This window comes from Micrasema longulum, unplaced genomic scaffold, assembly GCF_059751315.1.
Source record: "Micrasema longulum isolate JH-2025_06_02 unplaced genomic scaffold, ASM5975131v1 h1tg000390l, whole genome shotgun sequence".
Taxonomy (NCBI): domain Eukaryota; kingdom Metazoa; phylum Arthropoda; class Insecta; order Trichoptera; family Brachycentridae; genus Micrasema; species Micrasema longulum.
Window position 1 is genome coordinate 25,832 of NW_028277591.1, and position 144,179 is coordinate 170,010.

Here is a 144,179-nt window from a genome sequence, read left to right on the forward strand (position 1 = left end):
TTAGTGCCTTTTACATATTAGTTACAAATACAATTAAATATTCATACATGTAAGCTTAATTTAAGTAATACAGAGCATTTAAAACAATATTATTAATTTAGAAAGGCTAAGAAATATAAACTATATAAAAGATTAAAATATTACCTGTAATAGAATTATCGATAAAAAAAGATAATTTTGTATTAGAAATACTTTGAACCAGTTAAAAAAATAACAAAGAAGATAATTTTGAATAACATTAAAAATATATATATATATATGTATTATTATTGAAAACTAATATTTAGGTTAATAGTATATGTTTATCTCGAAAAATATACAATGATGTAAAAAAAATGATAAAGAGAAATATTTTTTACTTATAAATTAATTAAGAAAAGAAACGAATAAAACATTTTAAAAATTATTTTTTTTTTTACAGGACTCACTAAGCCAATGAATATGGCTTGTCGGTAAAGATCCTTTACAATTAATCGTATTATAGTCCTACATGGTTTTAATTTAATAATTACTACTAACTTAGATATAGGGAGTTACTTATGACTGCGACAACTTAAGCATGTTCATTATGATCGCTCAAATGGTAATAAAAACGCTAAGATGGTTATAAATAAGATTGCAAAAAAAATATCAATTTTGGGAAGGATCAGAAGATTTATTGATAAGGACTCCTGCAAAACTATTTACAAAGCAATTATTGAACCACACGTTAACTACTGTAGTAGCATTTTATTTTTATCAAACAAAGAAAACATAGATATACTAACTGTATTACAAAATAAAGCCTTTAGAATCATTTTGAAAAAAAACAGATATACGAGGGTAAAGTCGATGGTAAATGAAATGAAATTATTAACATATAAACAAAGAATATTTTACAATACAATGATATTTGTTCATAAAATTATAAACTCTAATAAAAAAACAGAATTTTGGAAAAAAATTGATCGGAACCAGCATGAACACGATCACAATACTAGAGAAAAGAACAAAATTAGACTTCCATTTAGGAAAAAGGCAAAGTCACAAAATTCAATTTTATTTAAAGCAATTAAAAAGTATTACGAAATGGAAAAAAATGTTTATGAAGAAAAAAACATATCAAAATTTAAAACAATGGTCAAGACATATGTGATAAACAATTTATAAATTAAATATATTTGCAATGTTATTATTAGAACACACATAACAATATGTATGATATGTGTGCCCTACTTTAAGATTTAAATCAAAAAAAATAAAAAAAATGCTTAGCATGTTTTTAAGCACGTCGATAATTATTTGTTACTGAGCTACTGGACGTCCGCTGCTGACTGTTCTTCGGCAGTTTATGTCAGAACTGCGGGACGAAGACCTGACGAAAAGGAGTTGGCAGCCGACAGAGATGCATGAAGGCTCTTTGTGGATACCGTATTCTCCAACTAGGGAGCGGACGTGGAATGATGATGAAATCTGTGTTCGTACCTAATGGCGTACAGGGCACTGCACTATGCATTGATGCAGCGTATCTCAAATATCTTGTATAATTATTTTCTGTGCGTTATTTTGCCCAAGTGAAGGTCTTTTCCGATAAGTCGCTCAACCGTATGTTGAATAAAATTTTCAGATTGTAAAGTCAAATGTAACTCAGCGACGGAGTATTTATTAAACCGTTACATAGCCGAGATGTTTTGTGTTAATTATATTTGAAATTGAACGAATACTCATTAGATCAAGGACATTATGCCGGATTTGTTTGAATAAATTTAGATTTAGATTTTATTTTTATTTATTTATAAATTTATTGCAAAAAAAATAATATACATACTTAATAACAGGGAATCTATATAAAACCAATTAATGTAAAATGATAACGAAGTGTTCTCTGTTTATGATAGTCTCCATCTAACATGGCACAGCCTGTTCTAAGATGGAGATTTTTTATCTTTAGAGCGTAAGTAGTCCTATACTTTATTATAAATGCCTAGCTAATCAAATGTAAGAAATTAAAAATCATTATTATACTAACATAAAGTATATATATGTGCCAAGAATACATGTTACTTTTTTTTTTAAACCTTTATTAGCATAAATAAACAATACATTCAGTAGAAAAATGGAACACTTAAGGTTATACTTGCCAAAAAAGAGTCTAGCTCTTGTGTTTGGCAAGTTTACAAAATAACATAAAAATAAAACATAAAATGCAAAACCAAATAATAAAATAAATAAAAAATTAAACAATTTTAAAAATTGAGAAAATATAACACTAAAAAAAAAATAAACAATTTTAAAAATTGAGAAAATATAACACTTAAAAAAAAAATATTAAATAAAAACACAAAATTTGTAAACACGGGCACAAATTAAACAAACAATATAATATAGTATAATATATAATAAAACAAATATAAAGCAATGAAATACATAATAATATAAATGATATGTGTACCAATTACATAAAGTACCACGTTTATTGATTTCCATATATTTTTAAAAAAATCTCTCGCCACACTATTTATATGTGCAGTTATTTTTATTTTAAAATTTGTTTTACATTTCGAGTCTTTTATATTTGGCAATAAATCATTAAATATTTTTGAAGCAATTTCATTGTACTGCTTATAGTGTTTATAGAATATTTTCATAGTCCCTGGGCTGGCATCTGAAGCGTGATGTGAAGAAGACTGATCACCTTTCCTTCATGTAACAAAATTGATCGAGACATGCTGCGATTGGTGTTACAATCCAGTGCCATGTGTACCATTGGGTGCGGAAAGGGAGTGATGACGCTGATGATTTTTCGTACAATCCGTTTTTATGAAAATCCAAAAATTATTAAACTCACCTTTTTGTAAATTGCCATGTAAGCAATATTAAATATTTTAATATACTGAACAATGTTTTGACTACTTAATTATTTGAGAAATACCTGCTCTGACTGAAATAATATTTTTCAGCTGTTTGTTTAGTGGGTCAATGACTTTATGTCTGTATTTTTTATTAATCCGAAGAGCTATAAGCTAACAATATAAGAATTGCAATGAAATAAAATTATATGCAATGTCAATGGTCACAACTCTAAATGGATAGCCTTCAATTTAGTTGCCAAAAGCAAATTAAATAACAAAATATCAGCAATATTTTGAGTATGCTTTTAGTTTTTTAAAATTAATATACTCGTAAAATTATAATTTACCAGAAGGCGCTTAGAAACAAGTTTCAATGCATCGCATTGAGTCCAAAAGTCTGCCACTTCAAAATTTACAAAAAGGTTTAGAAAGTTCGCATTAAATATTTTTTTATTTTTTAATAATCAAACTGTTTATCAAGCTCTTTCCTGTACCCTTTTCAATATAATAACAACTTTTTTTTTTTATTTTTACCCACACACACGCACCCTCTCCCTCGTTCATTCACAGACACACATGCACACTCTTCCTTACCCTTTCACACATACACACAAATAAATACAAACGTCACACACATACAATTACGTAAACTCTTTTCTTATATATCATGCATTATTAGATTTACACTGCATTTTTTTAATTGGCTCTAGCATTGTTAATATATTTTTACTTATTTTTTTATGTAATAGCCGTAAAAATCCTAATTAAAATGAAATAAGACAAATGCCCCCACTGCCCGACACCCCACCTGCGCACATGCGTGAAGTGGCCGCGTAATATTGCCAGACCGCGAACTATATATCATCACACAAATATTAGATAATTTTGTGTTATATTATGTTTTACCACAAAAAATATTTTGCCTTCCGGAATATAAAAAAAAAATCATCTTTATTAGGCAAACGTAAAAAATACATTCAGTAACTAAGCAAATTAATACCGTTTAATATTATACTAAGGCTTTTTAATAGATATCCGCGTAAAAAATTCGACTACCCTGGCAATACTTACAAAATGTTTGTAGAACATTTTAGGGGTTTTAACCAGAAATTTGCTTGTTCCTTCTTAATCATCGTCTTGCTCAATGCTGATTATCGTAGTCTCTAGTGTTGTCACCTTTCTGTTTTATACAAATAAAAAAATAGTATGTAATTTTATTTTGATTCCGCATACTTAGAAAATATTTCCGTATCGCAATAATATTTCTCATTGTTGTTCAGTTCCTAATATATTTTTAAGTGTCCGCAATGAATTTTTAATGAGCAGAAACCTATTTATTTGCAATCATAGATTCTATCTTGTTATAATTGCCGTTCCCATGTCCGGGAGGAATGTAGAAAACAGTTAGTTACGTGCGTGAAATAGAATCATAACCCCCTGGTCGAGTGTTTTCGATATAAACTTAAACACAAATTAAGTACAGATCATAATATTTTTCTTCAATTTGTATAGCGTCATTTTCTTGAATGACTGCTCAAGGCCAAGGGCGCAATCTACAGGATCGCGTCTTGATATAGTTCAAATGTTATGTTAATTTAGAATGTGTTTTTATACTGACATATATCGTCGGTTCACTGAAAAAATACAATCGGACTCTCCAAACCCGCGAAATTTAAACATTCCCATCATTTTCTGAACACACCTCGTATGTCATGTTTCTAGTTTATCAACTTGTAAAATCCTCGAATCCTCGGAGGTAAAGTTTAAAAGTTAGCATGTATATAAACCCACTAAAGTAGATTCTTTTAAAAAAAGTTTTCTGGTACAAACCATTGATTGCATTTACTAGATATTAAAAAAAACTCATACATCAAACCAATTTAAAGTAACTAAAATGAGTTCATGAGTATGTATCATATCCAAATTATGAATAAATGAAGACCGGAAAAGACTTTTGTTGCGTCAAAAATTCAAATGGATTTTCTCAGTACCGGCAATAGTGCATTGAGAGGGTTTTAGCAGTATGCCGACGCTATCATAATCTCTGGATCTGGCACATGAAGCGTCAGAATGAACATTTTACACGTAACAAAAAAAAGGTTGGCGCTTTCACTGTAAGTATACTGCATACGCACACGCTGATTCCAAATCTAAAAAAATAACGAATTTTTTTTTTTAGAAAATGGGTGGAATATCAGATTCATTCTTTTTTACCCCTTAAGCCTAGAGTGTTGATTCAAATATATATTCACGAAATTTCAAATTGATTTACTTCTGTACCTACCTACCGACATCAAAAAGCGGCGAGTTGATTTTACAATGAATGGTATTTCTAATTACTTGTCTATTTTTTCTGCTTATGTTAGTAGTCGGCATTACACAGAAGAGTTCATTTGTTATTTTGATAGATGCCTTTTGGCTAGTTTGTTTGGTTACGAGCGAATTCTGTCGTCCTTATGAATGATATTTAAGTCAATTTTTAATTTTTAAACTTATTTGATTGTAATAACTCTGACTGCCAGACTGCCGACTTTGTAGAGCGTCGTCTCTGTCGCAAGAGTCCAATATGTGTCTGAATGACAAAGACGACGCTATACAAAGCCAATTTGGCCCGCAGTCTCTTTCTTAAGCTGGATGTCCTTTATTCAATGCCAGCTACTGTATCTAAAGTTAGAGCATACCACGTGATTCATGATCATTGTCAATTTATTATCATTTTGTTATGACCTACTATTTTTGAATTATTAATTCTAAGGTACATAATATATTTTCAAATTCAAATAATTTCTTTAGAACATACAATTTTTTTTTCTTGCTTGCGATAAAAATTAGAGCATTAAATTGTACGGCAAAGTTTATTAAAAATGTACAAAAAAAAAAACATATAAACGAACTCCTTTGAACGACGTTACTAGTTCATATGAATCAACCAATGATAAGAGAGCTGTGAAAGGTATCCGGTTTGCTTACCGTAAACGGACCAATCGGCGGAACTGACAGAGGTGTTTTTTCAGACATTCAAAACTTCATAGTTAATAGTGGGTTATTTAAAACTCGTTGAAAATGAAATATTTGGGTTAATCATAAGAACCCAAATATTGATCATTTAGTTAAAGAAAAAAAAGCGCATATAATACGATGTATAAAAATTGAAAAATATTTTGTTGACTTAGTTTAATAGTCTATTAACAAATATTTCTTTTTAAAAATACACTGAATTCTTTCCGATTCGTTTTCTGATCCGAAAATAACCGATTTTACTTTATTCTCTGCCTACCCATTCGTGGTTGTCACGTGAATTTATGAAGTGGTAATATATGCGTAAAAGTTCACATTAATAATGATGCGCAAGGCCGTTCATTAGCCTGCAGTCAAAATGGCGTTCTTACGCGCATAGTAATGATTATAACACAGTTTCAATGAAATGAATCTATAGATGAGAGAATAAGTTGATAATTGTGACGTCATACATAATACAACGCATTCAATTCAATAGTTACCTGACTGACTTTTTAATTTACAATACAATTCTCATATTTATTTTTCCGATTGCATTCATATTTGAAAGTAAATATTGTTGTTTGCTGTTGTTTTTATTAGGTAATTTGAATCTTTGAAAAATGTATATTCCTAAAACCGATATTCAATAGTTACCTGACTGACTTTTTAATTTACAATACAATTCTCATATTTATTTTTCCGATTGCATTCATATTTGAAAGTAAATATTGTTGTTTGCTGTTGTTTTTATTAGGTAATTTGAATCTTTGAAAAATGTATATTCCTAAAACCGATATTTAAAGGCTATAAAATGTGTAAAATAAATTAAATGGTTTTGACGAAAAATATATTTAAGGAAAACATAAAAGTGAATTGTAATTAAAACTAGATACAATGTTTCTCAAAAAGGACCAATGTTTCATGGAATGAATCTCATATTTATTTATTTATATATCAACGGTTCAAAGAACCTTTTACAATAAAAAGTTTTACAGAAATAATCACAGCAGTGAACAATTCATTATGTTATGTATAATATGAAATTTAACTTTTTAATTGAAACTGAATAATTAAAACTAAACAAATAAGTTAAAGTAAAATATTTAAAAAAAAACATAACATATCTAAGATGACAAATAAAAGATAACAATAAAAGTGAGAAAATATTATGTTCTAAATATAAATATAAGAAAGTAAAATTGAGAATAATTTAACATAAACATCAAGTGGCTAGTATTTAGCTAGGTAATAATAAAAAAGGAAACTAATGCTACAATAATACTTCATATACGTCAGTAATAATACTTGTTTATTTTTATTAGCTTATACTTGTTTTTTATTTTTTACTATCATATCGAATTGCATTGTAGTATTGGCAAATACGAATTTCATATATACATATTTTTATATCTTCTTTTTTCGCGATAATATATGCTTGCTTGTTTATTAATTTAACTTAAATTTGTCTTTCTTGCTTACCGTAACACTTTATTTACTGTGTTTGCTTTACAGAATTTATTTCATAAGCTTATATCTTTGCATTTTTTGTTTACATGCTTACTGTTTTTTCTTGCATACCTTTTTTATTATTGTTTTTTTTTAAACTTTTTTTTACTCAAAATAAATAAATAAATGAAGATTTCACATGTTTTATTAGATGCTCTTTCAATACGTACCTATTCTTTAATAATATCCATGCTTCCACTTTCTATTTTGATGTATCCCAACTCAACACAGGGCTTTTGGCCTCGTAGAGTTAGGGATACGTTTATTATTTTTTTATATTTATCTTTAAATGAATAAATAAATTAATTTAAAAAATCAAAAAGAAATACTGTCGCGCAGAACCGAAATCGCCGTAACTCATATTTGTAGTTTTTGAATTATTTGTTGATTCGTTATCAGCATTTAATAAGCTGTAAGTATATCTGACTTTTTCGCTACGACAATTGGAAGGTTGTAAATTAATAACTGCTCATGCAGTAACGTCGAGTTTTTAGTCCATAAATTATATAAATTCTATTACGAGCGCTTTGAAGCGCTGTAAACGCTAATACTACGGATCACGTGGTACTAGCTATCGCGCCGGCAGTGCCCCTAGCGGCGAAGAGGAGAAGAACTGATCACGGGTAGACGGACTGGCCGGCAGAATTGTCAATATAGTATTGCGCAATATCAAAGTAATACCGTTAAAATACCGACGGTTTATATTATAATTAAATACTCAAATATTACTCCAACAATACCAACTAAAATGCGTTAAAAAATATATGGTCTGAATTATGTTAAATACTTTTATATGTCAAAATAAATCACATGTGCTTTTTTTAAAATTTTAATATTATAATTTGAAAAATGAATGATGTTTTTATTTAAAAAAAAATAAAAATATATGTTTCATAAAAACGGAAGTCTAGGCATTTGAAGAGCTTGTGATCTGTCTCATTGATCATTTTATAGGTTTTGTAACATTTTTTATTCTGCTTATAGGTAGTCGACTTTCATATATCGTGGGCCCAATGCTTGAATTTGAATGCAAGACTTGTCTAATCAATAGAATATCAAAATAAGAAGAAAAATGAAAAAAAAACGATTTCTGTGTATTGTAGTCCACGCCTCTACATCATACAGTAAGACAGGCCATATATAACATTTGACCATTCGTCGTCTCAGCCTAAAGTTTATATTTTCGTCACAAAGAAGATTTTTCATTTTGTCTGCTTCTATTCTGCATTTTCTCTAAATGTCGGGGTCAAGATTTTCTGTGATGACACTGCCTAAGTACCTAAACTGTTTCACTCTCTCAATATTGAAACCTTTAATTTGGAGATTCGAAAGTCTACGCCGTTTAATAAAATGCTCTTATTTTTACCGCTTGGAAGAAAACATTTTTTTATAAAATTTTACTGCACTGAATAGCACTGAACTTCCTCGTTGTAGCATTCATGGTGAGGGATACAAAGATTTGTTTTTATTATGATGGTTTTTTTAAAATTACTTAGGCACCGCATAGAGCCCACGATATGGCTTTTTTTTAGATTCTGTACCTTATCATTGAATTGCTTGATTTTCGATCAACGTTTCAATGCGAATATTTATCTTTCACAGTTTGCACATCTTAAGACTGGTTGCCACCCAGTATTTCCGTTTTACTTTTATAATAAAGTTTTACCACGGATGTATCAAATAAAATCAACGTTTACCATGTTTATTACTAAAATGGTACCTACATACTCTTATATGAAAGTTTGCTGATTTTCACACTTATTTTTCCCATTTGTGGCGTTAGAAATGACATTATATAATCTATTATAATGACTTCCGAAGGTTTTGTCATTTTTATTTTAGGTTATGTAACCCAGTAATCATTTGAATGAATGATACTTTCTCTTTATTACTGATAGTTCATGTCTGCGCTTAGTTTTGCATTATTTAGGATGAGTCCAATCTTAAAAGATGGAATTCGTTGAATGTGTTTTGTGTCAGATCATTAAAATATCAAGCTCTGAATATTAAAAAAAAACGAGAATATCGGTTAAAAATAATAAGTCAAAGAGCTAAAACCTTTTTTGATGCATTTGAGATTTATCTGATTTAATTATTTCTATAAAAAATTGGACAAACTCAAAACACTTTTAGTAAATTCATCAGGATCCGCTAATAGGAATCGATTCAAATAGGAAGTTTACATTTATCGTCTTAAGTTTATACCTATTAAAATTAATTAATTAATAATATTAAAATTTTCTTCATTTTTTTTCACTCTAATTTTACTTTTCTTTAATTTTACTTTACTTTAATTTTACATTAATTTTAATTTTTCAACAACTTCTATTTTTTTTTATTTTCCTTCTCTTTTTTGTACTTTAATTAATAACAACAATATTTTGATTTTGTCCAAATTTTTGTAGACAAAAACTGGATTCAACTCCCTAGGGAGCTGTTTATATTAACATATTACAGCAGACATGAAGAACATTTAAGATAAAGTAATATAGAAGTCTAGGCATCTACAGAGCTTATAACCTGTCAATGGCTGGTTTAAACGTTCATCATTCTGCCCATATTTGAACATCTATATTTCTACAATTCTTTCATCTGTTGATGTTTGTAAAGTTAAAGAGCTAAAAACATTATTTATGCGGGTGAGATTCATCTAATTGAATTATTTCACCTACATACTAGTCAACGCCTGAAAATATTATTTTTTCAATTTCAATCCTTCTTCATGGACCAGGTGGATTTATCAACAATAGTTTGAGTTTGTCCAAATTTTAGAAGACAAGGACTGGGTTCAACTCCCTGGGGAGCTTTTTATATTAACATATTACAACAGAGATGAAGAACATTAAGGATAAAGATAAAATAAATACATAGATTATTTCACCTACATACTAGGCAACGCCTGAAAATGTTATTTTTTAAATTTCCATATTTCTTCATGAACCAGGTGGATTTATCAACAATACTTTGAATAATAAATAAAGGTTTCAGCTCTTTAACTTCACAAACATTAACAGATGAAAGAAGTAATATAGATGTTCAAATATGGGCAGAATGGTGAATGTTGCACAGTGTGTAAAGTGGCCACTTAAACCAGCCAATGACAGGTCTTAAGCCCTGTAGATGCCTAGACATCTATATTGCCTTCTTTAAAATGTTTTTCACCTCTGTTGTAATATGTTAATGTTAACAGCTCCGGGGAGTTGAATCCTGTCTTTGTCCCCAAAAATTTGGACAAACTCAAACTATTGTTGGGTAATCATTTTATTTTGTTGTCTTTGTACTATTATGTTGAGATGTAATTCTACCCGTACAATCAGCGATGGCTCACCACACTCCACAACACACGTACAATGTTATTCTGTCGTTATCCTCGTAATCAAAATGGTTTCTTTATTTCGTGAAATTCAAATTGCCACGATAAAATAATCAAATATATTATACGGATTATTCAAATTACAAAAACAAATTTACATGATTTATGGCGCTTTGTGCGTACGTTACATAAAAGCATCGTATATCATTATCTCATGCTTCTTTATAAGCGTGGGCGTGTGCCTGATTAAAGTTTAGTTACTTATCAAAACCCTGTAAATAATAATTACAACTGAGCAATTTAGTAAATCCGACAGTAATCTTTATATTTTCATATTTACTTAGTATTGCTGTGTTTCAGGATAAAAATGTCATATTATGTGGATTTAGGAGCAATATTGTCATAATCAAAGGCTTATACGATTACTGATTTATCTTATCACTATATTTTTTATGAAAATTTTATATACATGTGTTAATAAGATATTACTGCTTTGATTAATTGCATTGTCATTCAAAAAAGAGTACCTACTTCTTGTTTGAGTGAAAAAACGTCATCATTCGTTTTCCACATCTAATTTATTTATTTATTTTTTCAAGAATTAACGGTACAAGTACCTTTAACATAACATACATTCATAAGTATTTACAGAGGAATATATATAGTAACAACTTTTTCAATGCGTACTTAGAAAGAACATAATTAAAATATTGATTCCACACTAAAATGTTTTACAAGTAATTGTTTATAAGCTGGAAATTTCAATAAAAATATGTCACCTAAATCTGAATGTTTATTACCCAGCGCATGTAGACGATTCAGTACTGAATTTCTAGAATATATTGAGATACGATTGTTAATGGTGCATAAGGCACTGCATTGGCACACAAATCGCAGCGTATCTTGATGATTGTTGTTGTATTGATTTATTTTGTATTTATTTATTCATTTATTATACGGCACAAGTGCCTTTTACAATGTAAAATATAACGATATAATGAGTTAGTTAGGTATACAAAAATTTAAAAAAAAAACTAAAAAACAGTATTTAAACACGGGTTTTTAAAAAAAAGAAAAATAATAAGAAAAATGTATGAATATACATGTATGCATAGAATTAAGAATAGTCCAGAAGGAGCGTAGAATCATATATTTGAATACGTTGGACTGTAATAAAGTAAATAAAACAATTTTTGTTTTTAACCACAAATTTTTATTTTTTACCGACCGGTTTCAAAGCAAACAAACAAACAAATGAGTTAGGTAAACCTTGACAAGGAAGCTTGTTTGCTTTGAAACCGGTCGGTGAAAAATAAAAATTAGTGGTTAAAAACAAAGTTGTTTTATTTATTTTATTATAATGAATAACCACAAAGTTAGTGCTTCAAATATAAACTTTACATTGAACTGTGTCTAATAATTCCCACACTTTCGCCGCGCGCATACGTTAAGTCGCCGGGTAATGTTGCTTGGTGGGGAAAAAAATAATCATTACGCAAATGTAAGGTAAAAAAAAAGTAATCTGTTAATTTCTTAAAAATTTTATTGTGCACGTGAAAACATTGATTGACACAACAGATTAGATAAATAAAGGGTCATTATATAAGAGTTATTGGATTTATGAACTTTGAACTTAAAATATAGAACAAATTTTATTTGACACAAAACGGATATTTTTATATCATGTTAAATAATATTTAATGTTTTAAAGATAATTTCGTTCAAATGTCCCCCACGGCGTTGTTTAATCCGAGGTCTAATTTTCATTATTTCTTTTGTAAAATGAGCAAAGTACGGTAAAACAAAATTCTACCCTGGCAACACTAACGAAATTTCCATTTTGTTTCTTCGACAATCTGACAGAAGGAAAAATAATTCAGTTTTTAAGTAATTCATTTGCTACTTAAACATTCGTTAGTTAATTACACATGAAATGTGATGCCATCCTGTTTCTTTAAGATCCTAGCAGTATTTCTACACTTTAAAAGGACACAACACGGCAAAGTCGAATTCAAATCAGGAGTTGCGTACTGAGCGACGCCGACGTCTACAAATAAACTAATGGGGCAAAACGTAAACCCACTCATTTATGAGTAGTTGAGTCGCCTTCTGTTTGATGTGCGTATGCGGTTTCTGGAGTATTCTTAATTATATCCATGTATGTATGTCGACATGCAAAAGATATAAAAAATATTAAATGAATTAACATCAGATCAATAGTATAAGTAACTTTTGCAAATGATTCGTTAGTCGTTACTAAAGAACATCATTAAATATTTATAAAGAGGTGATATGAATTCACAGAGACTCAAGTTAAAAATGTCGATATGAGAGATACAATTATTTCCTAGTATGTATACGCAGTGTAGGTGAGTGACAAAGAGGTTTGAAGGGTGACAATAATAAATATTATTTTGTCTACTTCTACATGTAGGTAGAATGATGAGTTACGCTTACGAGTTACGTCCAGATACTTTAAAATATTCTTGTATAAAACATATTTTTTAATAAATATTTCATATCAACCCTGAGGGGAATCAAACCCGAGACCTCTTGTATGGTAGGCAAACGCGCTGACCACTACAACACAAGGCCGACCACGAAGTAAAAATGTGTCAACGATATTTTGAGTTTGTCCAAATGTTTGTAGAGAAAATACTGGACTACACCTCCCGGGGAGCCATTAAATTAAACAAATTAAAAATTGAAAATATTTTGGAGAAGGAAAGAAATCCAAGGTATTTACAAGACGTTTGACCTGTTATTAGCTGGTTTAAGTAGCCACTTTTAATACTGTGTAACATCCACCATTTCTTCAACTTTTCCGTCTGTTGATTTTAGTTAAAGAGCTCAAACCTGTATCGTTGTGAAAAAATTGTTGATTTGGTTAAATTATTTCACATATTAGGCAACGCATATTTTCAGATTTTTATCTTTCTTCTTGGACAAGTTGGTTTTATTAACAATATTTTGAGTTTGTTCAAATGTTTGCAGGCGAAATACTGAATCAGAGTTTTTAGAAATTTAAAATGATATTTTCGATAGACAAAAATACTTCCTTTCAAGGCACTGCATGACATCTCCAACACTTTTTTGAATAACTTGAACCTTTTTCTCACACAAATTTAAAATACACATTTAATCATGATATTTACAACCACAAAACATGAAACTAAAAAAGTCTTCATGTATCTAAATTTCGCTTAACGAAGTTCGGCAAAAAGTCGCTGGAAAATATTGGCCATTTCCAATTTAATAAACTGTCTGATGAATTAAAAAATGAAAAGTCGAATAGCAATAAAACGATTTTTTTAATAACTTTCCTTCAGAGTATAGGCGGTGGCTAAGAAGTTTTAATGAATAGTTATTTTAACATTGTTTTTCTGTCACTTTATCGCAAATGCTTTACGATATTGTGCAAAAAAGACAATTGCACGTCGGACTAATGATGCCTAGCTGAAATGTTTCGATGTCCTGTTTTCCGCTCCCCAAAACCGAACAGATTTTTCATTTTTTTTAAAGAAAGAGTATTAAAATGATCATGTGTGGATACCGTTTATCCAAAGACGGCAGATAAAACTGCGCACTTTTATTGGTTTTTGGATGGTGCTAGCTCCCATAAGAAACAATTTATCAAAAAAGCAAAAAAATAGAGACAAGCCAATGATAAATATCTATAGTGTACTTGTAGTGTATAGTGTACTTGTATATATAGTGTATAGTGTACTAGGAAAAAGACAATAGATCCTGTTTACTGCGTACCAAAATAAAACAGGGACGAGTTTGAGTTTGAGTATCGTCTATTGTCTTGTTAACCTTAATAATAAGTTAAGGAATGCTATCTTTGTTTAGTTTTTTATATTTTACTTTTTGTGCTGTTAAATGACAATGATAAATATCTATAGTGTACTTGTAGTGTATAGTGTACTTGTATATATAGTGTATAGTATACTAAGAAAAAGACAATAGACCCTGTTTACTGCGTACCAAAATAAAACAGGGACGAGTTTGAGTTTGAGTATCGTCTAGTGTACTTGTATATATAGTGTATAGTGTACTAGGAAAAAGACAATAGATCCTGTTTACTGCGTACCAAAATAAAACAGGGACGAGTTTAAGTTTGAGTATCGTCTATTGTCTTGTTAACCTTAATAATAAGTTAAGGAATGCTATCTTTGTTTAGTTTTTTATATTTTACTTTTTGTGCTGTTACATGTTCACTTAATTGCCATACATACTAGTTCTTTACTCAATGTATTATTATTGCGTTTTTAAAAGTTATTTTTATTATTACCTTTTTAAAATCATTCTTATGTTGTTGAAATTCCATTTGTCGATGCGTTTTGAAGCTGCAAGACTTTTTGTGATGTTAACTATCATATTATGTAAATGTTATCAACTATCAAATATCTGAATTTAGTAAATGGGGTCTAGAATTTCAACCGTCCATGCGCAGTAGCTGCAAGACTTGTTTTTATCAAACTTTTAATTTTATAAATTTGCTTTTTATTTCATTTTAAAAATTTCACTTAAACTCTAAACTTCATTGTCAAATAAAAAATTTACACATAAAAATGTAAATAGGGGCTAGATTTCTTATTGTCCATGCGCTCTGTAGCTGCAAGACGTTCTGTTATCTAGCATATCATAATTGTAAAATATCATAATTGGAGACGAGGAACTAGAATCCCAACCGTCCATGCGCTCTGTAGCTGGAGAACGTGCTGGGATTTTTATTTATTGTACAGCGCCCTTGAGGTGATTTTCACAAAAATGGCGCTATATAAATTATCCAAACATTATCATCATTATAACATTAGTGTGTAAAAAAAACACTGCTCAAGTTTCATAATTCAAGGATAAAATATGGGAATACGTTTTTATGAAGAAAAGTAAGAACGCGTTCTCTCTTTGAAATGTTAATTTATTTAAGTCGTATTTAAAAACGTAATTTCGTCTTGATGTACATTTCATTCTTTGAAAGAATTGTTGGGCAGAGTTTTATGATTTTTACTGTTTGTTCAGTGGTAATGTATTTGTGTTAAACATTCCGAGGTTCGTTCCCGGGAGGCGACACAGGCAACTTTTCAGAAATCTGAAGTATGTTTGAAAATTAGCAACACCTAAGCAAATAAATAAGCCAATTTGCCAACTGCTGTTGTAACAGGTTTTGAATATTAAGTTATAATCGATTAGCATAATTTACTTTTGCAATATGACAAAAATTTGCCTAGAGCAGTCGAACGCTCTGACATTAGAAATAATGACAAAAGTATATTACAATAACAACAACAACAACAACAACAAACTACCACGCCGTCTCCCCGCAGGGGTAGGCAGAGAAGATAGAACACCATTGTACAGAAAATTTCTTCATTGGGTTGATTATTTGGGATAGTTGCTGAATGTAATCTTGAGTGGTTTGTTCTATGTTTATGTGCCGCATGTTTTATATGGGCGTTTATGTGTGTGTGCGTGGATGGCTCGGGGTGTGCATTCGGTATTTTTGTTTATTATCAATGAAAAACGCAAATATTAACAATTATTCTTTTCTCACTTGAGTTTCTTATTTTATTTGTTTTTTTTTGTCACATTTAGTGTTTAAATCTATTGCATAATTTAGAAAACTTAATTGGTCTTTTTATGTTAGAATCGTTGTTTTTGATACTTTTGATGTATGGCTGTATGGTTTTCTGAATAAAAAAAATTAAGTATCACTCTGTCTTTGTATACGGACCTCGCCTTTTCTACATTCATACGTCTTCTCATGCACGCACGCCGATTATCCCTACTCTTTACATGTGCTTCTACACATATTTGTTGGATTTGATCGCGCCACGTCTTTCTCGGTTTCCCTCGGTTTCTGCATCCGTCAATCCTCGTTGAGTAGATCCCTTTAGCCGATCTTTTGCTGTCCATTCGCTCTACATGTCCAAACCATCGCAGCACTAATTTCTTGATTTTTTCGATAATACATTCGCACGCCGATTATCCCTACTCTTTACATGTGCTTCTACACATATTTGTTGGATTTGATCGTGCCACGTCTTTCTCGGTTTCTCTCGGTTTCTGCATCCGTCAATCCTCGTTGAGTAGATCCCTTTAGCCGATCTTTTGCTGTACATTCGCTCTACATGTCCAAACCATCGCAGCACTCATTTCTTGATTTTTTCGATAATACATGTTTTGTATTCATTGTTTTACCACACTTTGTCAGAGAGATTGCATTTCGATAGCATTATTTAGATTAAACAGCAAGCAAAAATGTGTTGTATTTAAGTCCACATATACGCCTAAGTAGCAGTTACAAAAATAAAAACAGTATTAACGAAGTAAGTAATAATTATGGAAATATCTCCTTTTTTAACATTTTTTAAAGTACGGCTCTTATGTCGGAGTTATCATAAAATGTCCCTGGCTACCGCACCCGTCACACGTCGAGCTCTCTATTTCATGTGCCAGCAGTTCGTACGAACTATGCCCAGAACTCTCCACTTATACGTTTAGCTCATGAAAATAATTTATAATTTCCCCTTATTTATCCGTTTGATCGTCACAAATTAACATTTAAAATGCGAGTTTTAAAACAAATTTTTTTCTTATACTTAGTTTCTATAATAAAATTTTATTTTATCTCTAACTCTTAATATTATATATATTTTTATATTTTTGACACTTTTGCAATAATATCTACACACATGTCCACCCTCATCCCATTATAACACCCACTCACACACCCTCTCACACACTTACACTAACACAAACACACTAGCATGTATTGTACGAGTATTTAATGTATTTCTGTGGATATCAGTCTTTGATTTTATTTTCTGCATCTTTCATTTGTTATATTTTTTTTACATGTATTACTGTTGTTATCCCTAGTAAATAAAAAAATAATGAAGGTCTTTGAAATACGGTCGAGTATAAAATTTCTTTTGCTAACTATTAGTTGCATAAAAAATACTTTTTAATTTATTTTGAATTCCCACAAAAACGGTGATTCCATTATTCACACCCCTAATACGTCACAATTCATGTTTATTTGCTCGTGGCCATAGAAATTGACGTTACAACAACCAAGGCCAAACACGTCGCGTTTTTCAAACTACGTTTTTTTTAATATTTTTTTTTTACATTTACGTATGAATACATTTATTCTTAATATCCATATTGATTTTGAAAATACAATTAATTATGCTAAAGCCATTTCATATCTTCTTTACGGTATTCGTATTATGTGATATTTCCGACCGTCCGAAGTTTCGGTTTCGGCAAGTTTGTGCCAATAAAACGAGTTCGACCGCAGTTTCGGTTTATCTATGCTGTGCCCTTTACACCATCAGGTGAGGATGGAGGTTTTATGATTTGATGATATTTATTTTCATCCGTTAAATACATAGAATATTTAAAAAAATATTTATATCATTTCAAGGGTACAGGGTTTATCAAAAAACACGATTCTTTGGAAAATCACTTTTTATACTTTGATCGTTTTCTTATATGATGTCCATTTACCTTCAAATTGAGATTTGATCAACATCAATCACAGCGCGTTGTTCATTCTTGTATGGCTATGATGTCACACTTATCTACATACGGTACAAGACTTATCTCTCTTATTTTTTAAATGGTTAAGTTGTAATTTTTCGAATATTCAAATGGGCATTTTCACACAGTATTTTGAAAGCAAAATTCGTACAACAATGCTGGATTTTAACACAAAAAATATTTATCGTTGGTACGGGAAGAATGAATGTTCGCCAATACAGCCATAAATCTGTACAAGAGGGAGTACGAAGATAGAACTCAACAAGGAACACAGAGACGCTGTTCTGTAGCCAGTATATGTGTGAAACAGATTCAGTCGGTTATTGACATTTATGAGGGACGCGCGCATGTAAAATGAGCGGCCTATTTATGATTTTTTATTTATTTTGCTATAACAGAGCTAAATAATGTGTTAAAAAAAATTATGGAAAAGGAATTATGAAAAACTATGTTTTTATTTTTCAAACGTCTGAACTTTAGAATATTCCGTCTTTTGCTTGTGGTAACACGATGTTACATCACCGCCCGCAAAGGAATTATTTACTACAGTATTTTAAGAGTTGAAAATATTCTTTACAAATATACATTTCCTGTTTTTAACTTCAACCTGCGAATATGACTTTTTCTTTAGTAGGTCGCATATTTTTTAATGACTTATCAGTCATAATATTCACATTTTTATACTGTATTATGATAGTACTACAGAATGGTGGTCAAAAGACGTCTTCTGTTTTAGCATTTTTATTATGTTTTATGCATATACTTTTTCATTTTTATGTTCAATGTATACTTTAAAGGCAATTTATGACGTTTATGTAAAAATAAATTAATATGTAGATTTTTTTAAATGGATAAAACGTGTTTTCCATTAGAACCTTTCATTTAAAAAACTCATTTATTACCTTATTATGGTTTTGCTTAAATTTGGCAATCACAAACATATATTGCATTTTTTCGCACGCATTTCTAATTGATTTTGTTGAATATTAAATTGATGTTAATGCTAATTTATGTAATTTCCCTAAATGGCTTAATTCAATATGCAAATATTTTATTAGTACTCAATTAATAATCTTTTAGTCGAGAAGATTACCATAATATTTAAATTATTCGTTTCGAATGCGTAAGTAGCCAAATACTCAGTTTGATAAAAAAATACACGGAATTTGAGTATATTTAAATAGGTATTTATTTATTCCTCAATAATTATATTGTCTTTTTCAAAATCAACACAGTCGGATATAAGATACCTTTGCCAGAGTTTTTTTAATCTTTGCAACATTTCTGGAATGCACTTTTTGATATGATCTTCAGTTTCAGTCTTTGTCTCTTTTAAAGTAACGAAATGTCGTCTTTTCTTAGTCCTTTTCAGGAAAAAAATCGCAGAGGGCCAAGTCCGGTGGATACGGTGGCTGGTAATCAATGCGGTCTGGATTTTTGTCAAAAAATCGTGAACACGCCGTGAGGCGTGAGCGAGCGTCCGTCATTTTCGCTCCGAAGCAATCTCGAAAATTCTTCGATCACACCAAAACGCGTCTTACTAGTTTTTCAAATAAAACTTTGTAACAAAGACAAACAAGGCCAATAAAATAATGGTATTTAGTACAAATACAAGTTTTACAATTAAATTTTTAATAACAAAACAAAAATAATAGTATAAAGACCCCATTTTCAAACAAGAGTTGTGTTAAATATGACATTAGTAGAATTCACGACCAGAGTCGTCTGGTTCTAAAAATTCCAAATATTTATTTGTCCCTTTAAGCCTGAAGAGTATAATTATTATTATTTATTTAATATTTTACAAGAATAAATTACATAATTGAATTAACAATGTATTCCGCATTATATATTTAATTGTGAAACACCATTAGTCAATCAGTATAAACTTTTCAGAAATCACAAAAAAACTGTTTTTTTTTTTTCAATTTATGGAAATGTTTTTATCTTACTTCAAGAAAAAAGGTTGCTCATATGATACGATATAGTGTTATTATTAACCTTTATTTGTTTTAAGAGGATTATTTTCTTAACGGAACGAAGTGCGTGTGGAGTCTAAGTCACACCTGCCAAAAACTTGGCTCATAGGGTTTTTCTAATAAAATCGACTTATCAAATTTTCATCAAACTCCAGGGAGAACATAAATTAATAAAAGGTAGCTAACCGCTAGATTTGGTCAAACTTAATAAGAAACATTATTGATGTACGATATATTTGGTCTACCAATGAAGTGGACTATGCACCGTGAGTTGCGGTTAGAGGAAATTTATTAATATTTTTGTGGAAAAGTGCATGATTAAAATAATACTTTGAGTCCCGATACAGACACCTACTGAAGAAATATTCCACAAATCACAACTTAAGACACCAAAGCAATTATACGCTCAAACAATACTCGCTTACAGATTCAAAAACTATTCTCTCTCAAACTAAAGACATGACCCCAAAAATACAACACATACAAATAATATAATCACTAGATCCTCAACACAAAGACAACTTAAACAAATACAAACTAAGACCACTTTCGAACAAAAGGATTTTGAGTACTATGCAATTAAAATCTATAACCTACTTCCACTGTACAATAAAACAATTTGTAACGAAAAAATGTTCAAAAATAAATTGGATAGTGGAGCTGGGTAAAAGTAAAATGGATTGTCTCAAAAATATTGAATCAACTGCTCCACAAATGTTTTGTTAATGTTACGTTTTTGTTATCTTATTGTGCGTTTTATAACATAAATAATGAACGAGTAGGTAAACATAAATTAAATATAAACATAAATACGTAATGTTTAAAACTGTGAAAAAAAAAATTAATTATCTATCTAAATTAAGTCTTCTTTGTATATCCTCACATGTAAAGATATTTTAAAAAGTATAGTGTTAAGTGTCTTCGGAACGGGTAACGCCAGTAAGGTCACATTATTTTTATTATTTATCATTGTTTATACTAGAAAAAAAAACGAATAAACAAATAAAATACTTTGTTATAATTTTACTGTTTTTAATTTGCGATATTTAACAAAATATATTTACTATTATGCAATGTCCCGTTTAATTTGTTAAATTTTATTCTAACCTTCAGATGTGTAGTCAATTATCCTTGATTGAAGTTATGTAAATAAAATAAAACTATTGTAGCAAAGTGGTTATCATGCGGAGATATTGTGCAGATTGTCCTTGTTTGACTACCGGGTATGTCGATTTGAAAGTAGGTAACTATTACTCGATTTTTTTGTGGCTAGATATGTTGAAAAAAGGTTATGAATGTATTTTTAAACAGTCACATTTATTACCAAGCCCACTCCCTTATAAACATATGTACGTTTTTATTTACGCCGCACCCAAACACACGTACCCCCACACGTCCATGCACCCTCATCCACGTACGCACATACGCACACATGAACACAAACATCACGATTTTTTTAAGGATAACCTGACAGCAGTAATTGAGTAGAAAACTCTCGTCCAGGTTTCTGGTTCAGATTCACACACAGAAGTGTTTTTTCTTCCGCCCGGAAACAGGGCATTACTGAATATTTATTTGATTTTCAATTATGTCTAAATTTTTAAGTGCCTATTTCCTGGCAATCGTACTTCAACAGCTAAAATTCCTTGAATCAAGAACTGTGTCAATATTTACAACGGGAGTTTAGCACGAGACAAATTAGCATGTTGGAGTTAAAAAATTGTTTTCGACGATTCTTCAAAGAAAGTTGATAATTATGCAATATCCCACATAAATATTATCGATCAATTTTTTAAACTGTTTTCAAAACATTTCATAGAAATACAATTGCAAAAGTTAATTCAGTATTTTTGCAATATGTTGTGGTACCGTACCGATACGTCAATTTACGATTTTGCACAATACAGTCGTAAATATTGATCAGCAAATCGAATAGCATAATCATAATTACCCTTCCGGGCCTGAAGGGGTATCTAAGGTCCACCCAGGCCGCAAATTTTTTCAATTACTTTTTTGTTAATCTTTATATCGATTGCATTTTTTTCCTACTCCATAATGTTAAAAATGTATCTACATTACTAAAACTAGCACGCAACAGTTGGCTATCGCCAAATGTTACATTCTAGAAAATTCGGCTCTCTGGGCCTCAGTTTTTGGCGTTTCGCGCCTCGGTTGATTAGGATCTCAGTCAGCTAGAAGTATCGTAAATTAGGCATCACTTTTATTGTTATTAGGAGTAATCTAAATGTAATAAATAATATTTATTATGTGTATTTGTATGAATTAATAAATAACTAAACACTCAAAATAGTTCTACAAAAACTCAACAAAGTTTACAGAATTTTTTGACATGTACGTAAAAATATTGGTAAGTTAGCGATTAAAATTAAAAAGAAACGAAAAAAAATATTTAAAAAAAGTACTTATTAAGTTTATAAATCAATTACCTGAAATACCTCAATTCTGGTGATATATTTATGTACCACTACGTTCTAAATGTCCTACAAGGGTCAATTAGTATCTCGGATGTACTATATACTTTTATTTATTTATTGATTTTATTAGGTAAACAAACAATAACTAAACAACAATTTCTCTACAATACCGCAGAGTGTGTGCGGACCAACTACTGCTTTACAAAATTATGACAGGAATGGTTGACTGTACAGAGCTGCTTGGTTTAATAACAATACATGTGCCAGCCAGGATTTGTAGACGGTACCACCTGTTTCACGTCCCAATAAGTAAAACATCGTATGTTAAAAATGCTTTTTTTCGTAGGACTTTTTCAATGTACAATACAAAATTTAAAAATATAGATTACACAAACATCACTCTGTCAGATTTAAAATTTTCACTAAAAATGTATTATGTAACTTAGTAGACATTATAATAAATATGTACATCTCCCCTCCCCTCCTTATCCTCTCTTCAAGCATTCTTGTCTTATCCCGCCCAATTTACAGTAGTTTAATGTTCTTAAAATAAATATTTTAAAAAATCTTTGATTATTGAGTACATGAAAATAACATTTTTATATGTATAAATTGTATGTATTTATTTGATATGTAATATATTTTCTTTAATAACTTTGAATACTATGTGGAAATCTGTTATTAGTTCTGAGTTTATACACTATATCTGTTTGTTTATTAAAAATATGTATGTAGAACTGTTGATTTCCCAAATAAAAATAAAATAAAATAAATAAAAATAAACAGTATGTACACAAATATTGCCAATATTAGTGTAAGAAACTCAAGCACACACCAAAAAAAATATTTACACTTATTAAAACAATTTAAATTATGTTCTTTATAATAAATGTAAAAGAAACGAAATGAAAAAGTATGTAAATAATAATAAAATTATATCTACTTCTCTCAAAATTTCTATAATTTTTGACTAAAATTTACATAAATTGTCACAAAAATATCAGCCTCGGTAAATATATTGTTATATTGGTCGCATATTCTAGGTATTGTAGATTATTTAAAATAGTTTGTTGACGCGCTTTCTGTATAAAACAGAAGGTTTTGTCTGGTCGGTCTAGATGGCACACTTTTAAGTAGGTAGAATCAATTTTATCATTTACTAATCACTTATCAGTTATCCATAAAAATAACAAAAACTGCATTTGTTGTTAAGCTTAATTATTTTCGCAATATTTATTAAAATTAAATTTAAGGGGATTACCAAGTCATTGAAATTTTTTTATATTTTGTTTGAAGGAATTTAATAATATTTTCACGGCTATTAAAAAATAATAATTTCGAGATAAATGGTTTTGTGATAATATTAAAAAAATAAATACTCCTGGCTTATTAAAAAAAATTTAGAGATAAATAATATTGTGATAATAATAGTTGAAAAAACGTATTCTTATGATTTGTAAAAAAAAGTATAAAGATATAATTATAATTCCGTTCGAATATTAAATTTTAACTGACGAAAATGACCCTGATTTAGCGTTGATGCCAAGATAATAAGGCTCGAATTCGCGTGCGTAAGTATAAGGACTAGACGCAATCAGTCATATCTAGAGTATTAATATTAAATATATTTTTTTGCAGAATTCTTTCAATAATAAATCACATTTTTACTTGATTCTCCCCGGTACAAATAGTAATTCCGATATAGCGCCTTATGATGCCTTTTGCATCATTATTTCCCTCTCTCCAGCGGTGGAGAGAGGGAAATGACGATGGTGAAATATATGTTTATATTGTACTTAAAATACAATTAACCACAAATATTTGACGTAATAACATGCTGGTTATTCCGAAATCGGTAGACAAAAACAAATTTATTTAGAGATGTGTTGTACAGAGCTTCTTTTTTTTCTAAACTGATACTAAGATAACATCTTCATTTGTTTACTGAGAGTTGCCTTTGTTGAATTCAATAAATGGACACGGTAAATTTTTAGGTATTTCACCTGCGTCATCAATATTAGCATTAACCACAATTGATTTTCATCCACGCTGAATGATTTGTGAGATGAATTTACAATGATTTCATTAAGGATGTTTTTTATAGCTTATATATAAAAGGGGGTTCCTTTATTTCTTTGAACACGATAATTAAAAATACGGCAATCGTCGACAGAAGTCCTAACTCATTAAATTAAAGTCCCTTTTTGAATTGGGACGAATTATACCCATCACCACCTGTATTCCTAGACAACAACAGTTTAACGGTAACTGCAAAAGTCAAATATCTAGGGCACATACTGACTGATAATTGTAAAGACGATCAGGACATAGAGAGACAGAGAAGAGCCATTAATGTCAGGGCCTCTATGCTAGCGAGACGCTTCTTTTAATGCAGTAACAAAGTGAAGAAAAGCATATTTACTTCGTATTTGACGTCCATGTATACAGCGGAACTTTGGAACAACTATACGCAAGGAGCGTGGAATAAATTAAGGATCACGTATAACAACTCATATCGACAATTATTCGGATTGCCTAGGTACTGCAGTGCCTCTGAAATGTTTACAGCTGGATGAATAAACACCTTCGCTGCCCTGCTTCGTCAAAGAGCCTGGAGCCTATGGGAACGCCTAAAAAAGTCTAATAACGAAATTCTCCAAGCCACTGCAGAGTGGATCCAATCACCGTTGTTCAAGCGATGGCGCGATATGTTAAGACCACCATAAGTGCTGCAATATAAAATTTTATTTTATGTTTATATTTATGTTTATTGTTATATTTATGTTTATTGTTATATTTTTGTTTATATTTATGTTCATGTTTATATGGTAGAATTGGCTCTGCACTTTATAGCCATTTTACTGGAATAATAATTTAAATAAATTTAAATAAAATAATAGTACTCACATATTTATTTATTTTAAAAAAACAAGTGCCATTTGTTGTTGCACGGTAGATTATCAATAGCTAGTTGTGAGTTGGTACTAATGGTACCTTATTCAATTTTAAATCCACCAAGCGTGTTAAATTTTTTTATTTTATTTTAGTGTACTTTTTTTTTTTTTTAATTTGTGCTTGAGGTTTTACCTGTCTAATGAAGCAATGTGTTCATTTTTATAAGGGGTTACGTTTTGCAATTTTTGTTGAGGATTTTGTTCTTGTATTTCTAATTTGAAAAAACATTAAAAAAATATATTTAATTCCAATTAGGGTGGAGTGAATTTCATGTGATTTTTAGTTTGGCTTGGGTAATTTATTTTTGATGTTTTTTTTCCCGCGAAAGAATAATGAAATTGTGCTTCTCTTGTGTTCAATCTATGTAGGTACGTTTAAATCGAAGAAAAATCTTGTTATTCGAAAATTTAGTAAAATATGGATCTTTTTCTCTACAAAACTTGTTATACATAAAACATATTTTTAAAATACATTCTACTATAAAATTTATATTTGAATCACTCACTTTGTGGTTATTCATTTTAATAAAATAAGTATGAAACATCTTTATTTTTAACAACTTTTTTATTCTACGGACCGGTTTTAAAGCTACACAAGCTTCTTTATCAAGATATAAAGATAAACCTCTTTATCTTTAGAAGAACAACATGACAAAAAAAATGACTTATTAGCTCCATAGGTTTGATGCAATATTTAGAATCATTGTTAACATGAAATAAGATTGAATTCATTAGTTAAAGGGGAAATATCACATACTGCAAATACCGATAAAAAATCATTAAATGGATTTAGCATAATTCACTGTATTTTCAAAATCAATATGGATATTGAGAGGAAATGTTTTCATATATAACTTTTTTTTAAAATGTTCTAAAAAAAATGAGTGGTCAGGAACAAAATTGAAAATCAACATGAAGTGTGACGTATTAAGGGCGTGGACGTAATTACCGTTTTTGCAGGAATTCAAAATAACATTTTTTACCACTGGATGAAATTAATAGACCTTTATTACTTTAAAATGTAAAAAAATAGTTCAAAACAAAACAAAAATAAACAAACCATCACGTTGTTCCCCCGTAGGGGTAGGCAGATAGGATAGAACGCCATATCACTCTATCTTTGCATACATACCTCGCTTCCTCTACATGCATACATCTTCTCATGGACGCACGCTGATTATTCCTACTTTTGGAATTGATCATGCCATGTCTTTCTCGGCCTTCCTCGTTTTCTGCCTCCGTCAATATTCGCACAGTAGATCATTTTAGCCGTTCTTTCGTTGTCCTTTCGCTCTGCATGTCCAAACCAACGCAGCACCCCTTTCGTTAAAATCGTTATATTTCCCTATTATACATTAAGAAAGAAGCTAGTGTAGCTGTGAAACCGGTCGGCAGTTAAAATAATAAATAAGTGGTAAAAACAAAGTTGCTTAGATTTAAATTTGTTGCATCAGAGGGGGAAAACGTTTTTTAAAAGGGAATATGAGTCAACAAATTTAAATATAAATTATTTATTAATTTAACTTTTTGTACATAATGTTATTTGAACATTGGCGGGCTTATTGCCAAATGGCAATTTCTTCCAACCAACCTATAAAATAAAAGTTTTATTTTTATAATTTAAGTTACAGAACATATTCAATAGAAAAAAAAGATTAAAAAGCTAAAGATAAAAATAGAAATGAACGTATTTGTTTATAAATTACCATAAATCAAAACTATTACTCAATGAGAAAAAGAAAAGGAAAAAAGGAAAAAAGAGGAAAGAGGAAAAAGGAAAGGAGGAGAGATTAAGAAAGAGAAAGGAGTTTTTTTTTAAGACGTGATTTAAACAGAGATAATGTAGTTACATCTTTGATGGTGGATGGGTGATGATTCCACAGTCGAGCCGCATGGACACTATATGAGTAAGAGAAGACAGAGGAATTGTGGATGGGTATTAAGAGAGTGCCTTGAGAATCAGAACGAAGAGGTAAACCGTGAACTGATAAGCGTTGAAATTTTTCACGCAGGTATACGGGAGCGTTAGGACTATGAAGCACATTGAACAGAAGTGAGAGGGAGTGATAGTCTCTCCGCTGTCTAATTTTGAGCCATTTCAGTTGCCTACGATAATCAGAAATGTGGTCATATTTCCTAAGACCAAAAAATACCTTATGCATGTATTCTGAAGTCGTATTAATATATATACATGATGTAATTGCTTCCTAGGGAGAAAATCCAGCCAGTCTGCAAGCATTTGGACATACTCAAAACATTGTTGAAAGTTGTTTATGTTTATTTATCATTCTACTGTGTTAAGGCAAAATTCTTTTAATAGTAAATTAGATGAATACTTTCTAGTTGTACTCAATCTTAATATATTTGATTAATTTTATAATTATTCTTATATGATATTTTTTTATTGCATGATATCTTTGTAAGCAAATACGGGCTAAGTACCAAACAGGTATATCACAAAGTTCAGCAAAGATGTTACTTTGTCAATAAGTTCTGTTAATAAGCGCATACATTTAGTGATAAGTTTCGTATTATATAATAATAATAATAAATTTGATTTAATAGCATAATTATACATTTTTACAATTTAAAAAAACTTCACTTGTTATATTTTTACTAAAACTAAAATCCCACCAAGCCACTTTTTGTAGCTTGTTGGTGTATTAATTAATATAAGAAGCGAAAAATGCTTAACACTGCATGGTCTTAGTTCAGAGCAATTTAAATGCGAGTTTAGAATATTGCACAATTTAACTTTAATCCTTAAAATATAGCTTGATTAGAATGACAGCTGTCAAACTAATTTCATACAATTTATATATCACAACTAGATAAAATACAGAATAGATTCCTTAAACTTCTGGATCGTAAATCTCTTACATATTTTGACTCGTACGAAGATTCTTCTTCCTTTCATAGTTTAACTTCCCTTACTGAACGTAGAAGCATTTCTGATCTGTCTTTCTTCTTCAAAATTTTAAACAATTTTATCGATAGTCCATATCTCTTGGAGCGTATTTCAATCAATTGTGCCGTTAAAGTCCACCAAAAATTATGTCCATAACTCGTTTATTTATCGTAACTGCTCCAAATTTTATTTACTTTGTCCCTATTTAGATATTTTTTATACACTGTGACTTTAAAAAAAACCTTTTTGAAACACTGAAAATGAAACATTGGTCAGTGTGTAATATGTTTTTGTTCCTTTAATTAGGTTTATTTTATTATAACATAAACATTTCAAATTGGTCAACTATATTATGAATATCCCTCTCCTCCACTTCTCCACTCTATTTCCTCATCCCTTAACCTTCTTGTGAGCTTTTTTTTTTCTCATTTTTCATATAATATATTATTTTTCTCTTTACTGTGTAACATGTCACTCTCATTATATTTGTCAAAAACTTTAACTGGATGTATGTACCATTTTTTTTATATTTTGTATTCTTATATAACAACTGTCGTTTTTCCTTAATAAATAAAAAATTAAGATGGGAAATTACTGATCACTGATCAAATCAATTTTATCAGTTATTTCATGCAATCATGAAACTCTGTTTCCGAAAATTAATATAAAAAACGCAAAAACAAGCTTATTATAGTGTGTTTAACACAATTATTCACCAAAAAATGAGACATTAATACTTTTTTCATGAACAACATCAAAATAATGATTTTTTCATTGGATCAATTTGTCGCATCTCTAACGTATTTGCAAAATGATGTAACCTTGTAAGAACGTCGTTAATAATTTGGTTTATTTTAGTTTTAAAGCTGATTTTATATATTAATGTTGATTTATGTTTTAAGAATTGTATAAAAAAAAGAAATAAACACGCCAGATACAGATGATTTTTCGTGTGTCAGTAAAAATAACTCCTTTGGCGTTACTAGAAAATTATGTCGTCACTTTTTCTGACAACTGTCATTCTAATCATATTACATTTTAAGGACTATAAGTCAAAAGTTGTTACTCTCCTGTCCGCGAACTTTAGTAAAGAAAATCTATGAAGTGTGGAATTGTTTCCAGAAAATGTTAATTTTAGACTAATGAACTTTGTGTTGTTCTCATATTATAGACCATTCAACAGATAAACATGCTTTAATTTGCTTTTGGCTTAAGAAGAATAAAATTCGTCATGATTGTAGAACAACGACGCATGTGATTTTCTTCAATTTTATATCAGAGCACTTTAAAATTTTTTTGAACACTAACACACCTGGATAAGTACAAAAGTATATAATTTGATAAATTTTTTTTGCACCACAACAGGCCAGGAGGCCTAATTACAGTGGTGAATTACATCACAGAGCATCCAGGCTTGAGAAAAATCACATTTTAATTTTTGTGTTCTCACCGGGAATCGAACCCGGAACCTCCCGTGCGTGAGTCAAGCGTCTTGACCACTACACCATGGAGGCCGCCTTGTGTTAGTTATGCATATTATATTTATTTTAACTCTGGATTATAAAGCGTATATATAACCTTTTCAAAATCAAATATAAAAGAAAGTCGATTTCACATTTTCGCACATCCGTCGTTGTTCTACGATCACGACGAATTGTTTTAATGAAATAATGTTTTATAGGCCCAAATATTTTTGATTATTTTTTTGCTGATCATATTTTATTGATTTCAAGCTTTCAAAATTTAATTTCTTTTAAAAAACTCGCACTATCCTGGATTCTATTAAAAGATATTAATTCTTTTTTTCTATGAGATATTTTGTTGCCCTCTTAAGGAATATTTTTTTTTTTTAATATTTTTAATCTTTTACATAATATTTTCTTTTGTTTTTCTTATTAACAAAAATATTATACCTGTCTTTTTATTAAAGAAGTAAAAAATTCATAAACATTTATTGTATACCCACGAACAGGTCATGCCCTTGTGGGATTTTTTGTTCACTAATATTACTGTTAATATATATTTAATGACTGTGTAACTATTCTTTATTTTTTAAATAGAATGTTTTACCTCATTTGCATATTGTAAAAAAAACAAGAAATTATAATTATAAATAAAAAAATTACAAGATACTCATAGAAGCATTTTTAGACCTCAATTTCACAAATACGAGTAAAATTATTTTGGTATGAAATATTTTTTAAACATTTATTTCTTCTCTAATATTAAAAACATTTTTTTTATTTTTTATTTTATTATTTTTTCACGCCCATAAGGCTTTTACAAACATGAAAGTTTTACAAAATATAAGTATATAAACAACATTAAATTTAAAAAATACAATATAAAGCAACAAAAGATAGAACAGTGTTAAGAGGTAAAGTTGGTATAAAAAAAAGAAGATGAGTATATAAACAACATAGATTAAAAAAAAAACACAATATAAACAAATAAAATATAGGAACAGTGTTAAGAAGTATAGTTGGTATAAAAATAAAAAGATGAGTGTATTAACAACATAAATTTTAAAAAAATACAATATAAAGTAATAAAATATAGAACTGTGTTTAAAAGTTATGTTGGTTTTAAAAAAAAAAATTAAAGCAATATTTGTATTTATTTCTATTTTTTTTAATTCTTTTTTTTAAATAAGCTAAAGAAATACAATTAAAGGTTTAAAGCAGCTAGGTAAATAATGTTATAAAATACAATATGAACAGAATATTAAGTTCTATTTGATAAGGAACATATACATTGATATTTAAAATTTACAAGACTCACCCTAAAGACATCGATGTTGTTAGCATATTGGTTCGCGAGTACATGCATCCGCATTACTGGCAAATTCGCGCTGTAATTGGTCGATGATGGACCGCAGTAGAACAAAGTATTACATCGGGTAACTCGACCAGGCACTCGCACATTAATCAAATTGATAAGTTCACAACAATCGAACATCGACATTATTATTTTAAACAAAAAAGCAAGTCATTTAATTTTCGTCTGTTTTCTAATGTTTGGATGTTTAAATAATCATTTAAGTATGAGTAATTTATGTATGCAATCGGTATACTCAATTTAAAATATTATTATGTAGAAACACCTTTTTTCAAAACAATTTTTACACAGTAAAACGTACACATGAGTAGGTATGTCAACTGGTTTTGTAACACAACATTTCATTTGTCACAAATAAACTAAACGAATCTTAATAGTCGTTTGTACGCCTTAAGAATGGAACGGTTATGTTTCGAAGCCGGTCGGCATATAGGTTTTCATGAGGAAGTCCAGTGTACGGAAAATTGGATATGAAAAAAGTTTTCTTACACGCGGTAAAAATGAGAGCATATAAGTATACGGCGAACTTTATCTAAAATACTCGTATATGGAAAAATAAACTAGTTTTTCCAAATCAACCAATGATAAAGCGTTGTGATAGATTTCCTGTTTCCGGGAAGCCAATCCACCAATCGAGACAACTCACTGAAGAGAACTTATGACGTTACTCGTGGAGAAATAAAAAAAATACGAAACTTTAAAAAATCGTAGCCGTGATAATATGATACATAAAAATATAAAAACCACTGAACTTCCTTATTAGTGATTTTCAATAATTAAGTACTAAATTGTTATGTAAATCGTTTAATAATTATTTTAATTTTGTTTCAGTATTCATTATTCCGCAAAGATGGGTGTTCGCCATCATGGGGTTTCTGGCGATAGCCAACGCATACACAATGAGAGTATGCCTCAACTTGGCCATTACCGAAATGGTTTATAGAAACGATGTAAGTATTAAAATGTGATTATTTTAATTTAATATTTACTACATTATAGATAACACCCCAATTTAATAATGATATGTATCCCAATGATATTAAAACTGAAAAAAAAACATATCCTGAAAGGTGTAAGACAGGGTTGCATACTTTCGCCTATGCTTTTTAACTTATATTCCGAATTCGTATTTAGAGAGACCTTGCAGGATGTTGAGATACAAATTAAAAATATTTTTTTCATATATTTTTATTTAATTCTTTATTTGGATAACCAATAGATATAATTTATCTCATATATAAAACAAAACAAATTATAAATAAGCCAATTACAGTTTTTCACAAGTAACATCACAGTTAGTTAAAAAATATTCTCGAACACAAAATGAACAGTAATCTAATGTTAATCAAAAAGAAAAGAAAAACCACTACGAATTATTTCGAAAGCAAACGCCGCACGTCATTATGATTATCTGCAAATATCTATGTTTAATGATTTTGTTATTACATTTAAATAATCAAAAGTTCGCCATAAATATGAATTCTAATTAGATGAAACGAGAGGAATATGAAGAATAAGGTTATTACGTAGAGCTTTGGACCTAACATTAATAGAGTTTGCATAGTAGTTCAGGACAGTCCATTAAACCAGAGGCAATCATAATATAAGATACGCAGATGATACTGCCATTAAAGCTGATACTGCTGATCATCTACAGCAACTTTTTGACAAGGTGAACAATGCAGGGGTAAGGAACTTGGACTCAAGATGAACGCTCTTAAAACCAAAGCAATGGTGGCCAGCAAACGGAAAGGCATTAACATCCATCTCACTATAAATGGTAATAGGATTGAACAGGTTACCCGTTTTAAATATTTAGGATGCTGGGTAAATGATGAGTCGAATTTGGATTTTGAAATAAAGACCAGAATTGAAATTGCGAGATCAACCTTTTATCAAATGCAGAAACTCTTGTGCAACCGAGGTATGAGGCTAAACGCAAAAATAAAGCAAAAATAGAGCAAAACAAGCTGGCATTGCCAGTGTTGCTGTATGGAATGGAGGGTTGGACTCTTAAAGTTTCAACGATGAACAAAATAAAGGCCTTTGAACCTTGATTGTACAGAAGAATTTTTCAAATCTCATGGACTGATCGCGTCTCCAATGAAGCGATGTTCAGTATTATGAACAAAGAGATGAAGCTACTGACCACTGTAAAAATAAAAAAACCCTCATTCTTTGGTCACATATTCCGCAATCAGATGTATGCTTTTCTTCAACTTACTATGGAAGAAAAGATAGAGAGCAGGCGGAGTATGGGACGGAAAAGAGCACCATGGCTCAGAAATCTCAGACAGTGGTTCGGTGTGCCGGATGCAGCAGCGCTGATTAGACTGGCCCTGGATCGCGATGAATTCAGAATGATGGTCGCCTCCGCTAGGAGCGGCAAAAGAAGAAGAAGATGTATCCCAACTCCACGAGGGTACCAGCCCGTGTTGAGTTGGGTCAAATACATATTTTTTTGCAACTTACCAATAACACTAAAATATATATGTACGTTCTAACTCAAAATAAAGCTGGGTCAGTAGTAACAAAAATCATCAATATTTTTTTAATGCAGCAAATGATTAAATATAACTATTATTAAAGTACTGAGAAAGGGAACTTATAAATATTTTATTTTTTATTTTATTTATTAAGGAAAAACAACAGTTGTTATCTAAGAATACAAAATACAAAAATACTACATACATCCAGTTAAAGTTTTTCACCAATATACTGAGAGAACATGTTACACAGTAAAGAGAAAAATAATATATTATATGAGACATGAGAAAAAAAAAGAGCTCTTAAGAAGGTTAAGGGATGAGGAGTGGAGGAGTGGACGAGAGGAGTTTTCATAATATAGTTGACCAATTCAAAATGTTGATTTTATAATAAAATAAACATAATTAAAGGAACAAAAACTTATTACACACTGACAAATGTTTCATTTTCCAGTGTTTGAAAAAGGTTTTTTTTGAAGTCACAAAATTTTGTGTTAAAAATATCTAAATGGGGACAAAGTAAATTAAATTTGGAGAAGCTACGATAAATAAACAAGTTTTGAACATAATTTTTTTTAGGCAGTAAATTATCAAAAATATTTACAAAATAAAAGCAAAAGGCTCAACCTCTCAATATACAACCATATCAATGTTTCTCTCAGTGTCCTTGTGTGACCAATATTATATTACTTCATAACTATGTATATACGTGCATTTTACGAAAAAGTACCATGTATTTGTAAAACAATGTATTGTTACTTTCATAAATAAATAAATATTCAAATGTTTAAACGTTTCGGGAATTTTAAATTTCAGATAAAGGTATGATGACTATTGTGAAGGATTTATTTTAAAAATAAATATCCCAGTAAGAGCAAGTTGCACCACGGAAAGTTGACTTAAAAACTAACTAAATAATTTATGCGATTTTGTCAAAATCGGCAAAACGTATCGTTTTACCATGTTTGTTTCATACAAACCATTCGTCAATTTTTACAAAATTTTTAAACTATTTTTAGTCCAACTAGCTCTCAAATTAGCAGCGGCCCCCGTCCGTGATCTAATTGTTACGCTTGCTTGTTATTGGGCCTTCTGACCTGTTGTGGAGCAAGAGAATAAATAAATATTACAATTATACGCAAAAACGTGTGTGGTAAACATAATATCAATTCCTTATTGTGGTTTAAACCTCTGTCACTTGGAATTAATGAAGGCTGATCATACGACGGTTTTAAACATAATGAAAACATACGCACCTAGGAAAAATAGGTCTTCTCAAATAACAAATATGGGGGACGTCATTCAATATTCATTCTGTAATCCGCATCTATGCGACAATAATAGCACTAATCGAATCGTTTTTTGTTCAAGTACACATAAATGTTCCTAAACATATTTTTTATCCCTGTGCCTGTCAAACCATAGAAATGGTCAAACAATATACATATCCAGGCTTAATCATCGAAAACAATTTTCATTGGAAATTACATGTAGAAAATGTTAAACTAAAAGCGATACTTATAAAATTTTATCATTTAAAATTCGGTGTTCCACCTGTACTATTTATTCCATGCTTTGGTTGAGTAGATCATATCATAAGGAGTGAGTTGCTACGGGCTAACATTCGAAGTGCATACAAATAGGATAAAAAAATATACAAATTAGATTCCTAAAATTGTTAGCAAGTAAAATGACCATGAAAATCTTTTCCCAATGTGTAAAGTTTTGACCGTACAAAATATGATTAACTATCGCTTGGTAACATAGGACTTTAAAGATTTCTACAAAACGCCGATATCCCATTAGTATGAAACCCGCCAAAAAGTAAAAGGATATTTCACAGAAAAAAGAGCTCTAAATGCGTATGGAGAGAGGACCAGGGCGTATATACTCCCACGCATAGTAAATAGACTCCCAGACGAAATAAATAATAGATGTAACTAATCACATCTGGTGCATATTATGTTATGTTTAAGTAGTTTTGGGAATTTTAAATTAATTAGCTTAAAAAAATTACTCCTGGGGATCAGTTTTTCGTAGAGCCCATTATGCTGTGTAAAATTGCAACTTCTTTACAAACCCCAGTATTATAATAGGGAAAATCACTTTTTTAAAAACATGATTTATTTATTTATTTAAGAAATAAAAGTCTATGAAATACTGTCCAGTAAAAAAAAATTTTTTTGCTAATTATTGGTAGCATAAAACTACTTATAATTTGTAATTTTGGATTCCCGCTAAAACGGCCATTCCATTGCCCTCGCCCTTAATACCTCACGATTCATGTTTATTTGTTCGGGCCATTAAAATTTGTTCAGAACAATATCACGAATCTTGACGTCACAACACCAAGCCCAAACACGTCGCATTTTTCTAGCAACGCATTTTATACATTTCTTTTTTACATTTATGTATGAAAACATTTCTCCAAAAATATCCAAATTGATTTTGAAAATAAAATGAATGATTTTTTATTAATTTCATATATTTTTAACGGTATTTGTAGTACGTGAAATTTTCCTATTTTGATAGCAAAAAAGTAATTTTTTAAAAATATTTTCGTGGTTTGATTGTAATGCAGGTTTTTCGCTAATTTGTGTAAATATATTGTACTGAAAGAACAAAAATTTGAGTTTCAACTCCCCGACGCGCGACGGTACAAATTCGTAAAACAATTTTTTTTATACATGAAGATTTAAAAAAAAAACAAGATCTACATTATCGTTTTCCAGCTATAAATAACACAATTCAAAAAGAAAAAGTCCAAAAACTCTGTGTTCAGGGAACAAAGAGTTAAAGAAAACATACTTTATACGATCGGAAAATATCTACACGGCAAGATAAAAATTAAATAGGGTGGATTAAGTTTTATTGTATTATTTGTTTATATTTGACTGCAGCAAACGTACTAAGCTTTAATGCCACGAGGCCAACTAATCTCCATTTAGTTTATTTTTTGCAAGATTTTACCTAAGAGCATTTCTTCTAAATTTATTGCAACAAAGATGGAAAACATTGAGGCAACATGAAGAAAGTTTAGGCATTTAGATGGCTTATGGCGTGTCATTGGCTGGTTTAAGTAGCCACTGCACCCTGTGTAATATTTGCAACAGACAGGGAAAACATTTTTGAGAACGGAATATAAAAATCTAGGCATTTACATTACTTATGACGTATCATTGGCTGGTTACGGTTGTCATGGTGAATGTTACACAGGGCGCAGTGGCCACTTAAACTAGCCAATGACACGTCGTAAGTCATGTAAATGCCTAGACTTCCATATTCCGTTAGAGTAAATGTTTTCCCTGTTTGTTGCAACAAATTTACATTTCAATAACTCCGTAGGGAGAAAATCCAGCCTGTCTACTAACATTAAGACATACTCAAAACAGTACCTTTTTTTTAAACGGGGGTTAGTTCTAAACAAGCTTCTGACGTCGCTGTGACGCGTGTAGATCTATTGTGACGGGTTCTCGTAAGTTAATTCTTGCGTTCTAAGACTTGTAGCTCAATCACAAATAACTATCAACGTGTTTAAAATATGCTAAGCATTTGAGCGATCACAATAAACAATGATGAACATGCTTAAGTTATTGCAGTCATAAGTCAACGCGTGTGTAGTATCTGAGTCAAAGCTCGTGGATCGGTTTGTTTTTTGTTTTCCTCGTAAATAAATACAATTAATTGGCAAAAAATCGGCGTTTACTATAAACAATAATACTATTATTGCATTTGCAAAATAGTCAGGAGTATCTAATACAAAAAAGTGAAAATTAAATTTAAATTACTATAGGGACTGCTTTTCTTGACATTTGGCTTGCCAAACGCCGGCTAAATGCAATAAACAGCATGATAAATAATAAATAAATAAATAAAAATAGCAGTTTTGGAATATTTAAAAAAAATACAATAAATCAGATTGGCAAAGCATAAAATAGTAATGTCCTGTAAAATTCAAAATTTAGCATACACGACTTTTAGCCTTAGCAGAGACCCGATTAAGGTAATAAATTTTAAAAAGTAAAATTAAGTTTTCTGTATGAAAATCAGAATATGCTTATATTTTTTTCTTCTAAACATGTTCAATTATAGGTTACCGATGAAGATATTTTAAATGTTCGTTCAAATATACTAATTTTCGTACGCAATTACCGTTGTTTCTTTTTAGACAGTCCTAGATGTTAACTGCCCATTGTAATCGGGGCCCTGGGCAGCAAACGCGCTAAACACTTCGCCCTTTATATCTTATCCCTTATTAAACTCAAACAACTATATTTTATTTTATGTCACTCAATTATAACATATGGCAAAATAGGATGGGGAGGCACTAATAAATTGATATTAAAACCTCTCGAATCTGTTCAAAAATCAATCATAAAAATAATTGTAAAAAAGCTCTTTAGGAACCCCAGCGTCAAGTTATTTGAGGAATTTGAGAACTTAGATATATTTTTAGAGTAATAATATTTGTGAAAGTAAATTATTCTATCAAATCCCAAAAGGAACACTCCCTCACTACCAGAAGTCAAACTAAAGGATGGGTCATGGGGTCTATCACAAACTCTGAATTCGGGCAAAGAAATTTCAGGTTTCTGGGCCCCAAAATAATCAATATGTTACCCAAAGATTGCGAAACCATGACCCGGATTCAATTTAATAAATTTGTAAAAAAATGTTTACTGGGCTAAAGTCGAGAAAAACTGAAAAATTTACTCAAAATACATTCCTAAATAATAAATTAATATAACCGTATAGTAAATTAACAAGTAGGTAGTAATGTTATTGATTATTTTTTGCATAAAAATGTCTGCCTTAAAACAGGTTGTACCTAGTTAAGCAGACTAGACATAATCCAGAGAAATCTATTATCTAAGTGTGTATGTAGTAGATAAAGTATTTGTTATTTTTGTTAATAAACTTTGATTATTATTATTTATAGCATCATGTGACAGTTCCGTTACAAACCATTTGAGTGCTTACAAAATCCAAAGTAAACACCAAAGTTTATTTTTAAATCAATGTTGAACTGCAAGTACACACCGTTCAATGCAATTAAAGTGCATTTTCTCATAAACAGATGATTACACGATGATCTTGATTGCTAGAAAGATCATTTGAGGTTTTCTTCCCGTGAAACGTGAAATTCGAAATATTGAATAAATCGAGAAAAATATTTTTACGTGGTATTTAGTACATATTGTGCGCCTTGTTAAAATAAGCAAAACAATTGTTTAAACATATTTTATACTTCTTTGAAAATTGAGTATACTTTAAGGCAACACAATATTATGTGACTCAAATATCATACATCGATTTTCTGCCGTTTTTAAATTTTATTATGAAAAACTGAAAAATACGTCTTTCAATATTTACTGAAACCTATCCAAACTTCTGGTATTTTTTTTATTTTAAAGATGTTGAGTTATAAAAGGTTCAACCGCGGGAAGAAATTTGTTTATAAAATTGAACTATTTTTGATGTTATAATTAATTTATTTTATTATTTTTTTCAGACCGAGGATCTTGATATTATTTGTACGGATGATGGATGCTGGAAGGGAGACGTAAGTGTGAACTCTATTATAATTTATACGTTATTAACGTATGACTAAACGCAATTTGATTATTTTAACTTGAATTAAGCTGGAAGCTTTATTAGTGCGCGTGAGATTCATCTGACTTAATGATAAAGTTCAGTGCTACAGGAAATGGAATATAAAAACTGTTTTCTTACGCTCAGTAACAATAAGATCATTAAATTTTGCTGCCATTATTAATTTATTTTATTTTTTATTTATAAATTTATTGCAAAAAAATAATATACACACTTAATAACAGGGAATTTATATAAAACCAATTAATGTAAAATGAAAACAAGATGTTCTCTGTTTATGATAGTCTCCATCTAACATGGCACAGCCTGTTCTAAGATGGAGATTTTCTATCTTTAGAGCATAAGTAGTCCTATACTAATAAAACGATAACATAAAAAAAAACTAAAACTACTTCATTATAAATGCTTAGCTAATCAAATGTTAGAAATTAAAAATAGTTATTTTACTAATATAAAGTATATTTATGTGCCAAGAATACGTGTTACTTAAACTTAAATAATATAGTATAATAAATAATAAAACAAATGTAAAGCCATGAAATACATAAAAATATAAATAATCTTTGTACCAATTATATAAAATACTGCGTTTTTTGATTTACATATATTTTTTTTAAATCTCTCGCTACACTATTTATATGTGCAGTTATTTTTATTTTAAAATTTGTTTTACATTTCGAGTCTTTTATATTTGGCAATAAATCATTAAATATTTTTGGAGCAATTACATTGTATTGCTTTTTACCAAAGGCGGTTGATACAAATGGGACAATATAGTTATTTTGTGTTGCTGAACGAGTGTTTATATTTTGTTGGGTTCTTTTACCTCACTTAATTTTACATAAAATTTAAGTAGTAGGCACCTCACAAACAACTGTCTTACATCCAATATATTTAACTCAGCAAATAGATCTTCCGTTGAATAAATCTTCCGTTGATGATTCTTGAAAATATGCGATACCTGTTGGTTTTTTAAATGAAATAACCGGCTAAGCCTTTATTTTGAGGCTTGTAGCGGGTAGGATAGAGGGAATATGGAAGGAGGTAGTAGAAAATACACCGCAATACCCAGACCAAACACATTATTTTCTTGCAACTGGCGGGAATCGAATCCGCGACCCCAATTTCACAGTTGGTCGTGTAACCAATTGCGCCACGGCCCCTGTATGAAATTTAATTGAATTTAAACGAACTAATTTGAATGACATCACTAGTTCTTCCGAATCAACCAGTGATAGAGTTTTGTGATAGATCACCGAAAAAGACTTGTGTCGACACACGCGGAGAATTTCAAAATTACAAATCATAGCGCTGATAAAAGGATACATTATAAAAAAGAAGGAATAGTTTTAAAACCTATTAATAAATATTTAAAAAATTAAAAAATAACACTGAATTGTTCCATTTGCATTTTAAAGATGGGCGTTTCAGTTATTTATAAAAAGTTGCAGTAACAGTTACCGTTTCATAAATTAAACTTTTTTGTAAAACTGTTTTTAAATATCAATTAAGAGCAGGGTGGGCAAGAAATTTAGTACAAACAACTGTTTGAACAGTTTCCCTAAGAATAATAAACTGTAGCCCTGCAGGCTTATTCTGTTACGATTTCGTTTCGTGCGTCTCATTTTAACGCTATTCAAACCATATATCGTTCTCGTTCTCGTTCCCTCTCATACGATACGAAACGAATTAATAACAGCAAGAAGCCACTGATACCCTGATACCCTGACTAAGTTATAGTCACATCAACAGTTTTATTTTCTTATAATACTGTTTCAGTTTCCGACAAATGTGTTTCTTTTTTTGTTACACAATTAGAGTTAATTTTTTGTGAAACTTTCTCAGCTGTTTCGGAAGAATATCTTTTTTAAAATGATATTTTCATTTATTTTACCACCTCAACTGCTTACAAGGCAACGCCTTAATACATTCTATTTTTTTACGCTTCTTCTCAGACTAGTTGGTTTTTTTTTTTTTTTTTAATTATTTATTTCTTAAGTTAGCTTATATTAAAACTAATATAAACTATTATGTACATTTACATCATCTATATATATTTACATTTCCTTACAGTAACTTATACATTTATTTTTAAATTCTTTCAGACACTTTTCATTCTTCATACATTCAGGCATCTCATCATACATTTTTAAACCCTTATACATCAAACAATTTTGCGACTCAGCTCTTTTCAATAATGGTAGTCTTATTTTATCCTTTTGTCTAGTAGCATATTCATGAGAATTTTTGTTTAAGACAACTTTATCCTTAAAATGTTTTGGTAATTTATCGTGAAAAATTTATGTATAAATATCAACATATTAAATTTAAGTCTCCTTCTTACAGATAACCATTTTAGTTCATCTCTCATTTTTTTTACATTGCTATATTTGTTTTTCTTAAGAACTATTCTCATCGCTTTATTTTGTAAAATTTCTAGTTTATTTAAATTTCCTTCGTTTGCTAAAAATAATATTATTGAGCAGTAATCTATATGTGGAAGAATGATTGTTTTGTAAATTAGTTCTGCAGTATCTTTATTTAATGGGCAATACTTTTCTACGTTTTTCCTTGTAGACAATGACTGGATTTCTTCTAGAGAGTTTTTTAATGAAATATATTACAACAGAGATGGAGAACATTTGAGAGCAGGGTAGGTATTTACTGGGCTTATGACGCGTCATTGGCTAGTTTAAGTAGCCACTTTGCAACTGTATATTATTTACCGTTCTGCCTATATTTGAACATCCGTACGTCTTCGTGTGTCAGTAACCTTCGATTGGGCTAACCTTTGGGTATTTGTGAAAAAAAAAACTCCAAATCTGTCTGTGTGTTGATTTATATTTTCTTCAGTATATCACGATGTGCTATGTTTGATAACTTTGTAAATATTTATAATTCAAAAATATTTTTCAATAAAATTTGCATTGAGGGAGACTAGTATAAAGAATTGCACACTTTGTCTGCCCTAATATTTTTTTAAGTACATCATCGAAAAAAAGTATGCAGAAAGTAAATTAGCTAAAATAGCGTAGCTGACAGACAATATCCCTCCCAAAGTCTATTACAGCTGGAGGCGAAAAAATGTATTTAAATTGTAGATAGTAAATAAGTTAAAATAGCGTGGCTGACAGACAGTATCCTAAAGTCTGTTACAGCTGGGGGCGGAAAAAAAGTATGTAGAAAGTAAATTAGTTATAATAGCGTGGCTGACAGACAGTATCCTAAAGTCTGTTACAGCTAGGGGCGGAAAAAAAGTATGTAGAAAGTAAAATAGTTATAATAGCGTGGCTGACAGACAGTATCCTAAAGTCTTTTACAGCTGGGGGCGAAAAATAAGTATGTTGAAAGTAAATTAGTTAAAATAGCGTGGCTGACAGACAGTATCCCAAAGTCTGTTACAGCTGGAGGCGGAGGTTAGTTTTCTCCTCAATTTTAATTTTAGTGAAGTTAAAGAGGTGAAACCTTTATTGTTGTGAAGAGATTTGTCCGATTTTTTTCTTAAATGTTCTTCATCTCTGTTGTAATACGCTAATCTTAATAACCAGTATTTTGCCTTCAAACATTTGGACAAACTCAAAATATTGTGAAACGTATAATAAAATGTATTTTTTTTTCCAGAGAGAATATTACATTTGGTCAGAAGAGACCCAGGGTATAATTCTTAGTTCTTTCTTCTACGGTTACATCGTAACTCATCTTCCCGGAGGAATAATTGCTGAAAAATTTGGAGGAAAGTACTCCCTCGGACTGGGGATCTTATCCACGGCCGTCTTCACTCTCCTGACTCCCATCGTCATCCAAACAGGAGGATACAAGGCGCTAATAGCTCTCAGAGTCTTGGAAGGACTTGGCGAGGTGAGAAAAAATATTTTCTTTTCAAGGTCAAAATTTCTAATATATTAAGACAAATTAAAGTTTTCTACGTAACCCTTATTTTTTTTCAATTTCTTTTATTTAAGTTTATTGTTTTGCACACGGACTTTATTGGTACAATAAGAGTGTTATTACAAAACATCAACCTGTCACAGCACCAATTACGTACACAACACAAAAATAATAGGGGATGGCGGGGCTAGTTGTTACGGGGGCAAGTTGTTACATTCTAAATAACTCCCCCACCACTAGGTTCTGTGACGTACGTGTCGCGCAGTATGTCTAGACATCGTGTCCGCAATGCTCGACGGAACGACACTCTTGCCGGTCAAGCGTAATTCAAATAAAATCGATTATAGTGTATTTCGTATCTGAAAGTAACTTTCCTTGATTGATTTTGAAGATTAATTGTTCACCAACTATAAGAGGTAATTAACATATTACAACAGAGATGAAGAACATTTAAGAAAAGGTAATATAGAAGTCTAGGCATCTACAGGGCTTTTGACCTGTCAATGGCTGGTTTGAGTGGCTACTTTACACACTGTGTAACATTCACCATTCCGCCTATATTTAAACATCTATATTCCTTCAATTCTTTCATCTGTTGATGTTTGTGAAGTTAAAGAGCTGAAACCTTTATTTATGCGGGTGAGATTCATCTAATTGAATTATTTCACCTACATACTAGGCAATGCCTGAAAATGTTATTTTTTCAATTTCTATACTTCTTCATGGACCAGGTAATTTATCAACATTTCTTAAATGTTCTTCATCTCTGTTGTAATATGTTAATATAAACAGCTCCCCAGGGAGTTGAATCCAGTCCTTGTCTACAAAAATTTGGACAAACTCAAAATATTGTTGATAAATTACCTGGTCCATGAAGAAGTATAGAAATTGAAAAAATAACTTTTTCAGGCGTTGCTAGTACAAAGTAAAAAGAGGCTAAATATAAAAAGTGGCTAAATATTATTAATAGAGTCTACTGTTATAGATCAAGGCTAAATATTATTATTGTAAAAGAGACTCAGCTTCCGTTTGTAGCGGAGAGCTAAGTCGTTAAATATATCAAGATCGCACGACCTCTCAAATTTGGAAAAATGACTAATCACTCTTCCTAATAGAGAATTCTGTAGGTCTACTTTTGAATACAATAAAAAGGCATATTTGTGTGCATTGGGCTACTCCATGTCACTCCGCTTGCAAAAAAAGTTTTTCACTGCGGTCTTATAGACTACGGATTTACACGGAGCAACCCCTGGGCAGCGACTACAAACGTTATTTTCATCGGTACATATCGAAACGGTATAAAGTAAAATCGGTATTTATGTACGAAAATGTGTATAATTGTATGAAAAATTGAAATATCTTCGTCGGTAATATAATTCTGATTGATCATATTTAGAAAAAAAAATATGCATAAGATATTCTTCATACAGAAAACTTAATTTTACTTAGTTGATAAAATTGAAAATAAATGCTAACTTTAGTTACCAGAATTAATTTTTATTATTATCTATAAAGGTAAACTGAATTTTTTGTACGAAAATAAATATGTTTGTATAAAATATATTTTTAGACTTAATCAATTGTTCAATCAATGGTTTCCGGCGATGATACTTCAAATCTTAATGCGAATATATACATTTTCGTACAGGAAATTCGATTTTACTTTATTGACAATTGAAGATAACTCGGTTTAACTTCCATTGTTTTCGAGGCTCTGATAGGTTTTTTTAAACAAAGGAAATAGCATCGTACTTTTGTTTTTTACTTAATTTTTTAATTTGCATTCTATAAAGGAGGCGATACAAATTTATAAATATTAATTCAGATGACGGATTGCGCCTCAAAGTATGATGGTACCCGGCATTAAATATCAACACATACACCTACTGACTGCGGCGCGGTATAAATTCCTTATACGAATACTATACACTCAGGGCCTTACTTATTAGATTTCCTTATATCAGGTTTATATTAAGAAATAACTATACCCAGTTTAACTATTTATAACCGATATTTAAAAAAGCTTGCTTATAAAATATTTATTACCTAGGTAATATTTAGTACTTTAGAGTAACAATTCACAGGTTATTTCATGTTAATTTTTTTAAACAGTCATCACTGATATGTGCCCGTGCGCAGTAACTTTTATAACAACACAAACAAACGTCAAAGTCAAATCTAGACTACTGTCACGGAGAACATGAAGAAAGCCGTTAGAAAAATAAATCAAAATTAGGAAGAAGAGGAGAAGTTAAAAACGAATTCTATTGTTTATTCGAGTTTTTTTTTATCTCAATAAATTTAAACACATACAAACATTTCAAAAATTATTAAAATAAATAATTAGAAATAACTTGAATCGCATTGAGAAGGTCGCAGGACTTTGTTTGAAATTTAAAAAAAACTGACAAACTATCCATTTTGATTACCGAAAAATATGACCTTTGACAGATCGAGTGCTTATTCCAGCGTAATACCACATAATATGCAGGTATAAGTTTCCATGGTCGCTATCTCAGATTTAAACCGAGTTTGACTCTATGCGAGGTTTGTAAGTAATACTTTTCGCTATACCATCAATATTCTACCTCTATTTTCAAGCTCAATTTCATACCCGATTTACAAGTAAGGCCCTCAGAGACTAAATCTACATTAACCCAGATGATGGACGCCTTTACGCTGTCTGAAACGTTGCCAAAAAGAAGTATTAATACCCGGCGTAATAACCCAGAAAACATCACGGGAAGCAGCTGAGGAAAATTCAAAAAAATTCTTCTGGAAATGACTTTTTTTCGCCATGGTAAAAATAAACAATGCTTAGCAAACATTGTTATGTTGAGATTTATTGATTCGACCGCGACGCAAAAGCGAGTTTTACATAAATCGATCCGACTCATTGAATCATAGCAAATTCACAGGAAAACAAGCTGCATAATATACTAATACAGACAGCTGTAACAGACCATAACAATGACTAGTTTTACTATTTATTTGCTAGCAGAATTAGAGCGTCTAGCATCTTTCTTGAAATTTAATATTGAAAACACCATGCAATACTCATACTAAACAACTCTCAGCGACCTCGTATTTTTTTTCTAATATGATTAATTGTTACAATACTTTTTGACAATGACACCGATTGTATCTTTGATACATACTGCCACACACAAAACATGTCATCGTAGTTGCATCAGTAAATAAATGATTTATAACTATACATAAGTAGGTATACATTCTGATCAACTGAACTGTCAGACGAATAGTTAATTCTTGTCCATTTTCAAAGAAAAGAGTTTTTGTTTTAAATGGCCGCGAAAATCGTGGTTTTTTGTTTTGCGTATTGGATCATGGCTCTTGAAATAAAAGATTAGTTATGTTGAATTATGTCTGCAAAGACGTATGCGCCGAAGACATTTTATTTTAATTTATTTACAATCCAGCTGGCATCAATTACTTCATGGCAAATTTGTAAATTACTGAACAAGGGCGTTTAAATTGTGTCAATAATTAATCAATAATATTTTGTTTATTTTGAATATAAAATATTTTATACAAAAATAAACATCACGTCATAGAATTAAGAATAGTCCAGAAACCGCATACGCACATCAAACAGAAGGCGACTAAACTATTCATTAATGAGTAGGTTTACGTTTTGACCCATTAGTTTCTTTGTAGACGTCGCTCAGTACGCAACTCCTGATTTGAATTCAACTATGCCGTGTTGTGTCCTTTTAAAATGTAAAAATACTTCAAGGATCTTAAAAAAACGGGATGCAATCACATTTCATGTGTAATTAGCAAATCAATGTGTATCCCAATTAGAATCATTTATTTAATTCCTTATAATTTCTTCCCATTTATTTTGTTCTACTGAAAGGTAAAACTAAAATAATATCAACTCAACATTAAACACATTTTTGTAAATCGCATTCATGGATAAAGTGCACCCCTGTTGATGAGAAAAGCCGAGTTTGACATTTGCAAAAAGAATTCTTTATTTGAATATTAATAATTATTGGTTTTGGAATTTAACCATAAACAAGTACCTCGATACCTACTTAATTTCAATATTTGAATATTGACAATTTTTAATTTTGGAATTTAATCACAAACAAGTACCTTAAAACTATTTTTTCAAGGGAATAGCAGGCAAACCAACGTTCGGGCAGGACAACGTCTGTCAGGTCCGCTAGTTTGTAATTAAATTAAATATAAAAGTTAATACAGAAAATTTCAATTATAAAATAGTTAAAATGTATGGTCATTCAGACAAAAATAATTAAATCCAATTACTATCATATAATTTTAAATTCTGTTTCCTTTCTGATTATGTGTAAAAATACAATCAGACCTGTAATTAAGTAGTTTTAGTGGCTGCTGTAAACTATATATCATTCACTATTCTACAAATATGTTTCTCGTTACTAAATGTTAAGGTGTTTTTTGTTTCTTTCAGGGTACAACATTTCCTGCCCTTAACGCGCTTTTGGCCCAATGGGCTCCGCTAGAGGAAAGGGGGCGTATGGGGTCTCTTGTTTTCGGAGGGGCTCAGATTGGAAACATAGCAGGAACTCTACTCTCAGGAGTGCTGATGAATAATGGAAGCTGGCCTTCCGTGTTCTACCTGTTCGGAGGAATTGGACTCGTCTGGTTCGTTTTGTGGGTGAGTTAGATTTTTTTTTCTCCAAAATATCACGATCTACATGAGCTTCCTTTTTAGAGCATTCTTCAAACCACCCCTATGAATCGGCTTGTGGTCCTGTGGATAGTGTTTCGGACTCACGGATCAAAGGTCCGCAATTCGAATCCCACTCTACCCCAATTTGATTTCCATTTTCTAATTGTGAGTTATTTACAAATCGTTGAAAATGGCCCTCAAAATTAAATATTTGGGTAAAACATAAGAATTCAAATATTTATTTTTATAAAAAAATAATAAATGCGTTTTTAGAAACCGTTTTTCAAATGTTTTTATTATTTTATTGAAATAAACGGCACTAGGTGCCTTTAACATGTGAGGTTCAATTACAATTATAAACATACATGTATATTTCAACACAATAAGTAAAATATAACACTTTAAACAAATTGTTACTGATAAACTATTTTTTTTATAAGTTTTCAGTAACAGATTATTTTTTTGCGAAACTGTGTTGGAAGAACTTTTTATTTGTTTTTAATTACAATGATTTGATTTTTTTCTAGGTGATTCTTTGCTACAGTGATCCCAAGTCTCATCCATTCATTTCTGACAGTGAGAAGAAATTCTTAGAAGAAGCTCTTGGAGGTGGAAGACCAAAAGACATTCACACTCCATGGGTGGCCATTCTTACGTCTATTCCTCTGTGGGCTTTGATTGCTGCTCAGGTAAAAATAATACACAAATATACTGTTATTCGTGCTCTAACAAGGTTGACTAATTAACATTAAACAAAAAAACATAATCGTGCAGATCATACGCAGATCGTAAAGAAGTATCTTCAGATAGTTTTATATAAAATGTGGTGCTTGCGGCGAATGCTTTGGATTCCATTGACAACCTGACGTACAAACATATCTTTACTCCAGTAACTAGACATATAAGAAATACTAAGATCCATGTGCCAGAAAAGAAACCTGCAGCATTTTGAACATATTTCCAGTGAGAACTCATATGATTTGGATAAAACTATTCTCCTGGGAAGTGTCGAAGGGCCAAGGTCGCGTGGACGTCATCCGACAAGATGAAGCGAGCGCCTTGTTCGCTGAATTATAAACAATATCACTGACAAATGCCCACACAACAGCACAAGACCGTTCCATATGGAGGTAAACCGTCCACAGACGAGCCATGCCTGGAGTCGGGCGTGATCACCATCCTCAGACATGAGGCGCATATTAAAGAGAGAGAAAATAAAAAGTGTAAAAAAGGAAAACGATACTCCTGAAAGTTCTTTGATATACAATCCTTATTTAAAATTTAAAAAGTAGGATTTTCTGATCTGATTATTTAGGTAACCTTATGTAAGGGAGCGAAGAATGGAATCAGAAAAACAAAGATAAAAATATTTTGAATGCTGTCGAAATGCAATCTCTCTGGCGAAGGTTTACTCGGTGAAGAGGACTCGTAAATTAGTTTTGTATGAAAAATGTTTCATATTGTATAATAATAAAAAAATATATACTAAAACACACACAAATGACCAAATGTTGAAATTTGTGTATTATGTAAAGCTGAAACAAGCATAATCGACAAATAAAATTAAAAAATAAATTTGTTTTATCAAGCCTGGATTTTCTGTGTTATTCACCGCTGTTAAAGGGTTGTAGTGCAAAAAAGTGCTTCGTTTGTTTGGAAACGTAGTGCGAACGAATAGACGAAAAACGGCTCAAAGGATTGACGATGGCTTTACAAAATTCAAGAAATATTTGAAGACGGGCATGCTAAACGTTGAAAAAATCATCGTGCGTGCATGAAAATATGTATAAATATAAAAGAAACGAGGTCTGAATGCAAAGAGAGACTAAAGTGGCGTTCTATTCTCTCTGCCTACTCCCACGAGAAATGGCGAGATGGTTTGTTTGTTTTTTTTTCTTGATTATTTAGGAATAGAGCAAATAGTGATAAAAAATCGTCAAAACCGAGACAAGGAAACAAATGACGCGTATTTTAGAAAGATACTCGTAGAATTCGGTAATAAAAATTTAAAAAATATGGATATGGATATGGATTTAAAAGACTTTCCGCAGAAAATTTTGCATTGGCATCAAAGATTTCAATACATTTTTGATTTCAATTTTAGGGCCGACAGAATCGTAGGGAGGACGTTTATTTAAGTGTGTTTTTCTAAGTTGATATTTGATTTTAAACACTCAGCACAAAATATATAGAATGTAGTTTTCTCTTTACGTTTATTTTTTATAATATGTTCTTTAATTTGATTAACCAATTGCAATTAATAATCATTGACTACTTCGAAATTTCAAATAGTAATTTAAAATCATATTTGCACATAAACTCAGGTGTATCAATGTACATTCTGTTATGGTATTGAAAATGGAATTCGCGCTCAGCCACCGTACAGGCTGGGCGTGAAATATTTCTCTCCAACCGTAGCTTACAATATGAAAATAAGTTGTAAACTTTTAGAAAACATTGATTGAGTATTTATTAGTCGTTAATATGTAGTCATGTTATAGACAAACAGTGGAAAAAAGAAGATTATTTATTTGCAGATGCAACTTAAGCTCTTGTAAATGCTTATGTCGTTTCGCGTCTAGATTACTGTAATGGAATATACGCAAATCTCCCAAAATATCAAACTAAAAAACTTCAATCTGTTTTCAATGCAGCAGCGAGGCTTATTACGGGAGTAAAAAAATATTCTCACATCTCACAACATCCCAACAGCCCAGAGAGAATAAAATACAAGCTTTGCTGGACAATATTCAAATCCCTTCATGGAATGGCTCCAAAATACCTATCGGACCTTTGTATTAGGGAAAATACATGTCGAAGGAGATCTCCTCTTTGGTCAGCATTTTATTCAGGAAGAGGAAAACTTGTCGAAATCCGGCGCTCTCCAAACACTAGATTTGGAAATCGTGCCTTTGCCGCCGCCGGCCCTCTGCCTGGAACCAATTGCCTTCAAACTTGCGAATCATCGACAGTCCCAGTCAGTTCAGATCCCAACTAAAATATCACTTCTTTAGACTATCATACCCTCAATTTTAAATCTGGGAATATAATATATCACTTTTGTTTAGTTAGAATGTAAGTTTAGGTATACAATTGTAAAGCGCCCTTGAGGTGATTTTTTACAAAAATAGCGCTATATAAATCAGGCAAATATTATTATTATTATTATGGTTGATCGCATTGTTTTACACTTTATTCTTACTAAAATATGTGGCAAATAGTGAACAATGGAATGTTTCAAACAATAGTGCGACTGTAATCGTAAATCGAAAATGTTTAAATGAATCCATAAAAACCGTTTGAGAATGCATCAACTTTTGACGCGAAAGTATCCAAATTCAGCTATCTGGAACACTACCCCCATAATTAAAAAATTAGAACAGTGCTACTAAAAGTGAACTTACATTTATTTATAAATACATAATATTTTAAATACATACCTTGTAAACATACAAAATGATAAACCAGACCTCTCACACACGCGTTTGTCTTTATATTACCTTGAAAAAATGAATTGAACAATAATCTCATAAAACGAAACAATACGTACCAAAATGGACGCAGAGTCGTTGGAACAATAGGCATCACCCCTCTGTAACTACACATGTGCATCTTCCAGGAATTATCCACCAGCCTGTAGGTGGGTGGAGGCGGCGGTATCTACCTGCTATCTACAATAGCTACTCTTCGGACATCAATGTGGGTGTTCAAATATGGGCAGAATGGTGAATGTTACACATTGTGTAAAGTGGCCACTTAAAGCAGCCAATGACAGATCATAAGCCCTGTATTTATTTATTTGACACTCTATATACATATACAATATATGTACAGATAAGGGCGGGCATATTGCCTTAAGGCAATTTCTTCCTACCTACCCAAACCGTTCAGTTTGAGAAAATTATAAATACATGGACATATTGAATCTTACAATTTTATACAAAAATTAAAAGCAAAGATTAACAAAAATAAATATCAATAATAAAAAAATAACACTATACTATGAAGAGAGGAGAGGGGATGAGGAAGGAAAGAAGAAGGATAAAGGATCAATTTAAATATTTAGATAGTGACATTTCAATATTGACTTAAATGTAAATGATTACTGTGAAAGAGGAGGCGAAAATTAGAGCGATGACAGGGTATTAAAAGGGTTCTCTCGTTACTAGAACGAAGAGATAGACGTGTTGTGAAAGAGGTTGGATGAGCTCTCTCAGATAAACAGGCAAAGTGGGATTATTTAAAATATTGTGAAGAAGTGCTAGAATGTGAATGTTTCTTCTATGCCTGATACTGAGCCAGTGTAGTTGCGTGCGATACTCGGTTATGTGGTCAAATTTGCGAAGATTAAAGATATAACGAACAAAAATATTCTGCAATCGTTCTAACTTATCAAGCAATAGTAGATGGCTTGACTTCTATATTATCTTCTGTAAAATTTTCTTTAGCTCTGTTGTAATATGTTAATATTAAAAGCTCTCCAGGGAGTTGAATCCAGTCCTTATTTAAAAAAAAATTGGTCAAACTAAAAATATTGTTGATAAATCCACCTGGTCCATGAAGAAGTATAGAAATAGTTTTTAAAAAATCAGTCGTTGCCTTGTATGTAGGTAAAATAATTTAATTAGATGAATGTCACCCTCATAAATAAAGGTTTCACCTTTTTAACTTCACAAACATCAACAGACTGAAGACTTAAAGGAATATGGATGTTTACATCTGGGCAGAATGGTGAATGTTACACAGTGTGTAAAGTGGTCACTTAAACCAGCCAATGACAGGTCATAAGCCCTGTGGATGCCTAGACTTCTATATTCCCTTCTCTAATACGTTCTTCATCTCTGTTGTATCATGTTAATTATAAAATATTGATTAAAAACTCCTTTTTTTTTACGTCATTCGCTTTTATGCATTCACACATTTCAATGTTTTTACAATTTTTATTTTTCAGATTGGTCACGACTGGGGCTATTTCACAATGGTGACAGATCTTCCTAAGTACATGAGAGACGTTTTGAAATTCGACGTATTGAAGACTGGAATTTGGGCCACTCTTCCATATATTGTCATGTGGTTTACCTCCATTGGATTTGGGTGGCTTTGTGATTTGTCCATCGACAGAAAGTGGATATCTACCACTAATGCAAGGAAGATGTTTACAACCATCGGTAAGCTGATTATTCAGAATACGTATTGGCTTATCATCCGTCACCATATCAATTAAAATATGATCAGAAAGAATCGATAATTTTGTAATACGATTGTCCAAATAGTACAATGGACAATTAACATCAAGAGAGGAAGCCACTTCAGTTAAAACGACAGTGATGAATTAATTTCTGACTGGTAAAATAAGAATCTTGTGGTTTTATGGTTCCTAGTATTGCAAATTCAGAGATTTGAAATATGATACTCGCTCTAACTTTTGTGCGTAACCTGGGCCGCAATCATTAATGGCTATCTTCATCGTGATTTACTGAGACGGTAAAAACTTACATCGATATTTATGAACGAAAGTGTCTATTTTTGTATGAAAAATTAAAAATACTTCAAATGTTCATGCAAATATACGCATTTTCATACACAAATATCGGTTTTCTTTATAGACAGTTGAAGATAACTCTGTTAACTTCCCATTGTAATCGAGGCCCAGATGCTTAGTACAGTGGTATACTGAATTTAATTAAGGGGAGGCAGTAGGCACACGAGCACGCGTGAGTTGGGTGTTTTTTACGGTGCACAAAAATACGTTTTTAAAAAATTTAAAAAAATTCTCTCGGTTCACTCTATACACATTTATGTGAAAATCGCAAACGGAAAAACCAATGAAAATTATTAGTATTTAAGCATATAGCAGAACGCATTTTATTTATTAGCTTCATAATGTTCCTTACATTATGAGTATTAGGTATTAATACTTGTATTAGTGTTATTTATTCATTTATTTTATAAAAAATAATAATTTTACAGAAGTTATTACAGCAGTGCATAATAATTATGTAGTACATAGTATGAACTAATAGAATAATTAAAACTAAAAAAATTAGTAAACATATAATACAAAAAAGTAAAAAAAAAAACATAACATTTCTTAATAAAAGATAACCATGAGAAAATCTTATTTTCTTAATATAAACATAATACAGTGTAGTTGAGAATAACAAGATAATAATAATAAAAACAATAATACAACATTAGTACTTAAAAAAATATAAGTTTTTTGAACAATAAAATAGAAAAAACTTAAATTACCGAAATAATACCTTTATTTAGTAAAATCAACATCATCGAAGAAGTTGCCATTTGGCAATAAATCCACCAATGTACAATTTAAAGGTCTAACACGTCATCTTTGTATATATAATATAAAAAATTATAATAATCTTCCCAATGAACCAAAAACTAATATATCAATAAACAAATTTAAAGTAAATCTAAAGAAAAATTTTGAACACGTGTAAAAACTACATGAAATTTTATTTAGTATGAAGTTATTACTGTTTTATGTTTTTTTTTTTTATATATCCTATGTTTTTTTTTTTCTCATGGACTCGTATTTAAAATTATATAAACTCTTATAAATATACAACTACAACAGTGTAAGTCACTCTCCAAGCACAAGAGTTAGTCTCTTTTTTTGGAGAGTTACAGTAATAACATTTACTAGATGTATAAAGTAGATCTGTATAGAATTCTAAAAAAACGTGTAGCTTTTAAGAAATTTATTAATGAAAAAAAAAATTAAAAAAGGAAAATTTTAAAAATTGCCAAAGCTGCTCGCGGTATTTGCGCAGTGTACGATAAATATACTATGAATAATTGACTAATTTGTTGTAAAATATAAAATAAAAATACTCATTTTGTGTTGTTGTGTGGGTTAACATATGTGTCCTTTTTTCCATCTGAAAAGAACAAGATGGAGGTACCAAATTTATTTAACATCTTAAATATTATTATGTCCACTTTATTTGAAAATCTTTGTTTATTTCAGCTGCTGTTGGTCCTGGTATTTGCATCATTCTTGCATCCTACGCTGGAAACAACGAGGCCGCTGTGGTGGGTCTTTTCACCCTGTCAATGGGTCTGATGGGAGCCTTCTTCCCAGGAATGAAAGTAAACGCTCTGGACCTCAGCACCAACTTCGCTGGAACTCTGATGGCCATCGTCAATGGTCTTGGAGCCCTGTCCGGCATCATCACTCCGTATCTTGTAGGCATCCTGACACCCGATGTAAGTATTCTGAAAACTTCACTAAACACACAACTCGCGACGGACTAGCGACATGGCGTTCTTGTTGGATGTGTTAGCGGGCCGTTGAGCCTGCCGGGTTGGATAAAAATTGTCGCCATCATAATCACATGTTGACTAAAGCACGCAGGGCTTCAACCATTGCTCAGATCAATATTTCTCAACGGTCATGCGTCACTGCGATTTATTAAAAAAATACTCCGATGAAATCACAGAAGCACCGGTTATTTATAATTAAAATCTGCGCCATTTTTAAATTTGAATACACACTCCCATTTTCATAGGAAAAATCATCATTATTTTTTTTTTTTTTAAATAACTTTTGGAAATTGTTGTTTTCAAATATTTTTTTCATATAATTATTATTGTAATATTTGACTTTTTGTACCAGTGAGTGGCTTTTTAAAGGTTCCCATTTTTTTCTTGTTTTTTGGCATTGTAATAATTAAAATACTATAATTATTATATGCCTATAATTTTGGTTTATTTGTAAATATTGTTTTTTTTTTGTTATAATGCCTGTTGTTTTCTCTTAATAAATTAAATAAAAAAATAAACAAAAAACTATTAGAATTTCCTTATCTGCACTTAGTGGTGCAAAGAGCACAGAATGGCACTCCAAGCCTAGCGTATCTTGATAATTTTCATTACATGGAAAGTAAAGTGATATGTCCTACGCTTCAGGTACCAGTCCAGGGATGATGAAATATTGCAGTGTTAAATCACCCTTAAAATAAATATTTCCCTTTGACCCTGCCAGGGAATCGAAACCGGGACTTCAAACCACTACTTCACCATGAAGCCGCCCCACTCGATTTTCCTCCAGGATTTTTACTTGAAGGTAGCCATCGAGTCGCAAACGCACAACCAGGATTCTGGTTCTATTTCACACACAGAACTGTATTCTTCATCCGCCAGCTTCGGATAAATACATTTTTTTCAATCGGTCTGACTCAACATGCAGTTGTATTTTTTGCACAGTATCGGAGAGGCATTTGCTAAAGAAAATACGTTTAAATACATATTTATCATTTCGCACATCCTCTTAACTTGTGTTCATCATTTTTTAGAGTACTCTCGAGCAATGGAGGACAGTTTTCTGGATCGTGTTTGGCGTCTTCCTCGTCACCAACTTGGTGTTCGTTCTCTGGGCATCAGGAGACGAGCAGTGGTGGAATGATATTCCGAAGTACGGGTACCCCGCGAGCTATCGGTTCAAGAGGACCATTCTTACATCAGAAGTCCAGATGGAGAGTGGAAAAAACTTTTCTCCAAGAAGCGAAGAACAGACAACCACAGAAGAAAAAATACAATAATCTATACTAAAATAAACATTGAAAAATACAATGAGGATGTTCAGTGCTACGGAAAATTGGATATAATAAATGTTTTCGTACACACGTTTCCAGGGTAGCCATGTATTTCGAAGTTTAATATTTTTTGACGTTGAGTGGGTAAAAAACAATTTGTTTTTAGAATGAGGGAGTTCAGCTATACGGGAAATAGTACATAAAAATGTATTTTGCGGTGAAGTTTCTTGAAAATGTAAAAAAAAAAATATTTCAATAAAAACTAACTACTTTGCATGACGTCACTCGTTCTTCCGAATCAACCAATGATATTCATTATTCCATGTCCGCTCTCTAGTTGGAGCATATGGTCTCCACAAAGATCCCCCAAGCATCTCTGTCGGTTGCCAGCTCCTGTGCATCCTCCCAAGTCAGGTTCACGTCCCGTAGTTCTTACACGAACTGCCGACGAACAGTTAGCAGTGGACGTTAGGACGTCGAGAACCTGATGCCTTGTAAAGGCGGCAAGCGTGATCAAGGCTCTCAGGAGGCATCCGCAGCACATGGCTAAGCCAACCGTATCGCCTCCGCTCGATGACTGTTGTCACCGGAGTTTGCTGCGTCCGTTCTCTAATTACTTCATTCCTCCCTATGTCAAACTACCACACACCCAAGATTCTTCTGAGACGCCTATTTTCAAAACACAAAATTTTGCTGTTTTGGGCCCTAGTGGTGCCACGAATCGCATCCGTAGAGGAGAATACGTGTTAGGCGCTATATAGGTGGCATTTGGTTTTCACTGAGTAAATATCCAATCTCCAGACAGCTTTCATACTATTGAATGTGACGCCTGCTATTCCTAGTTGCACTCCCAGTTCTTTTTGAAAACTGCCATTTTCTGTAACATATATAAGAAGGTTGAAATAGATTTCCGGTTCACGGTAAGTCAATTGACGAATCACCAGAACTCATTGATAAGTACGGGAAGAGAATTCGAGACTTCACACGCGATATATTTTCAAAAATATAAAACTAAAAAAAAACGATTAATAAAAATGTTTTTTTTTTAATTGGCTTTATTTAATGGTACATTAACATATAAAAATTTTTAAAAAAACTACTGAACTTCCTTATTGAACGGGATTTAATTTAAATGTCTGAAGCACTCAGCAACTTGAATTCGTGACGTCGCTTGCGGTGTAATTTCGAATTTTCGTAAAAAAAGTTTTAAAAATCGGAGCGATGGTAAAACGGTAGATAAAATTACTATTTTTTGGCTTAGTTTTATAGTCTACTAATAATTTATTTTTAAACCACACTGAACTTCCTCATTGAATCGTTTGTCCCATACAAGTGAAAGTGTATATTCATACCATCGGGTCTCACTCTAGTTGGACAAATGGCTACATGTGATTATACATCAGTCTTCAGTTGCAATTGTGCACTTCTAAAGACTATTTGTTCTGCCAATCGTACAATCTATTTATTATACTCGTGTTTGACTGAAAAGATTTGGCACAAAACTGTACATTGAAATTAGACACAGTATTTTGTACGTAATTTTTAGAATGTGAGAAAGGATTTTAATTAGTCATTTTTATATTAGTTTTCACGAGAGAGTTTGTTGAATATTCATACTAGTACACAGACAGAAGGTATATCAATATGCGTAGTGTTTTAAAATTATGTAAATTTCTCTATTTATATTATGTTTGTTCTTACGAAAAAAACGAAAATATTTTGTTTTGTGTTCTCGGTACGGGTTACCCCAGTGAAGACACATTATTTTTATCATGTAATATTGATAAAAAAAAATTTTTTAAATATAATATTGATCTTTCAGCGTCCATCTATGTTACGTAATCTGCTTAGGATGTGTACCGTGTCAAATGAGCAACAACTTTAAATATGCAACAACTTTAAATCAAGTATACATCTCAATGTGTCAAACCATTACAGATTACGGAATAATTGCATGGGGTGGAGCTAGCAAAAGTGCTATGCATACCTTGGAAATAGCACAAAAGTATTTACTCAAGACACTACTCTGGGTCCCTATCAGAACCTTCACAACGGAGGTGTTATCTGCTTAGGATATGTACCTTGTCGCGGCCGTTACTCTATGCAACTTAATAAGCAGCAACTTTAAATATGCAACAACTTTAAATAAAGTATATTACTAAATGTGTCAAACCATTACAGATTACGGAATAATTGCATGGGGTGGAGCTAACAAAAGTGCTATGCATACCTTGGAAATAGCACAAAAGTATTTACTCAAGACTCTACTCTGGGTCTCTATCAGAACCTTCACAACGGAGGTGTTATATGGTTAGGATGTGTACCGTGTCGCGGCCGTTACTCTATGCAACTTAATAAGCAGCAACTTTAAATATGCAACAACTTTAAATCAAGTATATTACTAAATGTGTCAAACCATTACAGATTACGGAATAATTGCATGGGGTGGAGCTAGCAAAAGTGCTATGCATACCTTGTAAATAGCACAAAAGTATTTACTCAAGACTCTACTCCGGGTCCCTATCAGAACCTTCACAACGGAGGTGTTATCTGCTTAGGATGTGTACCGTGTCACGGCCGTTACTCTATGCAAATTAATAAGCAGCAACTTTAAATATGCAACAACTTTAAATCAAGTATATTACTAAATGTGTCAAACCATTACAGATTACGGAATAATTGCATGGGGTGGAGCTAGCAAAAGTGCTATGCATACCTTGGAAATGGGGTCAGAGGATGATTTCCAGCTAAGTGACAGTTGTTGTACTTCTTTCGTAAATTTTCTTTGAATGACTTCTTGACAACCACATCTTAATCTTAACTTTTTACTTCATAATGAATCTAAAAGCCACGCTGTCTTATTGCTTACCACGGTCAGTTTTTATACAAAACTCGAGGTATGCACTCGTTTGCTTTAGTCAAATCCTCAATTTGTGTTTTGTGTTTATCCTCTATTATTTGCTGAGCCTCAGCCAAAACTGCAAGTAGTTTTTCAGTGATGTCATTCCTCCATTATCACCATATAAGTATTCAAAGATTCACTTCTTGTGGTGTCAGACGACCTCGAAATGCATCAAGTACAAACATAGCGCAAAGTGTTTTAAATGCCCCGGGACGCTGTTCCCATACAACATTTAATTAGTTCCTCCGACATTTATCCCTTTTCTGGACACGAACAATCAATCCAGGTTGCACTTTTTCTTTGGCATAATTTTTCGATTTAATATTACAAATTCAAAAAGTTTCCGACCATCTGCGATGTAACGTAATATTTTTATTCAAATAGACAAATAAAATTTAAACACCTAGTTATACAATCAAATATAGCATCAAGCATAACGGTGATTCTCAACTTCTCATTACCGATTGATTTTAACAACACAATTTTTAACCTTTTTATTGACTATTGAAGTTAATAAACTGGTGGTACTATACGGCTGTGAGACATGGTACCTTACCGAAAGAGATAAAGACAAGAAGCCTTTTGAGATGTGGTTCTTTAAAAAAATATTAGGAATTTCCTGGAGAGACCACATTACTAATGACGAGGTTCTCAGCAGAATCGAAGAACGGAGGCACCTAATCAAAAGCATCTCAGAGAGGCGAGTCCGATGGATCCGCCACATTATACACCATCAAGGTCTCCTCCCGCACAGCCTTCTAAGAGTTATAAACACCACCTGAACTCCGCGAATGGTTTTTTAGAAAGAAAAAAAAAAGTGAAATATATCGCGTTATATTTGGGCTAATATGGTAATAATTTAATTAGTATTTCTCATTTTATCGTGTCTATCGTACAAATCATGGGGTAGTTTGTTTCTTTTATAAATTTCTTTTTTATCATTATGTATGAAGTTACAGAGATTGTTTATTGAAAATTAATATTTTCAAAGTGATAGTTAATTTAATAGTTAATCAATTTTATTTAAATATCGTCACTTATAATTAATTGCGTTATTTGTTTCTATTTAAGTATTGTAGTTTACTCTGAAAACCAATAATTTATAATAAACAAACACATATTACAACAGAGATGAAGAACATTTAAGAAAAGATAATATATAAGTCTAGGCATCTACAGGGCTTATGACCTGTCAATGGCTGGTTTAAGTGGCCACTTTACACACTGTGCAACAAGTAAAGAAATTGAAAAAATAACGTTTTCAGGCGTTGCCTAGTATGTAGGTGAAATAATTCAACTAGATGAATCTCACCTGCATAAATAAGGGTTTCAGCTCTTTAACTTCACAAACATCAAGAGATGAAAGAATTGAAGGAATATAGATGTTCAAATATAGGCAGAATGGTGAATGTTACACAGTGTGTAAAGTGGCCACTTAAACCAGCCATTGACAGGTTATAAGCCCTGTAGATGCCTAGACTTATATATTATCTTTTCTTAAATGTTTTTCAACTCTGTTGTAATATGTTAATATAAACAGCTCCCTAGGGAGTTGAATCCAGTCCTTGTCTACAAAAATTTGGACAAACTCAAAATATTGTTAATAAACAATCAACCAAATACAATGTCGTATTCACATAGAGTAAATACATTATATGTAAGTTCGATCAAAAGCTTCTCACTTCGTTAAGGTGAAATTAGATTGATTTACTAAAAATGACACTTTTTGAAATATAATGCATTGCTTCGGATAAGCAAAGAAGTCTTTCTAACGGAAAAAGATAATAAAAAACAAATTAATTTTTCAATCGCTGATTGACTTAATTATTTTCTCAGACCTTAAATTTTAATTGAATTCAATAGGCACTTAACAATTAGGCGATCAACCTTCCTCGTGTTTGTGCACATTTATGGTTTGTAGGATTTTTTGTTTTTTTCTTTTTTTTTTCAATCTAATATACATGTTACAACAAAATAATGACGTATCCCTAGCTCTACGAGGCCAAGAGCCCTGTGTTGAGTAGGGATACAACATTATGGAAATTGAAAGCATATTTATTATCAAAGAATACTAAAAATTTAAATAATTTAATAAACAAATTTTAATAAACATTTTGACAGAACGCCTAATCAATGCTATGTCTCGCATCAGTCTCCTACATTGGTCTCTTCCCTTAGACAAAATCCAAACTTTACACTTCTCCTCAAAATGGCTTTTGATTTGGAGAACTTAGTATGTTCATCCAGGACATTGAACACTCTTGGGGCCACAAAAAAAATGTCTCTGAGCAAAAGTCGTACGTGTTTTTGGAATTAGATAACACAAGCATTCTGCTGCGATCTCCCCTTGTAACCGCATGACCAGAAATATGTCAATGACTCTTTTAAAAAAATTGCTACGTGTCCAGTACCTTCGTAAATTGAAACAATGTCTCAGATGGGAAAATGGGATTGTATGAATGTTGTTATATTAGAAATATTAAAACATTAATCATTTATCACAAAAACAAAGACGATATAAAATAATTTATCTGAGAGCGGCCATACGTTTTCGGTGAAATTTCGTGAAATTCTTCGTGAAATTTTCATTAAAAGCTGTGATTTTAAAGTTATGTTTCATTCTTATACATAAGAATTAATTATGTATGTTTTTTATTTGACATAAGTTACATTCGTTTTAAGTATAATACATAAATAAATAAAATTACATTTAAACATACGTTTTTCAATTAGTATATTATATTTATTCTTAAGGCTTAAAAGTAGACATAAAAAGAAGACAAAAATTTTGATTCTTATATTTTATATCTAAAAAAGGCGCTGCTTGTTTTTGAGGGATAAACTAAATAACTTTGTTTTATAGACCACTTTTTATTGACAACAGCTTTTTATCTCTCGAAAATATAACAATAATCTACAAATTTAGGGCTACAAATATCAAAAATATTAATTGCTTGTTCTTAATATCCGATGATTCCTTTGAAACGTTGTTTGTTAATAAATCAATATATAATTTAAATATTATTCAGTTATTCTTTAATTATTATTTTTAATAGTTAATAAAACGGTATAGATAACTATGTACAACTACTATTTGTATATTATGCAATAAAAAATAATGTGCCTTTTACAAACGTATACTACATGTACATTCTTCCGGTGATTTTACATTAAATCATATGTGCAAATAATTATTTATAAAATTGAATATATGTTAAAACATTATTTTTGTAAATATTATAAAATTCATGTACATAAATACAATAAAGATATTTTAAACGTTCGTTTTATTGTTCATATTTTATTGAGTTTTATTCTTAGAATTAATAAAGGCTGAGTTGCAAAAAAAATAGATGCGTTAAGTTTCTGTCTAAATGAAAAAAACAAGTGATGACACTCCATACAAATCCGAGCTAAAAAGTCGTCCCCTAACGACAAGGAATGAACAGCGGATATAGCAAATATCGTCACGCCGACTTTGACAAGCAAAACAAGTAGTACAGTAAAATGCACGGACTGTTGACATCGGTCAACTGTAAGTTCTATTCAGTATGTCGCTCCCTTCCGCATATGCGTCACCTTTGTTTGTCGTTTCGCTTTACGCCCAACTAACTGAGCAGGATGGAGGCAGGAGATAATTCGCGAATTTAAACATATTAATAAGACGTTTTTGACATTAAAATAGGTATTTTGAACAATTATTGATTAAGATAGGAACATAACTTGCCGGTGAAAGGTTATACCATTGCTTTTCCAGATCGATTTGTTTAGTATCTTAGTTTACATATAGGCATTTTAGTAATTTTGAGGAGAAAAGTACCGTAATATGGGGTGAGGTGAACATGCTGGGGTGAAGTGAGCCACAGAAGCATCAGTGAACCACTTCAGCTGTTACATTTGAAATACGGTCGCAATGATTCTTGTTCGTCTGTCTTTGGACAACTGACAGTGCAGTTAACTTGTAAATGCATGTACGTGTTTTTGTCTCTGCACTTCATAAAGTTATTTACTATTCGTTCTGACGCCTAAAACTCTGGAAAAAAACGTTGACCATATTATAACTACTTTACAGGTAAGTCTAATTATGTTGTGAATGATATTGTTGGCTTAGCGTGTTCTCAATGTTCATGTTACTGCGTGGTTATATGGAAAACCAAATGTGTTTGACGTCTGTCAAAATATTTAAAATTATACAAAAATGCAACTTTCAGGTAGTGAAGTGGGCCACTTTTCAATATCACTGTGGGGTGAAGTGGGCCACCCTAAAAACATGCCTAAAGCATACAAGAAGAGGCTCGATGGACCCCATTATGCAGAGTATTCGAACGAGAAACTGGAAAAAGCATTGGATAAGATGAAATGCGGTGTTTCAGCCAGAAAGGTTTCGGAAAAGTATAAGATTCCAAAAACCACTTTGCGGAGAAGATCAAAAGGACTTCCACACAAAAATGTCATGTTTTTGTGAAAAATATTTTAAGTAAAATTGACGTAAAGTACGTGAATGCAAAGTGCATATCCTAATATTTATAATCTAGATGATGTTGCCGAAGAGAAAATACTTTGTAAGTTGAAGACACCAAAATCATTCAGAAGAAGAAGGCTAGTTTTTACTGTATAGGAAAAACGGAAATTTAACATTGTCTAAAAAGTAGCACATTCATTTTTAAATAGAATAAACATGTTTTGTATTAAATAATTTATGCTTTTTGTGTAAAAATTATGGTTTTAGCTTTTTATTAAATAAAAACAAATGAAAAAATTACCCCGGAATTACAAATATTTTTATAAGCATGATGCTGTTATAACTACGAATGAACCACTTCACCCCAATCCAGGGGTAAATTGGGCCACATGAAAAAAAAAAATATTTTTCAGTTATTGCATTATCGGTAGTTTATTAACAATTCAATTTATTAGCTATATTAAAATAAGTGAATAAATTGCATTGAGACTTACAGAGTTATAAGGGAAAAATATCCTAAATTTGGCCTACTTCACCCCATTTTACGGTAGCTGGCGAACGCTCGCAGCAGACTACAGTTCGTTCTATCAAACATAGACTAATTGGCCGCAGCTTAAGGGACATATTTGTGTAATTGGCTCTTATTTTCAAATAATATTCTACGCTTGTTCGAGTTTTTATTTTTATTCTGTTGTTATACACAATGCGCATATATTATATGACAGTATCTCTGATGCATGTTTATGAGATAAGATGCAAACAAGTGATACTTCATATTAAATTATGTATGTTAATAGTAAAACATTAAATACACACGCACGATTACACGAATGCGTTTAAAAAATATAAATAATCTCGTAATATGTGTGTTTCTGTTGGTTATAGATTAGATTTTTAAAAAGTTTTGTTTACCTATGTTTAAAAAAACCTATTTTAATTTTTAAAAACCAAATTATTATTACATTATTAATTTACAACATTATTATCAATTTACAACAGTAAACGATTACGACGTTTCCTTGTAAAGATTGGCATCAGGTTGAGAACGCCACATCAGTTTATCTTTTGGGCCTGCCACACACTCGACGAGTGGCATGGCATGGGCAACATTACTCGTCATACCGCACGTCATGCTCTTCGTCGTGCCCACCGCTCCCTATTTTGTCGGTTTTTTGAGCGCGAGTCAAAGGACCGGCAATATGAGCGCGAGTGACTGGCCACATAACCGCGCGGTCGCAGTACGCATCGAGCGTTCACGCAGATGCACGCGTCATTTTTGAATGATGCGTGTTTCTTTGTATAACATTGATATCATTAGTTATACTAAAAATAAGCAGCGCACACGCTGCCGCAATTTCGTCGTCTATTGTATAGCAAACGCAAATGACAAGTGAAGAGCGTCGCGATTAATTGCGTGAGTAGAGCAGGGTGTGAGCAGAGAGGGCAACATCGGGCGAGAGGGCTGCAGCGCGATTAGTATAGTGATGAGCAGCGCAAGAAGCATAGTGTGGAGGGGCTGTTAAGATAATGACCTTGCTTGCTCTACATCCATATGCACATCTTTTCATGCACTATAATTGCAATAATAAATATTTATTAAACAAAACATACAATTTCATACGCACAAAAATAATAACAATGGTAAACACAGTTGAATGGCAGACTTTTGCTACCTAGCAACGTTTTAATCTAATCAAAACTAATTTTTTAAAAAAAATAAAACTTAATTTAAAAAAATAAAAAAATAATAATAAATGAAAACGTTTAGAAAACACAAAAAGTAAAAACGTTAAATAATATTACGGTGTCATTAATTTTATTTTAAACATTTTTATTTATTCTTTACATCTTCCAAATATTCATTTAAAGTAAATAAACATTTATTGATTAGATATACTTTTAAAGCACCTGCAATTTTTTAACACAATTTATTTCCTTAATTTAATTGGGGAGCTTATTATGTATTTTTACTTCCATGCATACGAGCCCTCTATGTACAAACGATTGTTTCATTCATGGAATTTTTAATTGACTTTTATTCCTGGTGTTGTAAAGGTGTATTTTTTCCTGTGTACTAAAATATTCAGGTCGTTTTTATTTAAAAACAAGACAAAGTTCCATTGTATAAATACTTGTCACTGTTGATAAATTTAATCTAATAACAATTCAATAAATTTAAATCACCTATAAAAGTTTATTCACTCCGATAAGACATGTTCATGAGTATTTGTTGTGTTTTGTCTAAAGATATCTTTAATGGTCTTACTCGTTTTTTGCATCTATTAACATTCGCATTTTAGCGATTCTTAAACTGTCCATCTGTGTCATAATTTAGTATCGATATTAAATCTTCTTTTCTGGTTTTAATCCTCTAAAATCGATGATTGGAGAAATGATCTGAGTCACCTCTGTCACTCCGGTCTTTCCTATATGGCCTTCTTTAGGTCTTCGCTTACGGTCATAACCTGCAACTATCTGCATGAATTCTTGAGGTATTTTCTGTAAGGGCGCTCTCTAAAATTTGTCTCCTCAGGCATGCCCTTATCTACCTCATGTAGGAGACCTTCGTGACGCACTGTGTCCAATGTCAATAGTAAGTGCAAAATTTACGAACATGGCAAAGAAAGATCTCAGATCAAATTCGGTAAAAAAAATAATGCAAATACTCTGTTTATTTGTTTTATTCTTAAGATAACATACAGTCGTACAAATAGAAAATAGTTAACGCATATTAAAAGTAAATTGATTAATTAAGTTATCGTAAACACTTACATATTTTAACATATTACAACAGAGATGAAGAACATTTAAGATAAGGTAATATAGAAGTCCAGGCATATACATAGCTTATGACCTGTCAATGGCTGGTTTAAGTGGCCACTTTACACACTGTAACATTCACCATTCAAGGGTCTGTTAGATGCGGGCTGCGTTATTGAGGCTCGCAGGGGTAAACTTCATAGAATGTAACAGTCAAAGATAGTAAGTATTATAATAATAATATTTTTGATGTTTGAAGCACTTACTTTGTGGAACATTGTTATTTAATATTTTTAAATAAAATAAAATCACTTTGTTTTTATGTACCACTCATATTTTTTATAATTTGACAACCAACTAGTTTCGGCAATACTATGCCTTCTTCAGGGTTAATTACAAACTACCACAACATACATAAATTTTTCACAGTAAAGGTAGAGTGGGCGTGGCTACTGGGGTAGAGAAGAGAGGGGGTTTGTGTGTGGATAAATCCACTAATCCCTAAAGGGAGAGGGAACATATTTTAAAAGGGACTATTACTAAGATTTATTTTATTATTAATTCTATTTAAATTTTTATTTACAGCCTTTCTAATCTCAAATATTTCAAAATAATCATGCGCATATCTTTTTTTTTTTGTATGTAGAATTTCGATGCCATCTTCAGAATTGAATGGGTGACTATTTGTTAGGATATTGTCAGCAAACTCAAAAAAAAATTGTTTTTAAGACATCTCATATGTTCTTTTACTCGAGTTTTAATAGCACGTCATGTTTTTCCTATATAAAATGACTTGCAGTCATGGCACATCAACTTGTAAATGCCTGATCGATATAATTTTTCAGTTATTTTTTTAGTGTTTTTTAGTATACTTCCTTTATTTTTGGTTGTGTAAAATGCTGGTTTTATGTCATCCGGTAAATCTTTTTAAAAAAATTTAAATAATTGTTAATGTATAAAAATCTTCTCCGCCGTCTATTTATATTTAAATCTCTGTTGTTTAAAAACAGGAATTGCTTTTGAATAATTTGTTTTTGTTTAAAATATTATCTATTTTATTTGCATCCTGAAGAAGTCATAGTATTGCCGAGACCAGTTGGTTGTCGAATTGTTAAAAATATAAGTGGTACATAAAAACAAAGTGATTTTATTTTATTTTAATATATTAAATAAACTATACATAAACTTAATATTATTTTTTGTATTAACAATAGTACAGGCGTGAATTTACGTAGAACTTACGAACATGATGAATGAAACAATGCAGATAACTTTAATGATAAGACAATAACTTAAATGTTTAACAGAGGCTTTATCTTATGACCTGTGAAAATATTGACACATTTTTAAGGAAACGTTTATTATCTTTGATTAATTCACAAATACTAAGTATGTTTGCTTAAAATGCGGAAATAACTTTTAGAACTCTATCACGAAATAAGAAAAATACGAAGGTGACACGATTCACTTGTCAATTACACCTGGTATCAGTTATTTTACATTTGGAGTAATATTTACAGTTCTTATTACTTTTATAGGAATAACAAGAGCAATCCAATAAAAATAAAACATAACATTAAATGCAGATTGCGAGAGTGTTCACGGCCTAATGTAGACATTTGCTACATAACCAATAATCGGAGTATAAAAGTGATCTTAAACATTTTTATCACTCTGCGATCAGTGTATTATATTGTACACATAGATACTAACCTTTATGATTAATTTCAAAAATCGTCAACAGAGTAAAATTGGATAGTTTTATGCAAAAATGTGTTAAGCTCCTAGAGTAATAACATTATTCTGAGGTTAAGCCACACCAACCTCGAATCGAGATAATTGATATTTTATTGAGAATGTATACACTAGGCGCATTTAAAAAAAACATTTTTAAATATTTAGTTCAGCTGTTAAGTTATATAAAATGTACTTAATAGAAAAAAAAAGGTATGAAATTTTCATATATTTCATTTTTTATTAAAAATTTTATATCCTTTTTTATAACAATAACGTAAAAAATACATTTCTAAAAATATTTGGCTTATAATTATAAACTGGTCTTATTTTAGCTGTCAGTAACATTTAAAAAAATACAGATGGTCCTTTGTGCCACCTGACTACTGAATGGTTTCCGTTACTTTCATAATAAGATAAAAATATATTATTAATTAAAAACATTATATCTTGCTTTTCTGATATTTTTGTATTTTTGAAACATTTTCAGTGATGTGGCATATTATTAACATGCTTAAAACATGAAAACAAAAAAGGTTTTTCCATTCTTTTACCCAGTATCTTCATGAAAAATAAAAAAAATTATATATATATTTTCCAATTTATATTTTTGTTTAATTTCTTTATTACTAATGTTATATTTTATATTTTTTTTATTTATTTATTAATGAAATCATACAGTCTTTATATAAAAAAACAAGGTACAAAAGAACAATTTTAAAAAGTAAGACCAATTACAGATTTCACACTAATGAATGCAGGAGGAGAGGGGGAAAATAATTTAATTCTAAAAAAGTTTAAAAAAAATATTACATAAAAAGTTCATATAAAGGAGAAGACATTGTAAAGCTACTCTACTTTCCTCCCTCTCTCTCTGCTTCCATGAACATTTCAATTTAATTGTAAAAAAAATCACAACTAACAATAAATTATTCGATGCAGGTAGTACACCGCAAGACAAATAAATTTACGAGTTCTCAAAAAAAACTAAAATTGACATATAATGAATTATTCTTGATATTTAATTAGTTTTTTTATATTGTTTGACATATGTGATGACTACTCGTTATTTCAAGGTTAAAATAAAAAATCTTACTCATGAATTGTACTTAGAAATTGCCATTATATATCAGGTATCAGATTACCCGAACCTTAGAGACCCATAACGGTTCATTTATGGTCGAGTGTTTGTGATGGAATAATAAAAGACATGTTATTTTTTAATTCATATTTAAGAAGTAGGTTCTTATCGCTTTATTTTAAATTAAAGTATTTTACATTTAAACATATTTATAACATTTAAAAATATTTAGTACTTAGTGAATTCACCTTTATTTTTTATAACATGTAAAATTCTATTATTTAGAGAAGCGTAAAGCGAATCTAAAATTTCTGATGTTATTTCTTCTTCCCAAACTTGAATTAAGTTTTTTTTTAATTCCTCAATGTTTTTTGATTTTTTTTTCCCGACTTTTTTTTTCATAATCGCCCATAAATTTTCTATCGGGTTCAAATCAGGGCTATTCCCGGGCCACGTCAACGATTTTAAGCCAATTTTCTCCTTGAATTCATTGATCTATAAAAAAACAATAAATTATTTATCATGTGGTCACAAAATGCATTTAAAAATATATATATTTGTACTCACAGTGCGGGCTCTATGGCACGGCGCAGAATCGTCCTGAAAAATTGGGTCCGCGGTATACTGCGTAATGTCCTCGATTGTTGGAATAATATGTTTTTTTAACACTTTTTTGTACTGAATGGCATTCATCGTACCCTGTACAAAATTTAGAGGTCCTAAACCGTATGCTGTCATGCACCCCCAAATCATCACGTAGGGTGAATGTTTAACGGTTCGAGTGACGCACGACGGATGATATCTTTCCCCACGTTTTCGTCGAACTATCTTTCTGCCGTCTGGACCAAAAAGGTTGAATTTTGATTCATCAGAGAAAACAACATTTTGCCAATCCTCCAAGGTCCAATTCTGGCGCTCTTTCGCCCAATCCAGTCTAGCTTTCTTCATTTTGTCCGTGAGTAATGGTTTCTTTGCGGGACTCCGTGCTTGGAAACCATGCTCCAACAGCCGCCTGGACACTGTTTTTACTGAAAATGTTGATGTGCTGGTAGACTGCACCTCTGCGTGTATTTCAGGTGCCGTTAAAAATCGATCGCGCATAACAATTTTTTTTATTAAGCGATCATCTCGGGCAGATGTCACGCGCCCCCGTCCGCTTCCTTTTTTCCGTTCTATGGATCCAGTTTCTTGGATTTTTTTTAATAAAAACCTCACTGCACCTTCTGAATACCCAACTCGACGAGATATTTCACAATTAGATATGTTTTCTTGCGACAATGTGATTATTTTGGATTTTATCGCGATCGACATTTGCTTTGCACTTTCCATGATTGTTGTGTTATGTTCACTCAAACGCGGGTAAAACAAGACTGTTGAGACATTTTAAAATGTAAATATTGTAGAAAGGTGACACATAGTGTCCTTAATTTATTAAACAAAAGAAAGAGGTATCGATAAAGGATTTCTTAGAAAAAGGGTTCAGTAAAGTCAAGGGGCGCGGTAGCAGGTAAACTCGTATTTTTTTTTGTCTTGCGGTGTAGATGTAGGTAAGTATAAATTAAGAGTTGAAATCAAATTATTAAAATTAAAAGTAAAAGTTAAAATTAAAATGAAAAGTTTAAATTAAAATTAAGTTAAAAGTTTAAATTAAAAGTTAAAATTAAGAATTAAAATTAAAAAGTTAACATTGAAAGACAAAATTAAGAATCAAATTAAAAGTTAAAAGTCAAGCAGGAGATAAATTTAAAATGACTTTAACTGATCTGATAAAAATATGGAATTTACAATGTAGTATGTCGATGTCACTAAAACTGTCATTATAGGTAATCTGTATTCTTCGTAGAGTGCTATTTTTTAAATAATTAGTCATTGACTTAGGAATGTCGAAGAGTACAGATATAAATATATTGTGTATTTATGCTTCAATTTTGATTATTATCGGTATGTTTCCCAATTTATATTTTTGTTTAATTTCTTTATTACTAATGTTATATTTTATAATGTGTATTTATGCTTCAATTTTGATTATTATCGGTATGTTTTCCAATTTATATTTTTCTTAAATTTCTTTATTACTAATGTTATATTTTATAATGTGTATTTATGCTTCAATTTTGATTATTATCGGTATGTTTTTTATTTTATAATAATTATGTCTCATCTCTTTACTATTAATGCCATATTGTCTAATTTATTTTTATGGTTCAATTTTCATTATTCTTACTTGCATGTTTTCTAATTTATATTTATATTGATTTTTTCATATGTTATTATTATTCTTTAAATTTATTAAGCATCATTTAATGAAATAATAGATTTAAAAAAACACATGTAAAAAATAAGCTCCTAATAAACACAGGAATTTTCTAGCTAGTCGGGACCTGAAACAAAGAAACTCTGTACATTTTAAAACTGTGAAATACATAAATAAATAAAATAAATAAATATATTTCTTTACAATTTGATAAATTGCGCAGTGAAGGGTTACACCAGTGAAATGTATGTATTGGCATATTAAAACGAAGATAAAAAATAGTTCAAAGACACAAATCTAAAATTTATACAAGTACCCAATAAATCAATAATGATAATGTCCGTAATAAATATGAGAAAAAGACAATACCGTTGACTTTAGGCAAACAATCGTTATTTCCAATTGCAGATATAAAGAATAAAACAATATATTTATATGACACGAAAGTATTTTGTTGTGGTTTATCAATCAACGTCAACAAGCGTTATCTATGTAACAACCTTTAACGATTTTACACCTTTGATTATGGATTTGGATTGAGATAAAAGATATTTATTGCCGTCATTCGAAAATCAATTAATTATCTGTGTGACGAACATTTTACATTTATGTATTTTTTAACTATGACAGCTCGTTGCATTTTTTCATTTTTTTAAAATAAACTTGTTATACATGTCATACTATTCCCAAGGAGTTTTTGGAAATACTAATTTAGAGATATGCAGAATAACAGTATTTTTTTACTTTAACATTATAAATCAATAACTGAACGTCAAACAAAAAAAAACAAATAACACACACGTTACAATTTTAAATTCTGTGCTATTATTATTTTTTTTTTTTTAAAGGAATAACCCGCTAAGCCTCTATTTTGAGGCTTGTCTGCAGGTGGGATAGACAGGATATGGAAGGGGGTAATGAAAAATACATCACAACACCCAGACCAATTGAGAAAAATTCTTTCTTGGGTTTTTTTTTCTTGCAACTGGCGGGAATCGAACCCGCGACGCCAGTTATTAATTTGAAACAGTATTAAAAATTACAAATTCTCATTTTTCAACTTCTCAAAAATGTTTTCCCTCTCTGTTGAAATAAATTAAAAAATGAATAGTTCCCCAGGGAGAAAATTCAGCCAGTCTGCAAGCATTTGGACATACTCAAACATTGTTGAATCATTACCTGGTAAAATAAGAATTTAAAAATTGGAAAATTGTTTTCAGGCGTTGCCTAGTAGGTGATTTGGTTCAGCCGGATAAATCTCTCCCAAGTGATAAAGGTTTCAGCCATTTTACTTCACTAAAGTCAACAGATGGAAAAGTTGAGGAAATGTGGATGTGCAAACATGGGCAGAATGGTGAATGTTACACAGTGTGTAAAGTGGCCACTTAAACCAATTGATTACAGGTCATAAGCCCTGTAAATTTCTAGACGTACATATTCCCTTCTCAATTTTTTTCCCCTCTCTGTTGAAGTACATTTAAATGTGAATAACTCCCTAGAGGGGAAATCCAGCCAGTCTGCAAGTATTTGGATATACTCAAACATTGTCATGCTACTTTTTCATATGAAAAATGCACCTTTTATAGTCACCTTCAAGAAACACCTGAAATATTTTTTATCCTTTCTTTCCTTGGTTCCTATTTCTCTCTCTTTCCAAATTCATTACCTGACTCCACATTCCTCATTTTATAATACGTGCAACAGAATGCATTTTTACATTACTTTATCTTAATAAATGCGAGCCGTATCTCCTTTTAAAAAATAGCCGTTATTTTTAACTTATTAGGTTTTTTTGTATTGTGTTTTTTTCATGTCTCGTTTTTTAGTCCAAATTTTTTTCAAACAGTTTTTTTTACCAGTCAGTTTTTTGTCTGGAAGATACTTCTTTTAGCAATAAGTACGCGTATGTACTTATTTTTGGTACATGAAGATTAACATTAAATAAATAATTAAACAAATACAAGCTTAACTGTATGATAAGCATTAAAAATTACATATACGTAATACAAGCTAAATAAATAATTGTTTGATAGTTAAAAAATACGAAAATATTTTCAGAATTATAAAATACATCAAATTTGAATACGTGTATTTTTTTTAACGAGTTGAACATAATATAAATTGTAAATTGATGGATTTATTGCCAAATAGCAACTTTTTCCAACCAACTGATAAAATTAAGATGTCATTTAGATAATTTAAGGTTTCTCATTGCTTTAAAAAACTTATTTTTAATTTTTAAAGTACTGATGTATTCATTTTCTTTTTTATTATTACCTTATTAAATAATAACGCCTTTATTTTTATCTCAAATTATTCTCAACTTTACTTTGTTATATTTATATTTAGAACATCATGTTAATTGTTATTTATTATAGAAATAAAAGACGAGTGATACTTTAAACCACAAATTTGGAATATCCAGTGACCGGCTTCATCGTTTTCGCGACATCTTCAAAATGTTATCTTTCATAGAAATTCAATGTATTTATACAAAACAGAGGTATAAATAGAGAATTAAAAATTATATGAGAGTAAATTAAAACAAAGTGTTTCAGGTTAACTAATGAGTTTATATAATGATATTTCTAATGAGTATAAATATTGAATACATATTATTTTTAATTGTCCCATCTTTCGTGAGTTTGATTTCTGTCAATTATGATTTCAGAACAACAAAGTCTGAAAGTAATTAGTACAATTATTACAATGGGTGTAGTAATGGGGAATACACGTGTGTTAGCTGATCATTAAGTAATTCTACGTCGGGTTTATTTTTTAATCTATTAATTTCGAGAATGTCCTGTTTGTCAAGTTTATGGCCTTTAGGTGCAACATGAATTATTTTTTACATTGTTTTTTAAATCGAAAGAATGTTAACTTCTATTAAATGATTTGCTAAATTTAAATTATCTTTATTATTAGACCATGACGGTATATGCTGTTTTATGCATGTTTTAAATGCTCCACCCGTTTGGCCTACAGCATGTATTTTGACAGTCATTACAATTAAGAAGGTAAGTTCCTGAATTGGAAAAAAATTATCCATTATTATATTGTATCGATTTATTGTTATGAAGTTAATTACTATCTTTTATTTAGAGATTTTACGTTTTTTTAAAATATTTCATGTTCTCTAAATTGTTTGGTTTTAAATATTCTATTGTATTTCATATTATGTACTACATAACTATTGTTCACTGTTGAGATAATTTCTGTTAAACATTTTTTTGTACAATGTTCTTTAAGCCGTCGATGGATAAATAAATAAATAAATACTTTCCAGTCGTTACCTTTTGAATAATTTCGACAGGGTGGAGACGTTTGTGGATCGCGCATCCACGGAATGCGTAGCATCCGTCTCCAGCACCACATTTCAAATTCATCTAGCATATTTATGACTTTTTTCCTTTGTGTCAATGTTTCATAAGGACGGTCTTCTACAAGATGAACCAAATGAAGAAAAAAATGAAGTCTTTACTAACCGCTGCCCTCAACTTGACCTAGGACTGATAGAAATGGAGGCGTACTATACACCTATAGTCCTTAAAATATATCTTGATTAGAATGACAGCGGTCAAACTAATTTCATTAGTGATGGGAAATTACTGATCACTGATCAAATCGATTTTATCAGTTATTTCATGCAACCATGAAATTCTTTTTCCAAAAATTGATAAGAAAAACGCAAAAACAAGCCTATGTTTGTGTGTTGAATACAATTATTTACCAAAAATAAGATATGTATACTTTTTTCGTGAACATTATCAAACAAACATTTTTTATTGGATCAAATTACATTGATCAATTTGTCCCATCTCTAACATTTTTGCAAAATTATGTAACCTTTTAAGAACGTCGTTGATAATAAGTTTATTTCAGTTTTCTTTTAGTTTTAAAGCTGATTTTAAATATTTTCGTTGATTTGTATAAAAAAAAAAAATTAACATACTAAATACAATGGATTTTTCGTGTGTCAATATAAATCACTCCTTAGACGTTACTACAAAGTTATGTCGTCAGTTTTTCTGACAACTGTCATTCTAATCATCTTAAGTTTTAAGGACTATAGTTCCTGACATCCTGTTCAGCATTGAGCACTTTCGAATTCGGGTGCTCCTTCAAATATTCACGATATTTGAGCTTTGTTCACGAATTAAAAATCGGCGGGTTAATTTTTTGATTACTTGTGTCCCTAAGAATGTCTATGTAGTTTTTATGCTATTTTAGTGGTCGGTATTACAGGGCAAAGTTCGTTTTTTATTTTGACAGCTGGCCTCTGGATGGTTTACTTATTTCAAAGCGAATTTCTGTCATCCTTGATATTTAAGACACGTTTTCAATGGAATTACCTAAAATTTAAATAACTTGATCAAAGAAACATTCATTGTGAGATAACAACACGTTTAACGTATTTAAAATGAAAGTTAAGTATTTTGTTGTTACAATATACCTTATTTTTTTAAATAATTCCTTTTGTCGATACAGAATACAAAATATGTTTTATTTCCAAAAGAATTCATTTATGTCTAAAAGGGTTCACTGATTATAATATTAGGCTGATTTATACAGTATTTAAATTTATTTCAACAGAGAGGGAAAAAGTTTTCGAGAAGGGAATATTGAAGTCTAGGCATTTACAGGGCTTATGACCTGTCATTGGCTGGTTTGAGTGGCCACTTGTGCCACACTGTGTAACATTCACCATTCTGCCCATGTTTGAACATCCACATTTCCTCAACTCTTCCATCTGTTGACTTTTGTGAAGTAAAAGAGCTGAAACCTTTATCACGTGTTCAAACATGGGCAGAATGGTGAATGTTACACAGTGTGTAAAGTGGCCACTCAAACCAGCCAATGACAGGTCATAAGCCCTGTAAATGCCCAGACTTCCATATTCCCTTCTCGAAAACTTTTTCCCTCTCTGTTGAAATAAATTTAAATACGAACAACTCCCTAGGAAGGAAATCCAGCCAGTCTGCAAGCATTTGGACATAATCAAACATTGTTGATTTATACAGCGCCATTAATGTAAAAAAATCACTTAAAAGGCGTTTGATTATTCTATTTTTCTACTTTCTTTCTTATTTAACCGGCATTATAATATTCCTCTTATTCCTCAGCCTTCTGTACTCTACTGTTAAATACTGCCTCTTTCATATCCTTCCATTTTTTTGGTCGGTTTCTGCTTGCAGACAATTTTTACCCACCACAGCATCTTTGTCGTCGGACCATCTTTTTGAGATCTTCCAATGCCCGCTTATTCTCACAAGGCCTCCATCTTAAAATTTTAGGGGTCCATCTTGTGGGGTCTTGTCTCGCAACATGTCCCGCCCATTGCCACTTCAGTCTTGCTACGCGATCCATGATATCGACTATTTTGGTTCTGTTCCTAATTTCCTCATTTTTTATTCTGTCTCGTAGGCCTATACCAAGCATGGATCTTTCCATGGATCGCTGTGTGGATTTGAGCTTTTCTACATCTCTTTTAGTAAAAGCCATTATCTCTAATGCATCTGTAGTCAATGGCAGTATACATAATTCATATGTTTTCCTTTTCAGAAAAATCGGAATCTTCATATTTTCAAGTATGTGTCTAAGGAAAGATTGTCCCTGTAGCTGGAATACTGTACAGATTTCAGAGGATGCTTCCAGTTTCGCTGCTTCGAGCAATCTATTTTTCTATGGTCTATTCACATTTATCATACCTATGCTGTATTTGGGGTTTTGCAACTAAGAGCAAAATTTCTGAGGTGCAGATTATTCAGAATAGAGCGATCAGAAATGTGTTTCACCTACCGTATGATACTCATGTAAGGGACATTTATTTTGAAACAAAAATTATGCCTTTTAGCATGCTTTCCTATTTCGAGATAACTGACACTATCATTAATACTACTCTCGACTCAATGCACAGTAACATAAAGCCAGCTTTCATTAGAGACATCCATCGGTACAGTACTCGATCAAAAAATAATATATATATTGGATCTGTGAAGTCTACGAAGTTTGGTACTAAATTTTTACAATACATAGGTTTCAAGGAATTTAATAAATTGCCACAAAAATTTAAAGTACCAATTTCAAAATATAGAAACAGGACGTGCGAATTGAAGAATTATTTTTTCCAGAAGTACTTTGAATAAATAATGTTAGTTTATCCAGAGAATGCGCATCTTGAACATATAACTTTTATATATTTTACCTTTTTGCTTGTATATGTAATTTTTAATACTATTGAAATGTTATTTGTGTTTTTTTATAATTTTTTTAGCTTGTATTCATAATTATTTTTAAGAATTTTTATACCCTTTTTAATTTGTAGTACATCATAATTTTAATTTTTCTGCTTTTGTAAATAATATTATAGTTTAAAATATAAAAACGTCTTTAAATAATTTTGTTATCTGTATGTCCCTAAATGAGTTTTTTTTTAAACTCCTTGGGAATATTGTATATAATTATGTATAATATGTTTTCAATTTAATAAAAATAAAAAAAAAAGTTTTCCAAAAGCTACCCAATTATAATATATATAAACTTTTTTTTTAGGTTCAGGGTATGACAAGTGGGATTTCAGTAGACATCTGAACTAAATGGAACTGTTGATGATTCGCGAGTGTGATGGCCATTGATTCCAGGCCGAGGGTTCAGCAACGTCAAAAACACAATCTCCGAACCAAATGTTCGGGAGGCGCTGGAGTTCGACAATTTTTCTCTACCTGGAAAAAATGCTGACCTGATAGATTGGTTTTAATACCGGATTGATAATTTAGTTTGTATTTACATAATATCTGTTTTTTTTTTACATGTATTTTCCCTAATACAGATGTCCTATAGACTATAGATATCTTAAAACAATCACATGAAGGGATTAAAATACTGCCCAGCAGGGTTTATATTTATTTACTTATTATATGATAAATACGGCCTAATCCAATGAGGAAGTTCATTGATTTTTTTCTTTTTTTTTTTAATTGTTAATATACAATAAAACTAAGACGAAAAAAATATATATATCGTATTATCAACGATGATTTTGCAACGTTTTGTGTTTCTGAAATAACTGATTGGTTTGTTTTAAATAAGCAAACCGGATATCCTTAACAGCTCTCATATCATTGGTTGGTTTATATGAACCAGTGACCCCTTTCAAAGTAAAGCGTTTTAATTAAAATATTTTTAATACTTTTTTTGTACAGTTTCAAGAAACTTTGCCGTGTACAATAGCCACTGATGTAATTGTAGACGAAGAATTAAAACTTGAAAAAAAACTGTAGTAAACATGAACATAATACGAGAATATCAGAAAAATATCATACACAATCTTTTAAAACGAGAAAAGGACAATCGAGACTTATAAACCATGGACTGAAATTATACAATAAACTACCAGACAAAACTAAACAAAAGACTCAGACAACCTTTACAAAAGATGTTAAAAATATTATTATTAACAGTAAAATGTGAATTTTAAAAGTGAAAACATTCTGTTAAATATATGTTACCCGTAAGGGTTTATCAATAAAATTTAAATAAAAAAAAAAAATAGAATGTTCTAATTTTTACCGTACTTATGAAAACATTTTTTGTATCCAATTTCTCATAGGGCTGAAGTTCCTCATTACAACGCATATATGACGCAACATGTGCCCAAGATAGTGAATAAAAATAACATCAAACTATGTAGCGAAGACAAAAAAGGCAATAAAATAATTGTATAATATATTTTCATTAACACGATCAACAAATAAGACCTCGAGCTAACCCATGCCAATCAACCTTCATCCTACGCTTTTGATTACGAAGAGATCGACGAAAAACCGGAAGATCTCTTCCAAAGAATTCCAAGTTGTTTGACAAATTGACTAATCTACACATTCTGGACATTGGGGCATAAAATCAAACGTTACGCTCACAAAATTTAATAAATAACAGCTTTCGACTTCAGACACGGTTAGAAATTTGAAAAGAAATTGATTGCAACTAAAATAGGACATCACTTATAGCATTAAGTATTTTTTAAATGCATTAAAGGTTTATCTTCGCTTTACGTTTTCTCAATGAAGACAGATTAAGAGATTTCTCTGTTTCAAAAGAGGAATAATTACGCTTTTGCAATTCGAGTGACCATGCCATCATAATATGAAAACTGAATAAATTATCCGTTTTGAAAACTTAGTATTAATATAATATATCGTCATCTGTATTATGGTATTAATTTATCCATAAAATGTAAGCCTTTATCGTGATATTTACCTTAATTTTGTATACATTATAATCCAGTTTTACTTTAATTACGCAATTACAATTTTATCTCGCTGTTTGCGAAAACCACCTTGGTATACTCTGAATGCATAAAGAAATTAATTCATTGTCATTTTAATTTTGATGTGGAGTGGTCGTCATAGTGTATTGAGTGATTCAAACATTATATGTGCATACACGTCTAATTTTAGCTGATACGTTTTTTATAAATCAATAAAAATGTTGTCTGGATGGAAATTATCACTTTCAAAACGTACGTAATATACATATATATTATTTTAAGTCTACCTAAATAATTGTAAACATGTGCTGGATTTAAATGTTTAAAATTTTGTCTAGGAATTCGACTCAGGAAACTATATGAGACCTGAGAGAGATCCACCAGAATTTTTTTTTCCTAAATGTTATTAAATATTTGCATACAACCATTTGCAGAATTTTCTACGTCTTCTACTTTCGAGGCGAACCCGTCTCTTCGTCAGGACACCAATTAAACTAACTAACTCACTATGCATCTTCACCATAATTGTTGCCCAAAATATAAAACCAATATTCTGATTTGAAACCACATACTTCAAGTAGACAATGGTTTACATATCACTGAATATAATTTATGAAAATGTTTGATTTTGTGAGAGAAATATTTGATAAAAGCGGGAAGGGATGTAGGTTATTATTTTAAAGAATATATTTTTACGTAACAACTATGGTGAAGATGTATAGTGGGTTTTGGTAGTTTAGTTAGCATCCTGATAATGAGACGGGTACGTCTCGAAATCGGTAGACATAGGAAAAACCGTAAGAGGTTTTATCATTTAGTAAGATGATTGACATTAAAGTTAATTCTTTAATTGTTATTTTTTTAATTGGTTAAAATGATTACAGGTGGTAAAAATAAACCTTTTTTGTAACATGAAGTTAAATGATCAATCTTACGCCTCTGGTTCAGGGCTATAAAATCCTCTCCTGTCTAGCTTCGAAAATATTGATATCAAATTACCATCCTTGTAAAGAAAAAAAAACTCGTTTAATTGGGTCCACGTGTAATGTTTAGTTAACACGATAAAAAGAAAATAGGAATTAATTCATTATTTACGTCAACCTTGATGGAGAAGCTTGTTTGCTTTGAAACCGGTCGACAGAAAAAAAATAATAATAAATTAGTGGTTAAAATTGTTTTATTTAAAAAAAATATTTTGTTAAAAAATAACCTTTTAAAACATTATTCGACGACCATACCGAGAATCGAACCCTTGCACGTCTTGCATGTTAGGCCAACTGACTGACCACTTGACCACGAAGCAGATGAATTTAAATTTTAAAAATCAAATTTTATAATTGATGATTTTATAATCACTTCACAAAGATATAAAATATATAATAATTTTAACGTCGCAGACACGGATCAGAAATTTGAGGTTCAAAACTGGTTCTACCACAACTTTTTTCTCATTTTCTAAAAATAAGTTGTTTACAACTCGAAATAATTTAATTAGGAGTTGAAAATAACTCATTATTATTCCCCTTTCCGCATCCAAAGGTGCACGGGGCACTGCATTAGAAAACCAACTACTGCACATTTCGATCATCTGTTACATGGAGATATGGTGATCTGGCTTACGTTTCTCGTGTCGGTTCAGGAACAACAAAATATTGCAGTTTAAACAACTATAAAAAAACACATCTTGTTCCTGCTTTTACTCTTAATTGAACGCTACCGGAAAGAGGAATGGAAAAGCTTACTTTGGTCTACTAGATATTTCATTTTTAGGTCTTAAAATTAAATAAAGTAACATATGTAACTTCAAAACAAATACATTATATTGAAAAGCAGAAAATATTCTTTCGATAGACGTAGAATTTTCATATTTTTAAAAATTTTGGTAATGATTTTGAAATTTAAAAAAAAAACGGATGTTAGCGAACCTATGTATTTCACTAAACACTTCATGTTTTAAAAAAAATGTCTGCATCGTAGTGTAGTGGTCAGCGCATTTGCCTACCATACAAGAGGTCTCGGGTTCGATTCCCGACATGGTTGACATGAAATATTTATTTGAAAAGGTGTTTTTACACTCAAATATTTGGTGTACCAATGCAGTGCCTTATGCACCATTAAGTGCATAAAGGGAATGATGATGATAAATGTTTATTTTGAAGTTACGTAGTTTTAGTAATTACCGCGCGATATTGCTTTAATTACAAAACGCATAAAAAAAAACAGAAAACTGAAAAAACATCGACAAACTGTTCTTTCATTCATATCATCTTTACAGTACACTGCGCAAATATCACGTGGAGCTTTGGCAGCTTTATTCCCTCGATTGAACGTGAACTGAAAGGGAATGATGATGATGTTTTCTAACAATGCAATTATTTTTTTTAAACTTCTTTATAAAACCTAAAAAAGTTGTAAAACTAAACGCAATTTCGCATAATTTACACTCGAGGATATTTGATAGGGAATCAACGAAAGTAATAAATGCCATATGCTGCTTTTACTGTTAAAAAAAACAAGTATTTCGAGTGTAAAATAATCATCAAAAGTGTTTAATTATGGAGACTTCTTGTTTTAATGATTTTTCACATAGTATGTTCGCCCAGAGACGCTAGAGGCTATAGCAGATGTTAGGACATTATTATTTATGGGAAGTGAATCTCACGCACCATTGCCTATTGATTTAATAAAAAATAATTATTAAACACAAATATATCAAGGTGTTTACTCAAGGAAAAATAAAGTAGGTATCTACAAATGTTTTTTTATAAATATAATGAAGTATCTAAATTCGTAGCCTTGTACACACAACATTTCAGACTTCCCAAGTAACGCCTATTATATTTGAAATCCGAATAGAATATTATTTGCAATTTGACGTGGTGACCTCCGTAGTGTAGTGGTTAAGACGCTTGACTTACGCACCTAATGTTCCGGGTTGTTTAAATATTCTTTTTAACCCTCATAGTACCAGCGTCATTCCTCAGGTACACGAAGAAAAATAATCATTACTCGTTATTTTCTTAACCAATCTACCCCATTATTTGCATGCATCTCGCCAAAGATATATTTTTTTTAAAATAATATAATTTTTATGTTGGTAGCCCACAAGCTTGTTCTGACGTTTGTGTTTGTAACGATTGTTTTCTTAATTATTTTATAAATTCAAAAAACTTCACTTTCTTTTATATATTTTATTTGTTTTTTTGCATTTTTTACATACAAATATATACAAAACAGTAATATATGCCCTTTGTACTCTGTACCTTTATTTTATACCCCCTGAACCCCAATGTCATTCCCGAAGTACAAGTTTTTTTTGTTATTTATGCAAGTTTATTTTTTTTCCTATCAAAACATTTGAAAAAATAATCGAATTTATAAATGCAAAAAAAGATTAATATTTTTTACTCATGTAAAGAGAGAGTTAATTGAAATTGAATTATAAACCCTCACTGATTACATTCATTTAACAAAATATTTATTGTTTTTTATTTTATGTTGGTAAATATTTGTATTTAACCACTTACCCACTTTTTATATCTACCTGTTTCGAAAGGTACGCGTCTTTTCGTCAGGACACGTGTTCAAATAGTAATAATTTTTCATAGTTTGCCAATCATCTCATAAAATAAAATCATGATTTGAGTAGGATACGGGAGTTAAAATTTTAAATTTAAATAATAAAAAGGACTCAAATTTAACAACATGGAGGTGTTTCATATAAACAAACTTTTAAAAAAATATTCCCCTTATAAATTATCAAATATCTATGTAATATTGCCCACTTTTTATTTAAAAATTAACCAATTATGTAACGTTCAACCCATTAGCTCCGCTCCTTTCAAATCTCTACCCCTATAAACATATCGCTGAATATTATTAACTTAATTTAAGTCTTTGTTCGGACATCGTGATGTTTGCATCCCCTTTGACTCTGGATGTTATTTTTTTTTCGTAAATAATTTGTATATTACGGTGATGGTAAAATGAATGGGTATTTTAGTATTTGCACGTTGGTGTAGTGAGTGTCCTTATGAAGAGACGGGTACGTCTCAAAACCGGTAGACATAAAAGTCGGTAAGTGGTTAAATACAAATATTTACTAATTTTAATTAAAGTGTTTGACAACAGAGTTAATGCTTTGAACATAAGTAATATTTTCATGTTTTATTGTTGGTGATAATATTTTTAACATCTTTTGTAAAGGTTGTCTAAGTCTTTAATTTAGTTTTGTCTGGTAGTTTATTGTATACTTTCAGTCACTGGTTTATTAGTCTCGACTGTCTTTGTCTCGTTTTAGAATGTTGTTCTGATATTCTCGTATTGTGTCCATGTTTACTGCATACAACAGATGTTAGATTCGTGGTGAAAACAAAAAAATGTATGTAATTTTCCTCAATCTTCGGTACAAATTTCTTGAATTCATCACTATGATTGGGCTTTCTGGCCTGTTGTGGTACTAAAACAAATAAAAATCATTGTATCGTTAAAGTTACAAACGAACAAAGTAATAAGAAAATATAAAAAGAGAAGATACAAGACAAAATACCAGAGGAAAAATTAATAAAATATCCATATAAATGTAATTAGTTTTAACAGTTCGGAACAGTCAAATATTGAATTTAATATTATCATAAAATAAAAATAACGAATCATTTAATTTTTTTCTTTATTCTAATATGTGTAAATTGAAATATTTATTAAAGTATATATAATTAATACGTTCAACTGGAATACCTAATTTATCATTAAATTTATGTTGAATTCTTTCGATATTATTTATATGCACTTTATAATATGGTGACCATATAACCGAGTTGTATTCAAGTTGGCTAAGCACTAAAGCAACATATAAAGTTTTCATTACATAGACCGAGTCAAAGTCTCTAATCGTTCGCAACAGAAATGCGAAAGTTTTCAAGCTTTTATTAGTTATGCTCTGTATATGTTTAATAAAGTTGAATTATTCATTAAATATAATATCAAGATCAGTAATTTTGGTCACTCGCTTGAAATTTATGGAGTAGCTGAAAGCAGTTGGGTTCTTATTTCAGCATAAAGTTAAAACTTTGCATTTGTCAACATTAAGGAATAAATTGTTATTTTCACACCATACATTCAAACACTTTTAGTAAGATTGCAGATTTACGCAATGACCTATGTTTGTTACCTCTCTATATATTTTAATATCATCAGCAAACAGCAAAACTTCAGCATCTCGGAAACATGATGTTATGTCGTTTACGAAACTCAAAAACAATATAGGACCCAGGTGACTGCCTTGCGGAAGACCGCTGGTTTCATCGTAGCAATCAGAAAAATATTTTTTAATTTTAACATACAACAATCTATCTGACAGGTAGGCCCAAAATCATTCGAAAAACATTTCACGGAATCCCAAACCAAATAATTTACTAACATCACCTTATGTGAAACCTTATCAAACGCCTTGCTGAAGTCAGTATGTATACTGTCAACCTGATGATTCTTGGTAAGAGCTTAACCAATAAAATTCTGATAAAGTATGCTTTATGTGACATGTGACAGTTGATTTTTTTTATTTCTTTATTTACAATTTTTAAAAACCCGTTAGGGTTACATTAGAAATTTAATATTGTCAAGTCATTTTATGTCTCGTCTAGTCTAGTTAGTTCAGTCATCATGTGCTTTTTCAGATTGATTTTAAATTTGTCTCCAGTAAAAGTTTTCAAGTAGTTAGGTAGTTTGTTGTAGTGTTTAAGTCCATTATGTAGTATTTTTGACTGTCCTGTGTTTGCCTTTACTTTTTCAATATGATAGTGTTGTTGTTGTCTGGTGTTATATTTGTGTATGTCAGCATTTCTTGATTTGTTGATCTTTCTTTAACGAAGCCATGCTGTTCACCATCAATTATTTCTAAGATTTGTGGTTGAATTCGATCGAGAATAAGTGACTCAATCAATTTAGGAATGACAGACTGAATGCAAATAGGACGGTAGCTTTTTACATCGGTATCATCGCCCTTTTTGAAAAAAAGCGTGACATAGCAGGACTTCCACTTAGAAAGAAAGTGTCCTAAAAAGAATAATTTATTAAATAACAAAGTAATAGATTTAGCCAGTTATGAGGCACAATGTTTTAGAAAAAAAGATAATGAAAAAATATAATAATTGCTATTTACTTTAAATCACCACCACCGTTTATATCATTCTACAAAAAATATCTATAAAGTGCGCCCGTTCTCAGTGAACAATGAAACTTGCCGAAAGAAAGCAAAGAAAGAAGTACACTGTATTTTAAGTACATTTATTTTATTTAACCTAAATCAGCCTTTTTAGTGCTAAAACAAAAAACAAGTTTGCAGATTACCAATATTATTTGAACATTCTCTATTTGGAAACTAGTATTTCAAACATCATTTCTGGAAGACTATTTTTCTTTGATGGGAAACCGTTGACATATTATGTATCACATAAGACATGTGGGGTTTGCAGTGGCCGTTTTTTGCATTGTTCATCTTAAAAGAAATCGGCCAGCGCTCAGTGTTGACAGTTACTGCTGAATGTCATTGTGATATTTGCTAATAAACTTTTGAACAAGTTTTGTCATAAAATAGTGTCGAATAACGCCTCGTATATCGCGTGATAATCGATAAATAATTGTTGTTATAGAACCACAGAAGAAAATTAGACATTTATAATTATATTACTCACATATTTTATATTTATATGTAGGCATAAATTAATGATCTTTTTTTGTAGATTGCCAATAAAATAAATCACGGCTGGCCACTTTTGCTTTCAGGATCATTTTAATCGCATCCCATCATTTATGTTCATATTATCCAATTATCAGTTACACATTTCTTAAAAATAAATGTCTAAATATACTAAACAAAAAAATAAAGTTTCAATTTACTGAACGTATCTAACAAAAAAAAAATGTGTTTTTAAAATTAATATGAAAATTCCGAAAAATGCAGTTAACGTAAAAAAATATGTCTCTGAATTTGTTTGGCATATTATGAGAATTTTGCACAGTCAATTGCTGTGATTTATTTATGCAATTATACAGTTGCGGTAAAACCTGTGAAAGTGCTTATTTAGAATTGCAAAAATCAAATTTGTCACGTACAGAATCGATCGACTTTCATTTCATATTGTATTGTACATACTGCATCTATCAAAAGTATCTTAGATATCGTTTGAATTTAATATTTTAAATACTAAGATATAAATTTCATACTGCTTATTATGTATTTCATACCGTTATATTTGAAAGTTCATTTTATAAATACGCAATAAGCATTTAATATTTCATCATCACAATTTCTCGTTTCGCCCCAGATGCTGAATAGGGCACTGCATTGGTACTTAATAAACTGCGTTCTTAATAATTTAAAGATATTTGCATTTTTTTAAATATTTAGGTAAGTCATAAGACTTACCAAAATATTTTTTTTCGGAGGGGCATTTTCAACGAGTTGTAAATCAAAAATCGATGCCATCTCAAAATCTTTATCGATTTAAAAAATGATACTCGAGTTTTGGTAGAGTGGGGTTTGAATATCGTTCCTCTGAATCGACAATACTAGCCACTGGACCACAACCCAAATATTTTCCACATACTCTTCGATCCGCAGATTAAGTCTCTCAGAATATTTAGGTATACATATTTAAATTAATCAATTCAATCAGTAATGGAGAGCATTGAAGAGAAACGAATATAGAAGTCTAGGCATTTACAGGACTTATGACCTGTCATTGGCTGGTTTAAGTGGCCACTTTACACACTGCGTAACATTCACCATTTTGTCTATGTTTGAACTTCCATATTTCGTCAATTCTTCAAACTCAAAATATTGTAATAAAACCAACGGGTTTAACAAGAAATTTACAAATTGGAAAGAAAAAAAATGGTTTTGCCAAGTATGTGAAATCATTCGATCAGATGAATCTCTTTACAATAATAAAGGTTTCAGCCCTTTGAAATCAATTCTTCTATATGTCGATTTAAGTGTTCTCCATCCATGTTGTAATTTGTTAATCTTATGACTCCCAAGGGGGTGAAATCCAGTATTTTGTTTACACACATTTTGACAAAATCAAAATAATCTAATTTTAAGTTGATGACAATTTATATTGATTTCAAATTACATAATTTTCAATATACTCGTAAATGTATTTTATTAACGATAAAAATAACCGTTTAATTTAAGGGTTACAAAGTAACCTACAAAATTAAGAAAATAGCATAAAACGTAAAAAAGCATTCCCTACAAATAAACGAATGTGATTCAACCGACGCCGACGGGCGATTTACAAAATGTTTGTTATTTATGATGTAAGTGAAAAAGTGCAGTAGTTTTTTGATGAATATAAATATTATTGAATTGAATCTCATTTTCGTAAATTTGTTATATATTTAAAAAATATTCTAAAAATAATTTGAAAGAACTACAAATTGTCATAATCAGAAAATTAGGCGTCCTTCATACCTTAAACATAAAAAGTAAATTAATACGAAAATGTCACGATTTTTTTTCACTTTTAAAGTAGTGAAATACTGTCCAGTAAAAAAAAAGTTCTACTTATAAATAGTATTTTTCAATTTATAATTTTGAATTCCCGCAAAAACGGTATTTGCATTGGCCACGCCCCTAATACGTAACGGTTCATGTAAATGTTCAACTTTGTTCCAAACCATTTATTTTTTTATGGAACATCGTCATGAACCTTGACGTCACAACTATCAATGCCAAACATGTCGCGTTTTTCTAGTGACATATTTTTTCTTATTTTCTTTTTTAAACTTATAAATGGAAACATTTCTCCACAATATCCATATTGATTTTGAAAATACAATGAACTATTCTAAATCCATTTCATATATTTTTATCGGTATTCGTATTATGTGAAATTTCCCTACTCTGAGGCGGTTCTAATAATTTTAGCAAAAACTGTGTATTTTTTAACAAATTTAATTATGTTATTCTTCGTTGCGTCCAGATATGAGAAATTTACAATGGTAATCTCTTAAAAAAAATATGTCTTATTGCAATCCCACGGACCTTTGTCCTATCTCAATAGATCTACACAGGTGGCTGTGACGTCAGAAGCTAATTTAGAACCGTCCCTCGTCCGCAGAAATACAAAATATGAAGGGTAGGACAAAGTAAAACAAACGCACAAATAAAAAACCGAAACATAATAAAAATAAAAATAAAAATACCAGTCTTGTTTTAACTTTTAAAACAATCAAAAATATAAAAAGTATATGAATTTTTTTTTTTTGCACCATAACAGGCCAGGAGGCCCAATTACAGTGGTGAATTACATCACAGAACACCCAGGCTTGAGAAAAATTACATATAAATTTTTGTGTTCTCTCCGGGAATCGAACCCGGAACCTTCCGTGTTTGAGTCAAGCATTTTGACCACGGAGGCCGCCAACTATATGTATATGACTAACCTAGGATCAACAGAAAAAGAAACAGTTTTTTGTAAACAGCAATAAATTTTTACAATTCACTTTCTAATGATCTAAAAAATATACAAAACATGTACGTACTTAAAAAACACCTAAATAAAACAGTTCTTACAGCCCGTGTGACGAGTGATATGTGATGTTATTTTATTGAATTTTTATTTAAACTATTGTGTTATTATACATAATATCCCCTCATACCAGCACTTTTGCTGATTGGGAATATTTCTTACTAATAAAATATGTAATTAAATGTTATATTTTAAGTTTAAAAACCTTGTATTTTGTCATAAATAAATAAATAAAATAAGTAAATCTAAATAAATATGTCTAAACAAACATATATAAAGGTGGTGTAATGAAGAAGTTCCGGGGGGCGAAGCACCCACCTGAATTTTCCCATCCACCGACCAGATGAGCCAAGTAAACCATGAGACCATTAATTTTACCAAAACAAATCTCCTTCATCCCATGTAACCTATGCACCACACGAATCCTCGAATAAATTGATGGAATCTAACCCACATGACCAGCTCTTTTACTTCACAAAAATCAACAGATGGAAGAGTTGAGGAAATGTGGATGTTCAAACATAGGCAGAATGGTGAACGTTACACAGTGTGTAAAGTGGGCACTTAAACCAGCCAATGATTAGCCTCTTATTTTCTCGCTTCCTCTTTCACAGTAGTAGCTGCTCGATTGTGGCATAATCTACACACTAATTTATATTTATTTATATTTAAGTCAAGATTGAAATGTCACTATCTAAATAAAGGTCATAAGTACATGCCTAGACTTCCATATTCCCTTCTCAAAAATGTTTTCCCTATCTGTTTCAACAAATTTAAATATGAAAAACTTCCCAGGGAGAAAATCCAGCCAGTCTGCAAGCATTTGGACATACTCAAAACATGGTTGCCATTCATTTGTATTCAATATATATTTTTAAATGAATAATTAACGAAGGCTTTTTTTATAAAAATTAATTCAAAAGATACAACATCTTAAAATTCAATCAACCTGTCTATTGGGATTTAAAAAACTCGAAATATTGACGATAAGATGCAAATACCAGAGCATTATATTAATTATTGTATCACGTTATATCATAAAGCGTGACAATTCAACTTTTTATTGCATTGTTTCGGTGGGTGATGGATTGAGTTAATTTATCAAGGACACCATCGATGTTTAATTATATCCCCGATTACCGATAATTTATAGATAATTCGTTGATCCGTTAATAACTTTTCAAGATTTTATCTCAAATTTATTCGAAAATGATCATATTATCATGTGATTAAAATATCGTGGCTACAAAATCAAAAGGGGATAAGTTAAATATCCCAGGTAAATTTACCATGTTGGGAAGATCTCATTATCCAAGAGGTTTCTGATTCGATTCCCGATATGGTTGATATGAAATCTTTATGTAAAGGGGTGTTTTCACACTAGAATATTTCGTAGTCCCCGGACCCGTACCTGAAGCGTAAGACTGATTATATTACCTTCATGTAACAAATATGTTCAGGATACGCTGCGATTGGCGTAGCAATGCAGTGCCCTATGCACTATTTGGTGCGGAAAGGGAATGATGATGAAAATATCTCTCGCATCATTATTTTATGAAATTCGATCAACCCTTTGCTCTCTAATGGTACAAATTTGTCAAGATATTAAATAACCTCAGAGTAAGAATGCGTAATCTAGAGAGAAGCCCTATCACTATGTTTCATAGAATGCAAGCGATGTTGGTTTGTTTGTTGGCAACCAATTCAAACAAACAAACTCAACACAGGACTTTGGTTCAATGAATGAATAAATATAACATAAATATATTGTGAATAAAATTAATAAATAAATAAAAAAATAAACACAAACATGTATTTTCAGTTTTATAAAATAAATATAGGCAAATTATAGAAAAATAGATCGGAATAACCCGGCAATTATAAAAACACAGGTGCATAATTAAAAGTAATTACAATGCAAATTAAAATCCATTTGGCAATTCTCAACCTGAGTACGGTCCATTGTTTTGCTGCGAACTGTAGCTAACTTAATACCCAAAAGTCATAGAATGGTTTTAATACGTTTGGGCTCCTCTCTAGGTTACGCATTATTACTCTGAGAAAATAACTAATATTTCTTAATGAGAAAGCATTTGACGTAACTAATAACTGTCGGTACATATTTTGTAATTTTTGAGTTGTTTCGGCTATTTTGGAGTTATTAGCATAGCTGTCAGTTCACACTGGAGTCTTGATCCCGACCATGATGTATGGGAGCGAAATATGGACTTATAAAAACATTGATGAAAGTAGGCTGAATGCTGTCGAAATACGATCTCTCAGGCGAATGTGTGCTAAAACTATGTCGAGATCCGTACATTATGTATGGCTGAGATAAGACTTATCGACAAAATCAAGAAACAACTTTTTATATTGCAATTCCCTGACGGCACAAATGTGTACCACTTTTTGTTTATATAAAAGTTAAAAATATATGTGTATATAATTGTTCTTATGCTTTAAGTGACATAATTTGGCCTGATGGCCATAATGGCGGCCTCCGTGGTGTAGTGGTAAAGACAATATACTCACAGACGGATGGTTCCGGGTTCGATTCCTGGTGAGAACAAAAAATTTAATGTGATTTTTCTCAATCCTGGATGTACTGTGCTATAATTCACTACAAAAATTGGGCTTCCTGGCCTGTTGTGTTGCAAAAACAGAAAAAAATAATTCACAAAGAAAGACGTCAAAAAACTGTATATAATCTTTGTTCAGACAACAAAAGATTTTGTAAACATAATTGAATAATGAAATCAATCATGTTTAAAAAGTTATCCGCAACCTTTAGATCAGAAATTAATTATAAATTAACAACTAATCAATAATTCCTAGAATATAAAAAAAAGGTTACGTCTTATTTGAAATAAATTCATTTCATTTCATTTCGACAGGTTGAAACCTTTTATCAATGATTTTTTAAAATCTTATTGACAATGTACCACTTTACCCAGAATTAAGAAATATAATTTGACCTTCCACTTCCTAAAATTGTTGCGGCCTTCGAATTGATTCCAATCATTTATTTGAAATAATAACTAGATACTTGACATTCTACAGATAAGGTTTCATAATGCTTTTTCTGGGAAGCTTTAATTTGAAAGGGACAAAAGATTATTGTTTACCCAGTGTCTAAGATTAGTATCCAAAAAAAAAAATTGTTGAAATATTGAATTATTGAACAACAAACAAACAAAACATCACTCCGTTTTCCTTGTAGGAAAAGGCAGAGAGGATTAAAGGCCACATCACTATGTCTTTGCATACAGACCTTGCTTCTACATTTATACATCTTCTCATGAACGCACGCCTATTATTCCTACTCTAGACATGTCCATCTTCAAGTATTTAATGGACTTGATCGTGCCATCACTTTCTCGGTCCCCCTCGTTTTCTGCATCCATCAACATCCGCATCGTAGATCCTTTTAGCTTGTTCTTTCGCTGTCCATTCGCTCTACATGTCCAAACCAACGCAGCACCCTTTTCTTGATTCTGTCGATAATGCTTGTCTCAGCCTTCGCATAATTCACGCCGATTATTTCCACTCTAGACATGTCCATCTTCAAGTATTTAATCGACTTGATCGTGCCATCACTTCCTCGGTCCCCCTCGTTTTCTGCATCCATCAACATCCGCATCGTAGATCCTTTTAGCTTGTTCTTTCGCTGTCCATTCGCTCTACATATCCAAACCAACGCAGCACTTTTTTCTTGATTCTGTCGATAATGCTCATACCTCACATCTGCCTGAGAGATTGCATTTCGACAGCATTCAACCTGCTTTCGTTATATTTTTTTTAATTAGACACTTTGCTCTCATACATTAGGGTTGACACTAGAACTCCGTTGTGAACGATTGTAAGAAATTAAAATTTTTATTATTATTAAGTTATCACATCCAATATTAAAGAAGTTATTTTGGTATATAAGTATTTTATAAGGACAAAAATTGTAAACATATTTGCTGCACTCAAAACATTCTTGGTGCTTTGAACACTTAATTACTTGTACGTAGTACAAAATTACTAGTCTTACACATTAGATACAGTCAAAGGACTTAACAATTGCATTGTAAAAACTGTGTATTAAATATTTCATCAACAACATTTTACGTTTGTCCAAATTTTTGCAGACAACTGGATTTGTCATCATCATTCGCTTTTTGCACCTAATGGTGACTAGAACACTGCATTGGTATATCGATCACAGTGTATTTCAAAAATTCCCGTTACATCAAGATAAGATGACTCGTCTTATCCTACAGGAGCCAGTCAAGGGAATATGGAATATCCAGTGTAAAAGCATATTTTTGAATCGATATTTCATGCCAACTATGTCGGAAATTGAACGCGAGACCTCTTGCATGATAGGCTAAGGCACTGACCGTCACACCACGAGGCGGACATCAACATAAGCTCGGTTAATGCCTATACTTACAATTTTTTACAGCTTCATCTCGTCCCGATTTAATCTCGTTAGTGGTGGACTCATCGATATAACCGCAAACCGAATAAGAAAACTCATTCCACGATTTGAAAAATGTACAAGGCCAATTTTCCCACTTATATCTTAGATCTTAATCCTTCAACAGTCTGCCAAAAAATGATGGAAACTTACAAAATAATCAAGATTCAAGCAGAAAATAAAAAAAATATATTGATGAATAGAAAAGTAACTAATCCTGTAATTCCTATTATCCAAGCAACGCACTCTTTGTTGAGATTTGTTACCATACATTTGTATTTAAAATATTTATATATACCTAAAAAGTCTAAAACAATTGATTGTGTAAAAAATGTATGTATGCATATGAAATAAAATTTATAAATATTTTATTTATAATAATGATTATTATATGTATCACACTAAACTAAAATTGCATAATATCTTCCTCGGCACGGATTTTCCCAGTAAGGAATACATTGTTAATTCAAATAAAATAACCCAGTGGCTTATTAAGTTTAGAAAAAAAGAAACTAAAAGCTTATTAAACTACTTAACAAGGTAAATTATATTAATACTATCCACGACAATTTAAACACTTAACAATACAATGACAAGAAGGATAAAATTTATAAATATGTATAAATATGTATGTTTATATATGTATATGTGTTTGTGTATATGTATGTAAGGGTGTTTATGTGTGTGAATAAATAATTGTGTGGGTATGTGTATGTATATATACAAATATACATGTATTTGTATGCATGTACGTGTATGTGTGTATGTGGATGAATGTTAATAAGGGTGTACACGTTTGTGTGTATGTATATGGAGATACATAAATAAACATATATGTTAGTCTGCCTTATCAGGGGTCTTCTCTTACTAGGCATTACTTTATAATATATATTTAAAAATAAAGAAAATAATACATTAAAAAAAATAAAAAAATGATATGATATTTATTTTTGTTAATTATATGAATTTGTTTGTTGACAGTATTCATAATTCCGCAAAGATGGGTGATTGGAATAATGGGTTTCTCTTGCATCATGGTGGCCTACACCCTCAGGGTCTGCCTCAACATCTCCATCACGCAGATGGTGGTCAGCAGACCGGGTGCTGGAATCATCCACGACCCCAATGCCTGCCCGGACCTAGATCCTTCTTACGGGAACAACACGAGCGTGAGTCGATTGCTTAATAAATAGCATTGAGTTGAACCTAGAGGTTTACACGAGGACAATACAATAGATTGAACAATATTTGCCTCGAAGAAAAAATTCAATCATTTTGATTGAATCTACAAATGAAACGATATCTGCACTGTTTTTCATAAATACAGTGTGATTATAACATTTTATTATCACCCAAAGCGACATTATTTTTTATGCGTCACATCACATCACGACGGAAGTCCGATACAAAATAAAGGCAAGGAAAGCAATAACCCACGAATTGAAATGCCATCTACTACTACTACTACGACTACCATCACGCCATTTCCCCGTAGGGGTAGGCAGAGAGAATGGACCGCCACACACGTCTAACTTAGCATACATTCCTAGATTCTTCCACATTCAAACATCTTGTCATACATGCCCTTCAGTTCTGTCTGCTTTTGACATGACCAGACTTAAGATTTTGGTTTTATCTTTTCATGCCACGTCTTCCTTGGTCATCCTCGTCTCACGTTACCGTTCATTTTGGCCATATATACTTGTTTTACCATTCTTTCGTCGTTCATTCGTTTTACATGACCAAATTTAATCTTATCAATTATACTTGATAAGATATACACTCTCGCCTGATTTCATCATTTGTAACCCTGTCATACATTGATTTCCCACACATTCGTCTAAAAGATCGCATTTCAACGGCGTTCACTCGGCTTTCATCCTTCCTCTGCCAGTTCCATGTTTCACTTCCATACATAAGTGTTGGGACTAAAACTCATATTTGATTGACATATTTTTATTAGCAATTACTGTGCTAAGTGCTCCGTTCATTTTGTAGCCCGCATTCACTCTCCTTTCAACATCTTTTTCTACTCTTCTATCTTGAAAACATGCTTCCCAGATACACAAATTGTTATACTTACCATCGATGAAAGGCTTATAACTGGTTAATGCAAATATACGCCATTGTGCCGCGCACCAATCATACGTTTGTATTGTCACAATCATTGCGAACATTTAAAAGTGATATTATAATATCCGTATGCGAGAGGTAAACTGCAGTATCCCCGAAAACCCAAATTTTCAGAAGAGACATATTATAAGTGATTTTTCATAGTTTAAACGTCTAGTATTTTTCAATGAGAGGCTTTAAAGTAAATTTGTTTTCTAAAATATATTGATAAACTTTACGAAAATACACATTTAAAAAATTCTTGGGAGTACCGTATGTTTCCTTAATATCCTTAACCTCTACTTTGTTATTGAAGAAATTAGGCGTTAATGCTATTTATCATGTAAAGAGGACGAAACATTTGATTTCGACTTAGTAGTAACTAAATTTCATCTTTATTGGGAGTTACCGTAGTTTACCTCTCGCATAAATATATATATACACATATAAAACTCTCCCCAATACGAGGTGTGTTCAGAAAATAACAGAAATTTTAGTTTTTTAAGAAATGTTTTCATTTATTCATCTAAATTGATGTTGTCGCCTTTAAAAAAGTTCCCATTAGATATTATGCACTAGTGCCAGCGCTTCTTCTAATCCTCGAAACACTTCTTGAACCCGATCTTTGGCAAAGCCTGTAGCTCTTTCAGTGATGCGCTTTTAATGTCATCTATGCTTGTAAAACGACGGCCATATAAGGTTCTCTTTAATTTTGGAAATAGGGGATTGTCGCATGGAGCCATGTCTGGCAAATATGGAGGCTGAAGCATCGTAACAGTATTGTTTTCGGCCAAATATTCACGAACTAGCAATGTAGTGTGAGCAGGTGCATTATTGTGGTGCAAAAGACAAGAATTGTTTTGCCACAAATCCGGGCGTTTTTTTCAGATTGCTTCACGCAAACGGCGTTGAACTTGTAGGTAGTACTTTTTATCGATTGTTTGACCTCGTAGCAAGAATACATGATGCACTATGCTATTAAAATCGAAAAACACAGTACGTTTTCATTAGTTGTTGATGTGCTGGGGCGTCCGGGCCGTTAGTCATCTTCAACGTCTTAACGGCCATCTTGAAAACGCTTATACCACTCGTAAACTCTTGTTTTACTCATAGTAGACTCATCATAGACCTTTGTTAATTAACATTTTACACACATTGATACACTGTATTTCATTATTTACACAAATTATTTTATACGTTTTTTATAAACAACAAATTTTGGCAGTAGGTCCTTGGAAAATATTGGCCATTCCAAATATAATAAACTGCCTGATGAGCTAAGACACGAAAAACTGAATAAAAAATCCAGAAGTGTCAAGCAATTAAAAAATATTTTTTGAATCTTTTTACTAGTGATAATTATTAATGTAGTTTATATAAGATGGTGTTTTATGTTTCTTATACGATAATGTTTTCTTTTTATTTCGCATGTATTAATTTGTATGATATTATGTATTGTCAAAAAAATATTTTTTTTTATGTACGGTCCCATATGAGTTTCTAATAATTTCTGGGAGTGTAATATGTGATTTTTGTATTATATGTTTTATTAATAATAAAAAATAAAAAAAATAACCAACGAAAATCGCCGAGCTCATAAAAACACGTCTAGCCTTAGCGGCTGCCACAGACAAAGTAAACAATGAATGAATACTCCAGTAGCATGTTTACCAACATAATAAAAAAAAATACAATCGGACTCCCCAAACCCTCGAAATAAAGAAAATCCATTTATTTTCTAAACACACCTCGTACATAAGCTGCCTTTTGAAGTTTGTACATACTTCCAGTAGATAGCATCTTGGGTAGGTAGGAAGAAATTGCCTTAAGGCAATATGCCCGCCCTTATATGTATATTTATTGCATATGTTCATAAAGTGTCAAATAAATAAATAAGCACCTTTTTTGATGACCTTATTTTTGTAAAATTTGACATTTGTAATGAGGAACTTCAGCCCTATGGGAAATTGATAAAAAAATAAATACTGTCATCAAGTGAAGGCAATTTGATTGACTGTGACATATAGTTGTACTGGAGATGTTTCCCAAAAGCCTCAGTTACACATGCCTACTTTTCAAGGCATCAAGTCTTCAGGTCTGAGGTCTTTTTTGCCGACAATTCATTTGAAGTTTTTATGTATATTACAATTATGCTATTCATACACAGTCTACTGGGTTCTTAATGGATGCCAATTCTTGTGCATTTACTTATGTCTGTTCGTCATTCTGTAGTTAAAACACTTACTTTACCTTCAATAAACTGTTAGATGTAAAAATCCAGGACTAGACTGTGCGAACAAGCGTAGTTAAATCAAAAATAAAAATTGATTCATTGATTATTTTTTAGATCCACGGTCAGTATAATTGGGACCAGTACACTCAGGGAGTTATCCTAAGTTCTTTTTACTATGGCTACGTTATAACCCACGTCCCAGCGGGACTTATAGCTGAGAAATATGGAGCCAAACACACCCTGGGGATTGGAATTTTGATAACTGCCATATTGACCCTCGCTACCCCGGCCGTAGTCAGGGCAGGAGGAGACAACCCAGGAGGACTCATAGCTGTGAGAGTTATTGAAGGTCTTGCGGAGGTTTGTATGTTTATCTAATTTATGAAATCTTGTCGAAAGAATAAAAAACCTGGAGTTATGTATGTAAAATAAAACTAGAATCTTGCGCTCAAGTAAAATCATGAAAAATGAAATCGAATTAGAATAAACAAATCCCCTTAGCGGTGTGGTGGATGGCACTTATGACAACCTCAAAATGAAACATTTATTTTCTAAGTGGTTTTACTCTGCAATTTATGCAAGAATGGAGTTAACCTCGCAATCCAAGCCGCACTTGCGGTGGTCAAACTAAACGGCTGAACATGTGCTATGGAAATATCCCTCCTTAAATGAGGAAAAGGAAGTTATGTTAGACGGCCTGATAAATATTACTAGACTAGCCTGGAATTCAGATTTGGTTAAGAATGGTATAAATCACAGATCATTTAGTCGGTTTTTTTTACTCTAGGGTAAGTTCCATAAGTTGTAACTGGTGACCGTTGTTTGCCAGAACTTTTGTCTTTAAGGTATTTTTTTTAGAAAAGGTGGTAAATGCCTTCAAATCGTTGGGCGTTTTTTGTACATTTTGTGGAATTTTCGTCTTACTGTTAGGTTGGTCTTGGATAGGTTTTCAAATTCAAATAGTGCTAAACTTCTTCATTTTTTGCATATAACAAATAAATAAAATAAAGATGTACGAATACAGCGTATTTTTTAGGGTCCAACGTCTCCTGCTCTGGCAGCTCTTATGTCCCGCTGGGTCCCTAAAACGGAAAGAGGAAGAATGGGATCATTAATATTTGGAGGAGCCCAAATTGGGAACATTTTGGGAACTGTAATTTCAGGCTTCGTTATGGCAGAAAATGGTAACTGGCCAAATGTGTTCTACGTTTTTGGAGGCCTTGCCATAGTGTGGTTTATTTTATGGGTAAGTAAATAAAAAAAATCCTTAAATTATCTTAAACTAGCCTGTTGAGGAGTGGACAAGGTGTGAAGAAATACCTCGTCCCGAGGAGGATAATTAAGAGAGTGGACTGTATTGTTGGGGCTGGAAGTTTGCGTAATTCCACTAACTTGATGATTTTGAGGAGTGTTGTGATGATAAAACCTGACGGAGAAGCCGGCGGTCTCGCGACGCTGGCACAGCTTGTATGTGGTGCTGGCTATCGAGGTAGGCGCTGGCACAGCTCTCTTGTTAACTTTTGTATGGCATGATGTCACACTAGTCTATAAACGATACAAGACTTTATATATTTCTCGTATTTAAAAATAAAAAAGTTGTATTTTTCTAATCACACCGAATTCAGAAAGTAAAATTCGTATACCTATGCTGTATTTTAATTAAAAAAATATTTATTTTGCTACGCTAAGAATGAATGTGATGATAATACAGCGACACATAGGTATAAAAGATAGCACGAAGAAAGAACTCATAACAAGGAAGACAGAAAAGCTGTTCAATGGCCGGAGTATGTTTGAAACCGATTCAGTCTGTTAGTAACAGTCATGGGGGATGCACGCATGTAATATGACCGGTGTATTTTTTATTTATTTTGCTGTATAACAGGGGTAAATTAAATATTTATTTTTATAATTTATGGAAAACTGATTTATTTTTTGTAGTTTTGGTTAATTTATTTTCATATGATATAAATAAAATTACATTTTTATCCAAAGTTGCTTTGACTTTCTAACTCGAGTTATTTACCCCGTTCTACGCCAGTCAAAAAAATATATAAAAAACAGTTATCAATATATTGAAACACTAAAAAGGCTGTAGACATAGTGAAAAAAAAGTAAAATGCATAGTAAAAATTGTAGTTAAAAAAACATGGTAAAAAATATATTTGAAAACCAAGTAAAATAGGTATTAAAAACAAAATGCATTCTTAGAAACATAGAAAAAGACACAGTAAAAAATATACATATTTATTATGCATTGCAAAAAACATATTAAAAAACATAGCGAAATACGTAGTAAAAAGAAAACAACATATTAAAAAACAAACGGAAAATCATCAAATGCAAGAAATGACAAAAAAAATATGGTCAAACATAGACAGAGCGGTGGATTTTACACAGTGAATAAAGTGATCACTAATATTTGGCCAATAACGGATTCAAATCCTTTGAATGGACGTAAAATGTGGGTTTTGTATGTGGTTCAACATTATTATATTTTATTGTTCCTAGACTGGGACCTGAAGCGGAAGACTGATCACCTTACCTCTCATGTAACAGTTATAAATATAGAAATATTCGTTACTATCTAATTTTGTGAAATTAAAATAATAAAAAATAATATGTCAATAAAAACTAACATATTACAACAGAGAAGAACATTTTAAATAAGGTAATATAGAAGTGCAAGCATCTACAGGGCTAATGACCTGTCATTGGCTGGTTTAAGTGGCCAATTTACACACTTGTAACATTCTCCATTCTGCCCATATTTGAACATCTATGTTCCTTCAATTCATTCATCTGTTGATGTTTGTGAAGTTAAAGCGCTGAAACCTTTATTTATGCGGGTGAGATTCATCTAATTGAATTATTTCACCTACATACTAGGCAATGCCTGAAAATCTATTTTTTTCAATTTCCATACTTCTTCATGGACCAGGTGGATTTATCAACACAAAACAAACTCAAAAAAAAAATTGGACAAACTCAAAATATTGTTGATTAATATAAACAATTAATTGGCAGAGGCAAATTTTTACTGATTACATATAATGATCAGCAGTTCAAAATGCAACAAAATACTTACATTGAAACAGATTATTTTCCGTTATCTGTCTATTTTTTTATCTGTTAAAACGGTTCCCACACTTAACATATTTACATATTCGATACGTTTATCAGATATTGTTATGATTGATTAACACAAAATAAACATTATCATAAATGTATGTTGATAATTGTCAATTGGATATTTTATTTGATTACAATGGGGTTTTCTATGATTTTGTATTCTCGAATATTCAGATCGTACGTTGCTACTTACGATCTGAAAACCAAATGCCGCCTACAAACATATTTTATACAAATTAATAAATAATAAAATTGATTCCACTAATCTATTTGAAAGACTTCCATTCCGTGTGCTATCTAGACCGACAAGACAAAATCTTCCGTTTTATACAGACGATGCGTCAATGAACAATATATATATAAAACAATCAACAATACCAAGAATATTCTAGCAATATGACAATAAAGTAACCAAGACTGATTTTTTTCATGACTGATGACATGAATGAATTTAAATTTAGGTCAAATTCTTAGAAGTATTGAAAAAAGCAGATTTATTAATAATTTTATAATTATACACATCTCTTTTGTTTCTTATATTTTAAATTTGTTATATTTAACCTAATAAACAATTTTTTGGTGTGTGCATGGGTGTGCTACACTTATGTACAAATAAATTGTCAATATATTTTGTGCATACTGTTTGTTTGCTTAGTAAAATAAATTAATAAATTAATGTGTTACATTCTTTAGACTCTTCTGGTCTACAGCGATCCAAGAACGCACCCTTTTATATCTGATAAAGAGCGAGAGTTCTTGGAAGAAAGAATTGAAAAGAAGACGGAGAAATCTGTTCCATGGAGGGCTATGCTTTCATCTTTTGCACTTTGGTCAATAGTAATAGCTGCAGTAAGTATAAATACGTATAACATAATAAAATAACATGGATCAGTACAAAAGGCGAAATTTTTTATGAACAGTGTCTGGATTTTAACAATTAGTTTTTAGTCACAAAAGTCAACCTGCTAACCCTGTCTTCCCCAGACCAACTGCTTTAATATAAATTTCTTACATTAAAACATTCTACCGTCTCTAGTATTTATCTAGTATTTAAACATTTAACAAGGATGTTCATAGTGTAGATTCATTTAACAATCTGTGTAGTAAATAAAAGAATTAACAAACTGGATTCAGAATAACAGAGAATAGACGTTTTGTTTTTTGAGGACTCATAAAAAATAGTCTTTTCGCTACTGGTTTTGTTGGACTTTCCAAAAACAGTGATCTTGGACAGTGGTGTTTTTGCATTCAAATTTCTCATTTTTTTTTCATAAAATCAAACGCAATTTTATACTTTTACTTTCCTCCATTCACCTTCTACCACTCTTAGTCAGTTGTTTTGTTGGTATTTATTTTCTAGAAATTTTTATTAAAATATTGATTTACTTGCTAATTGTTTTTTGTTTACACCTTTACTTTATTTTGCAAAAAGTAAGGTAATAATTATACATAACTGGATAGCAGGCCCTATTGTGTATTCTCTTTTTTTTTAAATAATTCTCTAAAAATTAAAAAGCATTGTAACCACTCTACCTATACATCTGTTTGTATTCCAAACAAAAAAAATAATAATCAAATTTGATCAAAAACAAAACCACTTAAAACCAAACTGACGTAATATTGGTTTTGGCTATTTGGCAGACGAGACTAGCAAAATTAATTTAAAGAAATTCTTCAAATATGATGTCAGGAATCTTTATTACTTTGATTTTCAAATGATTTTTTACCAAAACGTCTATTTTGATCAAAACTCTTATTTTGTCATTCTAAATTCTAACAGGTATTTTCTTATCGGAATTTTGCTGGGTTTTTTTAGATACCTAGTGCTTGTTTTAAAATTATTTTGAAACTTTATTTGTTTAGTTTCGTGTTTATTTTTAAAAAATACCAGTTTAAGTCATTCTTGTATATTTGCATTATTTTTATGTTGGTGTACATATTGTTATTTGTTGGTTTATATGGTTTTGTTGTTTAAATGCTTATTGTTATTTGTAAAAAATATAATGAATGTAAGTGGTTTTTGGCCGATATTTCATGTTTCGATAAAGGAATAAATTAAGACGGTCAATAATTTATATTTATCATGCTTACAACTTAATCACGTTTCATACGTTTAACAAGATGTTTTTTTCTGCTTTCTTCAGGCAAGATCAAATAAATCCTTTTTTTTATTTGCTCCTCTAAAACAGTAAATATTTTTTCAGATAGGACATGATTGGGGATACTTTACAATGGTAACGGACCTCCCCAAATACATGAATGATGTCCTCAAGTTCAGCATCGCCAAGACTGGTATGCTGTCAGCAGTTCCATATTTCGTCATGTGGGTCTCCTCTTTCTGCTTCGGGGCCTTCTGTGACTATTCCATCAGGAAGAACTGGATCTCGATCAAAAATGCCAGGAAAATATTTACAACCATTGGTAAGGGATTTACTTAACCTTTGTCCATGGTCGACTGTCGGTTTATTAGCTTCTATTGAAGTTGGTTTTATGTCACCAAATGCTTATCAAAACTAATAAAAAAATAATTGATATGAAATTGGTTATGGTGGTAAAAAAAATTAAAACTGTAAATGGTAAGTCTAAGGTAAGTAAGATCTAGTACCAAACTTCGTAGACTTCACAGATCCAATGTAAATATTATTTTTTGATTTTTTGAGTACTGTACCAATGGATGTCTTTAATGAAAGCCGGCTAATGTTTTTGCTTTTGATATTAATAAAATTATAAAATAAAGTCATGCCATTCATTCTCCGTTAAATTTCTTGTCAACAGCATCAATGGGTCCTGGAATATTTATCTTAGCTGCTAGCTACGCGGGGTGTGACACCACGGCTGCGGTCATTTTGTTCTGTGTGGCAATGGGCCTGATGGGATCTTACTATTGTGGGATGAAAGTCAATGCACTGGACATCACTCCCAACTATGCTGGAACTGCCACAGCACTGATTAATGGCGTGGGAGCAATATCAGGAATCGTGACGCCATACTTGGTTGGATATTTAACTCCCAATGTAAGGAAAATTATTTATTACAATTTATTATCCCGTTAAAAATGATTTATTTTATTCTTAACTACAGAGGTTTGCAATGTATGCAAAAAGGGTAATTTGCTGATGGATGACGATGAATAAAAAATAATGGTTTTTAAAACGGATAAAAATATGATTTAACATGAGATCATTGTGAACAGGAATTTTCTGGGTCGGGTAAAACAATTTGTGTATCTTGGAAAAATGTTGACTGGGCATGGAAAAACTATGAAAGATATTGGAACGAAGGTTTGGTCCTGGAAATAGGGTGAATGGCAAGCAAGAGAAAAAAATAGCAGTGCACAATGGAGTCCTGCTGTAGACGTATGAGAACAAAGTATGCAATAGGACAAACAATTATTGGATTTGGCTGAATAATCAAGAAATGCAATCCGCGCATAATGTAAGGTTGAGACAAACATTTTCCTCAATATTTAGAAAGAAGTATTGCTTTGGTATGAACGTAAAGAGCCAATAGACAGCGAAAGAATGACTAAGAATATTTACAATGCGAATGTTGATGGATGCAGAAGTAGAGGAAGACCAAGAAAGGATTTTTCGATGCGAATTTTGATGGTTGCAGAAAAAGAGAAAGATAAAAAAAGCCATGGCATCCCAAATTCTAAAAATACTTGAAGATGGATGAGTCAAAAGTTGAAATAATCATCGAGCGTGCAAGAGAAGTTGAATCAATGTAGAGGAGGTTAAGTCTCTATGCAAAGACAGACTAAAGTGGCGTTCCGAATCCTACCGTGAAACGGCGTGATGGTTTGTTTTTATTTTAAAACCATCACGCATTTTGCAACCATGTATTTATCTTTTAATCAATATTAATTTTACTTGTAGCATATTACAACAGAGATAAAGAACATTTTACAGAATGTTATATGGAAGTCTAGGCATCTACAGGGCTTATGACATGTCATTGGCTGGTTTAAGTGGTTACTGTACACACGGTATAACATTCATTATTGTGTCCATATTTGAATATCTACATTCCTTCAATTCTTTCATCTGTTGATGTTTGTGAAGTTAAAGAGCTGAAACCTTTATTTATGCGGGTGAGGTTCACCTAATTGATTTATTTCGCCCACATACTAGGCAACGCCAGAATTTTTTTCTTTCAATTTCTATACTTCTTCATGGACCAGGTGGATTTATCAAAAATATTTTGAGTTTGTCCAAATTTCCCCAGGTGTACGCAGGGAGTTGAATCCAGCCCTTATCTTTAAAAAATTGTACAAACTCAAAATATTGTTTATTAATTGTACAACCATGTTTTTATTTTACAACCATATGTGTATTTTACAACGATGTATTTATTTTACATCCGTGTATTTATTTTAAAACCATGTATCTATTTTTTAAACCAAATATTTGTTTTATAATCTTTTATCTATTTTACAACCATGTATTTATTTTACAACTATGATTCCACATATTGTGCAGCCATGTATTATTTCTACGACTACATATACAGGGTGTACATTAAACCCTGTCACATCCGAAACCACGATGATCAGCATGACCCAGAAGACATATCGGCACATTAAAATATTTTTTTAGAACGAATAAAATTTAAAAAAATAAAATATGAAAAATAGCAAATGGTTGCTTACTTCTGCAGGGGAGAAATGAAGAGGGGAAAGGGGGAGTCTTATACTGCGCCGCGCTCCCCTCACTTGTCCCCTGCAGAAGTGAGCAACTATTTGTTTTTTTTTGTATATTTTTTTAAAAATTTTCTTTGTTCTAAATATTTTTTTAAATATGCTAATATGTCTTCTAGCCCATGCTGATCATTGTGGTTTCGGATGTGACAGGGTTAAAAGAACACCCTGTATATCTATTTTAGAACCATGTATTAATTAGACATCCAAGTACTTGTTTTGCAACTATGTATTATTTTATAACCTACTATTTTTAATTCAACCATATTTTTATTTTTAAAATTTGTATCTATTTTAGAACCATGCATTTTTTATACAATCGTGTAATAATGATAATTAATAATTAATAATGTAATAAATATTTATTATGTGTATATCCTTATGAACTTCATATTAAGGAAGTCAATTCCACTAGGTCGAGGAAAATCTACCTCCTTCTCCTAAAAACTCTGCGATGATGATGCGGTTATAATTGACGATTCAGTCGGGGGTCTTGAGGCCACTGTAGATAACCTAAATAGGTACTCCGCACGTATGGGTTTAAAAATCAATGATGCTCAAAATCTACTGACTAATCATCGAACCAAATCTCTTTGTGGACATTATATACTTCAATTAGGGAGCGGGCATGGAATGATGATGATTAAATATTTTAGGGCTCGCGTCTGTTTTGAAACCATGTATTTACTAACATTACTATTCCATACTTTTCAGCAAACCCAAGTTCAATGGCGCATGGCGTTTTGGATAGTATTGGCCGTTCTTTTCGTCACCAACGTGGTGTATCTTTTGGGAGCCCAGGGTGAAGAACAGTGGTGGAATGATGCTGAGAAGAACGGATATCCTGAGGGTTGGAGAAGAGGAAAGAGCATAAACGGAGCTGACGAGAGCCCATGCAACGAAACTAAAGAAAAAATTGATCACTAGTCATTATGAATAAATTGATTACCAGTAATTTGAGTATGTCAAAATGTAGAATGCTGGATTTCACTTCCTTTAGATTTATTGAGATTAAAATTTATTGCAGCAGAGAGCGAAAAAATTTTAGGACGGTAATATGAAAGTTTACACATTTACAAGGCCTATCAGGGGCGAATCGTCAAAATAAGCGATTATGTACAGCTTTTCATTATATTTATCTTTCGATAATAGTGTTTTATAGTAAATATGTTTATGTGAAAATCAATAAAACGATTGCTTTTTATTATAAATCATCACAACTGTTTATATCATCTTACAAAAAAATATCTATGAAGTGCGCCCAGCGTCCAGCCCGTTCTTAGTGAACGATGAAACTAGCCGATTACCTCAGCTTATTGCTCCATACTAAAAAGTACATTATATTGTACATCTTTAACCCAAACCAACTTTTTTAGCACTTAAACAAGCTTGCAGATTGCAAATATTATTTGAAGAACCTCTATTTGGAAAGTAGTATTTCGAACATAATTTCCTAAGGACTATTTTTCTTTGATCGGAGACCGTCGTTGACATATTATGTATCACATAAGACGTGTTTTTGGCATTATTCGTTTTAAAAGAAATCGGCCAGTGCTCGGTGTTGACAGTTACTGCTGAATATCTTTGTGGTATTTGTTAATTAACTTTTGTACATGGTTTGTATTAAAATAGTGTCGAATAAAGCTACGTATATCGCGTGGATAGTAATTATTGTTGTTTGAGCGGATTTTCACAGAACCACAAAAAAAATAGTCATTTATAATAATATTACTTACATATTGTGTACTTATATGTTGGCACAAATTAATGATATTTTTTTGTAGATTACCCATGAAATAATTCACGGCGCGCACCGCGCACTGGGCCTATACCCATCATTGGCTGGTTTAATACGCTGTCTGACATTTATCGTTCGGCCTATGTTGAAATACCCGCATTTCCTTAACTCTTCTATCCGCTGACTTTCGTAAAGTAAAAAAGCCTATACCTTTATTGATATGGGTAAGATTTTTTTTTTTTTTATAAAAAAATAAGTATTAGCGTTTTTTTAATTAACCCAAATATTTAAATTTTGGTGACCATTTTTAACGAGTTGTAAATAACTCACTATTAGAAAATGGAAGTCAAGTTGGGGTAGAGTGGGGTTCGAACCTTGGACCTCTGATCCGTGAGTCCGCAACACTAGCCACGGGACCACAACCAGATTCATCTAGCTGAATTTGTTCACCTACTAGGCAACGCCTTCACACACTTTTCAATCATTCTCTTTGTACCGATACTTTAATCAAAAATGATTTGCGTATGTTCAAATGTTTGCAGACTAGATGGAGCTGTTGCAATAAATTTAAATTAATTTTTATCATCGTTTCGATAATAATAATAATAAATCCTACATATACCGATCGCAAGATTCGGTTAAGCCCAATGCGGTCGGGATGTCAATTTTTGTCCGAAACCAAAACCACTACCAAATCTCGTTTTATTGGCCGAAACTGGCCGAAACCTTTCGGTTTCCCGTTACTTTGGCCGCTCACTTCTTCGCAAATAATATATTATTACGGTGATAGTGAATAATCTTTGTTACGATTTTTTTTAATATTCAAGAAAAATATTAAAGGACAAGAAAAAGTAATGAATTCAATTTTTTTGGTATCCCGAAATAATTTTTATAAAGGGTCTTACAATAAGGACGCTCGATTTTAAAATGAAAAATCAAATTATTTATCTGTGAAATTTCCACTCAATTTAAATTGAAAAGTACAGACTGTGAAGATAGTGTATGCATTTTAATATTTGTTTACCGTTCTAGCATTCATCCATGTTTCAAATTACACTAAGTCTCAATATTGCGTTTTAAATTAGATTTTTTTTCCGATTTCTGAAAGAGGTTAATTTTTTTTTTCGATTTTCGAAAGAGGTTTTATTTTGTTTTCGATTCGATTTTTTTTTATTTGATGACGTAAACGTTTCAAATTATTTCATGCTTTTAAAAGCTCAACATTTGTTATATTCAATTTCTCTAATTGTGCATGGCATTTTTACAATATTTTTCGTGGAAATTGAATATTTTTAAAAATTTTATTGTCTCATGGTTAAAGCAGTAATCTTTGAACTACGACTTTCTTATTGTGTCTCATGTTTGCAACAATTGCTGGTAAATTGGGATAGCAAAAAAATGAAGGATAAATATGTCCACACATGTTGTATGCTTCTGTTACTTGAAACATAGACTCAAATTTGTGTTAAAATTTTAATGCGTAATATTGAATATATAAAAAGATATAGTCAGTTGAAGTTAAAAATAGTCTGTTGTATGCTTTTACGGTATCGCAAATCCGACAGCTTTGCTTATTCACATATCCATTCGTTCTAAAATGGGCCTCTTCGCTAAACATATTTTTTTTGGCGAAATTTGGGTCAACTTACAATTGCTCCAGAGCCCAATTAGCGAATTCACGGCGTTGTCTATGGTCGTTTCCCTTAAGTTGCCGGGTAAATTGGATAACGGGTAAGTTGGATATACGGGTGCAGACCCAAGTCCCGATGCTAAATTCGCCAAGTTGAAGTCACGGAAAGCCCAAGTTCTTGTGAATGAAGAGACATTGATTGCCTCGGGTTTTCCCGTACACTTTCACGCAAAGCAGCGATGTTTTCAGCAGATCTTGCGTTTCGGTGAATTTGGCCACTGAACCTCGAATAGTTGACTCAGCAGGACGGTTGTGGCGAGGATAAACATCATGTATTGCGCGGAACGTTTCTTGAACGGAGCAGTGGCTTTGATTATAAAATTTTATGATTTGCACTCGTTGCTCAGAGCTATTTCTATGGTGATTACATACACTACTTAACAATTGACGATAAATTTGACAGACGTCACTAAAACAACACGACTATAATAATTTCCAGCGTCCCGGAAGGACCCTTTACAAGGAAACCTATCCAGCATTGCTTCTTCTTTGGGATATTTTTTTTACGCAGTACTGTGTGCAACTGCATCCCCCTTTAAAAGAGCTTTCAGTGTAATTTACAAGTAAAATGATATTTATTTAGGAGTAGGAACTCCATAAAATTATTAACTAATCTAAGTCAAGTTTACATTTTATTTTTGTGACAATTGTTTTGCCAATTTTATGGCATTTTCAACCTGTTTAGTTAAGAGTGTTTATTTGTATTTATGTATTCATATTTTATGATTTACAATGACAATTTTAATTAAATATATTTTTTTAAATGTTGAATGTGATTTTTGATTTTTTAACCAATTTTCAACATCACAATTTTACTGTTTTACAAACTTACCTTGGGTGCTATTCTAAATCTTCTCTCATTACCTCCTAAGATATAAAATAACAAAAAAAATATATAAATCAGCTGGCAGGTAAATGTACCTGTGATGTTTTTGTGACTAAGATGACAAGATATTTTGTACATAAAGATGTTTTGATGATTCGGTCTAATAATTTTTCATTTTAACTGACATTGGATAAGTCGTTTTATACTTACGAGTATTTAACTTGGGTTGATGAAGGTTAAATTTGAAGCTTGGATAATTGTATTGTATTTGCCCAAAAAAATACACATTACACTTTATTTAAAGCGATTAATCAAACCTTGATTCAATATTAAATGTGCGGAATTATTATGAATTAATAATTAACAAGGTTTCATATAAAGTGTCTGAACTAAAATATTAAATTTTTTAAACGATAGTAAAAGGTTTTATTTAACCTAGAATTTAAAAAAATGCCGAAAAAGTTGTGTGTTATAAAATATTTTTATTTCTTGTAACAAACCAAAACGTTTTTTCTCTAATAATTTTCATGTAAGATTCGTTATCTTCCTTTAAATGCTTTCATTAAAACAAATTATACTTAATTAAGAGTAATTCGTCTTTTTTAAAGTACTAATGTACCTAAGTTTAGTCTAAATTTAAAGACGCCCGTTCAAATGTAATTATAATATAATAAAAATATTTTTTTAATAAAAAATGACTCTTTGAGATGGCGCGATTTTGAAAGAACGGCGTTATTAAACGGCCCAACCATAATATGATTTTCTTTAACCAGGATACAGCTTTAAAAGTATCTAAGAACGAAATAGGATGATTTATTTAATTTGTAAGTTGCAATATCTAGCAAATTTATTAAACATTTATTGAACAAACGGAATGGAGTATGAGAATTTCGTGTCGAAGTGAAATACAATACTGCCATCTGTGAAAAAAATAACATATTACAAAAACTACAAATAATATTGTGTAGTATGAAATGTTTTCAATAGATGTCAGCCAAAAATGGAAATGCATAATTAAGCATTTATATTATAATAACAATAATAAAAGACAATGAAACATTTTTGTTAACCTTAATAAAAGTACACATTCTGATAAAACAAAAAAAAGAAAGATGTCCACGGTTAAATGATGATCTTATTGCCACTAGAATTTTTTTGTAACCTGACCAAAAACCAATAAGAAGCACAATAAAAGTATTAAATTAAATTTAAAAAATAAAAAACTTTTGGTTATGGTGTGTTGATTTACATTCAATATATTATTGAATTTTTTAGTCTAAAAATGGATTCTCATATAAAATAATAGATTATTTCTTACTTACATAATCCATATCCGCTACCAAGGTGGTGGAATAAATTTATCCAGGCCTCTGTTTGCGGCCAGCTCCAGTGTGTCCTCCTAAGTCAGGTCTTCTCTCACGGGCGTCATTATGTCCATCGTATATTAAATTAATCTTTAAAGTGTATTTAAAAATAAATAAATAATCAGATCAACATTTGAATCTGTTTCTTCGGTCTACGCTTCGGTAGGGACTCCTCAACACACTACCACCAACTCCTACATATCTATTTAGCCTATCAACAATGACTTCACTGAGTCGCCAAAATTGACCGTATCATTAGCATACTCTAGGTCGCAGAGTTTGTGGTAAGAGGAGATCATTATTCGGCGATCTGGTGGTACTAACTTTCATGAAATTCCTAATGATCGTGAATGGGAATGGTGTAAGGACGCAGCCTTGTCGAATGCCGGCGGTGACTCCAAACTACTTTGTGACAAAATTGATAATCCTAACCTGGCATACGCTATTTAAGTGACGGGCTTTAATTAATTCAATAATTTTTCTAGGTACCTCATTTGCGTCTAGTATTTTTAAGTATTGGTCCGTGCAGACAATTTTAGAAAAATAATTACATAAAATTCATGATATTTCTTTAATTATTAATTTTGTTCATTAACGCACAATTGGCATTTACAAAAAATGAAAATGAAAAACATGCTAACATATTAAATAATAAACACAGAATATACAGAAAAAATATATGAAATTAATTAGAAAGGATATAATAAAAAGTTATACAAAGTAAAAAATAAAAAAAAACCATAATAACAAAGGTGTGCAAGAAAAAACAGTAAGCATATAAACAAAAAATGCAAAGATATAAGCTTATGAAATAAATTCTGTAAAGCAAACAATAAATCAATTGTTACGGTAAGCAAGAAAGACAAATTTAAGTTAAATTAATAAACAAGCAAGCATATATTATCACAAAAAAAATAAGAAATAAAAATGTGTATTTATGAAATGCGTATTTGCCAATACTAAAATGCAATTTGATATAATAGTAAAAACTAAAAAACAAGTATAATGTAATAAAAATAAACAAGTAAGTATTTTTTTAATTTATGGAATTGAATTGTCAATAATAGTATGAATAATAATGAAATAAACAGAATCTTTAACATAAGTAAAAGAAGTATATATTTTTTTGCAAATCATTGAATCATCACATAAAACAAATCATAATAAACAACCGTTAGTACACAAAAAAAAATTGATTCAAATTTGTGCGTTATGCCAAGGGGCCTTATCTTACCTTAGTACGCTGAACCAATTCTTGGGATTTTTAAATTTAAGGGATTGCTAAATCGTTTGGATTACAATGACGTACAATTAAATCAATACGTCACAAGCGCGAAAAAAGTATTTCAATTAATTTTTTAATAATTTGCAGCTGTCAGCTATTGTCATATTAACAAGTTACTCAGAAATAAATATAAACTCCGGAAATATGTATTTCAATTTCTTACATAAATTATTGCAAACATGTCGGGATTTGTAGTCTTTTCAAAATATTTTTGGTGACATAATTTTTTTTTTTTTTAAATAAATATTTGCGTTTTTATAATTTACGCAAATATTTAACTTTTGAGGGCCATTTTCAACGAGTTGTAAATAACTCACTATAAGAAAATGGGAATCAAGTTGGGGTAGAGTGGGATTCGAACCACGGACCTTTGATCTGTGAGTCCGAGACACTAGCCACGGGACCACAACCCGACTCGATCATTAAATGTTTTGTGTCCTCTTATCGAAATGTATTTTTCAACTTAAATCTGAACATTCTCAAAATATTTGTTAATGGACCATCAAAGTAAGCCAAACATTTAAAAAAAAATCTAATTCTGAAATAACACTGCCTGTGAAGTCGCAAATTAAAGTTTGTGAGTTTTCCTGATATTTAAAAGTAGTACCCGTCCAAATATATTTATCGTTGAAATTTCAAAGTAGTCCTTTTTGATTTTTTTATACATTTTCGAGAAACTTCGCTGTACAATAAAATGCTTTAATTTTTACGGTTACAATTTACCGTAGCACTAATTTTCATCATTGCTTCAGTCAAACGACTGCTTTCCCATAATTTTTGAACTGATGTTTTTTATTCGATTATTGAAACAAATAATATGGGTTGGTATGGAGATAGTAATTTTAAAACATTTCAAATAAAAGAAAACAAGTTACTATTAGGAACGAGCAAACAACCAGTTCAAATAAGTAAATTTGCAATTATGTGGTCGTAAAAAGGCATTATTTATATATTTGATATTGAATTTTGCTTAAAATTCAAAGTGTTTCTGTATTTTTGAATGATGTTGACCGGGTGGAGATTAAGATTGTCGAAATGTGAGTATTAAAAGATAATTTAAAATATCCAAGATGTTAAAAAAATTTTGTAACATAAAAAAAATATATTAGAAAAAAAAGCCCTTGAACTCAACTTGTAATTATTTAGTCCTTATTTTGAAAATACTGATTGCACATTTTTAATATTCTGAGCTTAGAATTATAATAATAATAAACTACTCACCAATGAGTAGTTTTACGATTTGGCCATTGTTACTCTGTAGACGTCGCTTAGTACGCAACTGCCAATTTTAACTTAACTGTGTCGTGTAGTGTCGTTTGTAAGTGCCAATATACTGCTGGGATTAAAAGGGATCACATTTCACGAGTAAGTAGCGAATTCGCAAATAATATTGAAGAATTCGATTATTTTTCCGTCTGTCTGATTTTTCAATAATACAAGGGTGACATTTTGACAGGACAGTCGATTTTTTAACCCGGCTTTCTATCAACAAGCTTAAGTATAATTCTCTTCTTCTTGTGGTGCCTTATCAGGTCTCCCCGACGTTGGCGATCACTACAGCGAAAGCATCTCGGTTCTGCGCTACTCCTATATTCCGCAGCCAGGACAACTGCTTATTGGATGTACTCGCCATAGTAATTCCTGGGAATTTTTTAAAAGGAATAACCAGCTAAGCCCCTATCCCAAAACACCCAGACCAATTGATTAAACGTCTTTGTTGGATTTTTTCCTTGCAACTGGCGAGAATCGAACCCGCAACGCCAGTTTCACAGTCGGCCATTTAACCAACTGCGTTACAGAGCCTGTCTGATTGAGTAAAATATTGGAAAAATTTGTGTCACAAAACGTACCCATAGTTACCGATTTTGTTTATTGACACCAGTGCCTCGATTATGAACGCTATCTTCATCTGTATATTATATCGAGACGGTGTACTTATTTATTTTATTTATTTATTTATTTATTTATTCACACTCTTTATCAAAATACAATTCCATATTCACTTCGCCCAGCTAACAAGGGTACATACCCCGTTCCAAGCTAGGCAATTACATTTTAATATATTATAATACTTAACAAATTAATATAGAGCACAGACAAACAAAATATAAACTTATTCGGATACACATTTTGATTCATATACATACAGACATACACATATATACACACATGTATATGTAAATATACACATATATACACATGTACATACACACACACGTACATACATCCATGCGCATACACGTACATACATTCATAAAAACATAGACAATATATTTATGCGAAACTTCATGGTTGTCATCTATAAATATATATTTTTTAAATTATTCCTTATTTTTTTATATTTTATTTTTGACATCCAGTAAGGTTCTCCAATCCGTGGCATGCATCAACTTTTCTGACTCCCTACGACCAATGTCATTAACATCACTTAACTTCTGTACTATGTATATCTTCCTCGATATGTTCTACCTACTTGTCATATCGACATCATATGATCGAAAGAAGCCAATGAATGACCGCAAACAATTAGTTCGCGTTCCTTACGTCAGTAACATTAAAAATAGTTCTCATTTATACTTTAAATAGGCTTCTGTGATAGAAAGTGCCCCCTTCAAAGCGATTAAAAACTCAAATAAATTCCAATTCAAGCGAAAATAGCTCGCTTGAATATGATTTTTAAAAGACTTTTGATACTTGCCAAGACATGCTTAACGATCGTCTGTATTTATCTACCGAGCCACTACAAAGCCGGCTCCTTTAACGTCTCGATACGTACACTCCGAAAGATGGAGAACAGACGGAAAAAAATAATAACTCAATTTATTTTTTACATTGATAACATTTTACGGCTAGATGATTTTGCATGTTAATAGTGCAGCATCTAGCTAATTTAGTGATATTATTTTTGCATCTAGTCACTTGTTTCAGAAACTGACAGTTATGTCAGAATTTGACTTCGAAATGTACTTATTTCTCTCTCATATTTTTAATATGCTTTTAAGAAAAAAATTCCAACCTCAAAACGATTAAATCTTCTTATAAATCATAATTAAAGGAAAAATTGCTGTGTGGAATGAAATTTTTGACACTTTTGATGCGTAGATAAACGTATCGAGGGGTCCTAGACCCGTCGGTATAAAACGATGTATTTATATCAAAACTTGATGGTGGGGGATTGGTAGTATTTCTTTATAGTCGGTCGAGAGAATTTTGTCTTCAACTTTGACGTCATACTGAGTCATTTTAGAGCGCAGATATGTGTACCGTGACGTACGCTTCCACTTGTTTCATATCGATATACCTACCCAGTAGGTCAGTAGTATATCTTTGTAGTCGCTGGAGCAAATTTATTTTTAACTATACCGTCAAGGTGAAGGTATGGCGTCTTTATCTTCCCATCATAATCAAGGCCCAGGGCTACCATTCTATGAGAATGTGTATAGTTCCAAAAAGGAGGGTATCTATTTTTGGTACATTAATAAAGTTTGTACATGAAGGTTTTCAAATAAGATTAAATTTGATGGATCCTAATCGAGTCTCCTTCCTTAAATTCCTTGTAATTTCTACCCATTTATTTATTTTTTACTGGATTTTTGGGAATGCTTAAATAATATGTACTCTCATTTGTTATATTTAAAAATAAACCTATCCCGACCAGTGCTCCCTGCAATTCATTCAATGATTAAAAGCTTTGTAAAGGTAGAATTACGTTGTGGTGTTGTGTTGAGGTGTGGTCTGTCGTGATTTATTTATTTATTACGTACGGCACGCAGTGCCTTACCTTACAAAAATAAATATTAAAGATAATATAGCACTTCAATATAATGTAAAAAACATAAAAATCAAATTGAAATGTATTATGTTACATAAATAATACAACATAGCGGTTTCGTATAAAGAACATACTGAGAGATAATTTTTTTAAAAATTAAACAAAATGTGCAGATAAAATTTCAAAAGGAAAATAATTTTTTAATTTTTTTCTTTAGGTGTTACAAAATATAAGTACATTAAATACAACAAAAAAATTATGTTTTTAAAAAATATGTAAATAATAGTAATAATAATAATAACAATTAAATTAATTTAAAAAATAAGTACACACTTAAATATGGTACACCATTAATAGTACCCATACAAAAGTAAACATAAAAAGCACTATTATCTGACAAATGTAAATTACCGTTCACCATCTTCGAAATGATTAAATGGATTTTGGTTTATGGGATTTGATTTATATAAACTAAACTTTATGTTAAAAATATCGGCAACATCGGAATAGTTATTGCTGATTACATGGCGTCGATTCAGAAAAGCATTACATGAGTGTCTTATTATATAAATTAAAGACGAGTGATACTTTAATACACTAATTTGGAATATCCAGTGACCGGTTTCATCGCTTTTGCGACATTTTCGAGACTGGTAAGGAGTTCAATGTATTTATACAAAACAGAGGTAAATAAATACACTGAACTCCTTAATAAAGATACCAGTCTCGAAAATGTCGCGTAAGCGATGAAACCGGATATTCCAGATTTGTGGATTAAAGAATCACTTGTCTTTTATTTATAGAATAAATTACAATGAACTTCCATCAAGAATTTTCACTTACAAACTTAAATGTTTTATATGAGTGTACTGTTCGCGAATTGTTGCAACTAAACGGAGGTACTTAGCGAGTCCTGCGTCCAGGTACTTTGAAGTCAATGAGTGCTATTAGATTTGGGCAGTTCCATGTAATGTTAACAATCTTATATAAATTCATGATTTCGAGTTAAGGTAGAATCGAACGTAGTTATGCAGAAAGCAGCCAGTCCACAATTTTGAAATAATTAGATATTTATGTTATCGGGTGCAGTAAGGTCAATTCTATGTCCTGCCAAAAACAGCCAGACCGCTTTCATACAAAAAAACTGTATAAATCAACCTCTGAAAATTGTATCGTTCACAAAAACGCCATTTCCCAATTTGTAGAAAACACCTACGGCGCTATAAAAATCTTACGATACTTTAAAAATCATTGAAACTTGCCAAATAGATAATTAGATTCTTGTTTATAATATAAAAAAAATTAAATCTATTCATAATAACATACCAACACATATAACATACCATTTGTTAAAATCAAAAACATTCCAACTGTTGAGTAGATTTGACTATTCAGTCTTTTTACAAAAATGCTATTATCTCAGTTTCACTTTTCTATGGCTGGCTGCTCTCTGCATAACTGCGTTCAGTTACATTGTTGTGGAGTGGTATGATGTGTTGAGGGTTCTGCTATTGTTTTTATCGATTATTTATCGTATTTGCTTGCCTCGACACAACACGCGAGAGCTATGTCATTCTGACCGTCAGATAGCTCCCCATCACACCACTCCACAACACGACATAATAATGTAATCCTGTCTTAATAATGTACTTGTTAAGTGTCCGTGTGCGGTCGGCTAACAAACACAGTTCTTTGGGCGAAAAGATAAATCTGGAAAAACAAAGTCAATTGGAGATAGGTCCGCTACTTACAATAGTTCCAAGATAGACAACGGTGAGAATTTTAACTGCCAGTTTTTAATTAAATTATTTTTTAGGCAAGTGATCACTTATCTCAGCAAATGACGGATCATAAGCTCTGTTAACACATGGATTAACATATTCTCAACCACTTCATCTCTATTAAAAATATCAGGGAAAAATCTAGAATTTATCAATATCAAGTTTTGGACATACTTTAACCCCAGATGGCAGCGGAAGAATATTTACCACGTACATTGATTTATTAACTAATAAATCAATGACTACGTAGAAATTCGGGATTCACGGGCAGGCATCAAAATTATATTTACCATGTAATGTAAAAACGGTTTGTCTATGAACATAACATCTTCCGTAAAACATATCTAAAATTGTCAAACACTACCCCACTTTTAAACAGTACATGTTTATGTCAAATAAATTTCTGACTCAATTTTTTTATGTATTTCTTGAATTTTTGACGAAAATTTGCCACAATGTCAAAAAGAACTCCGTAAGTACTATTTGTTTTGTTTCAATAAGTTTTGAAGTACACTTAATGGTGCATAGGACACTGAATCGGAAACCAATAGCAGCGTATCATGATATTTTTTTGTTACGTGACGGTAAGATGATCAGTCTTAGGTTTTAGGTACCAATCCAGGGACTATGCAATGTAATGTATTTATTTAGATAGTTGTACTAATAAAATTCGAACACCTAGTTATACCATAACTAATAAACAGTGTACAAACAAAAATAATTTCAAAAACAATATAATGTTTTAAAATTCAGATGCTTTCCGATGACACTCTATCTACCTATATGGATGTTTGTTTTTAACAAAAATCATCATTATCCCACGAAACGATGCGATAAACCCTGCATCCCTTATCTCTTTTGACAACTCATCAAACATCCTTTATGATACAGATTGTTTTGAGTTGCCTGGATTCTTGTTTTAGGAATTTTAAAACCCTTACCTCTCCTCGTAGGATAGCGATGAATTTCGTTATTACGCTAAACATGTATTTGGGCAATATTTATTTCTTAATTTAAATATTAACACTAACTATGAAATATTCTAGTGTAAAAACACACTTTCAAATAAATGTTTCAAATCAACCAAGTCGGGAATCGAACCCGAGACCTCTTGCATAGTTGACAAACGCGCTGACCCCTACACCACCAGGCCGACTTAAAAGTAATCAATAAAATAATACCATTAGTATAAAAAATATACAACAATGTTTGAGTATGTCCAAATGCTTGCAGACTGACTGGATTTATTTGTAGGGAGTTATTCATATTTAAATTAATTTCAACAGAGAGGAAAAACATTTTTGAGAAGGGAATATGGAAGTCTAGGCATTAACAGTAATTTTTTTACGGTAAATGCCCAGACTTCCAAATCCCTTCTCAAAAATATTTTCCCTCTCTGTTGAAACAAATTTAAATATTTCAAATTTAAAACTCCCTACGGAGGAAATCCAGTCAGTCTGCATGCATTTGGACATACTCAAACATTGTTGAATTAACTACCTGGTAAAAGAAAAAGTATAAAAATTGGAAAATGGTTGCCTAGTAGGGGATTTGGTTCAGCCGGATGAATCTCACCCACATGATAAAGGTTTCAGCTCTTTTACTTCACAAAAGTCAACAAATGCAAGAGTTGAGGAAATGTGGATGTTCAAACATGGGCAGAATGGTAAATGTTACACAGTGTGTAAAGTGGCCACTTTAACCAGCCAATGACATGTCATAAGTATAGACTTCCATATTCCCTTCACAAAAATGTTTTCTTTCTCTGTTAAAATAAATTTAAATATGAATAATACCCAAGGGAGGAAATCCAGCCAGTCTACAAGCATTTGGACATACTCAAACATTGTTAAAAAATATATCTAAAAAAGATGTGAGGAAAGTGACTAATAAATATTTTGTCTTCAGGTTTTCTAATTCCCCAAAGGTGGGTGATTGGCATAATGGGTTTCACTTGTATGATGACGTCCTACACCCTGAGGGTCTGCCTCAACATCGCCATCACCCAGATGGTGGTCAACAGAAAGAAATCCATCGTCCACGACCCTAATGCCTGTCCGGAGTTGGAGTCTTCACAAAGCAATAAAGTTAATGTAAATTGGTTGATATATTATCCCTGTTGAGAAATAGTTGACTATTTGTCACAACTAAGGTTGCGCCACTTCACTTACCCGCTATTATCTTGAAATAAAATTCATGGGGTAAATCCAGAGTTGATTCTGCTTTGACAATGTCCCAATCAGAACTAGTTTCCTCGGTATATTTGAAAATCTTAATGTAAAATCTATAAAACAACTTTATGTAAAAGCTTTGTGACTAGAAGTTTGTTACTTTGTTAGTAGAATGTGAATTGTGGTCTCACTGTTATGCAGGTGATACACAGTTTTTTTTTTTATATTGCAAACCAGGCGAGAGAAGTGTGCTTGTCAATTTAATTGATGGATGCATCGAGAAAATAGGAAACTGGATGGCTGAAAACAGACTAACATAAAGCTCATCAAAAACGGAACAACTATGGATGGCTTCAGCCAGACGACAGAATTTGATCCAGGATACGGCGCTACCCAATGTTGGGCGTACCGCTTTACCCACCGTTAAACTACTGGGAGTTTTACTTTATTCTGACCTTTCTCTTGAAGCTCAAATTAGTAGAACGATAAGTTCATGCTTCTACCAGCTGAGACAAATTAAATGCATACGCAAAAATTTGCCGGTTGATGCCACCCGTCAATTAATAAATGCGTTTGAAGTGTCTAGAGTCGATTATTGGAATGGTATCTATGCAGGTCTACCAATGAACAAAATGACTCGCCTACAATCTGTATTGAATGCTGCAGCGAGACTTATTTTCGGAATCTCTAAGTTCAGTTATATCACTCCACTACTTTGGGAATTACACTGGCTACGTTTTCCACAGAGGGTGGAATACAAACGCTGTTATCTTATGTATAAGTCACTGCACAACTCTGCTCCGGAATATCTAAGGGAACTATGCATTCCATATGAACTAGCTGACAAGCGTGTCACGCTTAGATCAGCTACGTCTACGACGAGAGGAAAAGTTATTATACCTCTACACAAACAGCGCACTAAATTTAGATATCGCGCATTTGCGGTCGCAGGCCCTATGGCATGGAATGCTCTCCCAGCAGAGGTGCGAGGCTGTGAAAGTGAAGTGATGTTTCGGAAAAAACTTAAAACCCACTTGTTCTCTAAATCATTTGAATAAATCCGTAGCATGTGACAACAAAATAAATTGTTTTAATTAAATTGCAAATATAAAAGCTTAAATTAAATTAATTTAACTTTAGAATCACTATGCAAAGCGCCCTTGAGGTGTTATAATACGAATATGGCGCTATATAAGTTATCTATAATAATAATAATAATAATACGCAGGTAAACATTATTCTCTACCTTTCGTTACAAATACAAGAGTTACTAGATACTCCACCCTGATGCTGCAAAAAAATAAAATAATAAATACAACCTTCGGTCAAAGAGGATTGGTCTACTACTCGGTTAAAGTTTACAATCTACTTTCATTACCCATAAGGACAATTAGTTAGTTCTCACAATATAAAATTGCTATTGAGAAATGGATAGTGGAAGTGTGTTACGCATGGATCGATGAGTGGATCAAGCCAAAAAGGTAAAACGTGTGTACTGTTTATGAAATTTGTTCTATTGGTCTATATAAATTGGTTATGTTTTTATTATTATTTTAGTTTTTTATTGTTTATTATGTTAATGATAATTAGGTTAATTAGATTATTTACGTTTTTTTTATTGTTATTATTATGTTAACTTTGTTAAATAGCTAATCTTAGGCATGTTTCACATTTTGTAAAATGTGAGGGAAAATGATTCTGTACAAAAAAGAATACAAACAATGTAAAAGTATAAATAAATGTGTTGATTTATGTTCCCGACGGGATTCTTGTATGTGTGCGTCTGATGTTTCAAACTTCATTTCAGATTATCAGTCAATACAAATAGACCGAGTATACGCAGGGCACAGTCCCGAGTTTATTTTCTGGTTAGGTGTTGACACATTCTTGACATGATCATTTTATGTAAATATGAATCTGATGTTCCTGATTTCATTTCAGATTCACGGTCAATACAAATGGGACGAGTACACTCAGGGCATAATACTAAGTTCATTCTACTATGGCTACGTGTTGACTCACATTCCTTCCGGGATGATAGCAGAGCGATATGGAGCCAAACACACTCTTGGTATTGGTTTGGGTATCACAGCACTGTTGACCCTCGTTACTCCCGCTATAGTCAGAGCGGGAGGTGATAACCCGGGGGGAATTATTGCTGTGAGGATCATCGAAGGACTGGCTGAGGTATAATTTATTACAAATTCAAATTTAAAATCAATCAGAAAAAGCACATGATGACTGAACTAACTAGACTAGACGAGACATAAAATGACTAGACAATATAAAATTTCTAATGTAACCCTAACGGGTTTTTTAAAATTGTAAATAAATATAAAATAAAATAAAAAAACAACAGTTTTCCAGATACGCCGAATTCAGTTACCAATGCAGTTTCCTATTCACCACCGGGTGCGGATAGGTAAATGATGATAAAGATTGGTTGGAATGACCATTTTCATCGCGTGAAATCAATAGTCATCAGAAGATTGTTTGTGCATGTAATTTGTAATTTAGGGGACATGCAGGAATTGTCATTTTTTTAATCCACGAGTGAATTTTTTTTATTTGAAATTAACAAATTAATCTATATTAAATATTCAGTCATAAAATTGTTTCTCTGGCAGGGCATTTTATAATTTAAAGTACATAACTTCGTCCATCTGTTTATCCTTACGAATTTCTTTGCTCTTTGACAAGTTTCATGGTCAGTACTTTCCTGCGAGTACCTACGAGAGTCCAAAATTATTTTTTTGATTCAGGGACCAACTTCACCTGCTTTGGCTGTTCTTATGTCCCGTTGGGTACCTTCCCATGAGCGTGGTCGGATGGGTTCCCTGATATTCGGTGGATCACAGATTGGCAATATCTTGGGAACAATAGTATCCGGCTTCCTGATGTCCAAGAATGGAAATTGGCCAAATGTGTTCTATCTGTTTGGATTTCTTGGTGTTCTCTGGTTTATCGCCTGGGTAAGTTAAAATAAATAGTTTTCTTCGAAAAATAATACCGTCAAGTTTAAAATGTAAAATTATTCTAATGATTCCGGATTAATTAAACTGTGGTTTTTCTTAAGTTAAATTTTATATAGATAACTATATTCTCTGTTTGTTTTTTAACTCTTTTGTGGTTGTGATGTCACACAGGTCTACATACGATACAAGATTTGATATATCTTCTATATTTTATTTTACTTATGAAGTTTTATATATTGTGCGAAAAAATTACCCGGATTCAATCGAATAAATTTGTAAAAAATTGGTTACTCGGTTTAGGTCAAGAAAAATCGGAAAATGCACTCAAAAACATTCTAAAATAATAAATTGTATAAATTTATATTCTATAAAACTGTATGGAAAATTAACCGGTAGGTGGTAATATTATTGTTTATTTTGCTTAAAAATGTCTGCCATAAAACAGGTTGTACCTAGTTAGGCAGACTAGACATATGATCTAAAGAAATCTATTACCTAAGTGTGTATGAAGTTGATACAGTAATTGTTATTTTTGTTAATAAACCGTGATTATTGTTATAATTATTATTATTGCTATCTTCAAATGGACATTTACACAGTATTTGTAAAGTATTTTTACAATTTTTTTTATTGAAAAAGAAATATTCGTTCTTATGATTTACCGAAATATTGAATTTTTAGGGCCATTTTCAACGAGTTGTATATAACTCACTATTAGAAAATGGATATAAAGTTGGAGCAGAGTGGAATTCGAACCACGGACCATTGGTCCGTGAGTCCGAGACACTAACCACAGGACCACAACCCGATTCATTCCAGTATAGTTACACATTCATTTGTGTAAATATACTGGATTTTAAATAAAAATAATAATATCCTTGCTACGATCGAACGTGACGCCAATACAGCAATACATATTTACAAGAGAGAGCATGAAGATAGAACTCATAACAAGGAAGACAGAGACGCTGATTTATGGCCGGTGTTTATGTGAAACAGATTCAGTCGGTTATTGGCAGTGATGGGGGACGCACGTATGTAAGATGACCGGCGTATTTATGAATTTTAATTTACAATGCTATATTGAAAAAAAAATTTAAACGGTTTGTCTCTATGCTTTTCTTTTAAACGTCTGAACTTAAGAATATCTTGTCTTTTGCATGTGGTAATACGATGTTACATAACCACGCGCAAAGAAATGATTAACCAAAGTCTTTTAACAGTTAATATAAAAAAGTATCAATAAATAAAGGTATATAAACAATTTGACCAACAACGCTTTGTCTGCGTTCAAATATTAGTAGACAAGAAGCTATTGAGATTGCTATCACGCTCCACTTTACTTTCGATAAAAATTTTAACGCTTATCAATCATGGTTTACCTCTTCGTTTTCATTATCATAGCTCCTTCTTTATTCCCATCCATAGTTGCTCCCTTTCTTTAAACAAATAGTTTGATTATTTGTTATTTATTTCAGAATCTTCTGGTCTACAGTGATCCAAGAACGCACCCATTCATATCAGACGAAGAGCGGGAGTATTTGGAAGAGAAAATTGCTAAGAAAACAGACAAGCCAGTTCCTTGGAGAGCCATGATGACTTCTTTTGCTCTCTGGTCTCTGATTATTGCTGCCGTAAGTAGAAAAAAATGTTGTGATTTTACATTTAAACTGTAAGTAGGAATCCATGAAGCATGCAAGACCGAGAGAAGCATTATTGACAGAACTGAAAAAAGGACGCTTCGTTGGTTTTGAAGTAAAGTTTCAAACTGAGATTAAAAAGAAAGCTGTCAAATGCTCAAGTACTGTATTTAGAGCACCAGCATTCAAAAATTGATTTTAAAAATATTATAATTTCTATATGGACATATCTATGTCAAGGCGGATGAAGAATACAGTTCTGTGTGAGCAATATATCAACCAGAATCCTAAACGAGTGCTTTCGACTTGATAGCTACTTTCAGGTAAAAATCCCGAAAAGCTAAATCAAGTTTAACGTCAAGTAATCAAGTCCGCCTTGTAGTTTGGTGGTTGACGTGTTCGTCCGCCATGCTTGCATGCAGGTCCTGGGTTCGATTCCTGGGAGGATCAATTTAACTTTTTTTGTGATTTCATTGTCCCTTGACTGGTGCACTCCCGGTTCTAACGGGCTTGTTTACTTTGGATCTGGAGGTTCAGTGATGATCTGCAAATTTCCACCTAAAAAAAAGACGTTCCTCTGTTATTGGTGGCGTCGGTCTACTCCTAATTGAAGGAATGTCTCCATCAAATATAAAAAAAATGACTTTAAATGCTCTTCTTAATGCTTGGCAATCGCGATGGGAATCTTCCCCTTCATCCCTGAAGGGGAAGATACCTTACCTTTATCTTCCTTTTTTTTACTTCAATTCGCCAGCGCTTAGAATTTTCTCGGGTTGTCCCCGATCACTAGACTACGCAGTTTTTATCACGTCATGGTAAATTTAATAAAAAAATATTTGTTTTTAATATTGTTGACTCCCCTTCGTGCTGCTGCGGATATCCTAACCAATCTTCTGAACACATCCTGTGGTCTTGTCCTTTTCCCCTTCTCTATGATTACCGAATGGAGCTTCTCGCTACTATCCGTGGCCAAGCTGCTGTTCCTTGACTGGTCTCTGAAGCGTATGGCTGACTACATTGCTCTTCCCGTCACACATAATTGAGATACACATTGAATTTTTGAACAATGAACTTTACTAATGCAGTACTATATGCACCATCATTTGCGGATAATGGTTTAATGATCATAATATATGCTTGCCTAGTGAGTGAGACGAAGGTTTTTTTAAGAAGGAAAGATGAATTATTTGACATTTGCGGGGTTAACCTCTTAATTGGTTATTTTTGCACAATACTTTAGATTCACAAGTTTAATTTGTTTAAACATCTATGTATCTATGGTAGGTTTTTTTGTGTTGTTTAACCTTCCCAGTGAATAAAGTGGCTGATTGATGCTTAATTTTGATTTTTAGATTGGTCACGATTGGGCATATTTTACAATGGTGACAGATCTTCCAAAATACATGAACGATGTCCTTAAGTTTAGTATCAAAAACACCGGTTTGCTCTCGGCGTTACCGTACCTCGTCATGTGGATCTTATCCTTTTGTTTTGGTGCCTTCTGTGACTTGTGTATCAGGAAAGAATGGCTCAGCATAAAAAATGCGAGGAAAATATTTACGACAATTGGTAATTATTACTTTAACATACTCCATAATCTGTAGGCAAACGTCAAATGTTCAACACAAGCCTAAAAAATCTACTTTCTCTAAGTGATTTCAAATAATTTATAACATTAACTTGTATATTTAGTATCTTAATACATTGGTTCATTCATAATAAGACTTACATTTCTTAATAATCAATGGGCATGATCAGAAACTGTTCACGAAAGTCGAAATACCATTTCATCAAATTCTGGATTTGCATTCGTCTGCTTCTAAAGTACAGGTATTCATCATCATCATTCCCTTTCTGCACCTAATGGTGCATAGGGCACTGCATCGGTAAACCATTTGCAGCGTATCTTGATATTTTTTTTGTCAGTCTTACGCTTCAGGTACCAGTCCAGGGACTAAGAAATATTCTAGCGTGAAAACACCCTTTCAAATAAATATTTTAAATCAACCATGTCGGAAATCGAACCCGAGACCTCTTGCATGGTAGGCATGGTAGGCACGCTGACTATTACACCACGAGGATGTTAACCGATCAAAAATACAAAAATCATGTTTGGCAAAAACCATCGACTATCTTGAAAAAATATTTTTTTTTAGTATTTTTAAGTTGTAATATCTGTGCTGACACGAAAAAGGGGCATAGTGCTAATTTGAGTTATTAATATAATTTGATACTCCATTTACATACACAAGTAAAATAAAGAAAAGTAAAACGATATAACGATAAAAAAGCGATTTTACATTTGGGCCTTAGTCAATATTTGTAAATTGTAACATGGAATACGGGCACAAGTCAACAAAGCGATAGTTTTGATATATGATAATGTAGAAAGGCACTAATATTTTTTTTGGTCCATCGGCTTCCTTCCAATATCAAAAGTCAACGTTAAACCTGAATTGTCCGCCTGCGAAGTGTGATCGTTACCGCATATTTCCTGTTATAAGAAGAAAAGATCCAAGATAACGTCGTGTCGAAGATGTCGAGAGCTAAAAAAGTTATCGCCCTAATTACGCCATGAGAAAAATAGTAAATGTTCAGTGAGCTTAAGTAATGATACATATTATCTTAAAGTATATCAGTAAGAGAAGGGAAGAATGAAAGCCGAGTAAACGCGGTCGAAATGCGATCTCTTAGACAAATGTGTGGGAAATCAATGTATGACAGGGTTACGAATGATGAAATCAGGCGAGATTGTAAATCTGAGTCAGGTATAACTGATAAAAATAAAGAAAGGATCTCTGAGATGGTTTGGTCATATAGAACGAATGCATGATGAAATAATGGTAAAACAGGTATATGTGGCGATAATGAACGGAAATGTGGGACGAAGCCGACCAAGAAAGACGTGGCATGATTAGATAAACCAAAATCTTATGTCTGGTCATGTCAAAAGTATGAGTTTGGAAGAAGCTAGAAATGTTTGCCAGGATAAACGTGTGTGGCGGTCCATTCTCTCTGCCTACTCCTACGAGAAATGGCGTCATGGTAGAAGTAGTAGTAGTAGTAGTTATATCAGTAAGACAGCAATGGGCAGAACTCTCAGGAAAAAGACCAATATCCTTTGACCCTTATACATAGTTGAAGGTGAGCTTGAGAAATAAAAGATTAGTAGGAATGTAGAAAAAATGAGTGTTTAGTGGAAATATAACTCTTATTTGAGCAATAGCAAGGCTAAAATGTATCTATGAATTTAGACCTAAGTGCACTTAGTGCCAAATCGATTTTAGTATGGAGAAAAAATAACAAAAAAGGGCACACATCGTAAATATAGACACGCAATTAAAAAAAAAAAAAAGACTTCTCGTAGAAAATATTTTATTTGAATACATTAAACCATTAAAAGAGAAATTTTTAAGTTATACCTTTTGTAATTAGTAAAAACCACCGAAGCCCTAGCTTTCAATAAGTAAAACAACCGTATTGTAAAATTACACCACGCAGACGTATGCCGCTTTTCCGTGTCAGCACAGATATATTATTTAAATAACGTTTTCTCACTGAAATAGCCTAGTTTTAATATTTTTATTTTTTACATAAAAGTTAGACGATGCTCTGCTGAATAACATCAGTAGTTTAAGAAAAATTACAATGCCAAATTTGTAATATAAATTAACGGTTTAACTTTATTTTTTACCTTGTATTTGATGCTTTGTTAAAGGGGTCTAAGCCCCTTATTGTTATAATATCTCGTCAATAGCATCCTTGGGTCCTGGGATACTGTGTCTAGCTGCCAGCTACGCAGGATGCAACAAGGCAGCTGCAGTAGTCCTGTTTTGTCTAGCCATGGCATCCATGGGATCCTACTACTGCGGGATGAAGGTCAATGCTCTGGATATCACCCCTAATTATGCAGGAACTGCCACAGCCTTCATCAACGGTATTGGAGCTGTTTCCGGCATCGTGACACCGTATCTGATTGGATACCTGACGCCAGACGTAAGAAAAATCAGAAGCTAGTTTTCTTTTGTGATTTTACCATTATTTTGCTTAATCTCTTAGGCTAAGTTCCCGGTTCGAGTCTCAGTAAGATCACAATGATTTTAAGATGTGATGATTCTCAAATGTTTTTGAATTAAAATTATCTCTAAAATCAGGCTTTTTAGTCTGTCGTAGTAAAATAAGAGAGAATAAGTAAAATCTGCTTAATTTATATTGTTTTTTTTTTATCGTTACTGTGAATCGAAATCAACTCGTAATCTAATCGAACTAACTGGTTTGCAAAAAAAATAAATTTAGATACGGGACACCATTCCTGCTGATTCTTATGTAAAATGATTTCTCAAATCCGAATATGACCCCCGTTTTCGAGGGAATCTCCTCCCTCTCCTATTTTAATTACTTTTCGATAGTAATTTTACGGCCATGAATTTAATTCGGAGGGGTAAAACAGTTTATTCAAGCTGTTAATTCAAACGTCATACTTTGAAAATTTCACCCTTTTAGGCCCTCAGAAGAAATGATTATACTAAAATAATCTTTTCATCTCTCAAAATTATTGAAAAGTGATAAAAATATGTGTGGGAGGGGGGCTCCACCGAAAACAAAGGGTGATAAGGAAAACGGATGTCATATTCGGATTCAGGAGATCATTTTACGTAAGAATCAGAAAAAATAGTAATAAGGCCGGTTTACATGTAGACCAGTGCAACTAAACATGCTAACCATCATACTATATATATTATATTTATGAATCATTTGGCTTCCTATCCATGTTATCATTCGTATTTCTTAAGTTCCTTTCTTATAACGACGTTTCATTTCTAGCAAACACAAAAACAATGGCAAGTTGCATTTTGGATCGGCCTTCTGGTGTTGATTATCACCAACGTGGTGTACCTCGTTGGTGCTCAAGGCGAAGAGCAGTGGTGGAATGACGCGGAGAAAAATGGCTATCCTGAAGGATGGAAAAGAGGAAAAAGTCTGGAAACCTTACCAGTTGACAAAGCCGAACAGCCTCGTAATGTCGATCCAAAACAAAAAAAATAAATACAAACATAAAATCGAACCTTTCTTCAGACCATCAAATTTCAAAAAGTCTTATGACATTCACTAAAATTAACAAAAAAATGATCGAAAGTATTAGCCGATAAATTGATTGCACATTGTTTTATGACAAAAAAAACCACCAGTCTAGGGACTATGAAAATACGTTGTATTAGAAAACCATCTATTACATTTAAATTTGACTGGACTAATGCGTTTGTTACCAGACCATGCTCCCGTCCAATCTTCCAATTTCATAATATTTTCAGGGTCAATTTTAATATATTGCTTTGTTTACTATGCATACAAATTTTAATATTTTATGTTCTTGTTTTTCATTGTATCTTTTACCGAAACAAATAATTATTGTTTATACACGGGTTACACAACTACTTTTTTTATTCATCAAAAATATTAGAAATTTGAGCTTGTATCAGTTTATACAAAAGTTTGCTTTGTAGTGCGAGTATTGTTAAAAAATATATGAGAAAATTTTCAAAACGAGTTTTGTACGTACTTAGCAATTTTTCAAATAAATGTATTTTTATTGTTTTTATTAATATAATAAATTGATTTGAATGTTTTATTTTATTTCAATATAATTTCTCACGAGTTCTAAAAAATTTAGTTCCATTATAATGTATGTATATGGGTATATATTTTTTAATTATTTTTTAATTATTTTTAATTGATTTTTACAATGACGTAATTTATATGTTTTTTTATCCTATACAATCTATTTTTATAATTTTTACATTTTTACATACAATAGTATGGTTTACAATTCACACAAGTATTTGATGCACAGTAATATCCATCATGGTAAAAATATAGTAATCATTCCATGCCCGCTTCCTAATTGGAGTATGTGGTGTCCATAAGGATACTCCGGGCATCTCTATCGGCTGCCAGCACCTTTGCATTCTCACAAGTTCGGTTCACGTCCCGCAGTTCTGACATGAACTGCCGAAGAGCGGTCTGCAGTGGACGTCCAGGACGTCGAGAACCTGATGGCTTGTAAAGTAGGCAAGCCTGGTTAAGGCTCTCAAGGGGTATCCGCAGTTTATGGCCCAGTCAACCGTATGGATGCTGTCCGCTTGGTGGCAGTCTTTTTTTTTGCTGGTGGTTCATCTAAACTGGGATAGGGATAGCTTGCCCGTTATAAGGCAGCATATAATGTATTTCATAATAATATTAAAAAAAACTATTTCAATTTGATTATAATCTCTATATCCTAAATCCTAAGTCATTACTAGTAAAACAAGAAATCAGCTTACGTCCTTCTACATCGGACAACAATTTCTCTGACTCTCTACGACCAATACTGATTAAAAATGCAGTCAACACTTTCCTCAGCCTGGCAATCCTACCACATTTCCACGAATCTGGGATAAGGTATCCTCGGGCCTATATAGAATTGCTGCCTTTGAGCCAAAAAAGTACTAACACCTCTCTGTAGAATCAGATCCTTATTGGAGTGTCTAGTATTATGAGCATGACAAACCGTTGCGTATTAGTTGTCAGAGGAGCTTACTGCGTCCGTTCTCTTATTACTTCATTACTTACAAAGCCAAACCACCGCACACAGGTTAAGCTTATATTTTCATACATAATAAAAGCAGTTATCATGTTATTGATACTTTATTCAGAGTTATCAATGAATCTCAAAGTTATAAAAGCAAGTATAAAAGTAATATTTCAATATCCACGGAGTATAAAAACGTATTAAAAATTGAATAACATTTTTATATGTTTTATTATAAAGTATTTTATGGTAACTTATTATTATAAAATCCGAAGAAAATTCAAGGTCTGGCCATATTTAACGAAAGCCGACTTTTTTATTTGGTTATGTGGAACATTACAAAAGGCGAAAAAAAAATTAATTTGAATTATTGTACCTGTATGTATTTTAAGGAAATGTGTTTTGCAATTGTTGAATCGATTGAATAAGTCCGTAAATTATAAATAAATAATGATAATCAGTCATGAATTTTTAAATTACGATTTTTTACTAAAAACATTAAATTTGTTAAAATTTAACGATAGAAGAAAAATTATAGACCTTTAAAATTTATTCAAAATTGTATACTCAATATAGGATTGCCCTGAACTATTATCTCTCATCAACTTCAGGATACCTGGAAGAATGACTAAACAGGTGCCACCGTTTTGTAGCAACAATTCACGGACAGTGTTTACTTGTAATGCCGTATTAAATAGACTTCATGAACTCGGCAATAGTTATTCCCACGTATCTGATATATTTAGTGTAGGGTATTCTTCCTATAGAACAAACCTTTTGATATTTTTCAAAGATCACCATCTTGGTAATTATATTTATTTATTCATGCATTTCGTAATATACACAATTTTTTGTTCACTTTGCCCAGCTGTATAAAAAAAACAGTACTTATGATTTTCTTGTTGTATTACTGTAGAATGTTTTTTTATTTAAACTTTCTACTGAGTATGCTGTATAATTTTAAGGTAATTTTTAAAAATATAAATCTTGTATAATTTTTAGGTTATTTTTTTTTAATAAATCTTGGGTATAAGGAAATTTATGTTCAAAAAAATATATTAGTATTATAAATGTTTGTAAAAGGCAGATTTGCCGTTTATGTTAATAAAATAAAATAAAATAAAAAATAAAATAAGACAAGAATGATCACGAAAGGTTTTGCATGATTAAATAACTTAATTATTTACCCCTTCTAAAGCTAAATGAATTCATGTGGATTAAAAAGGGAAATGTGCTGTGTATGTACCAAAGAAATTGCTGGAAATTTTTTTGATATTAAAAAAAAAAAAAAATCCTTAGAAATTATTGATAGTAAATAAAGTTCATAAAACACAATATAGGTATTACGTTCATACAATCAAATAAATTTAATTAAAAATAAAATTTGCATGGCATAAATAGCACGATGACGGACTTAAATGCATGAAAAACTGTGTTTTAATGCGTTTTGCGAGTATAATAGTAAAATTATGGATTCAGTCAATTAATTTTAGTATTTTTTTAAATCAACCTGTATTTAACAACGACAGTAGGAAGCAGCAAGATTAACGGATCTGTGTAGCCTAGGTTTAGTTTTTAGTTGCTGTTCTGTATTCGTCATATTCTTTTCCGCCCGTGACCTCTTTTTTATATTTTTCTTTTGTAAGCAAATGTCTTTTTGTAGTTGTTTTTGCTTTTCTTGAAAAGTTTCAATCTGCAAAAAAATATAACCAGTAATGTCATCGGCATTAACTTTAAACACTGTAAGGGACAAATTGTAAATTGTACATTGTACAAGAGAGAGAAAAATGTAGTAAAACTATACCGAATTTTTTGATACTTGAAAAGTAAATGTCATAAAAAATTATCGGAAACATAAATTTTAACCAAAAAAAATAAATTATAATTTATGGTTTGTCCCTTAAAGCATTTACAATTTCCGCCGACAATATGAATAGATATTATTATACACGGTTTTTCAGGGCCAGACCACGAAACTTCAGAGGAGCATTCCTCATGGTAAGCTTTAAAAAAAACCCCAATAAAAAATTTTCAAACGGTCATTTAAGATTTTTTTTTATGATCTCAAAATGGAGTAAATATTTAATTTCTCGGACTAGCATCCCTTTTGCAAACCCCTACCCATCCCCGACAAAAAAAAAATGCGATAAAAACGTATTTGATACGCACCAGACGCGGACAAGGGAAGCGGCTGGGTAGGAGAGGGGTAGGGGCTTGTGGAAGGACTGCTTGTCCGAGAAATTAAGGATATACTACAGTTTAAGAATACTTTTTTTTTTAAATGACTTTTTGGAAAAAAAAAATTGGATTTTTTTAAAAGCTTACCATGACGAATGTTCCTGTGAAGTTTCGCGGTTTGGCCCTAAAAAACCGTGTATATATATATATAAATATGTTTTTTTTTACATTATTTTAATTTGTTAATAATTAAAATAATGTTCCCTCCTGAGGTAACCCGTGCCGAGGACACTTAACATTATGCTTTTTGTATATTTTTTATTTGATATGACCATATGGTTCTTCCAACAGATATGGTAAAAATAAACAGATATGGATGTTTATAAATATTAATAATCCGACTTTTCTATAATTACCAAATGGAGCTTCTCGCTATTATCCGTGGCCCTGTTATTGGCCCTACCGGATATCTATATATAGATCTGATGACTTACAAAAAAAAATTCACAAGGTTTTGTAATCATTTCGGCGAATTAATCATATCCAATCAATTTAATCCCAGTCTCTTTTTTATTAAAGAGATTTTAATTCACATCTATATTTTATACAATCCAATGAAGTGTCTAGTATGTACTTCTGGATAACCGTTATTCAGCACAAAAATGCCATGGCTACCAGATTACAGAGAGCTCTTTTGGGCATCTTTGCTTATTTGGCAACGAGCAATCCGTGTATGTGGACACCGCCAAGGAGACTTATGCCCTCAAATGCTGTGGTGGGCAAGAAAGCTGTTTATGAGTGTTTATTTTTAAAAGTCCGCCTTCTTCTAGCTCTTGGTCAATTTTCCATGTCTAGATATTTTTGGGCGAACCCGCGTAGGAATAAATTGTTCCTGTGTTAGGATCTTCATTGTTTTCAGGTCTTTTTTGCAATTTTTCCAAAAAATGTTTCTTGTCAACCCGTCGATTCGAAACCAAAACCTCAAGTATGGTACCTAGGTACGTAAACGAACTGACCGCTAGATCACAAGGCAGATTGTCATATTGCATACGTACCATTTTGGACGTCTTCACAAAGTCAAGATGAAGTTTTGGGTACGCTAATAAACCAGAGAGTTCCTTTTCTTCAATAAGCTTTTGCTGCAGTGCTTTGAGTTTTTCCTTTTCTCTGCCAAACCTTGCTCTTGCCTGAAAGTAACTCTTGAAAATGAATTCTCATGTAATGAATTGATTTTTTTTTAAATGTAAGCCTTCGTAGACTTCCAGCTCCTAAACTGTTTTCAGGGATGAATTGCTAACGACCTGTTAGCGTCGGACGTTTAGACCTAGGGAATAAGGGATCTCTAAAGTAGACAGATACAGCCAATCCCTAGGCTTATGGAAGCCGTAACCGATTTACATTAATGAGTAAATATTATATAATAAATCTTAATCTAAACAATCTTAAATTTTTTAAAAGTTTACAAAGATATAAATCTGGCATAATCTAGGCGAAGATGGCAAGTGTGTCATCGCGAGTCAGGGGTGACAACACCGCTTGCTTTTTAAATGCTTTCCTTTGCTGTAGGAACACATCTACAGTACCGTTCAATGAGATTTTTTTCACTGTTCTGAGGATCCTTGACAGTGGGAAAATAATCCGATGCTGGTTTTATAATTTCCCACAGCAAATTCAGCATTGGTACGCAAGTTACCTTGTTCCAACTTCGAACTAATTGTCTTTGTTGGGACCAACTCTCAATTAAATCTATGTATATAAACCTACCCGTCCTTTCCATTTCGTAACGGTTTTTTTTAAAAAATGTACCTCGTTACATTCCATTTCAATTTGAGCTAAAGCTTCTTCCGCCTCAGTGCATTTTTCCGACTCACAGTTGATTTCTTCCTTTACATGAGCTATCATCTCGTGGTATTGGGCACAGATGTTTCTTTGTTTTTTCAAATCTTCGTCTCGATCTAAATATAAATAAAAAAAATTAAATCATCTTTTCAACAGACGTTTTGAAAGATGTCTTTACATTTTTTAAAATATGATGCCTATGGTTGGTTGATATACCCCACCCCTGACCTGCTTCGAGTTGACTAGTCGATCTGATATTTTTGCATTATTTATCCTAATATGCTATCGATCTACTAGTTGAAATCTTTAATGATCTAGTTACAACAGGCCACTGACCACGGCAAAAAGCTGCAAGGCGCTGTTTCATCAGAACAATGCTCCAGCATGCAAGGCGTTAGTATCAATGGCTGCTATTCACGAAGATAGGTTTAAATTAGTTAAATGATTCTTATATTCACCTAACCCAGCCTCCTCGGTGACTACCAGCTATTCTCAAAACTCAAAAAACAACTGGATGAAAATATTTTTTTGGATGACAATGAGGTCATGATCTCTGTAGTTCAGTGGTTGACAGGGGTCAGACAAATAATCTACCAGGAATCTATAGAACTTTTGGGGCATTGTTGAAATGCATACAAGGCCAGAAGTCTACGTCAAAAAATAATTAAAAAAACTTTATCATAATAGACGAAATAGAATAGGGGTCAGTATATACAATTTATAATTTAATTTATTTAATCAACTTTCGTATATATTGCATGGAGATGGCTCTGTAATACATTGTGCACCTTCAACCCGTTGGCTTTGGTGAAAAGTCAAGATTGATACGGTAGTGTTATGGTGTCTTCGTGTTATGGATTGTGATTGTCAGTTTCTTCTGTCAGTGTGATGTCTATATCGTTGTTGGGATATCCTGCAAAGTTAAAGTTAAGTTGAAAAACTTACGGTTTTTCCAAGTTGTCTATGTGTAGGTACTTTACTTTCCTAAAGCGTTTCAGATGGCATCATTAAGTTATCTCCTACCTTCCAATTTCTTCAAATAGTCCTCGTTATCTTGCTGAAGCTTCTCATAGTCCTTAACTTGAAGGCCTTCCTCAAGCCGCTCCACTTCCTCCAGTTGGCTCATCACGCTGTCCATGATGTTTCTACACATTATATATTTGAACCTGATGGCAGCTACCTCTGCAACCTTTCTAGACTGACGAGCGATAGACTTATCTACAATCTTAAAGAAAAGTCATTTTTAAACTCATAAAAATATTGTCAAAATTCGTGTATTTGTATCAATATTCGATACATTTGTTTTGCGAGAAGGAAAATTTCGTCAATATGGATATAAACATTTCTAAAGCATTATCATTATAATCGTATGTTTGAAATAGGCTTGTTTATAAAAAAAGTCTCGACCTTGTCTATCTTGGAAAACCAATCCGATACAAATATTTCAGGTCAATGTACTGTAAGATTTATCTTTTTAAGCAGTAGATGTTGCTAATTTTTTTTTATGCTTACACTTTCTAAAACATACTAAGTCAACTTTTGATAGTGGTGAATGTTATTTTTATTTATTTATCATAATACCGTAAACATAAAATTGCACATTTATACAAAGTTGCTTTGACTGTCTAAGTAGGGTGTTATTTACCCGTTCTTAGACAGTCTAAATATAAAAATAGTGATGAATACAATAAAACAAACAGGTAAAATGTAATTAAAAACATACTTTAATAAATAGTAACAAACGTAGTAAAAGACATATAAAAAAAATACAGAAAATAAAAATATCAAAAATTATATCAAAATACGTAAAAAAAAACATCAGAGTAAAAGACATATAAATGTACAGTAAAACACATCGTTAACAAAACGTACTAAAAACAGAGTAAAAAGTAATGAGGATCTCCAAAATTCAATAAGTTATTTCTTGTGTATGGTGATAATTTAAACCAACCAATGACAGATCATAAGCTATAGAGCTTTATAGAAATGACTAGACTGTATATATTTTCAACAGCATCATCTCTGTTATATCAATGAAATATATTGGTTAATTAAGACTCCTCATCATCATTCCTTTTCCGCACCTAATGGAGCAAAGGGCACTGCAATGGTACACCAATCGCGGCATATCTTGATCATTTTTGTTTCATGAAAAAAAGATGATCAAACTTACGCTTTAGGTACCAGTCTATAAGGTACCGGGACTATAAAATATTCTTGTGTGAAATCACCCTTTTAAATAAATATTTCATATCAACCATGTCGGGAATCGAACCCAAAACCTCTCGCATGGTTGGCAAACGCGCCGATCATTACATCACGAGGCCGACTATTGAAATTAAGAATAAATAAATAATTCAATGAAAATGAACATAGAACATAATTTTTTATAATGAAAACATTAAAAAATGGTAAGTAAATCCGGTCGTGGTTCCGTGGTAGTGCTGCAAGCAAATCACGGATCATAAGTCTAAGGCCAGCCTTTCCAGAATCTCACTCTAATACTAATTGATTCTAGTTTACGGGTAGCTTTTAATTCACAATCACAGCGTGCATATGAGAGCAAAATGTAATTATAAAAACAGATAATTTTAAAAAAGTTTGTAAAATAATTGGAATCATTACTTCATTTGATATAAACCCTTCACGTGTAGCAAATTTCAAATTTAATGACGTTGATTTCTCCAAGATCTGAAAATCATAGAAATTTTCAGCGAAAGTTTTCCGTTTTTCCTGCAAAACTGCCCTGTTTCTGTCTAGTTCTTCTTCAATCTAAAAATATAAATGTAAATACAATTGAATTAACTTGTTAATTGTTTTAAAAAAAACAGTATTTTTTATTGCAGCTTAAATACAGTACATAAATCAAACCCTGTCAAATATGCAATTGAAATACGGCCCAGAAAAACTCAATTAAATAGCGTTCGAACGGCCGTGAATCCCAAGGAGGAGGCTTAAAAGGATAGGCGGTGGCTGAGGGTTTTTATGAATATCATTCGAACACATTGGATATATGCGTATAGACTAGATGCTACACTAAGCTCACGTAATGTGTTCCATTCAACTTAGGTTCCGGAATTTAACACGTAGTCAGTACCTAAATATGAAGCAGCGTAAAAAGGTGCAAGATAAGGCTTTGAATATTGGCATAGGCAGTTTATTTCATTTTATTTTTGCACCACAACAGGCCAGGAGGCCCAATTACAGTGGTGAATTACATCACAGAATATCCAGGCTTGAGAAAAATCAGATATAATTTTTGTGTTCTCACCGTTTGTCAATTTGTCTATTTTACTCTACTACGCGTTTTGCATGGTAATGACGCGACAACCCTCATTTTTTAGAAAATAGATTTTTTCAAACATAGATTCTATCAAGCATCATCTCTTTTTTATTATACCTACCTCAGTATTTGAATATTGTTTTTTTAACATATTTATTTATTTATTTGTTTGACAAACTTAAACTAACATACAACCTACCCTACCTGACCTCTACGACTGAACTGTACAAAAAAACACACCAGTTTGACATAAACTACTTGACTAAAATTGAGACCTTAAAAATTGTTCTCAAAATAACACTGGGAAACATACAAGACGACGACATAATATTAGTCAAAAATGCTGACACACACAAATATAACACCAGACATCAACAACACTATCATATTGAAAAAGCAAAGACAAACACAGGACAGTCAAAAATACTAAATAATGGACTTAAACACTACAACGACCTACCTTACTACTTGAAAACTTTTACTGGAGACAAATTTAAAATCAATCTGAAAAAGCACATGATGACTGAACTAATAAGACTAGACGAGACATAAAATGACTAGACAATATTAAATTTCTAATGTAACCCTAACGGGTTTTTTAAAATTGTAAATAAATAAAAAAATAAAAGGGTTATTTAAGATATCTGGTTTGCTTGCTGCCATAGTTTATGCTGTGTTGATCGAGGAACGGCACATTATTATTTAGCAAACGGCGGATTGGAACATTAAATGCCACTTGTTCCAGTAACGATGGAACATCAGTTAAGCCATTCAGTAAATTAAACATAAATATGGAGTCAATATTATCTCTACGTTTTTGTGGACTTGAGATTTTTCACATTGACTCCATTTTTCCGTCTAGGTTAAGCAAAACATCTACAATATTTTATTGTCAAAATTCTCGAACGGTCGCTCAATATAACTCACCTATTGTTAGATTACAGAATACCGGGAATGAATATGCATCATATTTTGATATATTTAGTTTATCTCTGCCTAACTTAAAAAAATAATTGATCAATATATTTTTATCAAAAAGAGCAAATCATCTTCAGGAGATTGGGTTGGAATAGTTATAATTTGATTGAATAATGTATTTTGTTATTGTATAATTTCTTTAAAATATATATATGTATTTTAAGTAATTTATAATGTGTTCCCCTTCTCTATGATTACCGAATGGAGCTTCTCGCTACTATCCGTGGCCCTGTTATAGGTCCTGTCGGATATACAGATCTGGTGGCTTCTAAAAAGAATTTCAATGCTTTCAAAAAGTTTTGTATTCATTTCGGCGAATTGATCATTTCCAATCAATTTAATCCCAGCCAGTGAAGAATTCACTTCCCTCTCTTCTCAATCCAATGAAGTACATATTATGTACTTCTAGATTACTTTCTTTCAGCACAAAGATGCTAAGGCTACCAGATTTCAGAGAGCTCCTTCGGGCAGCTTTTCTCGTTTCTCAACGAGCAACTTTTCCGTGTATGTGGGCACCGCCAAGGAGACTTATGTCCTCAGATGCGGTGTGCGGTATGTGGTGAGTAAGCTGTACAGTACGAGTATATTAATATTTCATACTCGATTTTTTTATATTTTTATTTTTAAGCACTCTTTATACCACATATATGTAAATGGCAGAAATGTCGTATATAAATAAATAAATAAATGAATTAAAAGTGTAGTTGTGTCACTTTCTCGCAAATGCCTCCCCGATATTGTGCGAAGAAGACAATTGCAGGTTGGGCTAATTTTGCCTAACTAAAATCGACGTTTGGCTGCCCGTATTGAGTGTTTTTTTTAAAGAGTATCAGAATCTCTATTGTATAATTTAATTGTGAAAGTTTTTCTGTATCGGTACTTTTTCCGCTTTGCAAAAATAGTTACCACATATAAATGTATAAACACCGGACTTCGGATGTAAGGTGTATAAACACCGTACGTCCGAAGACAGCCAATAAAACTTGGCGCTTTTAAGGGTTTTTTGACGATTTTAGTTCCCATAATAAACCATTTACCAACAAAAAAAACGATAGAGACAGTGATATATATTTAAACTTATAATACAAGAAATCAAACACTGCTTTGAAAATAAAAAAAACAAGATTCTCAATTTGCCAATCACTTAATTGAAAATAATCATAAAATTCATATCTCAAATAAACCAATTCCATTACACGTTGAAAACAAAGGGTGTAAACTTAATATACTCGAACAATTGGAAATTAATAAATATCTAAATAATCCTAATTTTAAAATAATAAATGAACAAACCAACCAAATATCTTCACCACTAGTAAACAAACATATTTAAATAGACTGTTATTCTTCACTTTGTTCCTTTTTGTACACGCTTATATGACGCGTAATTAATAGATGAATCATGCTACAATTGCGTTTATATATTTTTATAAGAAATTCTTAAAAATAGAAATATTGTAAAATAATACATTTATATTATTGTTATCAAAAACATTTTTTTCTTTGTGGTATGACATTTTACACTTATTTGTTTATAAATTTGTATAAACCACTTATTTTTTTTAAATTACACTTCGTCCTCCTTTAAAATTATTCCCATTATGATTTATTTTATCTTTAATACAATATTTTATGATATAAATAGAAACGCGTGTAATTATAAGTTAGTTAAATTTCTGACGATGAGGTAGTAACCTCGAAACCGGTCGAAGTGTAATTAAAAAAAATTAAGTGGTTTATAAAAATTTATAAACAAATAAGTGTTATACATTTATGTTTATTTAAATTTTCTCATAATATTTCAATCATGTTTTAAAATTAAAATAAACAGCACCCTATTATAATATTATTGATATTTTTTCGACATCAATTATTTAAATTAACAAAACTATAAAGCTTCATTAATTATCTCACAATTCATACTTGTAAGTCAAAAATACTTACTTTTTTATATTTTTCCCGAAATTCAAATATAAACACCTAAACTCCCCATTACCTATTAAACACTTAGCCTCGCCCTTAACCATTGGTTTTTCCCTCAATTATGATTAATGTACATGTACATGCCATAGTTCATAGGATTATTTTTATTTTCTACTTAAGTACCTTGAATTATATAACTATATAAGGACATTCAATCCATATAATCCTCACATTCGTTTGAAAATGCCCTAACAAGGCGAAACAATTGTCACGAAGTTTTTATTTTTATATTTGTAAAAATAAAATAAAGTGTTGTAGACTCAAATCAGTGTTTGATTTCTTATATAACAAGATTTAATAATTTTTATATTTGGTAAAATATGGATTTCTACAAAATAAACAGAAAATCAATCAATATATATTTATTATTTTTTAAAAACGTTGCTCTAGCGCCATAATCTAGGGAAAAAATACGGGACTGCGTATGTATGAAGAACAGCCAGACTGCGTTTCTTTTTAAATTCTCAAATGCGATGTGCGGAATGTGGTGAGCAAACGGCCATCAGTACATGTATGATTTTTATAACTTGTCTGTCTCTTTGCGCATTATTTAGTGAAATTTGATTCAAACTTACCATATTTTCTTTTCTTTCAAAGTTCAATTTGGCAATATCGAAATCGCGAAGCAAATCGTGATATTTTTTTTCCACGTATTCAGGATCTAGGTTCGTGTCCAAATTAGGAAGTGGAATTATCTAAAATTAACAAAATTATACATTTTCAAATCAAAATAGTTAATAGGTCATAAGTGCACCACATTTTTTTTTAATTAGCGATAAATATTTAAACACGTTAATGGCATTAAGAGTCATTCGAACGTTCCAAAAATGGTAGATATTTAACATTGGCTCATTTAACACCATATCAAAAATCCACACAGTACGATAAAATACCACGGGGTAGATTGATATTTTTTGCATCATAATGTATTTTTTATTAGATTAATTTATTTGATCCCTGGTGAACGCAATAACCGGTGCATAATGAGGCCGATTAATCTCCACTCGATTTTCTTTGGCAGGAATAATTTTACCTGTGAGCACTCGCTGAATAAATATTTTTACAAATATAAATAAAAAATAAATCTACGCTGGTAATAATAATAAAAACCTAATTTAATCATAACATAATAGTTATAAATACAAAAAAAGAAAGATATCCATTGTTAAATGGCGGACTGGTGTTTACTTACAGTCTAACCAACAGAAAATGAAAATAAAGGAATGATTTTTCTTTTTTTTTGGCAATTCATGCTATGAGGAATAATTTCAGCCATCCATGTAAATAATATTTTGTAGACTATGGGATTAAAAATTTAAATTAAAATTCAAGAAAATTAAAATAAAACGGATAAAGATATACCGGTGCTTGGTGCTTAAATTATGTATTTTTTTAAAGTAAATATTTGCATTCTTATAATGTACCCAAATATTTCATTTTGGGGGCCATTTTTAACGAGTTGTAAATAACTCACTATTGGAAAATTGGAATCAAGAGTGGGATTCGAACTACGGACCTTTGATCCGTGAGTCCGAGACACTAGTTAGCCACGGGACTACAACCCAATTCATATTACAACAGTTTACATTAAATATATTTCAATTGACTCCGTTGCATCTTCTAAATATTAATTTATACTTTAGTAACCTTTATTTATTCGGAACACTTTTAACACCAGCCAAAAACTTGATACAATTGAGTTCGTTTATTTTTATTGTTATTATTTTATTGTTATTTTTTAAAGTTTATGAAATATTTTAGTCATGCATATGGGCTCCCCTTTAGATAAATGATTTTTTTGTAAAAGAAATTTTTCTGTTTACAGAAATATTATGAAGCTCTTGATTTTACAAAAAGACAAAGTTTGATTAGATAAATACCCGTTGAAAATTGACCTACATGTTGCTTGGTAATCAGTGTTTACCATT

General features: G+C 31.5%; 4 protein-coding genes across 7 annotated transcripts in view; 3 read left to right on the forward strand and 1 right to left on the reverse strand.

Moving 5' to 3' along the window:
- Nucleotides 1–32,149: 32,149 nt before the first annotated feature.
- Nucleotides 32,150–57,870, forward strand: LOC148281950 (dietary and metabolic glutamate transporter-like). Its single transcript, XM_088225841.1, has 8 exons — nucleotides 32,150–32,265; nucleotides 39,314–39,364; nucleotides 43,036–43,272; nucleotides 47,762–47,968; nucleotides 48,511–48,672; nucleotides 52,935–53,151; nucleotides 54,975–55,213; nucleotides 56,302–57,870. The coding sequence occupies exons 1-8, from the start codon at nucleotides 32,182–32,184 to the stop codon at nucleotides 56,545–56,547; spliced, it is 1,443 nt and encodes a 480-aa protein (XP_088081967.1). The 5' UTR covers nucleotides 32,150–32,181; the 3' UTR covers nucleotides 56,548–57,870.
- Nucleotides 57,871–80,107: 22,237 nt separating this feature from the next.
- LOC148281951 (dietary and metabolic glutamate transporter-like) lies at nucleotides 80,108–107,241 on the forward strand. The gene is made up of 8 exons (XM_088225859.1): nucleotides 80,108–80,255; nucleotides 94,986–95,173; nucleotides 98,464–98,709; nucleotides 99,386–99,595; nucleotides 102,175–102,330; nucleotides 103,686–103,902; nucleotides 104,257–104,495; nucleotides 106,895–107,241. Exons 1-8 carry the CDS (start codon nucleotides 80,222–80,224, stop codon nucleotides 107,105–107,107), a joined length of 1,503 nt encoding a protein of 500 aa, XP_088081985.1. The 5' UTR covers nucleotides 80,108–80,221; the 3' UTR covers nucleotides 107,108–107,241.
- A 6,707-nt stretch (nucleotides 107,242–113,948) lies between these two features.
- Nucleotides 113,949–131,048, forward strand: LOC148281952 (dietary and metabolic glutamate transporter-like). 2 transcript variants are annotated; one of them, XM_088225861.1, is made up of 9 exons: nucleotides 113,982–114,120; nucleotides 118,672–118,929; nucleotides 120,545–120,729; nucleotides 122,749–122,994; nucleotides 123,570–123,779; nucleotides 125,261–125,416; nucleotides 126,775–126,991; nucleotides 129,180–129,418; nucleotides 130,247–131,048. In XM_088225861.1, the coding sequence occupies exons 3-9, from the start codon at nucleotides 120,580–120,582 to the stop codon at nucleotides 130,466–130,468; spliced, it is 1,440 nt and encodes a 479-aa protein (XP_088081987.1). In that variant the 5' UTR covers nucleotides 113,982–114,120; nucleotides 118,672–118,929; nucleotides 120,545–120,579; the 3' UTR covers nucleotides 130,469–131,048. The 2 variants fall into 2 exon arrangements, with proteins under 2 accessions (XP_088081986.1, XP_088081987.1); XM_088225860.1 differs by lacking the exon at nucleotides 118,672–118,929 and having other exon boundaries at nucleotides 113,949–114,120.
- A 2,279-nt stretch (nucleotides 131,049–133,327) lies between these two features.
- LOC148281953 (cilia- and flagella-associated protein 184-like) overlaps nucleotides 133,328–144,179 on the reverse strand; it is a 17,587-nt gene continuing 6,735 nt past the window's right edge. For 2 of the 3 annotated variants that reach the window (XM_088225844.1, XM_088225843.1), the window contains 6 exons: nucleotides 142,827–142,946; nucleotides 138,633–138,779; nucleotides 137,031–137,232; nucleotides 135,975–136,123; nucleotides 135,224–135,355; nucleotides 133,328–133,683 (listed from right to left, as the gene is read on the reverse strand). In XM_088225844.1, the coding sequence (XP_088081970.1) occupies nucleotides 133,507–133,683; nucleotides 135,224–135,355; nucleotides 135,975–136,123; nucleotides 137,031–137,232; nucleotides 138,633–138,779; nucleotides 142,827–142,829 (810 nt within the window). In that variant the 5' untranslated portion in view covers nucleotides 142,830–142,946 and the 3' untranslated portion in view covers nucleotides 133,328–133,506. Of the gene's footprint in view, nucleotides 133,684–135,223; nucleotides 135,356–135,932; nucleotides 136,124–137,030; nucleotides 137,233–138,632; nucleotides 138,780–142,826; nucleotides 142,947–144,179 lie in introns of all 3 variants that reach the window. The other variant, XM_088225842.1, reaches the window with a different exon arrangement.

Bases quoted from the DNA above. Each gene is read 5' to 3' on its own strand.
- LOC148281950 (XM_088225841.1), top strand. From the start codon at position 32,182: ATGGGGTTTCTGGCGATAGCCAACGCATACACAATGAGAGTATGCCTC. The intron at 47,969-48,510 runs GTGAGTTAGATT...ATTTTTTTCTAG, and splicing joins TCGTCTGGTTCGTTTTGTGG to GTGATTCTTTGCTACAGTGA. The intron at 55,214-56,301 runs GTAAGTATTCTG...ATCATTTTTTAG, and splicing joins TAGGCATCCTGACACCCGAT to AGTACTCTCGAGCAATGGAG.
- LOC148281951 (XM_088225859.1), top strand. From the start codon at position 80,222: ATGTTGTCTGGATGGAAATTATCACTTTCAAAAC. The intron at 99,596-102,174 runs GTAAGTAAATAA...TACATTCTTTAG, and splicing joins TAGTGTGGTTTATTTTATGG to ACTCTTCTGGTCTACAGCGA. The intron at 102,331-103,685 runs GTAAGTATAAAT...ATATTTTTTCAG, and splicing joins GGTCAATAGTAATAGCTGCA to ATAGGACATGATTGGGGATA.
- LOC148281952 (XM_088225860.1), top strand. From the start codon at position 114,084: ATGATGTTGACCGGGTGGAGATTAAGATTGTCGAAAT. The intron at 114,121-120,544 runs GTGAGTATTAAA...TTTTGTCTTCAG, and splicing joins GAGATTAAGATTGTCGAAAT to GTTTTCTAATTCCCCAAAGG. The intron at 125,417-126,774 runs GTAAGTAGAAAA...TTTGATTTTTAG, and splicing joins GGTCTCTGATTATTGCTGCC to ATTGGTCACGATTGGGCATA.